The 144,179-nt window shown below is 42.1% G+C and overlaps 2 protein-coding genes across 5 annotated transcripts; one reads left to right on the top strand and one right to left on the bottom strand.

The window, feature by feature from the left end:
• Positions 1 to 24,176: 24,176 nt before the first annotated feature.
• On the top strand, positions 24,177 to 104,605 carry bod1l1 (biorientation of chromosomes in cell division 1-like 1). 4 transcript variants are annotated; one of them, XM_078544902.1, is made up of 16 exons: positions 24,177 to 24,364; positions 43,911 to 44,035; positions 49,309 to 49,496; positions 55,910 to 56,455; positions 59,394 to 59,558; positions 71,677 to 71,825; positions 75,113 to 75,257; positions 80,683 to 80,833; positions 82,096 to 82,186; positions 82,809 to 84,321; positions 85,081 to 86,973; positions 88,129 to 88,202; positions 95,819 to 95,933; positions 96,061 to 96,193; positions 97,164 to 97,343; positions 104,013 to 104,605. In XM_078544902.1, the coding sequence occupies exons 1-16, from the start codon at positions 24,248 to 24,250 to the stop codon at positions 104,128 to 104,130; spliced, it is 5,703 nt and encodes a 1,900-aa protein (XP_078401028.1). In that variant the 5' UTR covers positions 24,177 to 24,247; the 3' UTR covers positions 104,131 to 104,605. The 4 variants fall into 4 exon arrangements, with proteins under 4 accessions (XP_078401028.1, XP_078401014.1, XP_078401017.1 ...); XM_078544888.1 differs by having other exon boundaries at positions 82,809 to 86,973; XM_078544891.1 differs by having other exon boundaries at positions 24,199 to 24,364; positions 43,911 to 44,081; positions 82,809 to 86,973.
• A 3,520-nt stretch (positions 104,606 to 108,125) lies between these two features.
• Positions 108,126 to 137,691, bottom strand: LOC144686528 (cell adhesion molecule CEACAM21-like). The gene is made up of 6 exons (XM_078551884.1): positions 137,548 to 137,691; positions 129,629 to 129,976; positions 128,787 to 129,065; positions 128,542 to 128,700; positions 116,094 to 116,164; positions 108,126 to 108,504 (listed from the first exon to the last, which is right to left on the bottom strand). Exons 1-6 carry the CDS (start codon positions 137,600 to 137,602, stop codon positions 108,331 to 108,333), a joined length of 1,086 nt encoding a protein of 361 aa, XP_078408010.1. The 5' UTR covers positions 137,603 to 137,691; the 3' UTR covers positions 108,126 to 108,330.
• Between the last annotated feature and the right edge of the window lie 6,488 nt (positions 137,692 to 144,179).

Genomic DNA, 144,179 nt, shown 5'->3' with positions numbered 1-144,179 from the left:
GAAGTAATATTAAATTTGTATAGAACCTTGGTTAGACCACAGTTGGAGTATTGTAAACAGTTCTAATCTCAATGTTATACAGAAAGGAGAAGGTGCAAAAGACATTTATTAGGATGATACTAAAACTGTTATGTTATACCCATCAGGAAATATTGAACACTTTTGGGCTCATTTCTTTAGAAAAGAAAATACTGAGGGATAACCTGATAAAGGTCTTTAAGATTATGAACAGGTTTGATAAGATAGATGTAGAGAAGATGTTTCCACTTGCAGGAGGGGCCAGAACTAATGGGCATAAACATTAAATAGGCACCAATAAACCCAATAAGGAATATAGGAGAAACAACTTCACACAGAGAGATGCTAGAATGTGGAAGCCGCTACCCCAAGGAGTAGTTGAGCCAACTGGTATAGATGCATTTAAGGGGAAGCAATTGAGGGAGAAAGAAACAGAAGGATATGTTGATAGGTCAGATGAAGAATGGTGGGAGGAAGCTTATATGTAGCATAAACACTGGCAAGAACCTGTTGGCCCTGAATTTCCTATCTCCAACCTCTGCACCTAACTGAAGTCACTCATCCCTGGTACCATTTAAATAAATATTTTCTCCTGCACCCTCGATCTCTAAGGCCTTAGTATTATTTTTAAACTGTTGCAGCCAGAATTGGACACAATACTCCATCTGAGGCCTAAACAGTGTTTTATAAAGATTTAGCATAACTTCCTTGCTTTTGTACTCTGTGGGACAGGTTTTTGCTAGCAAGGTAGCTCAACTGGGAAATTTCCCGAATCGGCAGACGCGCCTGGATTTAAAACTCATGGGCACACACAAATTTGGATGGAATAATGTCCGCTGCCTCCAGAAGCAGATCTTAGGCGGCCATAAGGGTGGGCGAGTGCTGAAGTGAGCTTGTTAGAAGGCCTGCCTCGGTTATCTGGGGCTTGTAACTGTCCCAGTTATAATAAAAGCAGTTAGGCCTCTAGCCCTCACCCACCATACGAACTATGCACCACCCCGAAAATCCCCATGGCCTCTTATACTCTCCATGCCAACTAATGTCCCCCCAGCCTCTCTCCAATGGCCCCTCATACTGTCCATGCCGACTCATGCCCTTCCATGCCTATTCACCTAGTATGTACTATGTATGTAACCAATGAGCCATATAATAATAATGGTAAGTGTGGAACCACTGAGAGGAAAAAATACCCATTTACAAGTTTTCTTTTGAAAAAAAACTGCTATTCCTGCGACCCTGTAAAAATGGTGAGGGCAGATGGCCCTTTCCTCATTATGCATGCTTGGCCATGAGCCTAGATCAATAAAAGCAGTGACTCTGTTTTTTTTGAAAATTGAAGTGAATTGTTGACTTTGCTTGATTGACATCTTTAGTTGGTTACAATAAGTTGTTTGTTCTGTGATCTCCTTTGTCAATGTTACAATGTTTATTTGGATAAGATGAAGAGGTGTGAAGTGTTTCAAGCCTCTGTTATTGATACTTTAGTGGTCTGTCTGATATTTTTATAGGGCTATAGGAACAGCAGTTATTTTCAAAGAACATTTCTGAAAGGGTGTTTTTTTCCTGCAGTTCCATACTTGCCATTATTATTATATGGCTCATTGGTTACGTACATAGTGCATGCTGGGTGAATGGGCATGTAAGGGGCAAGATTGGCATTGAGTTGGCATGGGCAGTATGAAGGGACATGGGGGTATGGTTGAGGAACAGGAGTGGCATTGAGTGGCATGGGTAAGACCTTTTGAACTTAACCTTTCAAAGCTTCCCGAATCCAGACTATGGTTCATGACTCCACCAAGGGAGTGTGAATCACGAGCCATGGAGAAGCTGGCCTGACTCCACGAAAATTGTGGGGGGTGGCTAGAAGATGCCTACCCCCATAATGGAGCAGATCAGGTTGGGAGTGTAGGGTGCAGGTTCGCTACCTGAACCCTTATCCTATGGAAAAACCGGGGGTGTTGGGAATGGGGTGAGAATCCGGGAATTGGGTCCAATCTGCCATTTTTAAATGGCCCCAGAGTTGCTGACTCTGAAAATCCAGGCCTATGTCTGTATTCATAACCCAAAGATCCCATATTCTTTTTTGACAGCCTTCTTAAGTTGTCCTTCCACAAGTGTAGATACAACCATTTGGCCTGAAGTTTTTGGATGGTGGGGTCTCGCTTACCACCATCCAAAGAGTTGGCGGGGAACACAACCCCGCCGACTCCAAGTGCCCTGCAGTCATTTCATGCTCGACTGAGCGCTAAGTGGCTGCAGGCGGAACTACCACCCCTCATTTGTGAAGAAGTCCCACCTTAGAGAGCTGTCAGCCAATCTAATTGGCCGGCAGCTCTCCTGTCCCTGCAGCGACAGGAGCTGCAGTGGACAGAAGAGGAAGTGCATGAGAATGTCTAAGACTAAGTCTGGGCATCGGAGGCCCAGGGAAGTTTAAAGGGTCCCAAGACGGGGAGGGTAGGAAAGGCCGGAGGGGTTGTGGGAAGGGGGCGATTGAGGTCTCGGCAGAGAAACTGGGGCAGGGAGGTCTGGAGGCCACTGAACCTTGTGGGTGGTGGGGTGCCCAACTTCAGAAAGGGGCTTCTGATGAAGGCACCAACCAGCCCCCATCTGTCCCACCCGTGATATAAGTGTTGATTTTTGGGCTTTGCCCACACAAGGTCAATCCTCCGGCCAGCCTAAAAATTGAGGCTGAGCAGGAAATGGCCCTTAAGTGGCCAATAATTGGCTCCAGCCAATTAACACTCATTGGAGCGTTAAGTGGCTGCAGGGCAAGGAGTAATCGGTGGGGATGTGTTCACCGTTAACTCTTTGGCTGGCGGGAAGGGAAACCCCACCATCCTAAAAATTCTGGCCAGAAAGAGGCTTGAGTTGGACATAGACAGACTGGTGAAATTTGGCAGGCATGTGACGATGAAATTTGATGCAGCGAAATATAAAGTAATACATTTTGTTGGGAAGAATGAGAAGAGGCAATGTGAACTAAATGGTGTAATTTAAAATGGGTGAAGGGACAAAGGGACCAAGGCCTGAATTTTATGCTCCGCTGCTGGAGGGATTTGAAATGGGGGGGGAGAGCGTACAATTGTAGGAACATGATTCCCTCCGGGTTCCTGCCTGCCCCAACCAGGCAGTGATTTTATGCCGGGGTGGGCAAGGCCTCAGACGGGAAGCACATCCTTTCCCGAATAACTGGCCACTTAAGGGCCACAATCAGGGCAAGAGTTCTCTAGTTCCAGCAGTGCCAGAAGCTGCAGTGGACAAACAATCCTCAGAATCTAGGTCTCAGGAACTAAGGCCAGGTAAGTATGGAGGTCTCAGGGCAGGGTGAGGCCCAGAGTCGGTGGGGGTATTAGTGGAGAGGATAGGGGGAAGGGAGGACCTGCAGGGGCTAGACCTTTTTGCGGGGGGGGGTTGATGTTACAAGGAGGCTGCTGATGGAGGTGCCACCCCCTCACTCCCACTTTCCAGCCCGAAACCTGACCAAGGTTACTTCTTGGGCTTCCCCCCTTCCCTGGAACTCCTCCTGCAAGCCTGAAAATTAAGACTGGGTGGGAAACGGCCCTAAGTGGTCAATAATTGGTCACTTAACGGCTTCAAGTGGGGCAAAGGTGGGTGGGCCTAGGCCTCGCCCATCTCAACATAAAATTGCAGAGAGGTCAGGGCAGGCAGGAGCCCGGTGGCAAAGCCATCCCTAAAATTTTATGGCCTACCCCCACCTACAAACCTGCCAGTGGGGTAACATAAAATTCTGCCCTCTATCTTCCTCCATTTTTATTTCATTTCTGAGTTATGCAAATTTTGCAAACTTTGAAATTATGGCTACACATCCAAGTCCAGGTTATTAAAACATATCAAAAAAGAACATAAATCCTAATAACAACCTCTGGGGGGGGAACCACTATTTACTTACCTCCAGTCTGAAAGCAACTGTTCATCACTACTCTCTGCTTTCTATCTTAGGATTAAAAGGACAATGGATATAAAATTGGCTATGGGCTTCACTTTAGCTAACATTACATGATATTTTATCAAACAGCTAGCCCCTTTTGAAAGTCCATATACACAAACATCAGCCACACTACACTCTTCTGCCATCTCTGTTACTTCAAAGAACACGATCAAATTAGCTAGCATCAAATAAAAACATCAGTTACGTCAGCATCCGTGGAGAGATAAACAGAGGCAATGGCCTGGATTTTACCAGCCTTCTGGGAATGGGCTCAGAGGCTGTAAAATGTTGCGGAAAGGCGAGGGATGGTGGTCCGCCCAGAGGCTAACAACCATTCTGGTGGCCAGGTAAGGGCCTCTTCCCATCTCCACTGGCATTTAGCAAACAACAGGAGTGGCTTTCTGCTAAATGGGGAAACCACCAGGCGAATGCCAGAGACCTTTTGGCTGGGGGGGCAGGGGGGAGTGGGGGGGGTGTTGCTCCTTTTTGGGTGCTCGTTTGCCGACAGATATACCCTCCCGCATCACAATGGCACTGTCTGCTGTCACCAACACATCCCTCACCCTTTCCAAGGCCTGCCTGACTTGCTCCCACACCCCAGACCCCGGTTACCTGGTTATGAGGGGACGCAACCATCGCAACCCCCTCCTCCTCCAAGGGCAGCCCCAGCCACCACTCCCAGTGGCGCTGCTGAGGCTGATGAGCCAGCAGCCTTCTGACTGGCTGGCAGCTCTTGGGAGGCGGACAGCCATCCTTACAAGGGACAGCAGCCCCGGCTGCAGCAATTTAATTGGCTGCCGCTGACAAGATGCGGCCCCAGCTGCTGCTGGCCCCCATCTCCATCAGGTTGATATATTTTCATCAGAATATTGCTGACTTGCATTTTCTAGTTCATGCTTTTCCAAATTGCAGTTAATTTTGTCCCGGATTATTATCTCTAACAGATTCCTCATCACCAACATAAAGCTTTAAGTAAAGAAACTTACTTAAATTTCACTTTAATAACACATTATCTGCATTACCCACCAGTGAATTATGTAAATATTTATTTCTAAATAAGATAACATTTTTCTAAATAGATATTTTGTACTAAAGCATATTTTATGTGGATCTTTTTTGGGTTTGGTGCTCAAAGAGAAGAGCCTGACTCACTGAGTGAAAAGATAGAAATATCACACTATTTTCCAACCATTTTCATGATTTTAAAACTTACACATCATATGCCTGAATTCCTAGTATTCACTGCCAGTTGTGAGGACCTTGACGAGTAGCATAAAACTGGAAAATTACTAAGTGTCTTATATATCAGTAAAAGTGAAGCAATTTGTAACATCAAGCGTACTGTGCCATAGAGCTGTAGTTTGTGCATCTGTGCCACATGATTTTCATCGAATAGTTGCATGATCTCTGTCGAGAAGTGAATTTGTCTCTAGTTCAAAAACAGGTACAAGCTAAAAGGCTGCCACTTTCAGTCCTGAAAGGTGCCCAGTCTACCTCAGAGTACCCTGGAAGGGCAAGGTGACTCAAAAGATTTGAGCAACAGGTGAGGCTAGCCATTTCACACTGTTACTCTGCAGTAGCAGCATGAGTGGTGTTCACCACTGACAGCATGTCGTCAGCAAGCCAAATAGACATTCTGCCTATCACGCAAATGATTAATGTAGTATATGAATTTCAGTGCTGATGTGATGCTAGGTATGTAGGCCGTACGTCGTATATGGCAGATCGTATCAAACATCATGTCCCTTCAGCTGCTCACAACAGGCAAGCTACTGACCATATCCAACCAGCCCTTGCTTGCAAAACTCAAAACAGTGTCCCAACATTAGATGTGTTTTTTTAAATTCATTCACAGGATGTGGGCTTCGCTGGCTGGGCCAGCACTTATTGCCCATCCCTAGTTGCCCTGGAGAAGGTGGTGGTGAGCTGCCTTCTTGAACTGCTGCAGTCCATGTGGTATAGGTACACCCACAATGCTGTTAGAAATGGAGTTCCAGAATTTTGACCCAGTGACAGTGAAGGAACAGCAATATATTTCCAAGTCAGGATGGTGAGTGACTTGGAGGGGAACTTCCAGGATGTGGTGTTCCCATCTGTCTGCTGCCCTTGTCCTTCTAGGTGGTAGCGGTTGTGGGTTTGGAAGGTGCTGTATAAGCAGCCTTGATGAATTCCTGCAGTGCATCTTGTAGATGGTATACACTGCTGCTACTGTGCATCATTGGTGGAGGGAATGAATGCTTGTGGATGTGGTGCCAATCAAGCGGACTGCTTTGTCCTGGACGGTGTCCAACTTCTTCAGTGTTGTAGGAGCTGCACTCATCCAGGCAAATGGGGAGTATTCCATCACATTCCTGACTTGTGCCTTGTAGATGATGGACAGACTCTGGGGAGTCAAGAGGAGAGTTACTCGTCACACAATTCCTAGCCTCTGACCTACTGTTGTAGCCACAGTATTTATATGGCTAGTCCAGTTCAGTTTCTGGTCAATGGTAACCCCCAAGATGTTGATAGTGGGAGATTCAGTGATGGAAATGCTATTGAACATCAAGGGGCAATGGTTGGATTCTCTCCTGCTGGAGATGGTCATTGCCTGACACTTGTGCGGCGCGAAGGTTACTTGCCACTTGTCAGCCCAAGCCTGGGTATTTTCCAGGTCTTGCTGCATTTGGACATAGACTGCTTCAGTATCTGAGGAGTCGCGAATGATGCTGAACATTGTGCAATCATAAGCGAACATCCCCACTTCGGACCTTATGATGGAAGGAAGGTCATTGATGAAGCACCTGAAGATGGTTGGTCCTAGAACACTACCCTGAGGAACTCCTGCAGTGGTGTCCTGGAGCTGAGATGACTGACCTCCAACAACCACAACCATCTTCCTTTGTGCTAGGTATGACTCCAACCAGCGGAGAGTTTTCCCCGATTCCCATTGATTCCAGTTTTGCTCGGGCTCCTTGATGCCACACTTGGTCAAATGCTGCCTTGATGTCAAGGGATTATGTGATTGGACAACATTTGCTAAACAATCCTGAGTATGCTAAGAATTACGCTAACAACTAATTCAACATTATCATCGGGCTTGCAGTGTGGCACACTTATGAGTGCTAGAGGCTACATATATAAAGGGTCCTGTTCTTTGTAGACATAAATGTACACATTGCACCTGATTCAACTAAACAAAATAGACGATAGTCATTCTCTGGTTCATTCCCCAGGGCAATGCCTTGACCAATCAGTCAACCTGCCTGGTTTTGATTTAAACAAAGCTTGGCAGTTAATTGTCAGTCATCAGTTAATTGGTGCATTCTCCATGGTAACGACTCTACCAATCAGAGTCTACTTGCCAACCAATCAGCACTCTCTTCTCATGAAGTATAAACTGTTCTTCCCTTCACATTTGGTATTCATGTGAACTGTGCTGATGACTGCAAGCTGAAAAGCTTCAACAAGTTCTATACTATCAAATGGCTATTTAGATACAAGCGAGATGAAGAGGGCATTAGTAGCGTGCATACGCTACACCATATTAGCTCAATGTTATTAGAATTACGCAGCTCTTCCTTGAGGCTTTTCTGTTTGGCTGATGCTCTGTAACTATAAAGCTGAAAAAATAAATCTTTTTATTAAAAGCTTCCATTTCACTGAGGAGGCTTCAGGCCAATCCACATCCAACAACCTCCTCTGAAAACTCTGCTCACATTATGAAAACTGTGACAGCTTCCACCATAGCAACGTTCTAAAACAATCCACAGCATTCTTAAAAAATTAAAACGCCCTATCACCCAATGTTAATGGATCATTAAAAAAATTCCAGGATCCAGACCCACGTTTGCAAAAACTAACCAATTCTTCGTTGTGCCTTACCCTATCTACCAAGTTTCATTGAACTCTGTCCATTAGGTTTTTTTTTATTTGTTCATGGGATGTGAGCATCGCTGCTAGGCCACCATTTATTGCCCATCCCTAACTGCCCTTGTTCAGAGGGCAGTTAAGAGTCAACCACATTACTGTGGGTCTGGAGTCACATGTAGGCCAGGCCAGGTAAGGATGGCAGATTTCCTTCCCTAAAGGACATTAGTGAACTGGATGGATTTTTTACAACAATCAACAATAGTGTCATGGTCATCATTAGACTTTTAATTCCAGATTTTCATTGAATTCAAATTCCACTATCTGCTTTGGTGGGATCGGAACTCGGGTCCCCAGGGCATTACTCTAGGTCACTAGTCCAGTGACAATACCACTATGCTATCACCTCCCCCCTTTGAGGTATCTTGTTTAAAAATGGACAAACAGGCTAACAAACAGGGGTGAAATCATGACCTCCACCTACCTGCAGTGGCAGGGTTAACCATGGCCAGGATTTTGACATCGGAGTGCAGGGGTCGGCCCGACACGCTGACGCATAAAATGACACGCGGTGACGTCGGGCATGCGTCCCGATGTCACCGCCCGCCATCGTGTTGAGCGGGTGCGCTATGAGCTCGGATGCGCACCCGCCATTAATTAACGGGCCACTTAAGGCCCTTGAGGCATTAATAGACAAAGATTTTTCAGAGCCCGTGCAATCCTCAGAACATTGCATTGGCACATGGGCAGGCGGGTAGGCCACATTTTTAAAAACCTCATCCATGAGCAGGATAAGAGGGGTGAGTGGGCTCACGAGTGCTTTTTGCTAGGTTTTTAAACTTACTGTTACTTCAGACTTGAGCAAAATCAGATGATGGAGAAAATGACAGCAATGGAGTCAACAATGGGGGGCATAGCCATCTCTAAAGTGGACACAGATGCTGTACCCCATAAGCCAACAATGAAGAGGATAACCATTGAGGAATATGAGAGAGTTGCGACCCACTGACAGGCCTTCAAAGTAGACTGTGAACAATTGCAATAATGGGGCTGATGTCAGGACACTGAGAAAATGTCTGCTTCCATGGGTAGAGTGGCCATGGATAGAGTGGCCAGCACCATAGACCATCTCTTCATCAAATGACTCAATGCATGCCTTGAACACCACCACTCTAAATGCCAACAGGTCGGCCATATTATATAGATTGATAGATACTTTAGCTTCGGTCTTACAGAGCCGCACTGATTTGCACCAAAGTGTTCTCCCTGCACTGGTAGCGGTTAAGAGAGACAATGGCAAAAGGGATCATGAAAGTTCTTCACTTCTCACCCACAGCCCACCTCTGTCAACAGTCCACCTACTGCTCCATCTCCCATTGCTGGAGTCTGCCCTGCACAGCTGCAGCTGCAGGAATCTTTGGTACAGCCTTCACAGGATCCAAAATGCAGAGGACATTGGCCGTGACCTGCTCAATAGTTAGAGCAGTGATGTGAGCAGTTTGTCTCCACCCCTGCTGAAGTCACAGGAATTACACCATGTAGCAGTAGCAGAAAAATGAAGAGTAAGGCTTTGTAGTTGCACATGAATGCACATTGGTATCTGTGAAAATGTAATTGTGATTCTGCTTTTGTTCTTTATTTAGCTTACATAAATGTAATACTTATTCACCATTTTCCTGTCTTCTCTTGTTAAGTGATCTTCTAACTTGTTTGATGATAAATGCAAGAACAGGAATTGATGGTGACTAACTAGGGGTTGTTCAAGGGGTGATTGAATGATTGTAGGGCTGCTTTGTGTCAGTGGCATGGTGGGGGGAAAAGGAGGGGTGACATAAGGGAAGAGTGGCCATTACGTTTTCTGGTGACTCGAGTCCACTGCTGCAATCAGAGTAAACTTTGCAATAATAAGGACATCTCTGGCATAATGGGCAGCAGTTTGAACAGCTGGAGAATGCATTCCTATTTTCACACTCCCCCTCCCTTTGATCATCCAAGGAGGATCTGAGCTTTACACCTTGTTCCCCCTGCAGGTGTCAAGTCTTGCTTTTGCGCAATGCTGTGCAAAGCACAGAAAACCATGACTATTATGGCGATCCTGGCTGCTGGATACTTAAGGATGCCTCCAGATCTATTGAGACACCTGAAGGGTATCTTCAGAATGCCAATGGGTTGTTCAATCACACATCTGGTGGTAATATGGTATTCATTGTGATTCCCTTTTGCCATTGGGATTCAGTGGTTGGGTTTGTGACAGGTGTTATGAGCCAAGTTTGCAGTGGGTAACCCTTGTCACCTAGCAGCCACCCTTCAAGTCTGCTTCCAGATCTGAAGAAAATCAAGGAACTTGGACTGCTGCAGAACAAAAGCATCAAGGTCGCTGACCTGGAATCTTGCACACACATGAACAAAGATCTTTTTGTGATTGCACACCAGCTGCACATTGATGGAGTGGAAGCCCTTGCAGTGTATCGCCAACTGGGAGATCCGGCATACGTCTGCAGCGGAACCCTGGAAGGATCCAGAGGAAAAAAGGTTGCAGCAGTGGTGACTTTGACAGCTACTGGTAATACATGGTCATCGGATCAAGCAGGCAGCAAGTTTTTTTCTTGGAGGCTGTAGATGTTCACCACCACCTGATGCGATATCCTAAGCTTCCTGACGCATTGGTGTTCAGACATGTCAAGGAAACTGAGCCTCTGCAGATAGGGCCTATGAGCTGCATCGCACTGCTGGGTCCCTCTCTGCTGATTTCCTCTCCCCTGGGCCCCTCTCCGCTGATTTCCTCTCCCCTGGGCCCCTCTCTACCGAACCCCCACTCCGCTGATCCCTCACTGCTGGCCCCCTCGCTACCAATCCCTCACTGCTGGCCCCCTCTATACCGGACCCCCACTCTGCTGATCCCTCACTGCTGGCCCCCTCGCTACCGATCCCTCACTGCTGGCCCCCTCTATACCGGACCCCCACTCTGCTGATCCCTCACTGCTGGCCCCCTCTCCACTGATCCCTCACTGCTGGCCCACTTTTCACTGATTTCCCCTCTGCTAGCCCCTTTTCCACCGATTTCCTCTCTACTGGCCTCCTCTCCCACTCCGAGTGCTATTGCTGCTCATCTTAATCCTCAATCTAAGACATCATAAGTGGCATCCATCCTGATGTGGCAGAGCAAACCTCCAAAATGTAGAAAGGTGCTTCCGGAAAGTAACCTCTCAGTAGAAGCACTGTGAAAAACTCCATCTCGCAGGTAAGAAAGTAGCTGTGGGTACTGAATACTTATTGGCATATGTCCCTGAGATTGATTCAGCTCCCTCATTTGCCACTTTGAACTTACCTTGCTTTAACTGGTGAGTTTCGGGAAGCCTGGGAAACCTTTGGACACAAGCTGAAAGTCTAAAGTACATTTAAATACACTAACTTCTATCAGTTAGTACACATGCTGACTGCCCCGTGTATGCACAGAATGCAAATGATGTCATGGGGTGGTGATGCAAGAAAAGACAGTATCCTAACTTAATCGACTTGCTTCCTGTCCTCGATGAGAGTGAGCCTCAGCATACAATGGTCGAATGGTGGTATTGTCACTGGACTAGTAATTCAGAGAGCCAGGGTAATGCTCTGGGGACCCGGATTCAAATCTCGCCATGGCAGATGGTGGAATTTGAATTCAATAAAAATCTGGACTTAAAAAATGAGTGAATTAAAAAGTCTAATGATGACCGTGAAACCATTGCTGATTTTTGTAAATACCCATCTGGTTCGCCAATGTCCTTTAGGGAAGGAAATCTGCTGTCCTTACCTGGTCTGGCCTACATGTGACTCCACACCGACAGCAATGTGGTCGACTCTTAAATGCCCCCTGAACAAGGGCAATTAGGGATGGGCAATAAATTCTAGCCCAGCCAGTGACTCCCACATCCCATGAACGAACAAAAAAAAATTCAGAATGAGTGGGATCTCTTCCTTTCCCTACAACCTCTTTAGTGGATAGCACATTCAGAGAGGTGGTCAGACCGCAGATCGGGAATGGGTGACCGCCAGGCATTCCAAGAGAAACAGGCAGGTGGTGCAGGTAGAGGCACCGCTCACTAACTGGTTTTCCACTCTGGATATCGGTGAGGGCGATAGATCCTTGGAGGAGTACAGCAAGAGCCAAGCCTGGTGGCCCAGCTGTACAGGGAAGGAGGAAGCAGAGCAGAAGGGCAGTACTGATAGGGGATCCTTTAATTAGGAGAGCAGGCAGGCGTTTCTGCAGCAGTCAACGTGACTCCAGGATGGTTTGTTGCCTCCCTGGTGCTACAGTCAAAGATGTCACAGAGTGGCTGCAGGACATTCTTGTGGGGGAGGGCAAACAGCCAGAGGTTGTGGTCCACATTGGTACTAACGACATAGGTAGGAAGGGGGATGTGGTCCTGCAAATGGAATTTAGGAAGCTAGGTAGAAAATTAGCAAGCAGGACCTCTAAAGTAGTAATCTCCGGATTATTCCCAGTGCCACGTGCAAGTGAGTAGAGAAATGAGAGGGTAAGACAGATGAACGCATGGCTGGAAAGATGGTGCAGGAGGGAGGGCTTTAGATTCCTGGGACACTGGGACGGGCTCTGGGGAGATGGCACTTGTACAGGCTGGATGGGTTGCACCTGAACAGAGCTGGGACTGAGTTCCTTGCTGGTCGTTTTGCTGAGGAGGGTTTAAACTATCCCAGCAGGGGTGTGGGAACCAGGAGAGAATATTAGAAAGTAATACCAGGGTGAACGGAATGTTGGGAGAGGTGGGTAGCACTAAAATAGAGAATAGTAAGTTAATAGATGGAGTCAGAGTAAGTGAACAAGAAATGAAGTCTAAATCAGGGTTACACTGCATGTATGTGAATGAACGGAGTATAGTTAATAAAATTGGGGAGTTACAGGCACAGATTACCTTGTGGGGTTATGATGTTGTGGCGATAACCGAAACCTGGCTTAGGGAAGGACAGATCTGGGTGCTAAATATTCCAACACATTGGAGAGAGTGCAGAAGAGGTTTATGAGAATGGTTCCCAGGATGAGATACTTCAGTTATGAGGAAAGATTGGAGAAGCTGGGACTGTTTTCCTTGGAGAGGAGAAGGCTAAGAGGAGATTGGATAGAAGTTTTCAAAATAATGAGGAGTCTGGACAAAGTAGATAAGGAGAAACTATTCCCGCCCGTAAACAGATCAAGAACCAGAGGGCACAGTTTTAAAATGTTTTGAAAAGAAACAAACACGAGGTGGGAAAGTGAGAGGTTAGGGTTTGGAATGCACTGCCTGGAAGTGTGGCAGAAACAGGTTCAATTGAGGCATTCGAGAGGGCTTTGGATGATTATCCAAATAGAAATTGTGTGCAGGGTTACAGGGAAAAGGCAGGAGATTGGTACTAACTTAAAAAGCTCAGAGCCTGTGCAAACACAATGAGTTAAATGGTCTCCTTCTACACCGTAACAATTCTGTGATTCTGTGCTGCGCCCAGCCTGCAAGTACATCTCTGCACATGTGTGAAAAGCTTTTATATCTGTATGGACACACTGCCTGCAATGAATATGGTTGGCAGTTTGGGTTCAGTGTCGCAGTATCTTTACAGTCAGAAGGAGGCCATTCAGCCCATTGACACTGGAAAAGCATTCCACCTAGTTCCACTCCCTATAACCTTGCACATTCTCTCCTTTCAGGTAGCAATTAAATTCCCTTTTGAATGCTTTGATCAAACCTGCCTCCACCACCCTTTCAGGAAGTTTGTTCCAGACTCCAACCACCCTCTGGGTGAATAAATGTTTCCTCACATCATATTTACTCCTTTTGCCAATTATTTTGAATCTGTGCCCGTTAGTTCTTGATGTTCTCTTGAGCGGGCACACTTTCTCACTGTTTACCCTGTCCACACACCTCAGAATCTGGAATACCTCTATCAAGTCTCTCAGCCTTTTTTTCTCCAAGGAAAACAGTCCCAACCTCTCCAATCTATCCTCATAGCTACAGTTCTTCATCCAGGGGATCATTCTTGTGAATCTCCTCTGTATTCTCTCCAATGCCTTCACATCCTTCCTCAAGGATGCCCGGAACTGGATACAGTGCTCCAGATGAGGCCTAACTAGTGTCTTATACAAGTTCAACGTGACCTCCTTACTCTTGTACTCAATGCCCCTATTAATAAAGCCTAAGATACTATATGCTTTATTAACTGCTGTCTCAACATGCCCTGCCATCTTCAATGACCTATGTGCATATACGCCACGGTCCTTCTGTTCCTGTACCTCCTTTAAAGGCTCTCCCTTATTTTACACTGTCTCACCATATATTTCCTGCTGAAACAAATCACCTCACACTTTTCTGCATTGCACTTCATTTACCACTTGTCTGCACAATCCACTGATATGTCTTTGTCCTTTTGAAGTTCAAGACTATCCCCATCACAGTTGACAATATTTCCAATCTTCGAATCATCTGCAAACTTTGAAATCATGCCTTGGACACCACAGTCTCCAGGGCTGTGGTGCCATTAATATATATCAGGAAGATCAAGGGTCCCAACACTGACCCCTGAGAAGCTCCACTACAAATCTTCCTCCAATCTGAAAAACAAGCATTTATCACAATTCTCCGTTTCCTATCACTCAGCCAATTTCTTATCCTTTTATTCCAAGACCTAGAATTTTGCTTACAAGTCTCTTGTGCGGCGCTGTATCAAATGCCTTTTGAAAATCCATATACACATCAACAGTGTTTCCTTTATCAGCCTTTTCTGCTACCTCCTCAAAAAAACTCCAGCAAGTTAGTTAAACATGATCTTCCCTTGGTGAATTCATGCTGGCTTTCCTTATTTATCTTGCACTTGTCTAAGTGATTACTAATTTTATCCTGCACTATAGTTTCCAGGAGTTTCCCTTCCACTGAGGTCAAACTGACTGGTCTGTAGTTGCCAGCTTTATCCTTGCACCCTTTTTGAACAAAGGTATAACATTTCGCAGTCTTCTGGCACCTCCCCTGTGTCTAAGGAAGACTGGAAGATTATCACTAGTGCCTTTGCAATTTCCACTCATTTCCCTCATTACCCTTGCATTTATCTCATCCGATCCTGGTCCCTTATCTATTTTAAGTAAAGATAGCCTTTCCAACGCCTCCTTCCTCTTGATTGTAAGTTCTTCTGGTGTACTAGTTACCTCCTCTCTCACCTCGGCCTGGGTAGCAAGTTCTTCCTTTGTAAAGACGGGTGCAAAGTACTTGTTCAACTGCTCCGTTATTTCACCAGCCTCCACGTACAAGTCCCCTTTCTTGTCCCTAATCGGCCCTACTCTTTTTACCACCCTTTTATTATTTACATGCTTATAGAAGACCTTGGGATTCCCTTTTATGTTTGCTGCTAGCCCCTTTTCATGCTCTCTCCTTGCTTTTCTTCTTAGTTTCTCCACTTACCCTCTGGTCCTTCTATATTCAGCTTGATTCTCCATTGTATTTTCTACCTGATATCTGTCGTACGCGCACTTCTTTCTTTTCATCTTTACCTCTATCTCTCATCATCCAGGGCACTCTGGGTTTATTTGTCCTACCTTTCCCCTTCAAGGGAATATACCTCGACACTGCCTGCAATACTTTTTCTTTGAAGATGGCCCATTGTTCAGCTACTGTCTTTTCTGCCAACATTTGATTCCAACTCAGATGCATTCCCATTCCATCAAAGTTGGCTTTCCCTCAATTAATTATCGCTGCTCTGTCCTTTTCCATGATTAACCTAAACCTTATGATACAATGCTCACTGTCTCCTAGAGACTCTCCCACTGATACCTGATCCACTTGGGCCAACTCATTCCCCAGAACCAGGTCCAAAAGTGCATGTCCTCTCGTTAGACTGGAAACACACTGGTGCAGAAAATTATCTTGAACACATTCCAGGAACTCTCATCCCTCTTGTCCTTTTCTACTATTCCTATCCCAATCTATATTTGGATAATTGAAGTCGCCCATTATTACTCTATAACTCTTGCACTTCTCCACATCCCTTCCACTAGCTGCTGGTCTATAGACTACATCAATCAATGTTATTGCACCTTTCCCATTCCTTACTTCTAGCCAGAGAGATTCTGTCCTTAATCCCTCTGGAACATCCTCTCTCTCCCCAGTACTGTAATGTCATCTTTAATTGATATTGCCACTACTCCCCCCCACCCCCCACACTTTTCTTCTTTTCCTGTCTCTCCTTAACACCTTGTACCCAGGAAAATTTAACGCCCAGTCCTGCCCTTCTTTGAGCCAAGTCTCTATTATAGCAATATCATAATTCCATTTGTCAACCTGCACCTGCAGTTCACCAGTTTTATTAATCACACTCCGTGCGTTCACATACATGTACATTAACCCTGATTTAGGCTTTTAAAAAAACTTTCCCGCTTATTCTGACCCTGTCGAATAACTTACTGTTGCTTCCTCGAATTCTATCAAACTCTCCAAGTATTCTATCTAAATTCATGCAACTCTCTGATATATCCTTGTTATCAGTTAATACTTCACTACTTCCCACTGCCAGTTTTTCTCCTCTGCACTCTAAACTTCCCCCCAGGTTCTCATCCCCCTGCCATTCTAATTTAAACCCTCCCCAACAGCACTAGCAAACCTCCCCGTGAGGACACTAGACCAAGTCCTGTTAAGGTGTAACCCGTCCTTCTTGTACAGGTCCCACCTGCCCCAGAACCGATCCCAATGCTTCAGAAATCTAAAGCCCTCCCCCCTACGCCATTTATCCAGCCACATGTTGAACTGCTCAATCTTCCTATTCTTATGCTCACCAACATGTGGCACTGGGAGTAATCCTGAGATTACTGCTCGAGGTCCTGCTTTTTAATTCCCTTCCTAACTCCCTAAAATCTGCTTTCAGGACCTCATCCCTTTTCCTACCTATGTCATTGATCCCAATGTGGACCATGACCTCTGCCTGAAGAATAAAGCTATCTATTAATTAATTAGGGACAGGGACAGACATCCTTCTAAATTCCAATGTTGAGCCAGCCAAACTCAGGAACAATAGAGTGCCCTAGTACACTGTGCACATCTCTGACTCATGTATCAAATTGTTGAGTCTGCCAGAGAGGATAGGCTGAACCCCCAACCTCCCATGGTTAAAACTCATCCCTAAGGAAACCCTGTTTACACAGAAGTTAAGAGGACTTTGGAGATTGTTTAGCTGATCAAGAACCATTAAAATACTTTGTGTGAAACACCCCTTAATTCATGACTAGACTTCAAGCCTGCTGTTAAATTTTGTGCTTAAATTACACTTCCATGAAATTATATGCCTCATTTAAAAATAAAATACTAAACCAAAGAAGCCAGTTTTTTTTCTGACCACTTTGCTGGTCTGCTGCGACCTCAAATATGAAAAATTGCAAATACAAGAAATCTGAAATAAAGCCAAAATATTGAAAGCACACTAAGCCTGTAGTCATCTTTAAAAAAAGACCAAGTTCCAGTTGTAGATTCTTTGTCAGAGTAACAGTTGAACAGAAATCTGCACCTAAAACTCAATGGAATGTTGCGTTAAACCACTTTAATGGGTGAATTTAGAAAATAGTATCACAGTACTGTACTGGTATTCAGTTGCAGCTTGCATGGGCTGTGGTTATGCAAATTACAGCCGGTATTTTTAGGTACGTACACATTTGATAGTCCCCCCAATTCAGACTCCGTAGGCCGGTATTAAAAGAGCATTTAAATTGCCTATGGAAACCATAATGCATTGGGCGTGTTTGTGCGGTACAGTTAACGTTGACGACAAGTTTAAAATAAAGAGAATACAGTTTAAGATTTCTGCCTTAAGGGTTTCTTCTTTAAGAGATATTGGTGAAGTCATTATTCACAAAGGTAATCAATTCAAGTTCTGAACTGAGAATTGTAACATCTTTAAAAAGGGGGCGGCTTTGTAAACGGGAGAAATCACAGCTGTGATTATTTGAGTGGGGCCATTTTTGGTCCTGGCCGCCGCTAATGCCGACGCTCGCTATGATGTAAGGTAGCAACAGAATCGATTGCGCCTTCCCAGCGTTGACAGCAAATACAGCCATTGAAATATTGCTCTAATTGAGCGATTAACGTGTGGCAATCGAAGACCTGCCTCTCCTGATGGGGTTGTGTGCGCACAGCCAAGCGTGCTGAACTGAAACCTGGAAGTGGGAGAGAGCTTCCCAATGTGCTGTTAATTTCGCCGGTTTTAACCCCGCGCTCCTGCAGATTAAAATTCGGTACAATGTTTCTTTCAGATGTAGCTGCTGAGAAACTCAAGACCAATTTTCTTCTTTAAGACATAAAAATAAAAACTATTTTCTAGAAATACTTTGGGTAAGAGGAAGAATATTAACTGCAAAGTAATTGCTCTTGTATTTTTTCTTTTTGAAAACCACCAATGTGGCTCTGACATGGGGGATCTGGAACGCTTCCATTTGGTAGATGTTAAAGCCCTACCACTTTGCTTAAGAAATACAGCAGTTTTCTGTCATTTGGAGATGAAGAAAAGCTAGGTGTCATTTTCATCACAGTAATGTCCAACAGAATGCTGATGCGCTTTGTTCTGGCTGCCACTTGGGTTCTCAGTCTCTGAAGAATGGGCAAGGATAAAACACTAACTGAGGTCAGATAGGAATGGAGCTATTGGGTTATTTTGTTTTAAAGAGAGAAATTTCTCAGATACTCATTGGTAGTATCTTATGTAGAGAATAAGCTGCTGCTAAAGGCTTCCCTCTACTGGCTGTTCCATAAAATTATTTCAAATGAAAGCAATGCAATGGTTTTTAAATGAGTAAATCCACAGGATAAGCTAATAGAACAATTTACATATAGAGTTCCGACAAGCTCATCTCACATTGCTGTTTTGTTATGATAATTATTACTCACAATCTCTGGAGAGCAAATTAGCAAGGTAGCAACTGCACATGATGCTTCCTGAACCTGCTTCCACGATCTTTAAGGTCCTGCTGCCCCTAGTTCTTTCTAAAGCCCCCCTCTCCCTGTGCTTTATGAAACATCTTGCTCCAATGTGCTTATTTAAGGTAGTTTCCCTGTGCTCTTTTTAGAAAACCAGCTTGAGTGCATAAGTAAGAGCTGGAGGTCCAAGGAGAAATCTTTCTTCCTTTTCCTCCTGCTCGTCAGTGAGCAAGCAAGTCTTTTTATTTAATCAATCCCCATCAGAACTCACAACAGCAATTCATATTTAAAAACTTAAATAATAATTTTCTAATCTATAGTGGCAATTCCTGAATTCAGAGCACTTTAGAAGATTATGGCTAAAACACCTATAATTTCTTTTCCTTCTTCCTTTAAAACTATAGGGTTAAAACCATCAAGTCCTGGAAATTTGATGGTCCATAGTGCCAATATTTTTTTGAATACTGTTTTCCTGCTTCAGTAGGTTCCTATCCTCGATTCATTATTAGTTTCCCAGGAATGTCAGGGTTATTATCCTCTCTCTACTGTGAACAGACAGAAAGGAATTATTTAACAAGTCTGTTATTTTAATTTGCAATATTACATGAATCTGTTTTAAAGAGCCCACGTTACCTTTTCTCCTGATATAATTGTAAAACCTTTGTGTTAATCTTGATATCCCTTGAAAGTTTCTTTTCATATTCTGCAGCTTTTGATATGTTTGATATACATTAATGTTTCAGACTTGGCGGTACAGAGCATAACTTTAGTCTTGATGTAAATGCCCTTGACAAAGTTACATCTTATTGAAACATAACTGGATTTTTAATGGTGTACTAAGTTCATAATTAATGTTGAACTACTTTGTCCGTAAAAAAAAATTGTTCATCATGACTGTTTTATTTGTTCAGTAGAATTTTTCCAACTAGGGGTATATATTAGTTCTGTATTAAAAACTTAATTTGTTTTTGAACTCCTCCCATTGGTCAACTGTACTTTTACCAATAATGGTTTTAACCAGTTTGTTGTCATCAGTCTCTGTCTCTCTCCAAAATCTGGAATCTCAAGTCACTGCTACATTTCTCCTTTTGAACCTAATATTGAATTCGACCATATTTTAATTGCTGTTGGACAAATGTTTCCTTACCATTTGATTACCAATGAAATCTGTCTCATTAATAATCTAGTATGGCCTTCCTTCTTGTTGGTTTTAGAACATATTGCTCCAGAAACTATCTTGAATCCACAAAGAAATTCACTACCTTTCTGACTTCAGTTACTTTCTCTTCCTAATCTATGAAAATTAAAGTCTTCCACTAAAATAACTTCACATTTTTTCAGAGTCTCTCTGAATTAATACATTGCTGCTATCAGGAGCCTGTGGACAGCTCCCATTGTAATTTTAAGTCCAACTGTATACCTCAAAAAAATAACCACAGCCACTATTGATTATTATCCCTTACCTGTATACAACTGTACAGGGCTTTGGTAAGACCACACCTAGTGCACTGCATACAGTTTTCAGTGATAACTTGTCCTAATATCTCCTTGTGTGGCCGTTCAAAATCCACTTGATAATGTGCTATATTAAATGCAATTTGTTGCAATGAGAACTATCCTAGCAATCTCTACTCAATGAAAACAGTCCATGTATGCTGGGCCATGCTACCATTGAGTTAACTATCAGTCCAAAACTTCAGGGAACACAATGGAAACAGACATTCAAAAAATGCAACAAAAAAAAAGCAAATTAAGGGGGGAGTGGGGGTTAAACTTAAAACTACATGGTGGGTCAGTACAGTAACATAGTGGTGGTGCTACTGCACTAGTAATCCAGAGGACTGGACTAATAATCTGGTGACAGTTTGAATCCAACAACAGCTAGGCAATTTAAAATTTTATGTATCTGGAATGAAAAGCAACAGTCAGTAATGGTGATTATGAATATACTGGATTGTCATAAAACTCATCCGGTTCACTAGTGCCTTTTCGGGAAGGATATTTTCCATTCTTATCCAGTCTAGCCTAGATGTGATTCCAGACATACAGCAATATGGTTAGCTCTTAAATGGCCAAGTAAGCTTGTATTCAAGAAGGCAGTTCTCCAAACCCCCCTTAACATTCAATGGCACTCCCGTCGCTAAATCCCCCACTATCAACATCCTGGGGGTTACCATTTATCAGAAACTGAACTGGGCTAGCCATATAAATACTGTGGCTACAACAGCAGGTTGGAGGCAAGGAATCCTGTGGAAAGTAACTCACCTCCTGACTCCCCAAAGCCTGTCTACCATCTACAAGGCACAAGTCAGGAATGTGATGGAATACTCTCCGCTTGCCTGCATAATTGCAGTTCCAACAACACTCAAGAAGCCTGATACCATCCAAAACAAAGCAGCCCACTTGACTTGCACCCCATCCACAAACATTCACTTCCTCCACCACCCACACAATGGCAGCGGGTGTATCATCAACAAGATGCACTGCAGAAACTCACCAAGGATCCTTAGGCAGCACCTTCCAAGCCCACGACTGCTATCATCCAGAAGGACAAGGGCAGCTCATACATGGAAACTCCATCACCTGGAAGTACCCTCCATGCCATTCACCATCCTGACTTGGAAATATATCGCCATTCCTTCCCTGTCGCTGGGTCAAAATCCAGGAACTCCCTCCCTAACAGCACTGTGGTGTACCTACACCACAGGGACTGCAGTGCTTCAAGAAGGCAGCTCACCACCACCATCTCAAGGGCAGTTGGGGATGGGCAATAAATACTGGCCGAGCCAGCAAACCCCACATCCCTTAGAGGAATAAAAAACCTCAAGGGCAATTAGGGATAGTTAATAAATGTCTGTTTTGCCAGGGGTGTCCACATCCCATGAATGGGTAAAAACATGCAGATATAGGATTCATCTGATTGTAAAATTCCCAAAAGCTATAAACTTCTTTATCTGAATAGTCTGGTATGCATACAATTCAAAATACTATCAGTGTAGTCTCTCTGGTCTCACTCACTGACAGCAATTTGCTCTACTTCATTCCAGCCTTTCTCTCCGCTGTTCACACTCTGGTTCACGCTGTACTTTCTCTTCCTCTTCCCTGGCCTTTACTCTCTCTGGTCTCTCTTATAATTCAGCTCTCTCTCTCTCTGGCATCCCACCTACCCCCAATAACCTATCACCTGGCATCCCACCTACCCCCAATAACCTATCACCCTCTTGCTCACCAAGAACCTATCCACCTCTGCCTTAAAAATATTCAGGCTCTGCTTCCACCACCTTTTCAGGAAGAGAGCTCCAAAGACTCACAACCCCAAGTGACAAAAATTTGCCTCATCTCTGTTTTATTTTTAAACAGTGACCCCTAGATCTAGATTCTCCCACAAGAGGAAATATCCTCTTCACATCCACCCTGTCAAGATCCCTCAGGATCTTATATATTTCAATCAAGTCACCTCTTACTCTTCTAAACTCCAGTATACAAGCCGAGTCTGTCCAACCATTCATCATAAGACAACCTGCCCATTTCAGGTATTAGTCTGGTAAACCTTCTCTAAACTACTTCCAATGCATTTACATCCTTCTTTAAATAAGGTGACCAATACTATATACAGTACTCCAAACGTGGCCTCACTAGTGCCATGTACAACTGAAGCATAACATCCCTACTTTTGTATTCAATGCCCCTTGCAATAAATGATAATATTCTATTAGCTTTTCTAATTACTTGCTGTACCTGCATACTAGCCTTCTGTGATTCATGCACTGGGACACCCAGATCCCTCTGCCCCTCAGAGCTCTGCAATCTCTCACTATTTAGATAATACACTTCTCTTTTATCCTTCCTGCCAAAATGGACAATTTCACATTTTCCCACATTATACTCCATTTGCCAGATCTTTGCACACTCACTTAACCTATGTCTTTTTGTAGCCCCTTATGTCCTTTTCACAACTTACTTTCCTACCTATCTTTGTGTCATCAGCAAATTTGGCAACGATACCATCCATCCCTTCATCCAAGTCATTTATATAATTGTAAAGAGTTAAAGGTCCCTGCACTGATCCCTGTGGCACACCACTCGTTACATCTTGCCAACCTGAAAAAGACCCATTTATGCCTACTCTCTGCTTCCTGTTAGCCAGCAAATCTTCTATCCATGCCAATGTTACCCCCATGCCATGAGCTTTTATTTTCCGCAATAAACTTTGGTGTAGCACTTTATCAAATGCCTTCTGAAAATCTAAGTACAGTACATCCACTGGTTCCCCTTTATCCAATGCACATGTTACTTCCTCAAAGTACTCCAATAAGTTGGTTGAACACGATTTCCCTTCCACAAAACCATGTTGGCTCTGCCTGATGACCTTGAGCTTATCCAAGTGCCCTGCTATAACTTCTTTAATAATAGCTTCTAAAATTTTCCCTACGACAGACATTAAGCTAACTGCCCTGTCGTTTCCCACTTTGTCTCCCTCCCTTTTTGAATAATAGTTACATTTGCTATCTACCAATCTAATGGGACCTTCCAGGAATCTAGGAAGTTTTGGAATATTAAAACCAATGCATTAACTCCCTCACCAGACACTTCTTTTGAGCCCTCAGATGAAATCCATCAAGACCTAGGCGCTTTATCAGCCCACAGCTCCAACAATTTACTCAGTACCACTTCTCTGATGACTGTAATTTTCCTGACTTCCTCCCCAACTTCCAATTCCTGGTTTATAGCTGCTTCTGGGATGGTACTTGTATCCTCTATACTGAAAACTGATGCAAAATACCTGTTCAATTCATCTGCCATCTTGTTTTCCATTATCAATTTTCCAGACTCACTTTCTATAGGATTCTATATGATTTTACAGAATCATAGAATGTTTACGGCACAGAAGGAGGCCATTCAGCCAGTCATGTCAATGCTGGCACTCCGCAAGAGTAACTCACCTAGCCCACTCCCCTCCCTTTTCCTCATAGCCCTGCATTTTTTTCTTTTCAGTTAATGATCCAATTCCCTTTTGAAAGCTGTGATTGAATCCACCTCCAGCACTCTCCCAGGCAGCGTATTTCAGATCCGAACCACTAACTGCGTGAAAAAAAAAAACACTTTTCCTCATATTATGTTGCCTCTTTCGCCATTCACATGAAATCGGTGTCCTCTGGCTTCTGGATTTTAGAAGGGCAATTTTTAGAAGTGAAAACATGTGTACTAAAGGAGTAGACAAAATCATTGACAGGGTTAACGGCAGTAAAGAAAATTGGTTCTCAAAAAGAGTCCAATTCTCGATGGATCAATGACTGCATTTTCACTCACTATTCTCCTGCCTCATCCCCTCTGCTCTTCACATCAATGCCTCCCGCTTTTGTCCGACCCTCTTTGAGCATGCGCTCCGGAGATCACGTGAGCGGCAGCCGGGTCCGGAAGTGTGGCCAGGGCTCCGGAAGTGAGCTGTTGTTCCCATGATCCCGCGGGTTGTGGCGGGGCGCGCGGCCGCGGTTGCTGACTGAGGTCGCTCGGGATGGCGGCTCTGGCGCCGGGAGACCCAAAACTAGTCTCCATGATCGTCAATCACCTGAAGAACCAGGGCCTCTTTGACCAGTTCCGCCGCGACTGCCTGGCCGACGTGGACACCAAGGTAAGCTGGAGGAGCGAGGCTTGCGGCCTGGAGCCCCGGGCTCGCTGCTCGCTTTCGGGGGCAAGAGGGAACCGGGCCCCCTGGCAGGTTCACCCCACTGCCGGGGCGGTAACTCCCGGCTCCCCGGCCGCTCTTCAGCCCAGCTCTGTAATGTCCTGGTGCTTCACCCATTCCCGCTCGGGGGAAGCGGGAAGAGCCCCGAGTGCTGGAGCATCGAGATCCCAGAGAGGTGTTCCTGAAAAGCTGCCTTTTTGACCAACTCAGCTGTCCTGATGTCTCATGTCAGGTTTTGTCTGAAGCGCCTTGGGGATGTTTTTCCGCTATGTTAAAGGTGCTGTACAAATGCAACTTAAGATATTGATGGACATGGAGCTCGGGTGACTGAATAGAATTAACATACAAATCAGCCATGATCTAATTGAATGGTGGAGCAGATTCTGGGGTTAAGTTGGCCAACATCTGTCCTTAATGACGTTCTTTCTACTCTGCTAAGTGGAAAAGACATAACTGGTGAAGAATCTCTAGAAGGGAGGGGGTAACAGCCAGAAGTCATGGTTGAAACCAAGAGTATAATTTTGATCCCACAGTGTTTAGCAGGTGAGAGGTAAACAAGATGTCAATGGTGGTAATTGCAAGATTTCCATCACTAGTCAGATTAGAAAAATACATGTTAGAGGTAATGGCCTAGATCTTCTGATCTGTGGTGGAGTGGGAATGCACGCAGCTAACCCTGTTTGAAACTGTGTCTTTACTGTTTATATGCTGAAGCCTTAAGACTTTCCTTTCCCAACTCAAGTTTGATTCAAGCGACCAGCTGAGCCAGGAGGGTTGTGGCAATTTGCAGTTCCAAAGAAGCCATGCCTGCTTTCATCATGAACTGAAGACGCACCCCTTGAAGTCTTCAGTTCATTGAATTTCACTCTTTTTGAATATCCTTGTCTTTGTTAGATTCTCCCTCATCAATTTCACACTCCAACATAGCTCAGACTCCCTAACAATGCTCATTTCTACCCCAGAAGATGCTCATTCCCCCTGCACTTCCCGGCAATGCTCAACTCCACACCTCCCAGCAATGTGAGGGTGACTGCCCTTGACATCAAGGCAGCATTTGACAGTGTGTGGCATCAGGAGCCCTAACAAAACTGGAGTCAATGGAAATCGGGGGAAGACTCTCCACTGGTTGGAGTCATATCTAGCACAAAGGAAGATGGTTGTGGTTGTTAGAGGTCAGCCATCTCAGCTCCAGGACATCACCGCAGGAGTTCCCCAGGGTAGTGTCCTCGGCCCAGCCATCTTCAGCTGCTTCATCAATGACCTTCCATCCATCATAAGGTCAGAAGGGGGATGTTCACTGATGATTGCATGATGTTCAGCACAGTTCGCGACGACTCAGACAGTGAAGCAGTACATGTCCAAATGCAGCAAGACCTGGACGATATCCAGGCTTGGGCTGACAAGTGGTAAGTAACATTTGTGCCACAAGTGTCAAGCAATGACCATCTCCCACAACAGAGAATCCAACCATCACTTGATGTTCAATGGCATTCCCACCACTGAATCCCCCACTATCAACATCCTGGGGGTTACCATTGACCAGAAACTGAACTGGACTAGCCATATAAATACTGTGGCTACAAGGGCAGGTCAGAGGCTAGGAATCGTGCAACGAGTAACCCACCTCCTGACTCCCCAGAGTCTGTTCACCATCTACAAGGCACAAGTCAGGAGTGTGATGGAATACTCCCCACTTACCTGGATGAGTGCAGCTCCCACGACACTCAAGAAGCTTGACACCGTCCAGGACAAAGTTGCCCGCTTGATTGGCACCACATCCACAAACATTCACTCCTTGCACCACCGATGCACAGTAGCAGCAGTGTGTCATCTACAAAATGCACTGCAGGAATTCGCCAAGGCTCCTTCGACAGCACCTTCCGACCCCACGACCACTATCATCTAGAAGGACAAGGGCAGCAGATACCACCACCTGGAAGTTCCCCTCCAAGTCACTCATCATCCTGACTTGGAAATGTATTGGCGTTCCTTCACTGTCACTGGGTCAAAATCCTGGAATTGCCTTCCTAACAGCACTGTGGGTTTACATACACCGCAAGGACTGCAGCGGTTCAAGAAGGCAGCTCATCACCACCTTCTCAAGGGCAACTATGGATGGGCAATAAATGCTGGCTTAGCCAGTGAAGCCCACATCCCATGAATGAACTAAAAAAAGTGTTCACCCTGCAACCCTTGACAGTGCTCATTTGCCCTCCTCCCCCATACTTCCCAGCAATGATTGACCCCACAGCCCCTGCAACCCTGGCAGTGTCCCATTCACTCTCCAACAATGCTCAACTTCCTGCCAGCACCCCACCCCCGCCCCCAATCCCACATCAATGCTTACCACTCCCACACCATTGGACAATGTTCACCTTCCCTTGCACCCGCCTTCCCCCCAATGATGCTCACCGCATCACACCTTTGGCTATGCTGATTCTGCACCACCGTCAGCCAGACTCAGTAGCCAGGAATTCCAGATGGTGAGCGGGAGGGGGTTTGAGTAATGTTGAAGATGAGCAGTGTCAGGAATATGGTGGACGGTGTTGAACAGTGTCAGGAGTATGGTGGGGGATGGTGAGCCATGTCGGGCAATGGTGGGGGGTACTGAGCAGTGTCAGGAGCTATGGTGGGGGGTGCTGAGCAGTGTCGGGGTTGCCGTGAGTGCTGGAGTGCTTTGGCACCCTACCTGATTTACTTAGAGCTGCACTCCCAAGCAACCTTTGCACCTGCTATGTACAGCTCTAAGCAAATCAGTGTTAAATACAGCGTAAATATAGTGCAAACAGCACATGTTTACAGGTCTCAGGGAGACCACCACGAGGGCTGCAATGGGGCCATTTGAGTAAGTCGACTCCCAGAACTTCCAGTGCCATTTCAACCCTCAACAGCAACAAATGTCTAAGCATTCACTGGTATTAGGATCAGAAGATCTGGGCCTTACAATGGAAAGAGGTTCAGATTCCTACCCCAATGGTGAGCTGCAGAAACAGGATATTCTTTTCCTGAATGGAGCTGTGACCAGTATCCATGTGGACAAATTAACCAACGCTTTTGGGTAGTGTTTAAGCTAATAAGGTAAGGTTGCAGGGAAAATCGGGAGAGTACAGGTCAGCAGCTTTAATGGAAAATAAGTGCTGGATATTAAGTTAAGATATAAAGAAGGAACATTCAAATAAGATACCAACATTAAGATGTGTGAATGTTAAAAAGAAAACTAGTTGCCAAATTGGAGAAATTCAAATGAAATTTGGATTAATACACAGTGTCAGAAAAATCATTGAGGACTAGAAAAGTGAAATGTGAGGGCAGTAATATAAATATGGCTGCAGCTGGTCAGGGGACTTGTGATTACATAGAAGTTACGGTATGTTATGACCGGGATGGCAGAAGTGTGCAAATTATCAAGTCCCACTACTCCACAGGCTGTACCATTAACTTAGATGTTTAACTTTCTCACCAAAATGGCCAGTTGTTTACCTATATTTCTAGTGCCCAGAAGAAAAGAAACTCTGACCAGGCTTCTTTCAAAAAAACTGAATGATAAAATAAATTTTGCTTTAAAAATAAATTAAACAAGTTGCAAGTACTGGTTAACACACAATTGTAATCAGGAAGTATAACTATCTACCTCTTCCTAAAGAATTCCCCCACACCAACACACAAACAAACAAAGGGCAAACAGATAGTGTCTCCGTGCAGAAATGGGCTTTGGAGGATGGGTGTTATAAAATAAAGGAAAAAGTCCACACGGTTTCGATGCCGTCGACCTGCACTTCCCTCGTGTGAAGACAAGGCTGGTCCTGGCGGATGTCTGGAAGTTCTCTCAAACTGGTCTCAGCTTTGCAGGTGCAAATGCAGACTAGTTACACTCAGATGAGGGTTCTCTGGCTACAGGTTGATAGGCACACACAATTTCAGGCAAGGTAATGAGAGGGAGCCATCTTCACCTTCAAATATCTCGCATTGGAATTCTCACCAAAAGTCCCTTCAACAATTCAGAGTTTCAATCTCGCCTCCTGAGATTCCATTCCCCTGGATTCTCAAATCTACACTCTAGCACCAACTCTCAAGCACAATTTCAGCTCTTTGGCAATGTCAAGCAGAACACTGTTGCTCCAAAGGCATACCTTTGCCCTAATGGCCTGCAGGACATAATCACCAACCTTTGGCTGCTTTCTTGGATTTTCAATGCTTCTCTTGAGCGCTCTTCAATTACTTGGGCTTCTCCCAAACCTACTTCCCTTAAAGTCTGTTACCTGCAGCCTTTTGGAGTCTCTTTCTCTGCTTCTCTCTTTTTCCTTAACTGGGACCTGTTTCTGTCCCTTGTCTCTGTCCCTTAGCTGGGACACTTGTTGGCAATGGCAGGCGTTCCTCACCTGGTTTGCAAGCACGAGCTGGTTGGGTGCGGTCTGTGCCTTGCCCGTTGCAAACAGCAGAAGAGACATGCTGTTTGATACAATCCGTCAGTGTTTGGGACCTAAGGCCTACATACCTAGCATCACTCCAGCACTGAAATTCATATAGCACATTACTCATTCGTGTGATAGGCAGAATGTCTTGTTGGCTTGATGGGTCCAAATTGGTATCCATTGGACCTGCCGCTTAAAATGACTGGATAGCCTTGCTTGAAAATAAGCTTTAAAAAAAACGCTTGCTGGACTTGTGTAAGACCAATGAGCTGCTGTCTTATATATGGACACTGATGGAAGCGTTGCCATGGAGAATGTATGAGTTAGTGGTGTCTGACAGTTAACTGCCAAGCATTATTAGAAATTTAAACCAGGCAGCTTGACTCAGATTGGTCAAGGCAGGTGGGCTGCCCAAGACACACACAAGTGATGTCCCTTTACACCCTATCTTACCTTCGACATGTTCTGCACAGCATGAATTGACCAAATGGTTGGGCGAATTATTACAACCAGTTTTGAACAAGTTTTCCAGATACACAGTGAAGGATTCCGTCACATTTGCAAAGACCATATAGGACTCGCATATTGAAAGCAATGCTGTGTCCATGTGCTCATTTGACATTGCTAGCCTATTCATCAATGTTCCACTTAAGGAAGCCATTGATATTTGCACTTGTAATTTCTAGGTATTATTTGAAACTTAAATTCCAATTTTGTTCAATTGAGACTTTAACCATACAGGCAACAGTTTGGTAAAGTAACTCAGGAAACTTTAATAAGTTATGAATTGATACTTATCGCACAGGGCAACAACTTCACAGGCGTACTATGGTTCTTGCTTTCCGGTTCCACTTTGGGCGTAGGTCGACACTCGGTCTCTGTTCTCTTTCTGTGTCACTTCTGTGGTCTTCTGCTTCCCTGTGGACAATAGGCTCTGCAAACTTCAATTTCAAACCTGGTGCGTGCCTTGGCCACTGACAGCTGCTGCTTATTAACTTTCCAAGCCACAACCCACAGCGTGATCAATGGTGTTATTGCATTCTGATTGGCTTAGATGAGGCAAAGCTATTTCCTAATTGGCTTAAAGGGTGCGTGATCAATCTGTTATTGGCCCCCAAGGGTAATAGTCATCGACTGATGTCACCTGTGTCCTCTGACTGGTTCCTTAAAATGCCTTAAAGTCACTTATAGAACCATCCTCCTCATTAAAGTTTGTTATTTTAATGACTTCTTGCTAAGATAAAAGGATGTTTTATGGTATCTTCTTTGCCTGTTTGTTTAGGATAGGGGAAGTATGGCTGTCATGCCCTCATGAATGATACCTTGAGCTCATCGTCTCAGACATTGTTTAATTACAGCAGGTTTCTCATTAAATCAGAACCTTTATCAGTGATTGTTTTAGAGGCCATTTGCTAGGTGATGTGTTTTTCTCTGTGGTTGATGGTACTTGGAGTTAGTTACTTTTAAAATTAAGGATAGAATGGGAAAGTTGCTTATAACCTTAAAACTATGTAGGCCTGATACAAAAGATTGCAAGTACTAACGCAATATATTACAAAATAGGTAGTATTTATATTTTATACACACACTATAATTTTTAAGTGTATAGTAATCAGTGTTTAAAACTTCAGGTAGTAAAGTCTCCTTATACCATTCAGTTAGTACATAGTCAAGTGGTAAAGGTCTAAATAAATGATGCAGTTACAAACCAAATCTCACACTTACAAAAGATAACTCTAATACAAAGAATGCATTGAGCCAAATGTAATTACTTCTAAAACACTGAATTATAAATTCAAGCTGCCTGGTTTAAATTTCAAACAATGCTTGGCAGTTAACTGTCAGTCACCATTAACTAGTGCATTCCCCATGGCAATGCCTCTATCAGTGTCCACTTGCCAACCACTATCTTCTCATACAGTATAAAGTTGTTGCTTCTGCTGACATTGGTGTTCTTGCAATTGTCCTGATGAGTGCAAGCCATAAAGCTTTGACAAAATGTCTTTTTTCAGTAAAACAAAGTTAGAAGTTGATGCTTGAATGGAAAAAGATTATAGAGTTAAAATGAACCAAACTTAGGTTTGAAGGGTGGGGGCAAAAAGCAAATGGTAATGCAAGAAATACTTAAACAGGATATGAAAATAGTATAAGTCAAATTTTCTCCAGTGCAGAAAGCTGGAATGCGTTGGAGGCTCCCTTGAGAAGGTGGTGGTGGGCTGCTTCCTTGAACTGCGGCCGCCCATCTGTTGTAGGTACACCAACACGTTCTGTTGGGAAAGGGGCCCTAGGATGTTGATCCAGTGACAGTGAAGGAGTGGCTGTGTAGTTCTAGGTCAGGATTGTGTGTGGCTTGGAGGGGAACATGCAGGTAGTGTTGTTCCCTTGCATCTGCTGCCACTACACTTCTAGGTGGCAGAGATTGTGGGTTTGGAAGATACTGTTGAGGAACCCTTGTGGAGCTTCTGCAGTGCATCTTGTAGATGGTTCCACACTGCTGCAACTGTGCATCAGTGGTGGAGGGAGTGAATATTCAAGGATGGGATGCCAATCAAGAGGCCTGCTTTGCCTTGGGTGGTGTCAAGCTTCCTGAGTGTATTTGGAGCCGCACTCATCTAGGCAAGCGGACAATACTCCACCACGCTCTTGATTGTGCCTTGTAGATGGTGGACAGGCTTTGCGGAGTCAGGTGGTGAATTACTTGCTGCGGAATTCCCAACCTCTGACTAGCTCTTGCAGCCAGAGTATTTACGTGGTTGGCCCAGTTCATTTTGTGGTCACTGGTAACCCCCAGGATGTTAATAGTGGGGGATTCAGCAATGGTAATGCCACTGAATGTCATGGGCATAATGGTTGGATTATCTCTTATTGGAGATGGTCATTGCCTCGCATTTATGTGGCGCAAATGTTACTGAAATTGACAGCTGCAGTGGTGCAGTTTTTACCACTGTCCTCAGAGCATTAGCCTGGATCTCTGGAATACTAGTCCGTTGATATTTGTATCAAGCCACCTTCTCCCCTAAACTAAAAACTATATTTGAGTGCCGGAAAAAAGTGTGTGCGCGTGTCCGAGGGCATCTATGAGGCATTTGAACTCTAAAACACTGCCACTGTGATTAACTAGGTTGAGGATCTGAGCTGTGATCCAGTATGGCAATGAAGTAGTGTACGAGGTATGACTTCGAGATATGTTGAAAGTTCTGGTGCATAGTCAACTGCAGCAGTCCTTTTCCTAAGTCACATTAAGGTTCACAAATATTATTGGTTACATGTAATCAAATCTACGATATGGCAGTAGTGGGTACAGCTGCCACTAGATGGAGTCTGTATGCTAGTAAAACATATCTTGATCATGGACAGATTTTATTGTAGCAAGACATTTGTTAGTTCAACTTGCCTCTGCACCCTTCGATTCAAAGTATTTTTGCCCACTAAGTTGCTGAAAGTACAAGTTAATAGCAGTGCAATGAGGAAAACGGGGCACCTGGGACCTGAGTTAACAGTAAAGGCGATTCACAGAAATGTTAAAGTTTCACACTGAACCACATTAGGACATATGAGGGGCTTGGCCAAAACATTGGATAAAGAGGTAGATTTTAAGGAGCATCTTAAAGGAAGAAAGATGTGGAGACATTCAGGAGTGAATTCTAGAATTTAGATGCTCAGCAGCTGAAAGTATGGCCAGCAATGGTTAGTGATTAAGATCAGGGAAATGCACTAAATAGGGGTGGAGCTTTAGATAAAAACAAAAAGCTAAAAGCTACTGCGGATGCTGGAAATCCAAAACAAAAACAGAATTACCTGGAAAAACTCAGCAAGTCTGGCAGCATCGGCGGAGAAGAAATCAGTTAACGTTTCGAGCCTTCATGGCCCTTCGGCAGAACTGGAGCATAGTTAGAAGAAGGGAGAAATATAAATTGGTTTAAGGTGGGTGGGGGGGGGGGGGGGGGAGAGACACATTGAGGGTGTGGTGTGGTGATTGTGGAGATGAGCAGATAATCAAAAGATGTCACAGACAAAAGGGTCAAAGAGGTGTTGAAGGTGGTGGTATTTGTCTGAGAAAAGTGCTAATTAAGAATGGAAGACAGGATATTCAAAGTACAGCTCTAGTGGGGGTGGGGCTTTCTTAGTTGTAGGACTGTTGGAGGTTACAGAGACAAGGAGGGATGATGGCATGGAGGAATTTGGAAACAAGGGTCAGAATTTGAAAATAAAGATATTGCTCAGCCAGGAGTCAAAGTAGACCGGTGGGACAGGACTTAGTTAAGATATGGGCAGTAGCGTTCTGGATGAGCTTAAGTTTATGGAGATGAGAGTCTGACCAGGAGTGTGTTGGAATAGTCAAATTTGGAGGTAACAAAAGTATGGGTGAGTCAGGTGATGGTACAAAGATGGATGTAGACAGTCTGTGATAACTCAGATATAAAACTCATTTTGGTCAAATATGACACCGAGGTTGTAAATGGTCAGGTTCTACCTCAGAAGGTTGCCGGAGAGAGAGATGTAATCGGTAGCTAGAGAAGAGTTTGTGAGGGGTGAAGGACAGGGGTTTGGTCTTCCCAGTATGTAATTAGATGAATTTCTGCTTATCCTGTACTGGATGTCAGATGGTGGAGTGGTCAAGTGGTAGTTTAAGGTTGTTATGGAAAAGGACAAGGATGGGCCAGAAATCAGAGTTCTAAATTGGGGGAAGGCTGATTTTAGTAAGATCAGATATGATTTGGCCAGAGTGGAATGGGAGCAGCTACTTTTAGGTAAATCTGTATTAGAGCAGTGAAACTCATTCAAGAAGGAAATAGGAACAAATACAGGGCCAACATATTTCAGTAAAGGCAAAGAGTGGGACCAACAAATCGAGGGAACCCTGGATGTCGAGGGATATACAGGATTGGATAAAGAGAAAAAGGGAGGCTTATGGCAGATACCGAGGGCTCAAAACAGCGGAAGCCCTAGAGGAGTATAGAATGTGTGGGGGGGGACTTAAAGGAAATTGGGAGAGCAAAAAGGGGGCATGAAAAAATATTGGCAGGTAAAATAAAGGAAAATCCAGAGCTATTTCACAAGCACATTAAGAGTAAGAGGATAACTAGGGAAAGAGTAGGGCCCATTAAGGACCATAGTGGTAATTTCTGTGTGGAGCCGGAAGACGTAGGTAGGCTTCTAAATTAATACTTTGTGTCGGTGTTCACAAGTGAGAGGGACGACGTGGGTATGGAAATCAGGCAGAAGGACTGTGATATAATTAAAGAAATTAGCATAGAAAAGGGGGAGGTTCTAAGTGGTCTGGCAGGCTTAAAAGTAGATAAATCTCCAGGCCTGGATGAAATGTATCCCAGGCTGTTGAGTGAGGCAAGGGAGGAGATAGCAGGAGCGCTGGCAATAATTTTCAATACCTCTCTGGCCACAGGAGAGATGCCAGAGGACTGGAGGACAGCCAATGTGGTACCGTTATTCAAGAAGGGATAAACCAGGGAACTACAGGCCAGTCAGTCCAACCTCAGTGGTGGGGAAACTATTGGAAGCAACTCTGAGGGACGGAATTAATCTACACGTGGAGAGGCAGGGATTAATCAAAGACAGCCAGCATAGTTTTGTTAAGGGGAAGTCGTGTCTGACCAATTTGATTGAATTTTTCGAAGAGGTGACCAGGTGTGTAGATGAGGACAATGCATTTGACATAGTCTACTTGGACTTCAGCAAGGCTTTTGATAAGGCCCCGCATGGGAGACTGATAACAAAGGTAAGAGCCCATGGGATCCAAGGCAGTTTGGCAAATTGGATCCAAAATTGGCTGAGTGGCAGGAAGCAGAGGGTGATGGTTGAGGGGTGTTTTTGTGACTGGATGCCTGTGTCCAGTGGGGATCGATGTTGGGTCCCTTGCTGTTTATGGTTATATATAAACGGTTTAGACTTGAAGGTAGGAGGGTTGATCAGTAAGTTTGTGGATGACACGAAAATTGGTGGGGTTGTAAATAGTGAGGAGGATAGCCTTAGGTTACAAAAGGATATAGATCGGCTGATCAGTGGCAAATGGAATTTAATCCGGATAAGTGAGGTGATGCACTTGGTCGGGACAAACAAGGTACGGGAATACATGATGGATAGTAGGACCCTGGGAAGTACCGAGGATCAGAGGGACCTTGGTGTGCATGTCCACCGTCCCTTAAGGTAGCGGGACAGGTAGATAAGGTGGTTAAGAAGACATATGGGATACTTGCCTTTATTAGCCGAGGCATAGAATATAAGAGCAGGGAGGTTATGCTGGAACTGTATAAAATGCTGGTTAGGCCACAGCTCGAGTATTGCGTGCAGTTCTGGAATCTGCATTATAGGAAGGATGTGATTGCACTAGAGAGAGTGCAGAGGAGATTTACCAGGATGTTGCCTGGGCTGGAGAGTTATAGTTATGTAGAGAGGTTGGATAGACTAGGGTTATTTTTCCTGGAGCAGAGGAGATTGAGGGGGGACATGATTGAGGTGTATAAAATGATGAGGGGCATAGATAGGGTAGACAGGAAGGAACTTTTTTCCTTGGTGGAGGGATCAATAACCAGGGGGCATAGATTTAAGGTAAGGGGCAGGAGGTTTAGAGGGGATGTGAGGAGGAATCTTTTTCACCCAGAGGGTGGTGGGAATCTGGAACACACTGCCTGAAAGGGTGGTAGAGCCAGATACCCTCATAACATTTAAGAAGTATTTGCATGTGCACTTGCGATGTCATGGCATACAAGGCTATGGGCCTAGTGCTGGAAAATGGGATTAGAATAGTTAGGTACTTGTTTGACCAGCATAGACTCGATGGGCCGAAGGGCCTTTTTCTGTCCTGTAGACCTCTATCACTACTGATGGGATAGAGCTGGGTATCGTTTGTGTACCTGTGGAAACTGGTGTGGCTGTCTGTATACATGTGAAAATGGAAATTGTTTTGGATGGTATCGCTGAGGGGCAGTACGTTGATGCTAAATAGGCAACAAAATGTGCATATCTTTAACCAATCAGATTGAAGGATTGAGAAATAAACTTAAAATTGAGGGGCGTGAATTAGTGTATGAATTGAATGTCAAACCAGGTACAGAAGGAGAAATAAGAAGGAAAGAGATTCTGTCTCGTTCTCTCAATCCAAAAGAAAAAAATTTAAGTTAAAAATGTTATATTGAAATCTGCAACAACAATTAATAGCTGGAAGAATGCAGTTCCAGTTTGCTTGCAATTAATTTTCAGTGCCAGAGATGGGTAGTAATTAAAAATGATTTAATGTCATGCATCCATCTAGTAGTGTCTTTCTTTCTCAATGGAATACATCTTTGTTGAGAGTTATGAAATATCTCCTTAAATGCCAACCACTACTTATCCACTGTCTTTTCTTTGTTATTACCTTTAAGTTAAAGGCACTAGTTTCAGACACAAGTTTCTCACCCTCAAACTGAGTGTGAGATTCTTTCATGTTATGATCACTCTTGCCAAGAGGAACCTTTACGATGAGATCATTAATTAATCTTGTCTCATTACACATTGCCAGGTCTAAAAGCCTGTTTCCTGGTTTTTCCAGAATGTATCATCCTAAGAAACTGTCCCCAATACACTCTATGAACTCATCCTCCAGGCTACGTTTGCCAATTTGATTCGTTCAGTCCAGATAAAGATTAAAATTGCCCATGATTATTGCAGTACCCTTTTTACAAGCCCCCATTATTTCTTCATTTATGCCCTGTCTTACAGTGTAGCTACTGAGAAGGGGCCTATAAACTACTCCCACCAGTGACGACTTTCTTTTGCTATTTCTTATCCCCACCTAAATTGATTCCAGATGTTTATCTTTCCCGCCAAGATCATGTACACTACTGTACAGATTTTATTCTTTACTAACATAGCTATCTCCGCCTCCTTTTCCTTTCCTATCCTTCAGAAATGTCAAGTAACTTTGAATATCCAGTTCCCAGCCCTGGGCACTTTGCAACCATGTCTCAGTAATACCTACCATATCATATCTATTTATTTCTATTTGTGCTATCAATTCATCACTCTTGTTATGAATGCTGTATGCATTCAGATAAAGATCCTTTAATTCTTCCTTTACCATTCTTCCCTATTCCGACATTTGCTGGTGCACTCTTATGTTTGTACGCTTTGTGCTTTCCTGTCACACTCTGGCTACTATTACCCATATCACTACCCTGCACTATTGTTTTGTCCTTTCTTGTTAACTTTCTAAATCTCCCCTCAAATAAGCCCTCCCACCCCCTCCATTTTTTTCTTCTTAGACAGTCCCTCAGGATCAAGGATGACTTGCATCCACTTCAGTTCATTGGGTTCTGAGATGGCTGATAAGTCCATTGTGCAATATGCAGAATATGCTACATGTGGGGCAGATGGTGCTTGAAGGATTGGGTAGATGGGTTGTTTGGAGGTTTGTGCGCTCGCCCCAACACCTCAGCTTCATCGCTGCATGTTCCTGACGGAAGTCTCTCAATGTGTTTGGTGCCTTCCTGAATGAGCCTTTTCCCTTTTGTTCCGTCTGAAGCCAGGGTCTCCATGAGTCAGTGGGGATGTTTGATCTCTTCAGGGATGCTTTGAGGACATCCCTAAATCATTTCTGATGTCCTCCTGGGAGTCTCCTGTCAAGCTGAAGTTCTAAGTGTGGCAGTTGCCTTGAAAGTCAGCCACCAGATTTGAAGGATCTTGAGAAGGCACCGCTGGTGGGTCATCAGTGCTTTGTGGCGCCTGCTGTAGGTTGCCCAAGTCTCCCGAGCATGTAGGAGTGCGGGAATCACTACTTTGATTAAAGCCCTCTTTACAACCCGAGTTATTCAATTTGCCTGGGCACTGGTCCCAGCATTGTTCAAATAGAGCCTGTTTCAACAGAACAGCACCCTCTTTGCCCAGTACAGGTGCCAATGTCCCATGAATTGAAACCCATTTTTCCAACACCAATCTTTGAGCCATGCATTCAACTCTCCGATCTTAGTGACCCTATGCCAATTTCGTCATGGCTCGCGTAGAAATCCAGAGACATAGAAATCCTTTGTGGTTCTGCTTTTTAGATTTAGCCCCGAGCTTCTCATTCTCCCTGAGAAGAATCTCTTTTCTTGTCCTTGCCACGAGGTACCCAAATGGACCATGAAAACTGGATCCTTCCACTCTCATTCAAAGGTCCTCTCCAGCCTTAAGGAAATATCCTTACACTGGCACCAGGCAGGTAATACAATCTTTGGGACTTGTGCTGTTGGCTGCAGAGAACAGGATCTATTCCCTAACTACTGTTCCCTATTACTACCCATTCCTTTTCCTCTCCAAACTTGAATAGCCCTCTGCACCATGGTGCAGTGGTCAGTTTGCTCACGTTTGCCGGAGTGTCTGATGTCATATGTGCAGGCTGCAAGAACTTCAAACCTTTTTGACGGGTGCAAGGGTTGAGGTTCTTACAGTGGTATCTTCTGGATCCCTATATCTGACTTCCTCATTGTCACACCCTGCTGTCCATAACCCTGGACCAAATCTGAAGTCTTTAACCTAAGGGGTGTGACTGCCTCTTGGAATCATGTGTTCAGGTAACTTTCTCTCTCCCTGATGCATCATTGTGTCCAAAGCTCAGTCTCTAACTCATCAATTCTAAGCTGAAGTTCCTCAAGCTGCAGACACCGGTATAGATGTGGTTGCTCTGGATCACTCTGGTGTCCGCCAGAACCCACATGCCACAGCTGCAGCACATCACCTGCCCTGCCATTTCTATTGTATTTTGTTTAACTAATTAGGGCTTCAAGTTTAGAAATATCACTCGATTATTTATAGGTATATTAATTACTTTAGGTAGTTAAGCTATAAATTTAATACAGTACTTATATCTCTCTGGTCCAGTTTATGTTGCAGCCCTAGTTAAGAAAAACATAATATCACCAACCAATCACCCGCCTGCTCACCTAATTAATGCTTCATGACATCAGCACTCAAGGCTTGATGTCTCCTGTTCCCTGCCTCAGACTACTTGTTTTGAGAAAAACCAGAACAGCATTGCTTCACTCACTGCTTCCCTCACTTTTATCAAGCTGGCCTAATTTTAATTAATTGGTGCATTAGCAAAAACCTTTTTTTTATGTTAGCAACTCAGCCCCAAACAACCAGGTAACCGGTTCAACTAGCCACCCAATAAACTGTGCAGATGCCACTCGCAGGCAGCTTGTTTATCACTAACACTGCGGAAAAAAACTACAAGTTAAGGTTGAAGTTAAGATAAATGTTAAATGAAACATTTGACTAGATTTTAGAAAAAGATCAACCCTTAAAACACTTGGAATTCCCTCACCCACCAAATTCCCAAGTTCAGTACTGTACTCTGTTGACTCTCCATCAGCTGGCCTCTGTGGTACTTATACCCTCTGGCGCGAACCACTCTCCTAAATAAACTAGTGCTTCTGCTATCATCTTCCTAGTTTCTTTGAGTATGTCATGCATACTTGGGTTTTAATCCTCTTTCAGCTTTGCTAGTTTGTCAATTATTTTCTGCCTTTTATCCCAATGGTATTAACCTTTTTGGGCTCATCCCCTATTGGAATGTTTATTTCATTATCTTCAGTAAAAGTTTGAAACCTTGGATTTCATAATTTTGCTTTCTGCTCTTTTTTAAGCTTCCGTCCTAAGTTCATATTTCCTTTTGTCGTTCTAATGTAGTTCTTATATGTCTCTTTCTTTAGATTCAGTTTTTCCTTTAGTTCTATTTTTATCCATTGTGCCTCATAATTGGCTTGTTTGTTTTTAGTAGAATACATTTTTCTTGAACTCCACTTGCTCCCTTCTAAAGATTTCTTCTTCCTGTTTTTCTCTCTGACTTTTGCAATATTTTCTTCCAGTTATCATCTTTTGTTCCACCCTTTTTTCCTCATAATTTGACCTTTTCCAACCTATTACCTCTGTCTTATTCCTATGTACTTTGGATCCTAATCTTGAACCTTACGATGTTGTGACCAGTCTTACTACTCCTACTCTTGCCTCTAATCTGCTTCATTACCCATTACAAGATCCAGCACTAATTTTTCTCTTGTTGGACCTCTTGCATATTGAGTGAAAACCAAGCTCTGGAGACGGTAAGAACTTGATCCCCTTCTCTCCTTTTGCTGCTACTTCCTGACAGATGATTTGTTGATATTTGAAATCTCCATGATTATTAATCTATTCCTGCTACTCACTACCTAGATTTGCCTAGATATTTCTTTCATTCGTTCCCTTCTACTTTTCAGTTGTCTGTAGTTCATTCCTATTGGGGTAATATATCTTCTAACTCAATCCACATGGATCTATCTTACTCCTAGTTATTTCCTCTTTTTCTACCACCGTTATATTATCTTTTATTAGTGCAGCTGCTCCTCTTCCTCTACTCTTCCCAAATGTGTTACATCGGGCAGACCTGTTTTCCATGTAACCATGTTTCTGCCCACCTTTCTGTATCCAGATAAAAGCAAAATACCATGGATGCTGGAACTCTGAAATAAAAACAGAAACTGCTGGAAAAGCTTAAAAGGTCTGGCTGCATCTGTGGAGAGAGAAACAGTGTTAACGTTTTGAATGTGACTCTTCAGATTCTCTCTACAAATAGCCTCTAGTTCATCCATTTTGTTGTAGGTACTATGTACATGCTGTATGACTGGTATAACTTGTTTTTATTTAACAATTCTCTGTTTTAGTTCTTTTTGTTCTATGACTTCATCTGATCTCTGGTCATTTGTTATCTTTATTCCTTCCTTTAGTTTGTCCTTTATTGTCTCTTTGTGGTTCCTTTATTGATCGGTTTCTGTCATTGCTATCAGTTCCTTCTCTTTCCTCCCCTCCCTACCAATCCCCCCATCTTATTAGCTTAAAGTCTTATTTGCAGTCCCTGTTATCTTATCGGCATGGACCTAAGTCCCCACCTGGTTTATTGCAGCCTGTCCCAGCACTGGTGCCCCTCTTTCCCTCAATTCCTTCAGCTGTACAATCTCTGTTTGTCCCTGTGCCAATTTGTAGATTGTAATATCAATCCATGAGGTCCTATTATTCATTTTATCTCTTTAACTCCTGATACTCGCCTAGCAGGATCTCTTCCCTAACCTTTCCTGTGTCATTCGTTCTGACATGGAGCACAACAACTGAATCCCCCCCCCTCCAGATTTTTCTTCGGCTGTTTTGAATGTCCCCTACCCTGGCACCAGGCAGACAACAGACCCTTTGGAGCTCATAATACTGGTTTCTGTTGCAGGCCAAGATGGGAGGAGTGCGCAGTTAATTCTAGCCCCACTTCTCCACAGGTCATAACAACAGTTTAAATGTTTAATTTACCCACAAAACTGGCCAACTGTTACCCTCTGATACAGTTATTCCCAGCAGAAAAAAAATTCTAACCAGGTTTCTTACAGTAAACACAAAAAAGTTGATTAACATACAAGTTGTAGTTTAGGAAGGTAATGATTTTCCCTTTTTCCAAAAAAGATATTTGAACCCCCATAGAGACTCTCTCAAACACAAAACAAACAGTCCTCTGCAGAAGCTGGAGTATGGGAAAATTTCTTTTAAAAGGATAAAATTTGAATAGATCTCGACACTGTTTATCTAACAGAATTTTGGTCACGGTAGGCCTGGAAGTTCATTCAGACTGAATTTTGGTGAAATTGTCCTTTACTCTTTCTTACCACAACTTTGCGAACTCTCAAAATAAAACAGATGATTTATCCTGATGAGACGTTTGAGGAAAGTTTAACTCAAAGGTGGGGCAGAGGAGAAAGAGAGAGTATTTTCTTGTAGCCTGCTTCTAAGGCACGCCCACACATACTACGTGAGAGTTTTAAAGACTAAGTTGTTCAAAGAATACTTCTCTTAGGCTGGGTGTTTTTAACCAATCAGCATGAGTCTTTAGCCTGGCAACAGCAGTTCTTTGTTAACATAGATATACAAAGTATCTCTTCCCTCTCCAGGTGTTCACTGCTGGACAGCTATCTTGTTGGAGATGGTCATTGCCCGGCACTTGTGTGGCGTGAATGTCACTTGACTTGTCAGCCAGAGCTTAGATATTGTCCAGGTCTTGCTGAATTTGGAAATGGACTGCTTCAGCCTCTGAGGAGTCACAAATGGTGCTGAACACTCTGCAACCATCAGCGAACATCCTCACTTCTGACCTTATGATGGAAAGGAGGTCATTGGTGAAGCAGCTGAAGATGGTTGGGCCTAGGACACTATCCTGAGGAACTCCTGCAATGATGACCTGGAACTGAGATGATTGACCTCCAACAATCATAACTATCTTCCTTTGTGCTAGGTATGACTCTGACCAGCTCCGAGTTTCCCCCCTGATTCCCATTGACTCCAGTTTTGCTAGGGCTCCTTGATGCCACATACAGTTAAATGTTGCCTTGATGTCAAGGGCAATCACACTCACCTCACCTCTGGAGTCAGCTCTTTTGTCCATACTTGAACCGAGGTTATAATGAGATCAGGAACTGAGTGGCCTTGGTGGAACACAAACTGAGCATCATTTGAGCAGGTTATTGCCAAGCAAGTGCCACTTGATAGCATTGTTGATGACACCTTCCATTACTTTACTGATGATTGAGAGTAGACTGGGTGGTAATTGGCTGGGTTGGATTTGTCATGCCTTTTAGTGTGCAGAACATACCTGGACAATTTTCCACGTTGCTGGGTAGATGCCAGTGTTGTAGCTGTACTGGAGCAGCTTGTCGAGGGGCGCAGCAAGTTCTGGAGCACAAGTCTTCAGTACTGTTGTCAGAATATTGTCAGGGCCCCACAGTCTTTGCAGTATCCAGTGTCTCCAGGTATTTCGTGATATCACATGGAGTGAAACAAATTGGCTGAAACTGGCATCTATGATGCTGGGGACCTCCAGAGCAGTCCAAGCTGGATCATCCACATGGCACTTCTGGCTGAAGATGTTGCAAATGCTTCAGCCTTATCCTTTGCACTGATGTGATTAACGGTTGCATTGTTCCCTTTCTGCACCTGTGCTTTCCTCTGATATGTGACTGTACATTGGAGTAAACTATTCAGTAATTCCTCCTCCTTGTTTTGGAGTGACTCTGAACCAGTGTGTCTTAAGGTGGACACCTTTCTTGTACACAAACTCCCACATGCTCCAACCCTGACACTGCCTGCACTCCAGTTCATTATTGATAAATTCATTTATTTGTTGGGTTACCTTAGTTTATTTGTTGAACTAATTAGCCACTTGAGTTCTAGTTTTATTAAATAGGTGGATTTAGTTTGATATTAAATACATTAGTAATTAGTTACTGATAATTACTTAGAATTGAAATTTAATTACTTATTGGTTCATTTTCCTTTTGACTTGCACTTACTTGCACAAATTCTTACTAAGCCAAGCTTAACTCAAGGGATATTTAGATACTTGGGTATATACTTAATTTCCTTGATCAACCAGTCCCCCTCTGAGTTGATTATGTCAACTTTTTTCCCCCCCAGTGTGATTATTTACTGTTGCCCCTTAGTAAACACTTAGCACCTCCTCTACACCAAATTCGCACCCTCTCCAAATTCTTGTGGCCGCATTGTTTAGCGAGCCACCCCATTTATTGAATTCTCCCAGCTCTGTGCCTCACAACTTGTGTATGGAATAGTATCTGTTAATTTTGTCTAGGTTATGATAAATATTTGGGATTGTTCATTCCCTTTTTCCTATTAAAGATGATGTGATTATGGTTTAACCACTTCCTAATGTAATGCATTTGTAGCCCAAGTAGCATCTTTTACTATTGCTGTGAAAACTTGCAAGCTGGTTTTGTTGAAAACTTTATACCAAAGTTTGACAATGCTGAAGCGGTCGACCTGACTGCTTTAAGTATAATGTCTAAAAATTGGACTATTGTTCAAATTTTCACTGCCATGTTCCAGTGAATCCTGTGCAGTGTTGCATTCCTGTATTGCTCTGAAAGCAGATTTTGGATATCAAACCAAGTACCAGTTTAAATTCAACTTTTTTGATCCATTTTAACATTTTATCTTGCTAGTATTAAAGTCTGTCTTACTGTTGCTCCTAGCTAAAAATTGACTTGTGCGCAAAGTAGTAAATTGGTTTTCTTTGTTTTTAGCCTGCTTATCAGAACTTACGACAGCGAGTGGATAACTTTGTGTCGAACCATCTTGCAAGTCACACGTGGAGCCCTCATCTCAACAAGAATCAGCTAAGGAACAGCCTTAGACAGATGGTCCTACAGTAGGTTTCAGAAAACAGCAAAAGTCCTTTCTTTTCGGTTTTACGAGTAATTATTATTAATAAGATTTTGACCTATTGAACAAAATTCTGTTAAAATGCCCTTGGAATATTTTTTATATGTTACTATCAGGGACTTGCTGATAATTTGTTGAAACACTTCAAGAAAAAATCCAATAAAGTCAGCCCTAGTTGAGCAGAAAGGCTTCGATTTATGGCTTATTGGTTCTATTTAGGGAACATTAATTTTTAGAATGCACTTTTCTTCCCCATTTATTCAAATTTCATATTTTTACATAATAAACAATTGCTTGTTCCAGGCAGTGCATTCCAGACCCAAACCACTCGTGTGAAAAAGTTTTTTCTCACGTCACATTTGCTTCTTTTGCAAATCACTTTAAATCTGTGCCATCTCATTCTTGACCCTTTTATGAGTGGGAACAGCTTCTCCCTATCTACCCTGTCCAGCCCCCTCATGATTTTATAAACATTTTATAATTTTAATGGTACTTCAGGATCTTGAGCACATGAAATCGGTTGACTTGTTAATACCATACATCAAAACTGTTAAATGTTAGACTTACCATCTTTCGGACAAGATGTTAAACTGAAGCCTATATACATCATCAAGTGGATATAATAGACTACATGCACTACTCAAAAGAGCAAAGTGTTTCCTATTTTTCTGGCCAATATTCCTCCCTCATAGCAAACATTTATTTGTGTCCTGTGCTGTTTGTTAGACTGTGTGCAGAAGTTGGCTACATAACAATGACTGCACTTCAAAAGTAATTCATTTGTTGCGAAGCACTTTGGCACAACCTGAGGATATAACAATGTGATGCATTAATGCATTTCTTTCTTAAGCAATATTAGAGGCTGCAAAATGTGTGGATTTTGAGAGGCTTTTAAGATGGGAGGGAAGAAGAAAGGTAGAGAAGTTTAAGGAGGCACTTGAACCATGGTAGAAGCTGAAAGTTCTACCACTGTGGAATGTAGAAGGGGGAATGCATAACAGGTTAGAGCAGTAGGATTACATGATGCAAGCTGGGACTTAAGTCTGGAAGAGATTGCAGTGATAAGGTGAGTACATAAAGTTTTGTAAACAAGTATTTTGAATATGATGCATCAAGAGACGGGAGCAATGGTGGTTAGGGGATGGAATGATGTGTGCATAGAAATTAACACAGGGTAGGATTTGTATGTAGGTGAGTTAGATTTTGTCTTCAGAGGCAAGTATTAAAATTTACTTTAAATCCTTCAACACTATTTTTCTATGTAAGCTACCATAATTTAGGGTGGGTGCATTTGAAGCCCTGAATCTATAACTTGCTCATTACTGTCCAGGTTCTGTTTCACCAATAATCGGATAATGTTAAAGCTGAGGGATGTCATATGACATTATAACTGGAGTAACCTGCACAGAACTGTAGGAGGAACAAAAACATAATAAATCTGAAGTTATTGAAGCCATCTATCTGAAACTTTGAATATTATTTTGAAAAGGAATCCATTGGTAATTTTAAAATGTTAAAGCTGAGGGATGTCATATGACATTATAACTGGAGTAACCTGCACAGAACTGTAGGAGGAACAAAAACATAATAAATCTGAAGTTATTGAAGCCATCTATCTGAAACTTTGAATATTATTTTGAAAAGGAATCCATTGGTAATTTTAATTTTAAAACTCCATGGTAATTTTTAAAACTTTGATGTACTTTTCTCAGTTTGCCTTTGGTATAAGCTGCTCTATCTACACCCTTTGCCTTCTCTTGTGGCCTCTGCACTTCTGGTCCAGATCTCCAAAATCTCTGACCACTGCATCTCCCTTACCATTCACGTTCCCATCCCTATTTAATCCAGTTTTTCCATTTATCCATGGAAACAACTTTTCCTGCAGAAGGGTTTCTGCTATTCTCACTGAAAGAACTCTTACTAAACTCAGGGTTCACAATCCTGTGATTGTGTGACTAAGTTGCATATTTCCTTTTTAACCTCCAAAGCATTTGACGCAATTGACCATGATATCTCCTCCAATATGCCTCCTGTCTCCAGTTCTGCAGGTTCTGAAGAACTTCATGCAGTTCTGATCTTAGTTCTCCGAAGATAAACAGTGCATTTCAGGTGATGGCTGCTCTTCTTTTCCGGGTGCATTTATGTTTGGTGTTCTCTCCTTGTCATTACATGCTGATCTCAGGCAACACATCAGTTTCCACATTCGTATCTTCACAAAAGAAGGTATCAATGCAGACTTTGTAGCTGAGGAGGAGGAGGAATGTAAAATATTGGATGGAATAAACAGTGAGAGACAAAATATTAAGACCATAAGACATAGGAGCAAAATTAGGCCATTCGGCCCATCGAGTCTGCTCCGCCATTCGATCATGGCTGATAAGTTTCTCAACACCATTCTCCCGCCTTCTCCCCGTAACCTTTGATCCCCTTACCAATCAAGAACCTATCTATCTCGGTCTTAAATGGCTTAGCATCTTTAAACTCACTGTCTGAAAGGATGTTAAAGCCAAAAACACACATTGCATTTAAAAAAAAAACACTTGGATATGCACTTTAAGTGCTATAACCTCCAAGACTACCGACCAAGAGCTGGATTGTGGGATTGAGATAGCTTTTTTTTGGACTGAACAGACACAATAGGCTGAATGGCCACCTGTGCTGTAAACTTTCAGTGTTTTGACTTCAATTCTGCTCAGAGCTCTCTCAACAGCCTTCAACATCTTTAGAGTCTCTGCTATCAGATTAAATATTTGAGATCTAGTCTTGGGTGAGCTATAACTTCTACTGTTTAACATTGGGAGCACTGAAACCATTGTCTGTGGCTTCCACACCCTCTACCTCCACCTGTTTTCTAGCCATTCTCACAGACAAAAATGCACCGCAATTTTGGCACCTTTTCACAATTATTACAGTGCAGAAGGAGACCATTCGGCCCATCATGTCTTAACCAGCTCTCCGACTGAGCATTATGACTCAGTAGCCATTCTCCTGCCTTTCCCCTGTAACCCTACACGTTGTTCCTATTTAAATAATCAGCTAGAGCCACCTTGATTGAACCTCCCTCCTTGGCACTTCCAGACAGTGCATTCCAGATTGGAACCACTTGCTGTGTGAAAAAGTTTTTTCCCACATTGCATTTGCTTCTTTTGCAAATCACTTTAAATCTGTGCCCTCTCATTCTCAATCCTTTACTAGCTGGAACAATTTTTTCCTACCTACTCTCATGAGCCTCCTCATAATTTTGAACATCTCTGTCAAATCTCCTCTTAGCCTTCTCTCCAAGGAGAACAGTCTCAACTCCTCCAATCTGTCTTCATAACTGAAGTTTCTCATTCCTGGAAACATTTTTATAAACCTCTTCTGCACTCTCTCCAATGTCTTCATATCCCTCTTAAAGTGTGGCACCCAGAACTGTACACAGTACCCCAGCTGAGGTCTAACTAGTGACCTATACAAGTTCAGCATAACCTCCTTGCTCTTGTACTCTGTGCCCCTATTAATAAAGCTAAGGATACTGTAAGCTTTATTAACTGTCCTCTCCACCTGTCCTGTCACCTTTAATGATTTATGCACATATACACCCAGGTCCCTCTGCTCCTGCATACCTTTGAGTCGTACCCCTTATTTTATATTGTGTCTCCATGTTCTTCCTACCAAAAGAATCACCTCACACTCCTCTGCATTGAACTTCATCTGCCACTCATCTGCCCATTCCAACAACTTGTCTATGTCCTTTTGAAATTCTACACTGTCCTCTTCACAGTTTACAATGCTTCCAAGTTTTGTATCATCTGCAAACTTTGAAGTTGCTCCCTGCACTCCAAGATCTAGATCATTAATATATATCAGGAAAAACAAGGGTCCCAATACCGACTCCTGGGGGACTCTGCTACAAACCTTCCTCCAGCCTGAAAAATATCCATTAACCATTACTCGCTGTTTATTGTTATTCAGTTAATTTTGTATCCACGTTGCTACTATCCATTTTATTCCATGAGCTATAACTTTTTTCATGAGGCTGTTGTGCGGCACTATATTGAATACATTTTGGAAGTCCATGTACTCCGCATCAACAGCATTACCCTCATCAACCCTCTATGTTACGTCTTCAAAAAACTCCAAGTTAGTCGAACTTTTTTGATTCTGAGCAAGACCTTTGGTCCTATATTCTGTCCATCATCAAGATTGTTTACTTCTGCCTCTGCCCTAACTTCTACCGTACCTCCTTCACTGCTGCCATCATTGCAGTTGCCTTTGTTGCATCCATACTCAACCATGCCATGTGGTCCTCTATTCTCCACAAACTCCAGTGTATGCAAAAATTTGATGCACATACCCTCCCAACAAAATTCTGATTGGCCATCATCTGCCTTCAGTAATGTACATTGGCTGTCTGTCCCCAATACACTAAACTTTAATCCAGAAGCCAAATATTAATCAGAAGCCAAATACTACTGATGCTGGAAATCTGAAGTAAAAACAGAAAATGCTGAAAATACTTAGCACGCCTGGCATCATCCATGATGACCTTTTCGTATGAACTCTGATGAAAGGTCACAGACCTGAAAATGGAAACATTAGCTGTTTCTCTCTCCACAGATACTGCTTGACCGACTCAGTATTTCCAGCATTTTTTGTTTTTATTGTATTAAACTTTAATTTGTTTTTGGCATCTTTATATCCAATCATGCACTTGCACCACTGTATCTCTACAATATTCTCCAGTTACATTTCCATGAATTGCTGTACCTCTATTTGGCCATTTCTGCATTTCCCTCACTTCGCCCCTTAACTTTCTTCTAGGTGACAGAGCCTTTAGCTACCTGGGTGCTACTCTGCAATTCCTTCCCTAAGCCTCTTGCTTCTCCATTTCTCACCCTTTTTCGTTATGCCCCTTAATCTCCTATCTTCCTATGCCTACCTGTAGACGTACTGCGGGGCTTTATGTTAAACGCATTGTAGAAATAACTTTTTCCATAATATTGCTGACATTTGCTTGTAATTAAAATTTCACCCTGCAACTCAAGAACAATAGTAATCCAGAACAAAGCAAATTGATGCATAAAAATGTATGGCATGGATTGCTGGTGATGTGCATGTCTAATGAGGACTGATATATTTTTGTTTAATATCATTTAGGAAATGTGGATTGAAAATTTAAGTACCCTTAAATGTATTAAAATTAAAAATGTGATGATAGTAGACATTAATACAATATATAACATAAACTGTAGGAAATTACCTTTGATATATTTGCAGATCAGGTATGCTGGAGGTCGGTGTTGACAGGATAATTTCTCAAGTTGTGGATCCAAAGATTAATCACATATTCCGGCCTCAGGTCGAGAAAGCCGTTCATGAGTTTCTAGCAACTTTGGATCGGAAAGAAGAGCCTGCTGCTGTGAGTTTTGTACCAATCTCTGAGAAATCAGAGCCAACAACTCCAGGTACTACCTGAAATACTAACCTGATTGGTTCTTTGTTCTGTCTAAAGATATTTTTTTTAAAAGATCTTTATTTGATTAACAAGCACTTTATTATTGCCTGTCATTTTGAATATTAGTAATTGTTTTGAGAATTGAGATGTATGCATTTAGTGTAAGTTATTGCAAGAAAATTAAGAATGACTTAAAAATTATGGGAAAAAAATGACCAATTCATTATATTTCTGATATCAGAGGTGGTACCACCCATGAAGGCAAATGTAAAGCAACTTTTGAACAAAATGTTGTCTTATTGATTAGTTTGCATCCCCGATAGTTTTGGTGTTTGTATACAAAGAATCCTTCCTCATTTGCATTATTTTACAAATATTGCCTGGTCCAATTAGATGATTCTTTCAGAATCCTGCGAAAATGTATTCTTACGAGCCTGGTGTAATTGCAGACTATGCTTCCATCTTTAAGTCAGACAGATAGATTGATCCAGACTTTGCAGTAAAAATAATGGGGACGTTATTGGTGCACACTGTTATTAAAGAGCGACTTCTAGTTATTGCACATGCACAGTTAAATGCAGTAATCAGGATATTGCTGTCTGAGTTGCTCTGCTTTCCCTGGAGCTGCTCAGTAATGGTTTCTCATCATGAGCCTCAGCATTCAAATTTATGGAAGGGTGTGAAGTTCCGGTACTTAAGTGATAGATACCCACTAAACACACCAGAAAACGTTATGTATGCCAATCAAGTATGAGCTTAAATTTTAATGGCACGGTAAGTCTTTCTTTCTGCCAACAATCTCTCCAACACTGAAAATTAATTTTTAGAAGGGTGGAGTCTCATTCCTTCAGACTTTATTTCTGAATATTGAAAAAAATTAAAATTAAATGTTTTTAGTTTTCCCTTTCTCTCTTTCAGCTCACTCTTAATCCTATCTTTCTTTACCTCTTTATTTGCTTTCTGTACATAATTTGATGTTGAATTAACTATTCTAACCTACACTTTTTGGTTCAGAATCTGAGGGTGGAATTTTGGCGTCAATATGCAAGTCCCAATGTTGGTTTGCAAAGCAGGCGCTGGAAGAGGAAATGTCATTTTATTGGGGTTGTCCAGTTAACAGCCCCACAGGCTTTGCAGCCAGCCAATGGAGCAGGCCGGGCAGGAGGAAGTACTGGCACCTAACAAACAAGGTATATTTAAATGGGTGTCAGCACTCTGTGGTAAGGCAGCACAAGCAGAGCTGAGTGATGGGGAGGCTTGACAAGTGTGGTGTTAATAAAATGGCAACATCTAGAAAACAGTTGACACCCAGGTTCAGTGATACCTCCCTGAAGGTGCTCAGAGTACAGGGTGAAGACCTCTTATTTCATGGTGGCGTGACGAGGCCAGCAGGGCAGACCCAGGAGGCATGGCTGGAGAGCGCTAAAGAAGTTAGCAGAAGGTCGGGTGGTACCATGGATATGTTTGCAGCACTGGAAGAGAATTAGTGGCCTGATGAGGTCCAGAAAGGCGAGTGGAGATCATAACTTTAAGCTTGGTGCTTGAATGTCACAAAAGATGCATGTGAAATGTGAAAAAAGGGTGTCCACCCAGGCATCTTCCATGACCAGGCACCACCATTCACTGTCAGATGCACAGCAGCTTCTCAGTGGAGGGCCCTGGTCGGTCAGAGTTGACCGCTGCACTGCCAATACTGAATGCACGAATGCAGCAGGAACAATTGATGAACATTGAGGCTGCCACCAGTATAGGTATGTAGCATGGCTATGATGGGCAAGTTATAATATGTATTTCTGAGTTTGCAGAAGAGAGCTCACAAAGCCAGAGAGTGGTGAAGGACTGGAGGAGTCATGTCATATCTCACGGTGCTCACTCTGATGGAAGAGTAGGCGATGGAGCTAGGCAGCTTAGAAGCAGGATAGCCTGTCGCTGATGGTAATGCTGGAGATGGTAAATAATCGAATGGAAGAGGTATTAAACCTTGTGAACAACAGCTATAGCGCTTCTATGCCGATCACTGAGCATGGGTGCTCCAGTTGAAGGGCACTCAGAAGGATGTGATGGAACATGCAGTGCCTTCATATCATTCTCTCGCTCTCTCTCTCTCGCAGGTCAAGTAGAAGAGGAGGCAGAGCCATGCCTGTGAGAGAGCTTAATATCTCAGGAGAGACGACATCAGAGGAGGCAATGCCATAACATTCCACCGTCCCTTCACCGCAGATATTCTCATGTCAGTGGGCATTCGATCATGTATGGGAATGGAGGCGCCATTAGTGAACACCATCTGATGCGCCCGAGCTGCTGACAAGAGACAGTGACAGTTGCAGCCACTCCCTCTGAATACTGGGAGGGCACAGTATTGCTCAGCTTCAGGCTGATCACATGCCTCAGGAGTCATTAACAAGGTTACAGATTCAGGAGCTGCAGCATGAGGTGTGCAGACATCTGTTGGATCTCCCAGAGATTTCTTGCACCCGTGTGCAGAGGATAGAAGAGCCCCTCCAGGAGATGAGTGCAGCAATGTCTCTAGCGTATGGCCCCATGGTCTCCTCCATTGAGGAGAGTGGTGACCCTCGGCGAGCCACATCCATCAAATCACTGAGGATGCAAGAGAGACGCATTGAACTGCATGCCATCACACCTTCCATGAGCTCTGTGGAGCAATGGCTGAGCTGGAAGGGGATGAGATGCATGGAGTCCTCGCCAGGTGCTCCTGTGCCTCATATAAGTAGGTAGGGACAGGTGTGCCCTGAAGTGGTAGAGGGGTACCTGCCTAAAGTCCAGGGAACTCTTCTCAAGGTGCTCCTGATGTGGATAGCAGGTCCTCAGCCCCTTTAATTGTGACACCCATTCCTCGTGAGGACAGAGGCGGTTCCTGTGCAGGAGACCCCCACCACGTGTGCTAGGACCTCCAGCCTCAGGCAACCAGAGGACAACTGCTACAGTCATTGACAGCAACAGAGCAGAAAGGTGAGCAGCCAGCCCCATATCAGCTGCTTGATTTACAAGGGGGTGAAAACTTATCGTGGGTAGGCAGGAATGTGGGGTTGAGGTTACAATCTGATCAGCCGTGATCTTATTGAATGGTAGAGCAGGCTTGAGGGGCCGAGTGGCCTACCCCTGTTCCTAATTTGTATGCTTGTGCAGGGAGAGCACAATGTGCAAGTGCACGTATAAATCCACCTAGCTGCCTTTAAGTATCACTGGGTGATGGTGTATAATTCAATTCAATACACTTTATTGTTCTTATGGAAATTTGCTGTGGGTACAATTGCTTATGCATAACCAACAAGAAAGAGAGAATTACATAGCAATATAACAACTTGTGTAGCACCAATATCACAGCCAAAGAGAATAAGAAAAGATTTTTGAAAATGTTTTCATGCTTCCTTCCCAGCACAGGTACATCTGATAACTATGTCTAAATTGGTGATATGACTATCCTCCAGACCGTCTTTTGTACCAGGCATCAATGGTAATTAAGGTGAATGGAAATGAGGAAGATATGGAGTTTTCGGAAGCTCTCCAATCCCGGGTAGTCAACATTCTGTCGGCAAACACTTGGCTATCCTTAATATCCTCCTAACCTTCCACTACCAAAAAGCTCCAGGCCAAGGAGACAACCTGCATTTGCTGGTCCAACCCGCTCCTGTACTGAGTTATTCCGGCCCAAAAGCCCCCTGCTGATCTGCAATGGCACGATTCTCATCTCCTAGGCCGCACACTCGCAGATCTGGTGCTAACTGAAGAACCAATCTGGGAAAAAGGGTGCTAAGGAGATAAGTGATACATTCGGCACCCCTAAGTTCCGGTTGATGCACCCAAGCCAAACCAGGCCACTCCAGCACTACTAACCACTGTACTGGGGTACCATCTCCCTGTCTGCGTAAAGCCTTCTTTCAAACCACTGCCACCTTGTTGGTGTTATGTACTTTGCGTGTACTGTAGATTTGCTTCCTGGGAGAACCATGTCGTTGACTACGACAATGATGGAGGAGAGTACGCCGAACTTCTGGAAGTTTTGGCTTATGCATATCATTGCCTAAATGTGTGAAATGAAATGTTGCCTGTTGCACCACAAAATGATTCCTGTACTCATTTCTGTACTATTGGACACTTAACAGCTGGAGTGCTCTTGAAAAGGACGTGATGGAATTTGAGGATCTGAACCTCATGAGGTCAGTGTCATGCCTTGGCCTGGTGTCATGATGGACCCAATGGGATCTTAAGGGCATTCAAAGAAAGGGCTATAGGAGGGAGAAGACTTAATTTTTTACATGGGCATCTAAGGAAGGCTCAGGAGAAACGTGTCTGCGTGGCTCATGAGCATATATATTTGTGCCTTGCCTTTTGTACCTTAGGTACACTGCCTTTGTTTGCCTGGTTTGCAGCTTCCTCCAATTCTTCCTCCTTGGAGGAGACAGAGGTGGCATCAGGGTGTAGGACATCCTCACCCTAAAGGTTATCCCCTCTGTTGCACCAGGATATGCAAAGCACAGCATATCTCAACAATACACAAGGTCCTTGATAGGACATATTGAAGGGCTCCAGCCGATTAATTTGTGCATCTTAATCTCATCTTCAGAAGCCCTTTAGCCTGCTCAATGGTTGCTCTTGTCCCATGCCAGCTATTGGAAGCAGCCCTGTCTTCAGTATGTAGCCCTTGACACCCAGTATCCATCTTCAAAGGCCTGAAAAGCTCTGGCACGTGGGACTGTCCTAGAGTGAAGGAGTTGTGATCGTTTCCCAGAAACCTTTCACAGACCTGAAGGAACCATTTGCAATTGTCACAAACCAGTTGTACGTTGAACGCATAGAAGTTGATGAAGGCTGCTACCTGTCCTGCAGGAGACTTGACGGCCACGTGTCCAGAGGTGCACCTTGGGAATTCAGCGATGGCCCCGAATCCTGCAGCCCTCTTTTCTGACTGGTCAGATTGTAGTGAAATCACACATATTGGCCAGCCCTCTTGAAGATGACATTCTGACCAGCTCGTTGCAGCAATGAGCTGCAGATGTGCAAACTTCCACAGATGCCTGCCGTGGATCCCTGGAATGATCCTGAGGGGTAAAAATTTGATGCCATTGTGGTCTTCACTGCCACAGGCAGTGGATGCCCACCTCTTCCCATTGGGCTCAGATCCTCCTCCATCACAGTGCATATCTCCCTGGACAGGTGCAATCATTGGTGACGCTGCTGCCCCTACATTTGCAAGAAGCAGAGCCTATATCGTTAAACCCTCTCTGGATACCGTCTTCTGAGCGCGTAAGGCTGGTTGCATGCCTGTCTGCACCCTCCTTGTCCACACATTCATCCATCTGACTGCTCTGTGTGTTGAAGCCCTGCACCTCTCTGTCTCGTGCTTTTCATAGCATTATCATTTGCAGCATTTACTTTTCGAGATGTCTCACTCTTAATCTGCATACGTAAGCTGCACCTTGAAAAGTACACTCAGTCTGTATGCCTGCGATGTGCTCGTGTTTGTTCAGCCTCCAGCTTGCTACTCCCGTGATTTATTCACTCTTGCCCTCCCTGCACTGAAATGCTACTGCTCGTAATGGCTGCCAACTCCAGCCAGCACTCCTGCCACTGAGCTCCCGCCTCCTTATAGAATGTGAAGCTCTGAAGCTCCAATTTTCGCTTGTGCCCCTAGTAAAATTTCAAATCCTATGGAAAATACCTGGTAATTGATTCCTTAACAGGCTCAATGGCTGCCTGCACACAAGAAGCACCGCCTCCACCTGGCAGCCCAGCAGCCTCCGGCAAAATTCACCCGCAGTGTGAGCATGTCAGACTTCCGTACTGGCACGTTCCCTCAGTCATTTTGCCACTCCACCGTGTATCAGTCCGTCTCCCAGGCTCGACAAAACTCTGCCCTGAGTGAGGCTTGCTCAGTCAGGCTAAGGAAATAGAAATTTTCTTGCCCTGTTCGCACAGATCCCAGTTCCAGTGCAAAAGCCCATAGTCTGTGTGGAAACATAAGTGTAACGAATGGCTAGCACTGTTCATTTGCCTGTGATTGTAAACTCCAGGTTACCCATCTACCTTTCTAGTCAGTGAATAGTTAAATGTTTTTGACAGTGACATTTTAAATGGCCAACAACCATACTGACTATGTCCTTTGGTCAATCTGCTATGACTCACCCAGCAAATGTCAGCACTAAACATCAGACTGTTTGATACACTTTTTTCTTTGCAGCTATCAAATTTTTGTTTCTACTATAGTTGAAAATAATTGTTTTTCAAAGTGTGTATTAGAGGGTCTCCCAATACTTAAATCAAGTTCTTGCAGTATACAAGTCCAGTTGCTGTATTTCCTATTACTGCTTTGTATGCAATGCACTATTCCGAACTGTTAAAATGATCTACATGGCATTTCATTTTCAGTACCATTGGATTACACTTGGTGTTTTCAACTTGCAGGTCTTTCGTCCAGTGGCCCAAGTACAAGCAAAGCTAACGATGCTCTTTCTATCCTGGACACAATAACCTCACTTAATCAGGAAGCCAGTGCTGCGAGATCTACAGTAGAGAATTCATATAGTAAAAATGGTGAAAAGAGCTCGAAGAAAAATCTTATTTCAGAAATCAAGTGTCAACAAAGTTTTGATTTGGGAATGGAGAAAGACCGCACTACTGAAGAAACAGAAAAGCTTGTATTAGAAACCAAAGCGGATGATGGAAAGCTTTATTCTAAGATTGAAGGCTCAGTTAATGTTTTGATATCTGTGAAGGATTTTGAGGAAAAGGATGAAAAAGCTGAGAATATAGAGGAATGTGTTGAAGATATGAATGCAATAAAGGACAAAATTGATATGGTGGATAAGAAAGATGTGGTTTTAAGAAGGGATGAACATTCTGGACTTTCAAAGGAGGAGAACAGAGGAAAGGGAAAAGAATGTGAATCTGTGAAACACATCACTGCGGCTCTAACTATTAAGCAGACAGCCAAGGAAAACTTGAAGAAAGGTAACTTGAATGCTTTATTCTAATTTTCACTAAGCAGAGATTTTTATAACTCAAAAGTAGATTGTGATACATGTGCATTGAGCGATAGTAGGTAATCAGTAAAATACTAATGAATACCTAGGAACTAAAGCATGCTGATAAAATGCAAGTTGGCAACAAAATGTAGAGTGTATTTTTCATCAGTAGTGTTTTCTAGAATACATGGAAAATTCAAAAAGTTTGAGCAGATGTGTGCAGAGAAAAATGAATTAATCAAAATTCACTTATTTTGTACATATCCTTTAGCCTACTTTCCTTTAAAAAGGAAAGACTGCTGTTATCATGGAACTGCACTGCTAAAATATGTCTCAAATTTCCTTTTTCCTTGTAGCATAGTATAGCTTTGCTAAGTGCTGTAAGTAAAATGTATTAATTATTGACAAATTGGTGATCAGACCTGCACTGATTATTTTTAACAAGTTCATTTTTGCAGGAAAATAAAATTTCCAAATGGGAATTTTAGTTATACTTATGTAACTTCACAAAAACTGAATAAAGTTTGAGATAGAGACACAAGTTGCTGTGGGGCTGTATTTGATATACATATCCTTAGATGCTGAAAAAAGTTTTTTTAAAAATTCTAGCAACAGCACTGGAACTTGCTGGTATGTATCAGTGAATACTGAGAAAAGTTGTAGTGGAAATGGGCTCCAATGTAATCTTTCAATCATCTTTTGATGCCGTTGACTGGAGGGTTGCCAATTTAACACCTCCACTCATGAGTTAATTCAGGGCAGCCAACATGGATTCGTGAAAGGCAAGTTGTGGCAAATTTCATGGAGTTCTTTAGGAATTAGCAATATATTGCTAAAGGAAATGCAGTGGATGTCGAGTATGACTTTATAAAGGTTTTTGATGACGTGCTGAGAACAAAGCTTACTGGTTAAAGATTAACCTGCAAGGGAGCATGACAGCAGCCTGGATAGGAAGTTGGTTATAGGAAGGAAACCAGACTAGTGATTGATGGATATTTTCAGACTGGAGAGATATAAAGGTGATGTACCATAGCCGTTAGTGTTTGAATCATTGTTCTTGCATATGAATGATCTAGACTTGGGTATAGGAAGCACAAAATTAAAATTGACAGGTCAAATTCCTTTTTATCTGTACATAGCTCTCAAACTTTTAGAATTTCCCAGTGTGTGGTTAACTGTAAAGTGAATCATAAGTAACTTAACAGGCAGCTAAGCCTATGGTAAAGAGTGAGGACAAATTAATAAGGCTCATGTTTTTGAAAATAAAATCCATTGAAGGCTACAGAAGTGATTCACTAAAATTATGCCAAGGATCAGAGATTTTATTTAGGAGAAACTTGGGCTCTTTTATTTCAAACAAAAGATTAAAATGAGATCTTGGGTTTCAAAATTGGTGGGGTGTGGTGTTTGATGATGTAAATTAGAAGTGTTTCCATTGATCAGAAATAATTAGTATAATCAAAAGAATGAAGCACGACGTTAGCATGTTTTTTTAAATACAGGGTCTTGGGCATATAATGTCCAAGCAAAAACTGGTAGAAGCAGAATCCATTAAAACTTTTAAAGAGGCAATGGATAAACATTTGGCCAATGAAAATGGGACTAAGTAAATAGCTGTTTCAGAAAGCCAACACTGGCATGGTGGGCTGAATGGCACATTTTGTTTTTTAAAAAATTCTACTAACTGTCAATTCTAACATAATGTAACAGAATATTTTGCATAATTTCAATTCAAATTGAGCAGCTTTAAATTGAGTAGACTATTCAGATATTTATAATCTGCTGTATTTACAATTAACATCTAAAGCTAAAGGTCCATCTAACCATCAACACATGTTTTTAGTTTGCAAGTTATTTTTATTTCAATTAGATTACGCTACTGATCCATCATTTGAATATAGTTTTGTTCCCCCTTAAGTTCAGTTCATGTGTGTATGTAGTAAATGAAAGTGCCTCAACACAAGCCTCTTATATAAAAAAAAACGCTCATATCTTTCCGGCCTGAGTGTTCTTATTACTCTTGTCCATTTTTGACCCCTAACCGTGTTGATCCATGTGGAAGTGTTCTTCTCAGTTCCAAGTATTGTTACCTTTGCCACGTGTCTTTTGTGTGATATCTTATGAAATGATTTTTGAAAATCCATACAATCTACATTAATTGCATTTCTTCTAATATTTGCTACTTCAAATAATTCTATAAAGCTAGTCAAACATGACTTGCATTTTAGAAATCTACGCTGATTGACCCTGAATAACTAATTGGCCTACAAATAACGAGCTTATTCGTGGTCTCTTTCATTGAGAGTAGTCACAGCAGTCACTATGCAGTTCCCAAGCACAATTTTCTTTTCCATAAAATTTCCAGAAGTTCTAGTTGGAGCCTCCATTATTTCTTCCCTTGGGATTCCAGAATGTAAATCTGAGTTCCTGTGATTTGCCTATCTTTAGTACCATCTCTCTATGAAAAATAACCTCCAGGAATAGCTGTACACCCACATCTGGCAATTCCACAATCTTGTATCCATCCGCTGTGTGAAAACAGAGGCAATGTGTTTGGTATCTGCCATTCCCTCATACTCAACTCGGTTCGCCTCCATTGTCTTTTAACTGGCCTACCCCATGTTGGGTATCCACTGAGTAACTCAGTTAAGTGTAGAATAAATAAGTACTATCTTATAAAATTATTAGTTCAGACATAAGCTAACTGGTTACAATACCAGTACAATATATTCTCTGCAGTCTGTCTCTCTGGAAGGTGTTTTGTTTGATTGCAGGTATTTTTTTTATAAGTCTGAATGAAAAAATGATAAAGCATGGGACAAGATAAATACAATGCTGTCCAGTTAACTTTATTGACAGTTAGTTTCTAAGTGAAATTTCACATTGTTGGAATATTAAGTTTAATCTACATTGTCATTCTTCAGAATATTCTTTGGAGGATTCAGATTTCGAAGGCCTCAGTGACATCACTGTTAGTTCCGTCCATACCAGTGATCTATCTTCTTTTGATGTGGATGATGATGAAGAGGAGGAGGGTGAGGTTCCAGCTTCTGACAGCAATGAAGAAGACCAGGAACAAAGTTCAGAAGGTACAAGCTCTGTCTTCAATAACCAGAATTATTTGCTGGGCTTTATGTTCATCTTGGTAAATTGGCTCACATTTTGTTAGGCTATATAGTAAGAGCAGCATAAGTGCAAAGAGATAATTTACTCCAAATTCAATATCGAATTCATGATAGCCTGCCCCCAAAAGTTATTCAAAGCTGAAAATTAAATATAAGCAAGAAGCTAAATAGTAATTATTTTAGTCACAGCTTGTTGTTTTATGATTTAATATCTGTTCCAGGGACTGAACAAATCTTAATCTGCCTTTACAGATGGGGCTGCTGTATAATTCCAATGTTTCCTGCTTTTAATGCTTCCATGTTGCTTCATGTAACTATAAATTTGAAGTGAGGTTGCCTTATAAAATACTTTGAAAACATGTTGGATCCTGTAAGTTCAGATATAAGGAGCTACTGATAATCTGAAAGGAGTTTTTCGTGTGTAGTTACCACCTTCATTGCTATTTTATTTTTATTGTTTTTCCTCCCTTAATTTTTTTTCTATTATTTCTTGTTATAACTTTCTGTAGCCTCGCTGATTGCGGGAGCCACATAATGCCTAACAGACTTTGTGTCAAAAGAAATATTGCTTAAATTCACCATTTGAGTTAAAATAGCAGAAAAGTTTTGCTAATACCAAAAGGAGAGCCTTTAAGGAAATTTTACATCACAAACAATTTATATTTCGAAGCCCTCACTGCAAGGGTTCCCAAACTGTGGGCTGTGGCCCTTGCAGTGAGGCCAGTATTTTGGGGTCATGGGCACCGAAGCAGCGATGGCGATCATGGAGCCTGGACTGAATTTTGCAGCTGCAGGACCCCTTTAAATGTTCGTGTTGCTTTTGTGGATGTGTGTGACATCTGTTACCGGAGGCCTGATTGCTGCTACAACAATAATCTGTAAAAAGGTGGCTCTTTGCCTTTTTCATCAGCTTTAAATACCTCCTGCTCAACAACTCACCCTGCCCCCACCCCTGCTCAGTAGCTCTCCAACCCCCACCCCATCACCAATTTTCACTCAGGTCTCAAAGTCTTAGGCATTAAAATGGGCCAAATCAGAAAACAGTTTGGGAAGCACTGCATTAGTTTATACTTTGAAAAATAGGGCAGTGGGATGTAAATAGTATCATCAAATGCTGACAACATAGATTGAGGCCATTTGACCCGTCAAGTCTGTGCTGGCTTTCTACAAGAATAGTTTGGCTAATTCCACTCCTTGGCCCTCTGCCCACAACCCTGCATCCTTTTTTTCCTTTCAGGGGCTTATCCAATTCCTTTTTGAAAGCCACAGTTGATTCTGCCTCCACCACATTCCCAGGCAATGTATTTGCAATCCCAACCACACACTGCATAAAAAAAGGTTTTCCTGCTGTCATCTTTGGTTCTTTTACCGATTACATTAAATCTCTGACATCTGGCTTTTGACCCTTTTGTCAATAGAAACAGTTTTGGTCTACTCTGTCCAGACCCTTCATGATTTTGAACAAATCTATCAAATCTCCTCTCAATCTTCCCTAAGAAGAACAGCCTGCAATTTCTCCAGTTTACATAACTGGAGTCCCTCATTCCTGCAACCATTCTTGTAAATCTTTTCTGCACCCTCTAAAGCAGGCTTATCCAATCTTTTCGCATTGGGGGGCCACATTTCAATCTTTCTCAGCTCGGGGGGGACCGATAAGCAAATTTCAGGAAGATGAGATTTGGGACAACAGGAAACATGAATTTCAAACAATTAAAAGCTGACGAATGAAAAGAAACAGGCTGCTGAGCAAAAAAAGGCACAACAATATTTATTACTTGTTGCTTTTTAATCGTCAATTTAAAGACAGAGCATGAAAGGGTGAGTGTGTGTGTGTCCAGCTCACTTCCAGCCTCAGGGTGCTCAGTCATTCACCCTCACCCACTGCGAGTGTGCACGTTGGCATATGGGGCTGAGGGTGAACGAAAACCCTGAGAATGGGAGTGAGCCAGACACACACACTACCCTCCCTCTCACACCTCTGCTCTCTCACACCCACCCATGCCTGTGCCCACACTCCCACCCAACCACTCAAGAAGGTGTCTTAAAAATTATATTTTTATTGCTCATCACTTAAACTGTATAACAGTAATAAGTTGGAAGTGTGTGTATTGCCATTTCCAGCTGTGGAAGTGAAATGAGTTTCTACAGCATTAATTTAAAACAACAAATTGTATTTATATAGTGCCTTCAGCATACTAAAACATCTCAAAGTGCTTCACAGGAGAGTTAACAAGCAAATTCTGACACCAACATGCATAAGGAAACACCAGGGCAGATGACAAAAAGCTTGGTCAAATTTGTAGGTTTTAAGGAGTGCCTTAAAGGAGAAAAGAAAGATAGAGAGTTGGGGAATTGAGGTAGAGAAGTTTGGAGATGGAGCTCTAGAGCTTAGAACCTTGGCAGCTGAAGACAAGGCCACCATATATGGAGTAATTAAAATTGGGAATGCCCAAGAGGCCAAAATTACAGAGAGCCAATAACATGGAGGGTTACAAAATAAAAATGATATAGCTCTGGATATAGTTGCCTACGATGTTGTTTGCAAAGTAGTGCTTCAAGTTTATTTTTAGTCAATGCTAATAGATCTCTCCTGATGTTGCTCACAGAATGTTGTCTGACTCCATAACCTTTCCCTCCAATTAACTCCTAATGTATCTTTGCTTGTGCCAATGTCTATCTCCTGTGTGATCTGTTTATGCCCATAGTATGCACAGTTCTTTCTTAGTGCAATGGTTACCTGTTTATGATGTTATTTCTCTTTGCTGATTCTTCTTTGAAACGATTTCTTCTTGCCATCTGTGTGATTTATTAGTATTATCCGTCTTAATCTGCTGAATATCTTTGATATGGCTGTCTTTATTTGTTTGATAACTGTGTATATTTACATACAGTCTACTCATATGAGGCGTCCTCTGATCCCTTCACCTGTGTGTGGCCTTTTATTTCTACTTTTGCTTCTTTTCCTATGTCTCAAGTTGTATCTCTGGTACCCTATCTCCCCATGTTGTTTTGTGTCTGTACATCTTGAAGGTTTTGTCTGTGATGCTCATGCAAAGCATGTATTTCCTGATATTTCTCTTGTTTGTTCTTGCATCTGTATTTTACTGGGTGTGTTTTTGGCAGTATACACTATCTTGTACAAAAGCACAATACTGCAGGTGCTGGAAATTTGAAATAAAAACTGAAAATGCTGGAAATATTCACCAGTCAAGCAACAACTGTGGAGAGAAAAATAGAGTTAACACTTCAGGTCGATGACTTCACTCATCCAAACCTCCCCTAATGTGCTTCCCCCTTGCCCTAACCCTGAATTTGCATCTTTCCCAAGGTTCTATCCCATCAATTGCTTTGCTGTTTCCGAGCTTATCTTGATCATGATACCCACCTCCTCCTCCTCCCTTGACCCTGTTCCAACCAGTTGACCACCCAACTTCCCTTCCAGGGCTCCATGTTCGTCGATATTGTTACTGTTTCTCTTTCTCTCCCCGCCACTCCCTCCTTCAAATTTTCTATCATTGTCCCCTCCTCAAAAACTCACCCTTGGCCCCTCTGTTCTTGCAATCTATTGCTTGATTTTCAACCTCCCTTTTCTCTCAAGTCTCTGAACTTCTTGTCTCCCAGAACGGTGCCCATCTTTTCCTGCAATTCTATATTTGAATTCCACTGACCAGCTTCCCCCCCGCACCCCGGCCAGCCACAGTACTGAAACATTGCTTATCTAAGTCACAAATAATATTTTTTGTGATTGTGGTGATGATGAACTATCTTTCCTCATCCTTCTCAACCCATCTGCAGCTTTCAACACAATTGACCACAGTATCCTCCAAAAATACCTCTCCTCTGTCATCCAGCTGAGTGGAACTGCCTTTGCCTGATTTCATTCTTAACTATTAAATTGTAGCCAAAGAATCACCAGGAGAAGCTTCTCTTCCTACTCTTGCTCTGTTGCCTCCAGTGTACCCCAAGGATCCATCCTTGGCTCCTTCTATTTCTCATATGCTGCCCCTTGGCAACATCAACTGAAAATAGAACATCAGGTTCCACCTGCATGTCGATGACACTTGGCTCCATCTTACCACCATATCTCTTAACCTCTCCATTTATTCTGATTTGTCACACTGCTTGTCCGCCATCCAGAATTGGATGAACAGAAATTTTCTCTAACTAAATATTGGCAAGGCTGAAGCCAATGTCTTTGGTCCCTGTCACAAACTCTGTTCCCTAACTACTGTTTCCATCCCTTGCAAGCTGAGCCAGACTGTTTGCAACCTTGGTGTTGTGTTCGATTCCCCAGATGAGCTTCTGATCACTTATCTGCACCATCGCCAACTTCGACCTTTGTAACCTTTCCGGACTCTAACACTGACTCGGCTCATCTGTCAACATTCATCCATGCCTTTATTTACCTCTAGACTTGAATATTCCAATGTTGTCCTGGCTGGTCTCCCATCTTTCACGCTACATAAACTTATGATCATCCAAAACTCTGCTGTCCCAATCTTAACTAGCTGCAAGTCTCATTCACCCAATACCTCTGTACTTGCTGACCTACACTGGCTCCTGCTCTGATAGTAGTTCAGTTTGAAAATCCTCATCTTTGTTTTCAAAGTCTTCAATGATCTTGCCCCTCCCCATCTCCGTAACACCTCCAGCCCTACAGGTTTTCGGGGCCTCTGTGCTGCTCTGATTCTGGCCTATTGTGCATTCCCAATTTTAATTGCTGCACCACCAGTAGTCATGCTTCCAGCTGCATTGTCCCTAGACAGTATCAGTGGCCTGCAGTATCAGCTGGGCTCAGTTGCTTACTTGGCGGTCATTCTCATCTTTGTATCAGAAGGTTCAAGTGGCTTCAAGTCCATTTCATGACTTAAGCACAAAAATCTAGGCTGCCACTCCAGTGCAGTACTGAAGGAGTGCTGCATTGTTGGAGGTGTCATCTTTCAGATGAGAAATTGATCTGAGACCCTATCTTCCCTGTCAGCTGGGTATAAAAAGATTCCATGGCACGATTTCTAAGAAGGGCAGGGGAGTCCTGGTGTCCTGGCCAATATTCATTTCTCAATCAACATCACAAAGAAAACATTACCTGGTGATTATCACTTGTTGTGGGAGCTTGCTGTCTGAATATTGGCTGCCAAGTTTCCTATGTTACAGTAGTGACTACACTTGAAAATACTTAATTGGCTGCAAAGCAATTTTGAGGTTATGAAAGACGCTATGCAATTGTAAGTCTTTTCCCTAAGCTCTAGAATTCCTTTACTAAATACCTCTGCTTTTGTACCTCTTTGGCTCATCTTTTAAGATCCTCCTTTAAACCTACCTCATTGATTAAGCTTTTTGTCATCTGTCCTGCTGCTTCTGTGCCTCTGTCAAATTTTGTTTTATTCTATTTCTCTTGCTAAGCATGTTAGGCTACGTTAAAGGTGCTTTATAAATGCGAATTGCTTTGTCTCCATTAATATATTTTTAGGCGGATTTTTCACCTGCACTGCAGAGCACGGGTTCCTTGAATGAGTACACCCAAGTCACTCTGAACACGAACATTTACAAGTTTCATGCCTCTTAAAAAAATCCTGCTTTTCTATTCTTACAACCAAGGTGAATGACACTTCCCCACATTATACTCCATCTGCCACCTTGTTACACACTCTCTCAACCTGTCTATATCTCTTCGCAGCAGTTCTTCCTCCTCACAGCTGACATTCCACCTAGCTTTGTGTCATCAGCAAACTTGGATATGTTATACTTCTGTGAAGACACAACATTTGTTCAATGTCTCTGCCATTTCATCATTCCTCCTTATAATTTGTCCTGCCTCTTAGGGATCAGTGCTTACTTTAGCTATCCTCACCCTTTTTATGTACATTAGACCATCATTATACCACCCATGAAATGTTAAGAGTGGAGAAGGAAGCATTCAGCCCATCATGACTAGACCAGCTTTTTGTGTGTTTTTGTTCCCAGGGAAATGAGAGAATTATTTGAAGAATTGTTATAACCCTAATAACATGATATTCGAGGAAATTCTAATTGGAGAAAACGGCATAGATGGTGAAATATACAACTAAAGGATATTTTTGTTCATTCCACACAGACAAATAATCTGACAATGTCTTTAAGTATTCCCTGTAGTGAAAAGGTGACATGCAATCTTCAGTACAAATTTAAAAAGCTTAATATTAAATTATATCAATTTTAACTATATACATATGTCTAATATCTCTTCCCTCCTCACTGAAAAACCCTCTGAGTTGGTTGTAAACTTTAAACAGTCAATTTTGTAAGTACAATTGCCGATGGAAATCAAAAGGGCATGAATATTAAGAAAGCAGCATAGTGTATAAAAAAAAACCCATTTGCACATTAAATAATACTAAAATTAAATTTAAATAGTACATTAAATTAAATTCCCAGTGTATGTGAATAAAGACATTGTGGCATAGACATGGACTGCAACGGTTCAAGAAGGCAGCTCACCACCACCTTCTCAAGGGCAACCAGGGATGGGCAATAAATGCTGGCCCAGCCAGCGAAGCCCACATCCCGTGAATGAATTTTTTAAAAATAACATGGCGCATACACAAGAACATAAGAATTATGAGCAGGAGTAGGCCGTTCAGCTCCTTGAGCCTGCTCCACCATTCAGTAAGATCATGGGTGATCTGATTGTGGCTTCAACTCCACTTTCCTGTCTGCCCTCATAACCCTCGGCTTCCTTGTCGATCAAAAATCTATCTAACTCAGCCTTGAATATATTCAATGACCCAGTTTCCACTGCTTGCTGGGGATGAGAATTGGACAAATGACCCTCAGAGAGAAAGCCTCTCATTATCTTAGTCTTAAATGGGAGACCCCTATTTTTTAAACTATATCTCCTAGTTCTACACTCCCTGACAGGGAGAACATTCTCTCAGGATCCACTGTTATTAGGTCCCCTCAGGACCTTATGGTTCAATAAGATCACCTCACATTCTCTAAACTCTATTGCATATAGGCCCAACCTGCTCAACTTTCCTTTATAAGATAACCCCTTCATGCCATTGATCCCAGGAATCTGTTGATTGAACCTTCTCTGAACTGCTAATGCAATTAAATCCTTTCTTAAGCAAGGCGACCAAAACTGTGTACAGAACTCCAGATATAGTCTAACTAAGGTCCTGTACAGCTACAGCATGATTCCCTACTTCTACGCTCAATTCCCCTTGCAATAAACTCCAACAGCCCATTCGCCTCCATAATCGCTTACTGCACCTGCATACCAATATTTTGTGGTTCACCAGGACACCCAGATCGCTCTATACCGTAGGCAGTCTCTCTCAATTCAAATAGTATACTGCTTTTCTATTCTCCCTGCCAAAATGGACAAGGTCACATTTTCCAACATTATACTCCATTTGCACGCTCTGTAGAATCTTTGTCCTCTTGATAACTTACTGTCCTATCTATCTTTGTGTCATCAGCAAATTTAGCTGCCACACTTTTGGTCCTTTCATCCAAATCATTGGTACAAACAGGAAATAGTTGAGGCCACAGCTCTGACCCCCCCATGGCATTCCACTAGTAACAGCTTGCGAACCTGAAAATGACCCATTTATCTCTACTCTCTAGTTCCAGTAAGCTAACAAATCTTCTATCTGTGCTGATATGTTACCCCTACACCATGAGCCCTTATTTTGTGTGGCACCTTATTGAATGCCTTTTGGAATCTAAGTACATCACATCTACAGATTCCCTTCTATCCACCTTGCTTATTACTTCCTCAAAGAACTGTAATAAATTAGTCAAATGTGGCTTCCCTTTTACAAAACCATGTTGATGCCGCCTGATTCCATTATGATTTTCTAAATGTCCTGCTATTACCTCCTTAATAATGGATTCTAGCATTTTCCCTATGACAGACAACAGGCTAACTGGCCTATAGTTTCCTGCTTTCTGTCTCCTTCCTTTCTTGAACAGAGGTGTTACATTAGTGATTTTCTAATCCACTGGGAGCTTTCCATAATCGAGGGAATTTTGGAAAATCGCAACCATTGCATCGACACTCTCTCCAGCCACCTTTAGGACCATAGACTAAAAGCCATCGGGTCCAGGGACCTGTCAACCTTTAGCTCTAGTATCTTTTCCCTAGTGATTGTGACTTTTAAGCTCCTTCCTCTCTTTTACCTCTTGATTTTCTAGTATTCTTGGTGTTTTTTATCTTCTACTGTGAAGAAAGACACAAAATGCCTGTTCACTGCTTTGGCCATTTCCTTCTTTCCCATTATTAATTCCTCATTCTCACCCTCTAAGGGAACAATACTCGTTTTAGTTACTCTTTTTCTTTAAAAGCACTAGAAACTCTTACTATCTGTTTTTGTGCTTCTGGCTAGCTTTCTCTCAACTCTAATTTCTACCTCATCTTTTTTAGTCATTCTTTGCTGATTTCTCAGCCTGTCCAATCTTCTGACCTACCACTATTTTTGCAGTATGGTACTCTCTCACTTTCTATTTGATACTGTTTTTAATGTCCTTCATTAGCCATGGATAGTGCATCCTTCTTAGAGTCTTTCTTTCTCGATGGAATATATCTTTGAGAATTAGGAAATATCTAATGTCTGCCACTTTTTTTCTACTGACCTACCTTTTAACCAATTTTCCCAGCTCACTTTAGCTAACTCTGATCTCTTAATCTTGTGATTGCCTTTATTTAAGTTTAAGACACTATAAGATCTAAACATCTCACCCTCAAACTGAATGTGAAATGCTATCATGTTGTGATCGCTGCTGCCTAGAAGCTCCTTCACTTTGAGGTAATTAATTAACATTGTATTGCACACTACCAGGTTTAAAAAAGCCTGTTCCTTGCTTGGCACTAGAATGCACTACTGTAAGAAATTGTCCAGAACACACTCATACAAACTCATCTTCCAGGCTGCCTTTACTAGTCTGATTCGTCCAATCTGTATGAAGATTAAAATCACCCATGATTATTGCAGTACCCTTCTTACAAGCCCCCATTAATTCTTTCTTTATACCCTGTTCTACAGTGTAGCTATTGTTAGGTGCATAAACTACTCCCATAAGTGACTTGTTACCTTTGCTATTTCTTATCTCTACCCAGACTGATTCTGCATCTTGATCTTTAGAGCTCAGGTCATCTCTCACTATTGTGCTAATGTCATCCTTAATTAACAGAGCTAACCCATGTCCATATGCAGCAGGACCTGGGCTATATTCAGGCTTGAGTTGATAAGTGGCAAGTAACATTTGCACTACACAAGTGCCAGGCAATGAGCATCTCCAACAAGAGTGAATCTAACCATCCCACCTTGACATTCAATGGCATTACCATCACTGAATCCCCCACTTTCAATGCCGTGGGGGTTACCATTGACCAGAAACTGAACTGGACAAGCCATATAAATACTGTAGCTACAAGAACAGGTCAGAGGTTGGGAATTCTGTGGAGGATAACTCGCCTCTTGATTTCCCAAAGCCTGTCCACATACTACAAGGCACAAGTCAGGAGTGTGATGGAATACTCTCCACTTGCCTGGATGAGTGCAGTTTCAGCAATACTCAAGAAGTTCGACACAGCCAGGACAAAGCAATTCGCTTGACTGGCCACCTTAACCATTCACTCCCTCCACTGTCGATATAGTGGCAGCAGTGTGTACCATGTACGAGATGCGCTGCAGAAACTCACCAGGATTCCTTTAACGGCACCTCCAAACCAGCGGCCTCTACCACCTCGGAGAACAAGGGCAGCAAGGGAACACCACCACCTGCAAGCTCCCCTCCATGCCACATACCATCCTGACTTAGACCTATATCACTGTTCCTTCACTGCCGCAGGGTCAAATTCCTAGAACTCCCTTCCCAATAGCATTGTGGGTGTATCTACAATAGTTGGACTCCAGCATTTCAAGAAGGCGGCTTACAACCAAATTCTCGAGGGATGTTGGGGATGGGCAATAAATGCTGGCCTAGCCAGCGATGCCCACACCCCATGAATGAATAAATAAACAAGTAACACCTTTTCCTAGCTTCCTGTCCTTTCAAAATGTCAAATACCCTTGAATATTTAGGCCCCAGCCTTGGTCGTCATGCAACCATGTCTCTCAAATGGTAATCAGATCATATATATTTATTTCTATTTGTGCTGTCAATTCACCTGTTTTGTTGCAAATGCTGTGCACATTCAGATAGAGTCTTTAATTATGTCTTTTTACTATTCTAACAAACTGGCCTTATCTGCTGGTGCACTCTTAAGTTCATACACTCTGTCCCTTCTTGCCGCACTCTGATTATCATTACCCATGTCACAACCCTGCTCTATCACCTTGCCCTTTCTCCTAAAGCTGCCCTCATGTGATCCCTTTCCCCCACTGTTTAGTTTAAAGCCCTCTCTGCCACCCTTGTTATATGACTCGCCAGGCTGGTCGCAGCATGGTTCAGGTGAAGGTGCTCGCAATGGTACAGCTCCCACTTTCCTCAGTACTGCTGCCAGTATCCCATGAATCAAAACCCATTTTCCCCACACCAGTCTTTGAGCCACGTATTCAACTCTATTTATTTACCCTAAGCCAATTTGCTCGTAGCCTGGGTAGTAATCCAGAGATTATTACCTTTGTGCTTCTGCTTTTTAATTTAGCCCCTAGCTCTCATAATCCCTATAGAGAATCTCTCTCCTAGTTCTATCTTATATTGGCAACCATGTGGACCACAACAACTGGATCCTCCCCCTCCCACTGCAAATTCCTTTCCAGCCCCGAGCAGATGTCCTGAACCCTGCCACTAGGCAGGCAACACAGCCTTCTGGATTCACTCGGCTGCAAAGAAACATCTATCCCCCTGATTATGCTGTCCCCTACTACCTCTACATTTTTAATTACTCCCCTCACTTGAATGGCTTCCTGCACCATGGCCAGTTCACTCATCCAACCTGCAGCCCCCTCTCTCACCCATATAAGCTTCAAGAACCTCGAACTAGTTGGACAATTGCAAAGGCTGAGGTTCCTCCACTTCTACCTACTCCATCCCCTTATGTGCCTCACTCACAGTCACACCCTCCTGTCCCTGACCACAATCAGATGACCCTATCCTCAGGGTTCAAATTATCCCAGTAACATTCCCCCTTCCTGATCCATCACATTATTCACACTCAGTCTTCAGCTCATGAACTTTGAACCTGAGTTTCTCAAGCCGCAGATACTTACTGCAGGATTAGTTGCCGTGGATCACACTGGGGTCCATCAGCTCCCACGTGCTGCGGCACACCACCACTCTTGCTGTCCTTATTGTGTTTTAATTAAGTAATTATTTTCTTAATTAAATGTTAATGCCTCTAGTCCTACTTGTGCTTGTATTCTTATTATTTCAATTAATCTTATTGTTGCCCCAATTAAAATTCTCTAGTTTAGATAAGAGAAAATGCTCAACAACCAATCAATCACTTGCCTTCTTCCCTGTTACATCACCCTTTGATTTTCTTTGGAATGTTCTGAACCCACAGACTCTCCCACCACCCCCTGCAACCAGATCTTCAAACTTCCACCACTGTCTCTAGGTTACCCTCTATTTCTAGGAAGTAACTTGTGTTTTCTGCAGCAATTGAAGGCTTAAAAATAGTAGGAGCAACTCTCTTCCCCTTTGCACCAAATTCCCAATTTCACACTTGGTTTACATCACTCGGGCGTAGTCTCCTTTCCATGCGTCCCTTACTCCATCCATTTTATAGAGGCTCAGTAGTCTTACACATGAGAAAGCTGCCATTATCAGAAATCAATCCAGCTTATGAAAAGTTATTTCAAGTTATTGGAACAAATTAGTAATTTGACATCACATGTCAGCAGCTAGGGAACACCTGAAAGTATGCAGGGAACACTCGGTCATCAGCTCACCCACTCAAACGGAACAGTAAGTCTGGAAGTATTAAATAGGGTGAAAGTCTAATAAAATTCAGTGGCATGATGCTTAGTGTTTCATTCATCTTGTGAGTATGGTATGTTGGACTGAGACCAATGGATTCAGGAAGCTGAAGCCAAATAAAGCATTTTGAGCAGGAAAATCTAGGTTTTGATTAAACATTATCTTTATTTAGAAAAAGATACCCAATTGGAAACAAACGAGCAAAAGGAGGGCAGAGTGAAACCTGGGCGACATCCATACGTCCACAAACCATTTCTATATTCGAAGTATTATAGTGATTCAGATGATGAAGAAACAGTAGTTCAGCGTCGACAGTCGATCGTAAGTTAGAGCTATTCCTTACTCCTGTGACTGCTTTGAAAGTTTACGCTTCGAATTTGAGGGTGTGGAATGAATGGGACAATTAGAAGAAATGATTGACATTTGTATTTTATTTTTGTGGTACTGGTATATTAGGAAACTGGCTTGGTGAAATTGCTAGCTTTGACAATGCGATAGTGCAATTTGTTGCTGATCTAGAATACTTCACTAATTTACCCTTATCCATTTGTTAGTTCAATTCCTGCACAGCCAGGTTTAATAATTCTCAGCCAGTTTCTTTTGATACCAGGGATTCCCATCTAATATAAAAACAGAAAATGCTGGAAATACTTAACAGTTTTGGCAGCATCTGTGGAGAGAGAAATAGAAATTTCAGTTTGGTGACCTTTCACCAGAACTGGAAAAGTTAGAGATGTAACAGATTTTAAGCAAGTACAGAGGCAAAGTAGGAGGAGAATGGGACAGAACAAAATAGAAAATTTGTGCTTCTGTGGGAGAGATTAACTGGCAAAAGGGATGATGGTGCAAGGCAAAAGCGAGTGCTCATGGAACGCAAGAACACAAAGGGACAAGAAACAAAAGATAAGCCTGGAGGAGGTGTAAATGGAAATCACAGAATCTTCAACAGCTACCATATGGAAAAAAAAGGGCCAGAGATTATGATCTGAAATTGTTGAACTTGATGTTAAGCCCAGTAAACTATAATTGCAGGACAAGGTATTGTTCCTCAAGGCCAAGGGCATAGAGATCAGAATGGGAAGGAGAATTAAAATGACAGGTGGCCAGAAGCCTGGGGTTATGCTTGTGGACTAAACACTTCCACCCTATCACAGATCTTCCCTTTTGTTCTCTTCCTCCACCCCTGCCCCCTTTCCCTGTCTTTCAACTTGCTTAAAACATGTTACATCTCTAACTTTTTGCAGTTTTTACAGAAGGTCTCCGACCTGAAAAGTTAACTCTTGTGTCTCTCTCCATGGATGTTCTTGAGCTGAGTATATCCAGTATTTTCTGTTTTTATTTGATTCCCAGTGTCTGGTATTTTGCTTTGGCATTCCATCTAATTCTTGTTTGCAGATGACAGTTATAAACTTCGCTCATGGTCTGTGACTTCTTTCTTGTTACATACTGAGAAATATTTGGAGAGGAATAGCTGAGATGCTAATCTGGGATTGTGTAATTTGAAGTACACGAACCAAGACTGAAGTAGACGTTTGTTTCATACAAACTTTTTGATGCTTGGAATCAGTTAAATCGCACCAAGCTCTATTTAATTCTGAACTAATTTATGCTTGAGCTTCAAATGCTCAACGACGCACTGTTGTTGGTTTCATTTTAAACAAGTATGGAATACAGGCCAAAACAGAATTACCTGGAAAAACTCAGCAGGTCTGGCAGCATCGGTGGAGAAGAAATCAGTTAACGTTTCGAGTCTTCATGACCCTTCGGCAGAACTGAGTATAGTTAGGAGAAAGATGAAATATAAACTGGTCTAAGGTGGGGGGGCGGGGGGAGAGAGAAGTTGAGGGTGGGGTGGTTGTGGAGATAAGCAAGCAGTGATAGGAGCAGATAATCAAAAGATATCACAGACAAAAGGATCAAAGAGGTGTTGAAGGTGGTGATATTGTCTAAGAAAAGTGCTAATTAAGAATGGAAGACAGGATACTCAAGGTACAGCTCTAGTGGGAGTGGGGTGGAAAGACTAACAAAGTTTTAGTTTTAGATTTAAAAATAATGGAAATAGGTGGAAAAAGAAGAATCTATATAAATTATTGAAAAAAAAGGGAGGGGGGAGAAACGGGGTGGGGATGGGGGGAGGGGGAGTTTAAGATCTAAAGTTGTTGAATTCAATATTCAGCCCGGAAGGCTGTAAAGTGCCTAGTCGGAAGATGAGGTGCTGTTCCTCCAGTTTGCGTTGGGCTTCACTGGAACAATGCAGCAAGCCAAGGACAGACATGTGGGCAAGAGAACAGGGTGGAGTGTTAAAATGGCAAGCGACAGGGAGGTTTGGGTCTTTCTTGCGGACAGACTGCAGGTGTTCTGCAAAGCGGTCGCCCAGTTTGCGTTTGGTCTCTCCAATGTAGAGGAGACCGCATTGGGAGCAACGAATGCAGTAGAATAAGTTAGGGGAAATGCAAGTGAAATGCTGCTTCACTTGAAAGGAGTGTTTGGGCCCTTGGACGGTGAGGAGAGAGGAAGTGAAGGGGCAGGTGTTGCATCTTCTGTGTGGGCATGGGGAGGTGCCATAGGTGGGGGTTGAGGAGTAGGGGGTGATGGAGGAGTGGACCAGGGTGTCCCGGAGGGAACGATCCCTACGGAATGCCGTCAGGGGGGGTGAAGGGAAGATGTGTTTGGTGGTGGCATCATGCTGGAGTTGGCGGAAATGGCGGAGGATGATCCTTTGAATGTGGAGGCTGGTGGGGTGATAAGTGAGGACAAGGGGGACCCTATCATGTTTCTGGGAAGGAGGAGAAGGCGTGAGGGAGGATGCACGGGATATGGGCCGGACACGGTTGAGGGCCCTGTCAACGACCGTGGGTGGAAAACCTCGGTTAAGGAAGAAGGAGGACATGTCAGAGGGGCTGTTTTTGAAGGTAGCGTCATCAGAACAGATGCGACGGAGGCGAAGGAACTGAGAGAATGGGATGGAGTCCTTACAGGAAGCGGGGTGTACCTTAGAGCTGTACCTTGAGTATCCTGTCTTCCATTCTTAATTAGCACTTTTCTTAGACCTTCAACACCTCTTTGATCCTTTTGTCTGTGATATCTTTTGATTATCTGCTCCTATCACTGCTTGTTTATCTCCACAATCACCACACCCTCAACTTCTCTCTCCCCCCGCCCCCCCACCTTAGACCAGTTTATATTTCACCTTTCTCCTAACTATACTCAGTTCTGCCGAAGGGTCATGAAGACTCGAAACGTTAACTGATTTCTTCTCCACCGATGCTGCCAGACCTGCTGAGTTTTTCCAGGTAATTCTGTTTTTGTTTTGGATTTCCAGCATCCGCAGTAGCTTTTAGCTTTTTGTTTTTATCTCATGGAATACAGGCCCGTATTTATCTATAATAAAATGCCTTGTTCTGTCCACTTATAGTGCATGGCATGAATCATATGTATCTTTTGTTTGTGTAAGTAAGCACCCAAACATCCAAACAGATGATAAAAACCAGAAGACAGCCATGGACGAATTACAGCTTTAACCAGAATTTGATGAAGGAACAATAGACTTGGCTGGCAGTTCCCTATGCTCGGTATAGTTGTGATGCTTTTATCATCTATTTACATAGGCAAAAGAGAAAGCAGAGCGGTTACTCAGGCGGCAGTGGAACAGGGAAAGGGGCGAGGACAAGCTCAAACATGTGGAAAATGAAAAAGGAAGACCACCAGAAGAGACATGGAGAGATGAAGAATATCTCCGAACGCTGGAAAAAGGTGGTTAACTCATTCATTCAAAGCTGCAAAACGATATAATTGCCATGCATTTACTTCATTGCATTTTTTATGATTATTGTGTGTTTCCCTCACAATTAAATTTAATTTCATGTATTTTTTTAACTAAAACTTTCAGCTAAGCTCCAATCTATGTGGTCAAATTTTTCCCTTCAGAAAATGTACCTGTTCTCCTGTCCCCTTTATTAGAGAGTCCCCTCCACACACCAACCTCTGAAATCAATAACCCCAATAGTGTGGCTGATGGTTCTGCAATATATTTGAGCGCTTCTGCCAGTGTTGAAAATATTGACACCCACACCATCTCTAATTAACCAGTGAGATCAACTTACAGTCACGTCAATCCAGATTTGCCAGTTGTCATTTACATTACTTAATGTAGTCAGAACCAAAATATTTCTGTCAGTGGTGCTGCCTTCTTAGGCTTTTAGGTGTTTTTCTAATTCCATCAATTGTTAGTCCATGCAAACAGGCCATTTTAGAACCTTTAGAACTTTTCAAATAGAATTAGGCAATGCACTTACATGCTCTTAACTGAAATCAAATATGTGAGATTGCATAGGCCAAGAACTAGGATTTGGTCCTTTGAGTTTAGGATCATTTAATGTTAATATTTGTGATTGAATGTGGGGCCGAAATGTATCACAGAATCTTAACAGCACAGAAGGAGGCCATTCAGCCCATCATGTCTGCACCAGCTTTCCAAATGAGCATTATGACCTAGTGCCCTTGCCCTGCCTTTTCCCTGTACCCTTACACATTGTTTTTATTCAAATAATCATCTGATGTGCTCTTGAATGTCTCAACTGAACCTGCCTCCACCACACTTCCAGGCAGTGCATTCCAGACCCGAACTACTTGTGTGAAAAGTTTTTTTTCTCATGTCACATTTGCTTCTTTTGCAAGTCACTTTACATCTGTGCCTTGACGTTATTGATCCTTTTATGAGTGAGAACAGCTTCTCCCTATCTACTCTCTCCAGTCCCGTCATGATTTTGAACATCTCTATCAAATCTCCTCTTTGCCGCCTTCTCTCCAAGGAGAACAGCCCCAACCTCTCCAATCTATCCTCATAACTGAAGCTTCTCGTCCCTGGAACCATTCTTGTAAACATTTTCTGCACACTCTCCAATGTGTTCACATCCTTCCTATAATGTGGTGCCCAGAACTGTACACAATACTCCAGCTGAGGCCTAATGAGTGTCTTATATAAATTCAGCAATACCTCCCTGCTCTTGTACTCTATGCCTCTATTAATAAAGCCCAGGATACTATATGCTTTATTAACTGCTCTCTCCACCTGCTCTACCACTTTCAATGAACCAAGCACGTATGCACTCGAGTCTTTCTGCTCCTGCACCCACTTCAAAATTTCACCCCTTTTTTTTGTCTGTCCATGTTCTTCCTACCAAAATGTATCACCTCTCACTTCTCTACATTGAACTTCATCTGCCACCTACCTGCCCACTCGACCAACTTGTCTATGTCCTCTTGAAGTTCCACACCATCCTCCTTGCAGTTCACAACACTCCCAAGCTTCGTATCATCTGCAAACTTTGAAATTGTCCCCTGCACACCAAGATCTAGATCATTAATATATATCAGGAAAAGCAAGGATCCCTATAGGAGCCCCTGGGGAACTCCACTACAAACCTTCCTCCATCCCAAAAAATATCCATTCACCATTACTCTCTGCTTCCTATTTTTCAGCCAATTTTGTATCCACGCTGCTACTGTCCCTTTTATTCCATGAGCAATAACTTTTCTCTCAAGTCGGTTGTCTGGCACTATATCAAATGCCTTTTGAAAGTCCATGTACACCACATCAACAGTATTACCCTCATCGACCTTTTCTGTTACCTCTTCAAAAAAAACTCCAGGAAGTTGGTTGAACACAATTTCCTCTTTAGAAATCCATGCTGGCTCTTCCTTATCAACCCATATTGCCGCCTAATTCTATCCTGAATAATTGTTTCTAGAATCTTGCCCACCACTGAAGTTAAACTGTAATTGCTTTTTTGAACAAGGGCATAATGTTTGCAATTCTCCAGGCACTACGCCTGAGTCTAGGGAAGACTGAAAGATTTTTTAAAATTATTTGTTCATAGGATGTGGGTGTCGCTGGCCAGGCCAGCATTTATTACCCATCCCTAATTGCCCTAGTTCAGAGGGCATTTAAGAGTCAGCCACATTGCTGTGGGTCTGGAGTCACATGTAAGCCAGACCAGGTAAAGACAGCAGATTTCCTTAACCTAAAAGAACAAGATGGGTTTTTACAACAATCGACAATGGTTTCATAAAAGCAAAATACTGCGGATGCTGGAAATCTGAAACAAAAACAAAAATTGCTGGAAAAACTCAGCAGGTCTGACAGCATCTGTGGAGAGGAAGACAGAGTTAACGTTTTGAGTCCGTATGACTCTTCATCAGAACTAAAAAGAAATAGAAATGTGGTGAAATATAAGCTGTTGAAGGGGGGTGGGACAGGTAAAGCTGGATAGAGGGCCAGTGATAGGTGGAGGCAAAGGAGAGATTGCCAAAGATGTCATAAACAAAAGATCAAAGGGGTGTTGACGGTAGTGATATTGGCTAAAGGATGTGCTAATGGTGACATTAAGGGTAGAAAGCAGGATGAGCAAGTGACAAATGGCCCTAGTGGGGGTGGGGTGGGGGTTAGGATCGAAATAGGCTAAAAGGTGGAGATAAAACAATGGATGGAAATAAATTTTTAAAAATAATAGAAATATATATTAAAAAATATATAATAATTATTAGAAAAAAGGGGTTGGGGATGGAGGAGAGAGTTCATGATCTGAATCGGAAGATTAGGAATGCCTAATCGGAAGATGAGGTGCTGTTCCTCCAGTTTGCGTTGAGCTTCACTGGAACGTTGCAGCAGGCTAAGGACAGACATGTGGGCATGAGAGCAGGGTGATGTGCTGAAATGGCAAGCAACATGCAAAGTGGTCACCCAGTCTGCATTTGGTGTCTCCAATGTAGAAGTTTCATGTCTCAATGAAACAATGGTTTCCTGGTCATCATTAGACTTTTAATTCCAGATTTTTTATTGACTTCAAATTCCACCATCTGCTGTGGCGGGATTCATTACCCTGGGTCTCTGGATTACTGGTCCAGTGACAATACCGCTACGCCATCGCCTCCCTGGTGTGGCCAGTGACCCTGCAATTTCTACTCTCTCCCTTCAATATCCTTGGATGCATCTCATCTGATCCCGGTGCCTTGTCAAGTTTGAGTACCAACAGTTTGTTCAACACTTCCTCCTTATCAATTTTGAATCCTTCTAGTGACAGAGTTTCCTTGTCTGTCACCATGTCCTGGGTAGCATCTACTTCCTTGGTAAAGACGGATGCAGAGTATTCATTTATTACCTCAGCCATGGCCCCTTTGTCCATGTGTAAATTCCCTTTTAGGTCCCTAATCAGCCCTACTCCTGCTTTTGCCACCCTTTTACTATTTATATGCCTTTGGAAGACTTTTATTTCCAAGTTTGCTGATGACACAAAACTAGGTCAAAGGAGGATACAAAAAGGCTCCAAGGGGATTTAGACAAGCTAAGTGAGTGAGTGGGCACGAACATGGCAGATGGAATATAGTGGGCCTGAACTTTCGTGGAGCAGCAATCACAGTTGGATTGCCACTCCGCTTCTATTTACTTACACTGAAATGCAGCCTCATCTTTCTCATCCAACGTTCCAACTTGGGCTAGGTGAGAATAGTGCAATTCAGCGGGTTCTGTGGCCTTCAGCCAAGTGCAGGAGAGTTGGGAAAAGGAAGCCACACCCCCTTTCTTTTACAGCACTAGCTGCTGTAAAGCAGGTAGGTTTAAAGGTCCAGCCACTTTGAGAAGCCAGGGCGAAGGTAAGTGGGTACGATGTGGGGTTTGGATGGGGGGGGGGATAGGTGGTGGTGCTGGGGCAGTCAGGTGGAGGGGGTATCAGTGGATGGGCAGTCGGGGGCATGGTAGTTCTGGAGGATAGACAGTGGGGGGGAGCTAGTCAGGGGTCTGGTGTTGGGGAGGGGGGTGCGAGTGGAAGGTGTATTCGAGGGATGCGGTGTGGTTGGTGGCGTGTGGGTGTAGTCAGGGGTTTCAGGTTTTTGGGGGTCGTGGTGATAGTTTGTGGGGGGTGGAGGGGGGGGGGTGGGTTTCCATTGGTGGGCTGTAGTCGGGAGGTCCAGTGTGGTGGAGGTTCAATGCTACAGTTACCCAGGAGTTAGAAGTGGCTTTAATTCTTCTAACTTTTCCTTGGTGACTATTTCTTTGAGACAGTTGGAACCATCCGAAGTTTGCAATTTAAATCGGAGTATCAGTTGGTTCCCAGTGCAGGGTAATTGCCCATTGGAAGTTTGAACTTCCTGGGCAATTGCCATGCAATCCTTCCATGGAGAATTCTGGGGAGGTCACTCAGCGCATCATTGGGATACCCCTCCAGATACGACGCCCCAGAGATCAGAAGTTGTGAGCCAATGTGAAAAAATGTGAAGCTATCCATTTTGGTAGGAAAAACAGAAATGTGTATTTTTTAAATGGTGAGAGTTTGAGAAGTGTTGATATCCAAAGGGACTTGCTCATGATTCACTGAAAGCTAGCAGGCAGGTGCAGCAAGCATTTAGAAAGGCTAATGATATTTTGGCGTTGTTGCACGAGGATTTGAGCACATGAGTAAAAATGTCTTGCTGCAACTGTATAGAGCCTTGGTGAGACTGCACCTGGAGTTTTGGGTACAGTTTTGGTGTCCGTGCCTAAGGAAGGATGTACTTGCCATAGAGGGAGTGCAACAAAAGTTTACCAGACCAATTCCTGGGATGGCGGGATTGTCTTATGTGAGGAGAGATTGAGGAAACTGGGCCTGTATTTTTTAGAGTTTAGAAGAATAAGAGGTGATCTACTCTTGCTCCTTGTTCCTATGTTCTCATTGAAACATACAAAATTCTTTCGGGGCTAGACAGGGTGGATGCAGGAAGGATGTTCCCCTGGCTGGAGGTTCTAGAACCAGGGAACACAGTCTCAGAATAAGAGGTAGGCCATTTAGGACAGAGATGAGTAGGGGTTCCTTCAATCAGAGAATGGTAAATCTTTGAAATTATCTACCCCAGAGGGCTTTGGAGGTTTAGTCATTGAATACATTCAAGACAGAGATCAATAAATTTCTAGATAATAAAGACATCAAGGGATATGGGGGTAGTGCAGGAAAATAACGTTGAGGTACGTGGTCAGCCATGATCTAAATGAATGGCGGAGAATGCCTGAGGGGCCAGCTGGCCCACTCCTGCTTCTATTTCCTATGTGCCTACATAAATGCTAAATTTTGTGAAGTTTATCTCTTTAAAGTGCCGGAAGATTACATTTTAATTATTTTTATACTCTCAATCTTAATGTTTGTTCCAGGTATTAGCAGTAATTCAGATGTTGAAATGAATCCAAGGAAAATGCAACAACCAGCAGCCCTAATTTCAAAAGTAAACAAAGCCACCTTGAAAGAACAAAAAGTCTTGGAGAAAAAAGTGGCATTAAGAAGAAAAAGAAAAGGAGATTTAAGGTATTATAGTTCTTAGAACACTGTCTGAGTAAACAGGTTTCAGGAAAGCATATTTCCTTACATACTTAATAAAATGACTCATCATGTTCTTAGGTTATGTTAGTCGGCTAAAAACATATGTTTGACAAGGTTATTCCAATAATTAGTTCAAATGTCACTGCCTGTCTCTCTAATTTAACTGTCTTTGAGTCACACTTGGAACTGATCAGAAGTTTAAGTTTTAAAGATGTAAATTGGACTGCTGGAATGGATGGGGTATTGGAGGCACCAAAAAAGATGTGTGTAGTATTTTTAAACAATTAAAACCAATTTAAAGTTAAAATAGTAAAAAGAGATCAAAATTGAGGAATGAAGGGAAAATAAGGTGGGTGAGAGCAAAAGTAAAATTTGAAATAGTTTCATTTTTAGTTTGAGGATCATTTTAACATACAATTTAGTATTGTAATGTTGCTATTTGCATCTGTATAACATAGTTACTATATAACAGTTTTTTATTGTGTACACTGGAACTGCTTTAAAAAGAGATCTTGGAACTTCCCGAAGTTCAGATAAGCATACACACCTGAAATGCAAACCTATTGGATCTCTGCACTGATGCTGACTGAACTGTAGTGTTTTTTGTTTTGCTTTAGCTGTCCAGCACTCATTTTTTTGTTTTTTATTTGATTCAGTAGACCTCTTCCTGTTTACTGTCATGGTCAAATGCTGATAAGGCTTTTTTTTCAGTAGTTTTATGATTTAGATTTAGATTTTTAGAAAGAGACTTGTAAGTTTTAAGAATAAAATGACAAAGCTGAACTTGTTTTGCATGTTTATTTCACTGTCATTCTTCTATATCAGGTCTCCCTTATCCACATATCATCTTATCATGAAAAGATAATCTTGAGTATATTTGGTAAAGATGTATGTAATCTGCTTTAACATTTTTTGTGGAGTTCCTAGGCAATGCACCAACTGCAGTTGAGGGAGAATAGCCAAGCTCATATCTTGTTCTTGGGCTGGTTCCCAGATGTTTAAGAGTAGCCTGCAAAAGATCTTCCACATGAGTGTAACTATAGTTGACCACTCAGTAGTGTTGTGAATTGTAGATATGAACATATGTCCCACCACACTCTTGCGCTGTGACAATGTGCCCTGATTTTGAATGCATTCTTTGTCAGTGTAATTAATGTTGGAAAATAAGCAGAATAATGTAAATTTTACATGTATTGAGTGTTATTGCATGTTTACATTATTCTTAATTTATTATCCATAATTTACAGAAATCTAGCAGAGGAACTTGCTTTGCATGAAGATCGAAAAAGGAGGTGTGAACAGCCAGAAGAATTTAAAGAGACAGCAATTAAAACAGAGGTAGACAATAGTAAACTGTCTTAACTTTCTAGAATTCACACATTTTATTTACAGTAACATATATGAAATAGCCAGTTTTCTTCTAAAATGCAAGTAGCAATTACAAAATTTTGTTTGAATTAAACTTGAAAACTCATTTCTCATATTGAGACTATATCGGTTACTTATCCAAAAATGAGGGGAAAGTGTTTCATTCTGTGTAGAAATTGATATTTGATAGAATTTAAATGAATTAAATATTAACTTGGTACTCAAAACAGGATAAATTTCACTCCATAAATTGATAAATATATGTTTGAATCTTAACTTTGGAAAAGCATCTAAAATTATCCCTTGAAATATCACTCTTGTCTCATTTGTATGTAATTTGCTTCCAGTAACTCAACCGAAGTAATCCAATGTGCTGCACAAATGTTTTTCTGCACTATTATTGTGCTTGATCATCTAAAACAAGTAGTTTTTCAGTTCAGCGCTCATCTTTATTTATCATACTGTAAAAGAGGTTCGTATGTAAAATATGGGCAGGTATTTCTGTTCCACATAGTGTTGAGCTGATTATTTTGAAGCAACACTTTATTTCTTATCATTTAACCACTAAAATTCTAACTTGTTTCTTTTTCAGAACAAAGAAAAGGTTGTTGCTTCCTCTGCTTCTAAAGATTCCAAGAGTACAGCGCCCACAGATCTGCCGTCAAAGCCTGTTAGGAGACTTTCAGAGTCTATTCAATCAGATGATGAGAACAGAAATGAATTGAAAATGGATCATGAGCCTTGTCAAAAGCAGCTAAGAAGCAATTCGTCCTCCCAAGAGTCAGTTATGGAAGCATTGGAAGTGACTGCAGTTAATAAACTTAATGACTTTGAAATAGAAGGAAATATGAATAATAAGGAGTCATCTAAACAGAAAGATGAAGTCAAGCATATAAAAGAAAGTGATGGGGAAGTGGTGTTGTCTAAGAGTGGCTCAAGGACAGACAATTTTCATATAGATGCTGATTGGAAGCTGAGTGACTCTGCAGAGGAGAAAGCCATGCCCAATTGCCTTTATGTTATTGTTTCAAAGAGTGACAGCAAACCTCTGGTTTCTTCAAGTTCTTCAGATTCATCTTTAATAGAGCAGAGCCAAGATGCCAAACCTAGAGACCACTCAAAGATAAGGGAAGAAAAAAGTGATGAGAAAGGGAAAGAGAAAAGATATGATGCTGAAAGTTCCTTGTCAAAATCCAAGGACAATACACAGGAAGATGCAAAAGGTCACGAGAAAAACAAAGAAAAGAGAAATGAAGCTGAAAGCACTAGACCAAAATTCAAGGAAAACTCACAAGAAGATCAAAAGGCTACTGAAAGGGGGAAAGAGAAACGGAATGATTCTGAAAACCCTCGCCCTAGACTCAAGGAAAATACATATGAAGATGCTAAAAGCCATGAGAGAAGCAAGGAAATGAAAAATGAATTTGAGCATAGCCGAACAAAATTTAAAGAAAATGCACAAGATGATAAAGGCAAAGAAAAGAGAAATGAGCCTGAGCGACCTCGGTCAAGATTCAAGGAAAGCTTGCAGGAAGCTGTGAAAGGCCATGAGAAAGGCAAAGAGAGGAGGGGTGATTCTGGAAACTCTTGGTCAAAATCCAGAGAGAAAACGCAGGAAGACATAAGAAGTCATGAGAAAGTGAAAGACATTCAAAATGAATCTGAAAGCTCTCGGTCAAAATCAAGGGAAAGCTTACAGGAAGATGTCAGAAGTAAAGAGAAAAGAAAGAATTTTGAAAATTCACGGTCAAGGTCCAAGGAAGAATTGCAGGAAGATAAACGCAACGAGAAGAGAATAGAAAGGAGGCACGATTTTGAAAGGTCTCGATCAAAATCTAAGGAAATTGAAAGCACGCGGTCAAAATCCAAGGACGGCATTGAAATCTTGCGGTCAAAATCCAAGGATTCCGTTGAAAGCTCAGGGTCAAAATCCAAGGACAGTGCTGAAAGCCTCCGGTCAAAATCCAAGGACAGCGATGAAAGCCTCCGGTCAAAATCCAAGGACAGCGATGAAAGCCTCCGGTCAAAATCCAAGGACAGCAGTGAAAGCTCCCGGTCAAAATCCAAGGATGGTGGTGAAAGCTTCCGGTCAAAATCCAAGGATGGTGGTGAAAGCTCTCGGTCAAAATCCAAGGACAGCAGTGAAAGCTCCCGGTCAAAATCCAAGGACAGCAATGAAAGCTTCCGGTCAAAATCCAAGGAAGGCAGTGAAAGCTTCCGGTCAAAATCCAAGGAAGGCAGTGAAAGCTTCCGGTCAAAATCCAAGGACAGCGGTGAAAGCTTCCGGTCAAAATCCAAGGACGGTGGTGAAAGTTCCCGGTCACAATCCAAGGACGGCAGTGAAAGTTCCCGGTCACAATCCAAAGACAGCGGTGAAAGCTCCCGGTCAAAATCCAAGGACGGTGATGAAAGCTCCCGGTCAAAATCCAAGGACGGTGGTGAAAGCTCACGGTCAAGATCCAAGGACAGTGGTGAAAGCTCACGGTCAAGATCCAAAGATAGTGGTGAAAACACGCGGTCAAAATCAAAGGACAGCTTTGAAAGCTCCCGGTCAAAGTCCAAAGACTCCATTGAAAGCTCCCGGTCAAAATCCAAGGACAGCGTTGAAAGCTCCCGGTCAAAACCCAAGGACTCCATTGAAAGCTCCCGGACACAATCCAAGGACTCCATTGAAAGCTCCCGGTCACAATCCAAGGACAGCATTGAAAGCTCCCGGTCAAAATCCAAGGATTTTATTGAAAGCTCGCGGTCAAGATGCAAGGACTCCATTGAAAGCTCGCGGTCAAGATGCAAGGACTCCGTTGAAAGCTCGCGGTCTAAATCCAAGGACTCTGGTGAAAGCTCCCGGTCAAAATCCAAGGAAGATATTGAATGTAGTCAGAAAGGAATGGAAAAGAGACATGATTCTGAAAATGCTCAGTTGAAATCCAAAGAACAATTAGAAATCCCGCGATCAAAATCCGGGGAAAAATTACAGGGAGATGCTCAGTTTGAGAGCATTCAAAAGAGGCATGATTCTGAAAACACCTCTCCTAAATCCAAGGACAAAGTGCGGGAAGTTGTCCAATACAATGAAAGGGGAATGGAAAAGAAACATGATTCTGAAAACACTGGATCAAAACCCAAGGATCATTCAGAAAGCTCTCGATCAAGATTCAAGGAGAACACGCAGGACGGTGTTCAAGGCAACGAGAAAGGAATCGAAAAGAGACATGATTCTAAAAACATGCATTTTGAAAATTCACGATCAAGGTCCAAGGAAGACTTGCAGGAAGATAAAGTTAACAAGAAAATAGAGAAAATGAATGATTTTGAAAATACTCGGACAAAATCCCAGGAACACTTTGAACATTCACGGTCAAAATCCAAGGAACAGTCTGAAAGTTCTCGATCAAAGTACAAAGAAAATTTGCAGGAAGATATTCAAAAGACAGAAAAAGCAATAGACAGGAAATGTAATTCTGAAAGCATTCAGCGTTTAAAATCCAGGGAACACTCTGAAAGATCAAAATCAAAAGGAAAAGGCCAGGAAAACATTCAAGACTGTGGAAATGAAAAGGAAAAGAAAAATGATTTCCAAAGTATTCGGTCTAAATCCAAAGAGTACTCTGAAAATGTGCAAGAAAATTCCAAAGATAAAGCACAAAGCAGTGAGAAAGGAGTAGAAAAGAAGGGTAATTTTGAAAACATTCAATCAAGGCCAATGGAAAAAGTGCAAAATAATCAAGGCAATGAAGAACTAAAAGAAAAAGAAAGCGACTTGCAAAATTCTCTGTCCAAACCGATAGCAATAGGTTATCAAGATGTTCAAACCACTGAGAGGAGTAATTTGGAAGACTCAGCACCAAACTGCAAGGGAAATGTGGAAACTGCTAAAGACAATGGAACAGAAGAGAGAAATGAACCTGAGAATGGTCAGCCAGAATCTGAAGCTTACCTGCAGGAAGATATTAAAAGTAATGAAACCGAGAAAGAGAAGAAAAATGATTCTGAAAATTCAGAATCAAAATTAAAGGAATGGCACATGAAAGACATTGATGAAACAAATGATACAGGGAAAAAATCTGAAAACTTGCAGTCAAAGGAAGAAATACAAGTTGATCAAACTAATGCTGAAAAGGACATTGATAAGGAGAGCTCCCAGTTAAAATCAGAAGAAAGCACACTGGATTCTAAAGAAATTGCACATGATAGCACAGGAGACTTAGAGATGGAAACAGAAAAGATTCTGAAAACTGAAGGCACATTAGAGGAGAGAAAGGAAACTTTTGAAAGTGAAGGGAGTGAGGGAAGGCATATGAACAACATACCCAAGGGTGAAAAAGAGCATGAGGCTGTACAGAACAAAACTGGTGATTGTAGGGCAGCTCTGTTGGAAAAAGAGCAAACTGAGGAACCAGCTCATAACCAAGCAGTAAGGCCAAATGAGTTAAATGTTCCTCTAAATGTGGAACAACGTGGATCCTTACTTTCTCCTTATGAGACCATTTCTCCTTATACTCCAACATTGGTTAATGCAGGTCAACATCCAGTTGCAAGTACAGGACAGTTTGTTCATTATGATCCTTCTTCACCCGCTACTCCAACACTTGATGAAAACTTTAGCTACGAGGCGCCTTCTGTTGCCCAACCTTCTGTGGAAGGCTCTGGAAAGGAAGAAGCTCATACTTCAGAAAACGTTAAAGAGAATTTATGTAATGAACAGCAAGCTAAAGAACTGCATACAAAATGTGACCCATCAAAAGTGGAGACGCAAGGTAAGAAGAAAATGTACAATGATCACCTATTGGTTGTTCACAGAATTGTTCATTAACATAGTTAAATTGTGTTTTTCATTAGGATATAGCCACCTAATGTTGGGAATTTACTATGGAGTATAGCTTTAGAGTTTTTGCGTGTTGTTACCTTTTCAGAGCCACTTGATTTTCCCCCGCATCCAGAGTTTTTGCGGGCAGGCCTTCAACCAGTTCTTTTGACTTTTTCAGCACTAGTGTCTTGCTGTAGCTGTTCAAATAAGAACATTTGTGTTATTTCCCTGTCATGTTGAACCTGCAGGTTGCCATTATAAAAAAAAACTAAAATCCTGATGGTTGGGGAAGCATTCAAGTGTGTACACAGTACACACTCATTCAAGTGTCCACAGTATGTATTTCAAAACAGTGGCTAGCTGAGTGATTGTGAAGCTATACGTGTGCTATAAACTGCTCAGATATCACCCTTAGTTTATCATTTTTTTGTTCTTTCATGGGATGTGGGCATCACTGGCAAAGGCAGCATTTGTTCCCCATCCCTAATTGCCCTTGAGAAGGTGGTGGTGAGCTGCCGCCTTGAACCGCTGCAGCCCATCTGGTGTAGGTACAACCACAGTGCTGTTAGGGAGGAAGTTGCAGGATTTTGATCCCGCAACAGGGAAGTAACAGCAATATAGTTAAGTCAGGATAGTGTGTGGCTTGGAGAGGAACTTGCAGCTGGTGTTCCCATGCATCTGCTGCCCTAGGTGGCAGACTTCATGGGTTTGGAAGGTGCTGTCGAAGGAATGTTAGTGAGTTACTGCAGTGCATCTTATATACGGTACATGCTGCTGTCACTGTGCATCGGTGGTGGAGAGGGTGAATGCTTAAGTTGGATGGGGTGCCAATTAAGCGGGCTGCTTTGTTTTCGATGTGCGCCTGATGCTATTGACCTCGCTGAAATTTAAATATATACATGTGACTATCCCATTTTGACAAAACTTCATGTTGCTTAAATGTATATGAATGGAATTGGTTAAGAGTGTACAAGGGTGAGACATTTTCTTTGCAGTGTTCCTACAGGTAGCTGCTTGCTTTGTATGGATTTATGCCTATGACAGAACTAATAACACAATCTTGCAAAGAGTTTTCCTTACTAAATTTCTTTACCCATTCATGTAGAGTTGCCAGTTCAGCAGGATGTTGTATCAGAAATAATCACAAGTGCCAGTTGTGAGTGGAACGATGAAGCTGCGGTAAGTAGCTTTATAGCAAGGATACATGTTGGTGGAAAATAAAATGCCAAATGGTTCAGCTATCAGGGGTGACTCAAGTGTGCTTCCTCTCCCATGCTCTTCTCTCTTTGCCTTTGACAAGGTACCTGGCATGTATTCTGCTTACCTAACGGAATTGCAGATATTCAGTAACAGGCCATTTGTAAAAGCAACCTTTCCCTGTCGTTTTAAAACTTTCCATGCTTTTGAAAACCTTTAATAATCACCCTTTGCTGTTCCTGTGGGAAGAAGAACCAATTCTTAAGAATTTATAAGTCAAGTTTACTTTTGATGTGAAGTTTAATTCAAATTGGGGACAAAAATGCTTCCTGATGAAGAATTGTTGCCTACTTGGAAACCAAATAAACTAATAATTTGAATTTAAATTTGCTCTCCACTCTCAAATTTGTGGTTTAATTCAGACTGATTCAAGCAGGCCAGAGCAGCTAACATCTTTGGATCACCCAACCTCACCTTGCAGGAAAGGGTGAGTGAATTCACTAAAGATTTTGGCACTTGGACAGCAAACAACATTTCCACAAGAAGTGTCAGCAGCTGGCCAAATAATAAAATGCCTGAATTGCTATCTCAAATGCAAAGAGGGCCTTACTCAAAAACTGCATCCAAACAGAACAGTAACTTTCTTCAACAAAACATTTGCAGGTGGGAAAAGGTTTGAGCTGCAAAACTGTCATGGTTTGCACAAACATGCACTGAAGGGTGGGGGTGGTAGAAAAAAAGATGCTGCAGATTGGGAATTCAGTTCCCCTCCCCGCATTTATATTCATGATACTGTTACTCTGCCTATGTAATCTACAGAAACAATGGAAAAAGTGTCCATGAATAGTGCTGCATTTTGAGTAATCGCTTTGTCACTTTGTCGAAAACATAGTATCTTGAGACAGAAAAGTCATGTTGATGGTGAAGAACTGTAGGGTTTACACCGTGTGCTTGCATCGAAAAGGAGACCCACTGGAAATGGTTTTCACCCCTGTAAATTCAACTCGCCAGCTTTATCTTACAGCCATGGATTCCACATGAATACAGACAGCCAATGCTGAAGCAGAAAACTTCCGAGTGCAAGTTCTCTTGTAACTGTTACAGACATGGTGTGAATTAATTTTGTATTGCTGAGGGATTGCGGACCAACAATTGTTGATGCTGTGAGGGAGACAGTGTTAGCTTCTCATGAGTTTGAGGAAGAGGCTCGAGCCAAAGTGGATTTGATGAGCAGGCAATGATGGAGAGCTAGCTCCATCATAGGCATGGTTCCAATTTTTACTATTGTTCTCGGGGCATGGATAATGCTGGCAACACTGCATTTATTGCTCATCTCTAGTTTGTACACCTGAGTGACTACTGGACCACATTAGGGACCTTTAAGGGTCAACCACAAAGAGTGAACTCAACTCACATGTAGGCCAGATGGGATAGGCATGGCAGGTTCTCTGTCCTTAGAAGTATATTAAAGAACCAGTTGAGTTTTTAGGACAGCATGGCAACCTTTATGATCATCAATGATCAACCTTTCTGCTACTAGCCTGCAATTTACCAAATTGTGTGCATGCTGAAGAAGTGCTGACATGCTTTTGGCTGTTGACAGGAGAACATCTCCGAGAATATTGCAACGTGAACTTTTGCATTATGCAGCTTGTACAGTGATCAAGTTTAGATCACATAGATTTCACTAGTTGATTTGATATTTTGATTTATTTTTGCATTGCTGGCATGTTCCATACTCATTAAAATTCATTCAAATGTTTGGATTTTTAAAAAATTTTTTGATTTTTTTTAAAAACTGACTTTGAATTAGCAGGATTGGAAGATATATTCTTTAATTCATGGTTTCATCTGTGAAATGTTCACTATCTTTTCCATAATTATTATTCTTCCTATTATGGAGGGCCCAAAGCTGTGCACGCTACTCCCAACAGGGGTCTGACTAATATGTAAATTCAAGATATAATCTAGAACCCTATTCACTTTATTTTACTGTTTTCTAGGGAATACTTTGTTTCACTTTCACGTTTCTAAGCATTCTTACTCGTTGATTGCCATGCTCATTTAATTTTATATCGACAAACTTTGATGTTGTCCGTCAAGGCCAAATAATTTAAATCCATAGAAAACAAGCTCTCAATGGTGCATGCATTACCCCATTTCACCATGTGAAAAGATGCACAGCACAGGAGGCCATTCAGTCCATTGTGTCTGTACCAGATTTCTGCAAGAGCAACCTAGTTTGTCACACTCCTGTGACTTTTCTCCATAGCCCTTCAAATCTTTTCTCTTCATGTGCTTATCCACTTCCCTTTGAAAGCCACAATTTTATCTGCCTCCATCAGCCTCTCAACTAATGTATTCCAGATCGTAACCACTTGCCGTGTAAAGGTTTTTCTTCATGTACAACTACTTTTGCTAGTCATCCTAAACTTATGTTCTCTGGTTATCAACCCTTCTTCCATAAAGAATAATTTCTATCTATTCTATATAGACCTTTCATGATTTTGAACACCTCTGCCAAATTTCCTCTCAACCCTTCCCTGACGAGACAATCCCAGCTTCTCTAATCTATCCACTTAACTGAACCCCAGCCCTCTTTTCTGCACCTTTCCTATAAAATGGTGCCCAGAATTGGACTAAATATTCCAGTTGAAACTGAACCCAGTGTTTTATAAATATTCATCTTAACTTCCTTATATTTTGCTCTGTATCTCTGTTTATAAAGCCCAGAATCCCATTTGCCTTTTTAACAACTTTCTTCTTTCTTAGCCTGTCCTTCCGCCTTCAACGATTTGTGTACATATGCCCCCAGGTCTCTGTTCCTACACCCAGTTCAGAATTGTACCCTTTAGTTTATATTGTCTCACATTTTGGTAGGAAAAATATCACTTCACACTTCCCTGCATTAAATTTCATCTGCCAAGTGCCCACCCATTTGACCAGCCTGTCTGTTGCCTTGAAGCCTATCACTATCCTCCTCAGTTCCCAGTACTTCCAAGTCTTTCATCTGCAAATTTTAAAATTGTGCATTGATAAAGAAATGGTCCTAGTACCAACCCTTGTTGAACTCCACTGGATATCTTCCTCCAGCCTGAAAAACAACCACTAATCTGTTTCCTGTTACTCAGTCAACTTCATATCAATGCTATCGCTGACCTTTTTATTCTATGGGTGTCAACTTTGTTGGCAAGCCTAATATGTGACACTTTATTTATTTTTGGAAGTCCATATAGACCACATCAACTGTGTTACCCTCATCACCCTCTCTCTTACCTCATCAAAAAAACTCATTCAAGTTGTTTTACCCCAATATGCCTTTAACAAATCTGTGCTGGCTTCCCTGGATTAATCCACATTTGTCCAAGCAACTGTTAATTTTGTCCAGGATTATCTTTTCTAAAAACTTTCCAACCATCAAAGTTAAACTAATTGCCCTATGGTTGCTCCATTTAACCTCACACTCTTTTTTTGAAGCATGTTGTAACATTTGCAATTCTCAAGCCTTCACTACCCCTGTAGCTAAGAGGATTGGAAAATTACAGCCAGTATCTCTGCAATTTCCACCCTTAGTTCTTTTAGCATCCTGGGATGCATCTGACCCAGTCCTGGTGACTTATCAACTTTAAGTACAACCTCCTCTGTATCAATTTTTAGCCAATCCTGTACCATGTACCTCCTGAATCACTATGACTCTGGCAGCATCTTTCTTTTAAAGACAGATGCAAAGTACTCACTCAGCACCTCAGCTATACCCTCTGCTTCCATACCTAGATCCCCTTTTTGGTCCCTAATGGCACCTCTATTCTTTCCTATTTGTAACCAAATAGATTCTGTGCTTGATGCCTCTAGGCCATCCTTTCCCTCCAGCAATGCGATATTCACTTCAGTCATTGCAACCACCCCTTCTCCTTTTGTTCCATCTCTATCTTTCCTGAACCCTTTTATTCCGACACTAGTACTGCCTTTTTTTAAGCCAGGTTTCCTTTATCGCCACAACATCATATTTCCTTGTGGCTATTTGCACCTGGAACTCATCCACCTTATTTACCAGGCTTTGTGCATTTACATACATGCAAAATAAACCTGAATTAGATCTACCTGTATTTGCTCTCAGTTTGACCCCAAATAATATCTAAGTATTTATAATTCTAATGTTATCTGTCTCTCTCAATCTTTTGTGCACCTTGTTCTCCTTTCTAATGCTACATTGTAGTTCCCATCCCCATGCCTAATTAATTTAAAGCTTCGTCCACAGCACTGGCAAACTGCATCATGAGGACATTGCTCCTGGGCCTGTTGATGTGCAACATCAGATCTGTACAAGTCCCACTTCCCCCAGAACTGGTCACAGTATCACAGGAGGGTGGGCTGAAGATTCCTGGGTCATCTTTCCAGCCATGCATTCATCTGCACTATCCTCCTATTTCTATACTCACTGGTATGTGGCACCAGGAGTAATGCAGTGATTGCGACCTTTGAAGTCTTGCTTCTTAGTCTCTTTCCTAGCTTCCTAAAATCTGCCTGCAGGACCTTGTCTCCCTCTCTACCTGTGTTGTTGGTACTGCTATGGACTACAACCCCACCACTCCCCCAACCTCAAAGTTCTGCAGCGTAGTGAAATTGTGGATGCTGGGAAGCAATACACCATCCTCAAATTGCATCCATGGTTGCAGAAGCACCTGTCTGTTCCCTTACCTAGAGAATCCCCTATCACTATTGCTTTCCCAACCTTTTTTCTAATGATGCCAGCTGCTGCTCAAACTCTGAAACTCAGAGCTTGAATCCTTCCAGCTGATGACACTCCCTGCACATGTGGTTGTTCAGGAGAAACATCCTGGAGTTCACACAAGCTACAGGATGTGTATTCGATGGGACTGTGCTGCCCTACCATGCTTCTATTTATTAAACTATCTACTAAATTAAGTGAAATAAACTTCAGACTTAAATAAACCCTCATCAAATAGCTGCTTCCCATGTGCTGAAGTCACTATTTTTATAGGGAGATTAATTTAAATGTTTTTACTTGATTCTTATTTATCTATTTACCTATTTTTCCTTTCCACTAGGGTCCTGGCCCAAGCCTGTTTCAGGTGGAGCCCATCCCAACAGTACAGTTCCTTCCTGTCCCAATGCTGGTGCCAATGTCCCATGAAATGGAACCCCTCTTTCCCATAGCACTCCTTCAGCCACATGTTCACTTATCTAATCTAATCTATTTATCTCTACATCAGTTTGCATGTGGTTAGGTAATAATCCAGAGATTATAATCTTTGAGGACCTATTCTTTAATTTTGCTTCCAATTCCTAGTAGTCGGGCAGGGTCTCTTGCCTACTATTCCCTATGTCGTGGACCTAACCCCACTAGATCCTCTCCCTCCTCCACTATCCTTTCAAGTCTGTTTGAGATGTTCTTCAATCTGGCTGCAGGTAGGCAACATAACATGTGGGACCTTCGATCCTGCTCACAGAGGATGTTTATTTGTCTTCCTAATTTTTTAACCACATGTAACTACCACATTACACTTCCCTCCTTTTGGGCAACCACCTGCTCCATGATCCCAGGGCCTGTATTCTGGCTGTTCTTCCAACAGTCTTTATATTTGTTCTGTGTGAGGACAATGATATCATAACTGTTGATGTGGATCAGTTTCTTTGGATTCTTGTTTTCTATTTTATCCCTTGCATTTCTTGGATTCCCCTTAACTGTACGCTACCAGTCACACCAACCCCTTACTGAGCCTGTACCTCTCTACAAGGTATGATCAAAGTCTGGAGCAAAGTGTCCAGATACTGCACCCCCTCCATTCTGTCAGGGCGCTCCCAATTTACATTACACCTCAAAGACTGTGAGCAGGAGAGATTTGGGATGAAAACATCTGCAAATGTGTTCATTCTGGACAGTATCACTGTCCACAAACTCTCACATACTGCAGTCCAGGCATATAGCCTGTTTTGCCAAATCTTAGTCTAGATTATTTGTATCCACTTTTTAGTTTGTTTTCTTTTTCTCGTGCATTAACTTGCATTAAGCGCTAAAACATTAGACAACACTTCTACATATGTCCTGCTTCGAGCTTACAGGAAACAAGAAGTGTTGCAAGCAAAAAAGCAGTATCTCCTTTGCCATTGGTACTGAATTCCCATTTGCACCAAATTCCTAACTTTAGCGTTCTGTGCAGACCACTCTTTCCTGATCCTGCCTGGAACTTTTACCCTCATGCCTCACAATTCACTTCTATGTTCTGGCTATTTTCATCCCAGAAAGACTATTTACATTAAAGTGTAAATTATTGTAGCATTGATTTGACTAGTTTACCTAATAAATTTTTGAAGTAAACTGACAATCAGTTAACAAAAATGAGCTTCATCCCAGATTAGGAAATAAACCATTTCTCTGCTTTCCTCTATTACCATTTGCATATGCTAGTACACCTCTCCTGTTTCACCCCTCACTAATAGAGGTGTATTGGTATTCTTTGCTTAGAAAAGAACTTTTACCTACCTTTTCTCTATAGATACACTGTCCCTCTTCCCACAAAGAAATTCAGATCTTGATCACTATCAAGCTGTGTGAATTGCTTGTTTTTGTAGGTGTTTATATTAACTGTTTTTCTATTAATTATTAATTAAGATAATTGTTTTTATTAAGGGGTCAGCTTTTTATGTTTAAAATATTTTATGGCATTTGTTATTGTTACAATCAGTCAGACCCAGATAATCCAAGTAGGAGAGCCTGTTATGCTGAGCCTCATTCATTTTGCTGTATTGGTACCTGCTTTATACGGTTATGTCCAGTAACCTGAGAGCTCTGGAGAAACTTAAAGTGGTTTTCTATTCAAATTTTCAAATATTGGTTTCATTATGTTGCACACTTAGAAAACTGAACAAAATGAGTCTTAGATCAGCATTGTCGAGGGTTAAGTATTCTGGTATTTAAAGTAAGAGGCAATGTGCAATTTGTTTCAGTGAGATACATGAAATACTGGGTCTTAAAAGTGTTTTACTTTTTATGTGGTGATTGCACATGAAACTTTTGGATTTCTGCCAGCCATTGTTTTCATCTGTTATTGCCAAGCACTTTTGCCTATCTTTTCCAATTATCATCCTTCTGAAGGCCCTAACCCATGCTAAAATATGATTTGATTGTCACGCATAACTATCCCTTGTGTCACCAAAGTAGCCATTCCTCATGGCAGCCTAGATGGTGAATGTTAGCTGGCTATTCGACAGTTGATGTCAATCCTCTGTTCAACCAACATCCACCCACATGCACTGCTAGCATAGGTCACTATATAAACTCATTAAAATTGTTCCTTGAAATAAAGAAGACTTAGTATTAGATGCAAAACACACATAAATATATCAGTGCTTTGCACAATTACTTTTGAAAGTGTGTGACAGTTATATAGGTAAAATAGTGCATTGTAATGACTGCACTTCCTATTGAACACACTACACATGTCTTGTGCAAATGAATTTTTTGTGAGGGCTCTGGAAGTATGTTTTATGCAACTCATTTTCCTGCTCAGATGTATATCTTGCATTTTAAAGGAATTAAAAGCAATGTATTAATACAAATTTTCCTCCCAAAATAGGAGAAGCAATCTGTCAAAGGTGCCGAAGAGCAAAGCTCCCCTCAAAGAGAGAGAAAACCCAAGCGTCCACACACTCCAGCAGAAAATCCCTCTAAGCGAAGGCATCTTGATTCAGGTATATAAAAATAATCTCGGCTTTACATTTTTTTTCTTTTTGGGGTCTGTTTTTAATTAAAAACATTGTAAGAATCTAAGCCTGCAAATACCAATAAGAGAATTTCTTGTGTTTTAAATGCCTTTAGAGGAGAAAACTGCAGTAGAAGAAAAAGATATGCCCAGACCTTTTTCAGAAGCTGTACCAGCTCAAGTACAAGATGAAGAAAGACCAACACAATCTCGAGGCAAAATTACTACAAAGCTTGAAGAAAAAACAAGGTAATTTTATGCTCTAAAGCTATCATAATTTAAAAGATGTACACTTCAGAAAGGGAAAAATCCAATTAATGTATCCCTCCATTGACATCCATTTCTAATGTATCAATTTTTTATATAAGGGGGAACTGTTAAAAGCAACACTTAATACTTTGTACAATTGCAAATACATTTACTTCAAAATGTAGCTTCTGAATGACATGGAGAGACTGGTCTACATTACTAATTCATAGTCTGTCACTTGGAGCTGCTTTAATGAATTGAGGGACATTTAATAGGTTAGCGAAGTTTCACTTGGCTTTTACAGTAGAAAGAAGAAACTTGTATCTATGCATTGCTGAGGCACCCAAAACTCATCAAATGCTCTGTAAACAGGCGCTACAAATTATAAATGAATGAATTGACCATATGATCTATTTCTGGTGGTCTTACTTGAGAGAAGAATGTTGACCAGGGCACCAGGAAAGGTCTTGTTTGCCTTCTAGTAGCATCTTTTACATGCGGCTGAAAATGCAGACATTGTCTTGGTTTAATGCATTATCTGAAATATGCACCTGCAGCATTGCAGCACACAAACTGCACAGAATTATGTTTAAATCCTGCAGTGACTTTTGTGCCTAGAGATTTCTGTTTTAGATTATAGTACTACCAACTCCTTATGCAACTTTAATATTTTCCAGGGATCAGAGGCTTTTTTTAATGAATTTTCATGTACCAGTATATAGTTAATCCATTTTGGGCTTAGTTGCATAAGTGACCTTCAGTAAGGTGAGTACCTTGTTGGAAATAACTGATTACATAGTAATGAAGGAATTAGTTGTCCATGTTACTGCTTGAATTTTAACAGTAACATCAAGTAAAAATGTTATGACCAAACCTTCCATCATACCTGACCTTCAGAATCTTAACTACAAAAGGACAGACTACTCACAAGTTCAGTACATAGAGTTCTGATATTTTATCCATTTTGTAGAAGCCAGACATCTGATTTGAACACTCAGAATAAACCAACCACTCGTGCAGCCAAAAGAATAAGCAGCCCTGAGCATTTGCCAGTAGCTGAACGAGAACGGCGTTCATCAGTTTCAGCAAAAGAGAAACTAACTTCTGATACAAAGTCTGGGAAAACTCCAACAACCATGTCTGTTACAAGGTAAAGCCTCAAAGCAAATGTTAATTTTATCATGATTGTCTATCCCTCTTGTTGAAAATTAGTGCATATTTAATTAACTTTCTGTTGAGACATTTCAATTGGTCCCAGCAACCTATCTCCAGCAAAGCTACATCATATTTCATTTTGCCATTTACTGATTTTTGGGAGAGAATTTGGTTTAAATTTATTGTTACAAGAATTTATAACTGTTAACTAGGCTATCTTGATTTTGTCACCAATTTTAACAAATATACTTGTATACCATAAGCTGACGTGTAAAATTAATTGTTTTGTTTGAGTGATATTTGTCAAATAAATTTGCAGTTAACAAGCAAGTTAAAGCTTATGACAACCCTGTAAGGTGCCAAATTCAATATATAGCTTTCTGAGCATATTTTGGGGAGAGGGAGCTAATGCAGATGCAAAAAAGAAAGCAGAAAAGTTACTGAGATGCTGGACTTCATCAGAGCAGGTAATGGATATGAAAACAATGAAGTGCCTCTACATTTATACAGAGTATAAGCCAAACTTCTTTTGGGTATGAATATCCATCTTAAGAACGTGCTGGTCTTTGAGAAAGCTCTGATGGTAGAAATTATAAACTTGGGTTATTTTCTGGAGCTGAGGCGATTAAGGATGATCTGTTCAAGTTATTTGATCAAGGAAGTTGGTAGGACTTGTAGGATGCAACTCCTCCTTGTACTAGCATGCAAGTACAGCGCACAATTAGGAAAGCCAATGTATGTTGGCCTTTATTGCAAAGGGATTGGAGTCCAATAATAAGAAGTCTTGCTACAATTGTACAGGGCTTTGGTGAGACTATGCCTAGAGTGCAATGCACAGCTTGGTCTCTATATCTAAGGAATGATATACTTGCATTGGAGGCTGTTCACTAGATTGGTTCCTGAGATGAGAGGGTTATCCTATAATGAGAGGATGTGTAAATTGGGCATGTATTTTCGATTTTGGAAGAATGAGAGTTGGTCTCACTGAAACACAAGATTCTGAAGGGGCGTGACAGGGTAGACACTGGTTGTTTTCATTGGCTGGGAAATCGAGAACACAGGCGCAGACTCGGGATAAAGAGTCAATCATTTAGGACTGTGATGAGGAGAAATTTCTTCATTCAAAGGGTTGTGAGTCTTTTGGAAGTCTCTGCCCAAATGTTTGTGGATGCTTCATTGTTGAGTATGTTTAAGGTTGAGATAGATTTTTAATCTCTCAGGGAATCAAGGGATATAGGGAGCAAACAAGAAAGTAGAGTTGAGGCAGAAGACTATATTGAATGGCAGAGCAGGTTCGAGGGGCCATATGACCTACTGCTGCTTGTATTTCTTATGTTCTAATGTTCTCTTTAGTAAAGGAATCCAAAAAAAGGGCTTGAGCTCGTAATTGACCAAGTGTTGAAAACAAATTCAGGAAAAATAGTTCTTCTCACGAATTTGCAGGACTATTGAATTCATGGCTCCAGATGGACATACTTGAGATATAAAGGTATTAAAGAATTTTGAGAAAGGACCAGAATTTGGGATTAAAGAGATGTATTGACATAATCTTGGGCCAAATGACCTATCTGTTCCTTGACTTTATTTTGGTTCATTCACGGTATGTGAATGTTGCTGGCATTGCTACCATTTACTGGCCATCCCAGATTGGCTTTAAGAAGGTGGTGATGAGCTATCACCATGAATACAACTAAGTGGCTTGCCAGGACATTTCAGAGGGCATTCAGGAGTTAACCACATTGCTAGGTCTGAGTCACCAGACAGCCTGACCGGATGAGGACGGCAGCTTTCCTTCCCTGAAGAACATTAGTGAACCAGATAGATTTTTACGACGATCCAATAGTTTAAGTGTCACCATTACTAATGGGAGTGTTTTTATTAATTGAACTTTTATTCCCCAGCTGCCATGCTGGGATTTGAACTCCTGTCTCCTGTAACACTTGCTGATATGGTTACTAATTTCACTGTAGTGCACTTTGCTATTGCTACTAACTAGTATCAGGGTGACCTACAACAAATTATATTTTCATCAGATTGACATTGGAAACAATTTTATTCTACAGCTTGTTTTCTGTGGTGTCAAAGCAATCTAAGTCTTTTTACTAGAGACTGAGATTAGCAATTGTCAACTTGTCCAGCAATTTGCAATCAAAGCATGGAGTGTTTTCTATTGAAGTATATTTATGGTAATCTGGTAAAATGTGACAACTTGTATTTATATGGCATTTTTAACATGGTAAAAATTCTCAAGGGGCATCACAGAAGCAATATAAAACAAAATTTGACCACAATGCCACATAGGTGATACAAGGGCAGCTGACCAAAAGCATGATCAGAGAGGCAGGGTTTAAAGAGCATCTTAAAGGAGAAAAGTGAATAGAGGCAGTTTTCTCCAGTTTAAAATAGATTGAGCTAAGGAAAGGCAAGGGTTCTAGTTTTATTTAAAGTACTTAAATAATTTAACATTTTTTACTGTATTTAACTTAAAGTAAGGGGTTTTTTTTCAATTAGAGGCATGGCAGGGCAGCTCAGTCCCGTGTTACATACCACCTGCAACATGTGGGAAGTCCTAGATGCTCCTTGCACTCTGATGAACCACGTGTGCAGGAAGTGCCACCAGCTGCAGCTACTTGAACTCCGGGTTTCAGAGATTGAGCGGCAGCTGGAGGCACTGAGGTGCATCCGCGAGTCTGAGAGTTTTGTAGATAGCACGTTCTTAGACGTCACCCCACAGTTTACGGAAGTGCAGACAGAGAGGGAATGGGCGACCATCAGTCAGAAGAAAGGTGTCAGGCAGGTAGTCAGGAAATCCCTAGGGTGCATCTCGCTCGAGAACCGTTTTTCTGTGTTGGAAAACGGTGAGAGTGACGGTTCCTCTGGGGAGTGCAGCCACCCTCATGGCACTGAGAGTGGCTCAGCTGCACAGTGGGGGAGGAAAAAGAGGGGAAGAGCAATAGTGGTAGGAGACGCGATAGTAAGGGGAAAAGGCAGGCGTTTCTGCGGCCGTAGACGTGACCCAAGATGGTATGTTGCCTTCCTGGTGCCAGGGTCAAGGATGTCACTGTACGGCTACAGGGCATTCTAAAGGGGGAGGGCAAACAGACAGAGATCATGGTACATATTGGTACCAGTGACATACGTAGAAAGAGGGATGAGGTCCTGCAAGTAGAATTTAGGGAGCTAGGAAACACATTAAAAAACAGGACCTCAAAGGTAGTAATCTCTGGATTACTTCTGGTGCCACACGCTAGTGAGTATAGAAATAGGAGTTTAGTCCAGATGAATGCATGGGCTGGAGAGATGGTGCAGGAGGGAGGGCTTTAGATTTCTGGGACATTGGGACTGTTTCTGGGGGCGGTGGGACCTGTACAAGACGGACGGGTTGCAACTGAACCGGAATTGGACCAACATGCTTGCGGGAGGTTTGCTAGTGCTGCTGGGGAGGTTTTAAACTAACTTGGCAGGTAGATGGGATCCTGAGAGGAGGTTCAGCAAGGGAAGATGCACAGCAAAAGTTAGAAGAGAGAGCAACTGAGTCTGGAAGGCATAGAAATTAAAGGCCAGTTAAGGCCACAGGGAGTTTGGCAAGGTTGGATGGTATTTATTTTAATGCAAGGAGTCTGACGAATAAGGCAGATAAGTTGAGGGGACAAATTAACACGTGGAAGTATGATGTCGTTGCTGTCACAGAGACATGGTTGAGAGAGGGGCAGTATTGGCAGCTCAATATTCCAGGATATAGGGTCTTAAGGCGAGGCAGGGAAGGAAGTAAAAGGAAATACTGAGGACTCAAAACAGCGGAAGCCCTAGAAGAGTATAGAATGTGTAGGGGGGAACTTACAAAGGAAATTAGGAGAGCAAAAAGGGGGCATAAAAAAACATTGGCAGGTAAAATAAAGGAAAATCCATAGTTATTTTACAAGCACATTAAGAGTAAGAGGATAACTAGGGAAAGAGTAGGGCCCATTAAGGACCATAGTGGTAATTTGTGTGTGGAGCCAGAAGATGTGGGTAGGATTCTAAATGAATACTTTGTGTCGGTGTTCACAAGTGAGAGGGACGACATGGGTATGGAAATCAGGCAGAAGGACTGTGATATAATTAAAGAAATTAGCATAGAAAGGGAGGAGGTTCTAAATGGTCTGGCAGGCTTAAAAATAGATAAATCCCCAGGCCCAGATGAAATGTATCCCAGGCTGTTGAGTGAGGCAAAGGAGGAGATAGCAGGAGCGCTGGCAAAAATTTTCAATACCTTTCTGGCCACAGGAGAGGTGACACAGAACTGAGGACAGCCAACGTGGTACCGTTATTCAAGAAGGGAGGAAGGGATAAACCAGGGAACTTACAGGCCAGTCAGTCTAACCTCAGTGGTGGAGTAACTATTGGAAGCAATTCTGAGGGACAGAATTAATCTACACTTGGAGAGGCAGGGATTAATCAAGGACAGTCAGCATGGTTTTGTCAAGGGGAGGTAATGTCTGACCAATTTGATTGAATTTTTCGAAGAGATGACCAGGTGTGTAGATGAGGGCAATGCATTTGATATCGTCTACTTGGACTTCAGCAAGGCTTTTGATAAGGTCCCACATGGGAGACTGATAATGAAGGTAAGAGCCTATGGGATCCAAGGCAATTTGGCAAATTGGATCCAGAATTGGCTGAGCAGAGGGTGATGGTTGAGGGGTGTTTTTGTGACTGGATGCCTGTGTCCAGTGGGGTTCCACTGGGATTGGTGTTGGGTCCTTTGCTGTGGTATATATAAGCGATTTAGACTTGAAGGTAGGAGGGTTGATCAATAAGTTTGTGGCTGACATGAAAATTGGTGGGGTGATAAATAGTGAGGAGGATAACCTTAGATTACAGGAGGATATAGATGGGCTGATCAGGTGAGCTGATCAGTGACAAATGGAATTTAATCTGGCTCAGTGTGAGGTGATGGCACTTGGGCCGGACAAGCAAGGCACGGGAATACATGATGAATGGTAGGACCCTGGGAAGTACAGAGGATCAGAGGGACCTTGGTGTGCATGTCCACCGGGCCCTGAAGGTAGCGGGACGGGTAGATAAGGTGGTTAAGAAGGCATATGGGATACTTGCCTTTATTTGCTGAGGCATAGAATATAAGGGCAGGGAGGTTATGCTGGAACTGTATAAAATGCTGGTTAGGCCACAGCTAGAGTATTTCATGCTGTTCTGGAATCTGCATTATAGGAAGGATGTGATTACACTAGAGAGATTGCAGAGGAGATTTACCAGGATGTTGCCTGGGCTGGAGAGTTTTAGTTATGAGGCGAGATTGGATAGACTGGGGTTATTTTCCCTGGAGCTGAGGAGATTGAGGGGGGGGGGACATGATTTGAGGTGAATAAAATTAAGGGGCATAGATAGGGTAGACAGGAAGGAACCTTTCCCCATGGTGGAGGGATCTATAACCAGGGGGAATAGATTTAAGGTAAGGGGCAGGAGGTTTAGAGGGGATGTGAGGAAGAATTCATTCACCCAGAGAGTGGTGGGAACCTGGAACTGAAAGGGTAGAGGCAGAAACCCTCAACATTTAAGAAGTATTTGGATGTGCACTTGCAATGCCACGGCATACAAGGCTATGGGCCTAGTGCTTTAAAATGGGATTAGAATAGTTTGGTATTTGTTTGACCGGCGCAGACTCGATGGGCCGAAGGGCCTTTTTCTGTGCTGTAGACCTCTGACTCTATGAGGCAGAGAGCTATAGGAAGGGTATTCCAGAGTTTGGGGCCTAGGCAGCTGAAGGCGCAGCCACCAATGGTGGAGTGATAAAAATCAAAGATATTCAGGAGGCCAGAATTAGAAGACCACAGATATCTTTGAGGGTGGTGTGGTTGGAGGAAATTAAAGCTAAGGAGGAGCGAAGCCATGGAGGGATATGAAAATTAGAATGAGAATTTTAAAACCAAGGTGCTGCTAAATTGGGAACCAACGTAAACCAGTGCACACAGGGCTGATGAGTGGACAGGACTTGGTACGAGTTAGGAAACAGGCAGCAGAATTTTGGATGACGGATGATCAATTTAGAGTGTGGAAAATGGGAGGTTGACCATGAGTGTATCTGTTTCAGTGGCAAAGTACTTTGTTATTAATTACACATTGTCTAAAATGAGTTTTTGATGTAGGTTACTTAATTTTGGTAATCCTAGAGTTGAAAACTGATTAGGATTTGGCTCAGCATAATCATATTTGGGATTTTCTGCCAGAAGTAATATCTATTGAGTTACAGCTGATACAGCAATGATGGATTCTGGTGTTAGAAGCATGTTACTAACATCCTTTGGAAGGCCCTTCAGGATTTTTAAGCACCTTGCTGATCAATTCACACCTCAGCTTGCATAGCTTCAGAACTGGTTGTCCCCACTTTGCTGTTGCAGGCAACATCTTTCCCCTCTGGGAGCTCACGTGAAAAATACAAATTAGAATGACACAAGGAAATTTGACAGGATGAGTGTCAACTTGATTGAGTGAGAATGAAATTGTGTCCCATCAAAGATTTGGCTGTAAAATCACTGAGGAAAATCTGGATCACATTGTCATGAAGTATAGAAAATTGTGATCAGTCCAATAGAATTCTAAACTGAACATTCAAATCTAAGTCTACAATATCTACTGTATGTCACAGAATTTTGTTATTTCACAGATCAAGGAGTCAGCCATCTCCTATGACGAAACAAGGACGCAAACGAGAAGCGAGTCCAGGAGAACGAAGAAGGGGACAGCATAAAATTGAAGTGCCATCAAAAAGAACAAGACGATAACTAAGAATGCTAGGTGTTGCTATTCCGACTCAACAAAATTGTTAAGCTATCGTGTACATTGTATATTATAAATTAAGTTATATTTGTTGTAGTAATGTAAGGGAAACGTGAAGTCAGTATTGATAGGTTAAAACTGTCTTTTTACTGTACTTAAAATTTTGTGTTGTATATGGGAAATGGTAACGAAAATGTTGACGTGCTTTTACCTGTTGTAACTTGCAATTTTAAGTACGAAGTTTTCATTCTATGAATGTATTTTATTTTTACCAAATCCTATTTAATTGAAAAAATTGTTTGCTGAGACGAAGCAACTGAGGGATGCAACTATTCACAACATAATACTGTACATTTAATGTGCATCTCTTGGTAATGTTCCATATGTTACATCCTTGGAATGGGTGACCAAAATAATTTTGTATTCAAGTAAAACTCATTGAGCATGTACAAATGGTTTATAATAAAAAAAACTTGTTTATATCGTGCCTTATCATGCAGAGACACCTGGAAACACATCACACCTTGAAATAATTTCAAGATGCATTTACTGGAATTAGGCAAAGGCTGTATTGACGTTTAATTTTAATGCATCATATAATGTTTTGAAAGCTTGTGTAATATATGGTAGTGTGAGCACACTTTGTCCATCATGTTCCTGACATCATACTTTGTTAAACATGTGAACTTTTTATATAAAAAACAGTAAGGTAGTCATCAATGTTGGGAGCTTCATATCTAGAGTCTGGATCTGATGTTTCTTTTTCTTCATTCACCGGATGTGGGTTCACTGGCTGGGCCAGCATTTATTGCCCATCCCTAGTTGCCCTTCAGAAGGTGGTGGTGAGCTGCTGCCTTCAACCGCTGCAGTCCATGTGGTGTAGGTACACCCACAGTGCTGTTAGGAAGGGAGTTCCAGGATTTTGACCCAGCGACAGTGAAGGAAAGGCGAAATATTTCCAAGTCAGGATGTTAGACCATAAGACATAGGAGCAGAAATTAGGCCATTTGGCCCATCGAGTCTGTTGAGTGACTTGGAAGGGAACTTCCAGGTGGTGGTGTTCCCATTTATCTGCTGCCCTTGTCCTTCTAGGTGGTGGTGGTGGTCGTGGGTTTGGAAGGTGCTGTCTAAGGAGCCTTAGTGGATTCCTGCAGTGCATTTTGTAGATGGTACACACTGCTGCTACTGTACGTCGGTGGTGGAGGGAGTGAATGTTTGTGGATGTTTTGCCAATCAAGCGGACTGCTTTGTCCTGGACGGTGTCCAGCTTCTTCAGTATTGTAGGAGCTGCACTCATCCAGGCAGGTGGGGAGTATTCCATCACATTCCCGACTTGTGCCTTGTAGATGATGGACAGGCTTTGAGGAGTCAGGAGGTGAGTTACTCACTGCATGATTCCCAGCCTCTGACCTGCTGTTGTAGCCACAGTATTTATATGGCTAGTCCAGTTCAGTTTCTGGTCAATGGTAACCCCCCAGGATGTTGATAGTGGGGTGATGGTAATGCCATTGAACATCAAGGGGCAATGGTTGGATCCTTGCTTGTTGGAGATGGTCATTGCCTGACACTTGTGTGGCACAAATGTTATTTGCCACTTGTCAGCCCAAGCCTGGATATTGTCCAGGTCTTGCTGCATTTGGACATGGACTACTTCAGTATCTGAGTCTTTGCGAATGGTGCTGAACATTGTGCAGTCAGCAGCGAACATCCCTACTTCAGACCTATGATTGAAGGAAGGTCATTGATGAAGCAGCTGAAGATGGCTGGACCTAGGACACTACCCTGAGGAACTCCTGCAGTGATGTTCTGAGGCTGAGATGACTGACCTTCAACAAACACAACCACCTTCCTTTGTGCTAGGTATTACTCTAACCAGCGGTGAGTTTTCCCCCTGACTCCCGTTGATTCCAGTTTTGCCAGGGCTCCTTGATGCCACACTCTGTCAAATGCTGCCTTGATGTCAAGGGCAGTCACTCTCACCTCACCTTGGGAGTTCAGCTCTTTTGTCCATGTTTGAACCAAGGCTGTAATGAGGTCAGGAGCTGAGTGGTCCTGGTGGAACCAAAACTGGGCATCAGCGAGCAGGTTATTTCTAAGCAAGTGCCACTTGATAGCACTGTTGATGACCACTTCCATTACTTTACTGATGATCAAGAGTAGACTGATGGGGCGGTAATTGGCCGGGTTGGATTTGTCCTGCATTTTGTGTACAGCAGAATTTTCCACATAGCTGGGTAGATGCCAGTGTTGTAGCTGTAGTGGAACAGCTTGGCTAGGGGCGCAGCAAGGTCTGGAGCACAAGTCTTCAGTACTGTTGCGGGAATATTGTCAGGGCCCATAGCCTTTGCAGTATACAGTGTCTTCAGCTGTTTCTTGATATAATGTGGAGTGAATCGAATTGGCTGGAGACTGGCATCTATGATGCTGGGGACCTCCAGAGGAGGCCAAGATGGATCATCCACTCAGCACTTCTGGCTGAAGATTGTTGCGAATGCTTCAGTCTTATCTTTTGCACTGCTGTGCTGGGCTCCTCCATCATTGAGGATGGGGATATTTGTGGAGCCTTCTCCAGTCAGTTGTTTAATTGTCCACCAACATTCACAACTGGGTGTGGCAGGACTGCAGAGCTTAGATCTGATCCGTTGGTTGTGAGCTGCTTATGCTGTTTGGCATGCAAGTAGTCCTGTTTTATAGCTTCACCAGGTTGACACCTCATTTTTAGGTATGCCTGCTGCTGCTCCTGCATGCCCTCTTGCACTCTTCATTGAACTAGGGTTAATCCCCCTGGTAGAGTGGGGGATATGCTGGGCCATGAGGTTACAGATTGTGATCGAGTACAATTCTGCTGCTGCTGACAGCCCACAGCGCCTCATGGATGCCCAGTCTTGATTTGCTAGATCCGTTTGAAATCTATCCCATTTAGCACTGTGGTAGTGCCACACAACATGATGGAGGGTATCCTCAATGTGAAGGCGGGACTTCGTCTCCACAATGACTGTGCGGTGGTCACTTCCACCAAAACTGTCATGGACAAATGCATTTTCCAATCTCCACAGTGTTCTCATCAAATAACTAAGTTCTGGCTTTGTGCTGTGAAATGAATGCGAAACAGTCATTTTAAAGCAAAAAAGGCAGTCTTAATGCTTTTGAGTCTAAGCTGACCACAGAATTCCACAGTTCTCTCGCCAAACAAAATTAAACCTGTGTTTGTAGCAATTAGGCTTTGTGCTCTCCAAATATGTAAATATATTTATATTAGAATATAAATGCATGCATCTAATAATGCTTGTTATGCAAGTGAAGTGTTAAAAATGTTTCTCGGTGAGGATAAACATTTATAGTATTCAAATCTTGCTGTTTGTAGGATTACCTCAATGTAAAATAACTGGCAATGAACACTTGGGGATGAAACTCAAGGTAAAACAGAGTTCAACCTTTTCTTGAAAAAGCACTTTTTTAGATTGCAGTATTCTGTATTTACAGTATAATACATGAATGATGAGTGGAATATTATACTACCAAATTTCAGTGGAACTTTGATACTTTGTAATATATTTTAAATGTTGAGAGCAATTTCCTTTATTTATAAAGAACTCAGATCATTTATTTAGAGACTATCCCAATATTTATTTTAACAGGAAGCTGATTATGTATTGTCCGCATGAGGGATTTCTAGTAAGGAGTTTAACAACTTCTGTCTTTCTGTACAGAAAAATTAGCAACAGTTCTTTTTTCATGATATTTGAAATATCTTGGCTCCTTGAGCTTTGTTTCCATCACAACAAACTCCTTTACCAGAACAGTTGCTTCATAAGATCATATCCTGACCATCCTACAGTGTTCTATTTAAGGTCCCATTAACCTTTACAAAAATTATAAGAATTTCCTGCAAAAGTTGTGAATCTTCTCTCTCTCAAATCTTAAATTCTGAACGGCGCTTATTTCTTGTGATTTGTCATGAAAAATTATAGGTACTTAAACATAACTTTAATAGGTCTAGAATTTTTTTAACATTTTATTTAGCCTTTGTTAGTAATACAAAAATGAACAAATATTGTCTTGTGATACTGAAACAATTACGTTAAGCATTTAATAGTTCTGTTGTATTAAAAGTAATTGCACTAAAATATGCTTCATTTCACACAGTTTTTAGGTGTTGTACGCTCTTCACAGTGCACATTTGCTCAATGACTTTATCTCATACATTAGTACGTTATGTGGAAATTGGTATATGGTTGATGCATCATTGAGGCAGTTTCAGTAAACTGTCTGGTTGTATTTCTTGGATTGACTGGTGGTCTAGACAGTCGTCTAGTGTGGTCAATGGTAGCATAAGTAACATCATTATTTTCTTTCCAAAAATCTCTAGATTCCAAATCCTACACAATGAGCAAAGGGACAATTTAATAGGACATTATTCATATTTTCTATTTTACAAATCACATACCAATCAACAACAGTACATAAAACATGTGAAAATATCATTTATGACAAATTCATTAATAATAAACTTGAAGCATGGGTATGTGTTGGCAAATGGGGTATGTGTTGGCAAATGAATTTCAACCTGTATTGCATTTTGGTAAGGAAACGTTCAAGTCATATTGAAAAATAGGAATCTAAATAGAATTGAGAAGCAAAGGAATCTGAGAGTACAAATATATAAATCACTTAATAGTTTAGACACAGGTCAATAAAGCCGTAACAAAAGCAAACCAAGGACTCGGGTTTAGCTCCAGAGGGATAGAATTGGAAAAATACAGAAGTTATGCTGATCTTGTCTGAAACTTTGGTAAGATCACTTCTGTTGCAGTTCTGGTTGCCATGCTATAAAAACAAAAGCCACTGGAGGGTGCAAAAAGGGATTTACAAGGGTGATGCCAGAACTGAGAAGTTAGACCTATCAGGAAAGGATAAACAGGCTGAGTCTCTCTTCATTTGAAATGAGGAGGGATGACAAACAGAGGGCTTTGAATTTATGAAAGGTTGTGATATCGTAGTCAGAGTGGGTAGACTTTGCAAGTTTTGTGGCATTGGTGCATAGTCAGGTGGAAGGGGACCGTGCTTCTGCCCTGATTAAGTTCAGGATGGGAAAGCTCATGCCCACTTTAAGGCCTTATCCCTGTCCATGCTGGTATTCAACCAGTAACAGGTGAGGGACTCACCTTGTGGGAAGCCTGTCGTGACTTTTTGCAGACTTCTGGAGGGAGGAGGGGCAGGTCTCTTGGTCGAAGGAACACTGCCTGATCATGGGATGACTTTGGGGAGGGGGATAGGCCTTGCTACCAGACCTCTGTGACTCCCATCCCACTATCACCTACTTCTGGCCTGGATCTTGGTGATTCTAGGCCTTGGGTGTGTGCATTACCAGCAGCAGCCATTGCTTCCCCTTATGGTGCTGCCCTGCAATCCACAGCTGCTGATGGGCCAGCAACTCTCAAGTGGTGCAGGTTTCTGCAGGCCCATTGCTGCCTAGTTAAGCGCTTGATTGGTACTTAATCTTGGCAGGCTTTCTGAACGAAGTCGACACCAGGCTCTCGCTGGCTCTCCAGCCAACTGGTGAACCTCCCATGACTTCCATTAAATACTGCCCAGTGTGATTCCACTTGTGGGGCAGAACAAAGCTAGAGACCTTCAATAAAAGACAGCCACCAGGAAATCAAATAGAAAACTTAGAAGAAACGTCTTTACCCAGGGAGTGGAACTCGCGAGCACAGAGTAGTTGAGGATAGATACATTTATTTCAGAGACAGGAGGAACAGAAGGTTATGCTGAAAATTAGATGAAAGATGAGAGGAGGTTCAGTTGGAGCTGACATGAACTGGTGAGCTAAGTGGCCTATTTCTGTAGTTTACATTCTATGTAACAAAAGAACAGATGGCAAACAATTTCTTGGAACAGTCAATGATTTCAAATGGAAATGGGATGGGCATTGCTCCTAACTCCTACCATGACATTGTTATCTTCCAATTTCTGATGTCTATGACAAGAGTCTGGAAAGAAAAGGCTAAACACTCAAAAAAAATTATAAAAATATAACAGCCACATTCTTTACAGGAAACAGGCTTGTGGTTAAGAAAACTGGGCAAAAGTAGAGCTCCCCCAACCCGTCAACAATTCCTTTGATAGCTCGCCGCGTAACATCCCCAAAGTTCAAGAGAGTCGGGGGGCAGAGGTGAGTATGGTGGCCATTACCAAGGAGAAGGTGCTAGGAAAACTGAAAGGTCTGAAAGTGGATAAATCACCTGGACCAGATGGATTACACCCCAGAGTTCTGAAGGAGATAGCTGAAGAGATGGTGGAGGCGTTAGTGGTGATCTTTCAGGAATCACTGGAGTCAGGGAGGGTCCCAGAGGACTGGAAAATCACTAATGTAAACCCCCTGTTTAAGAAGGGAGTGAGGCAAAAGACGGGAAATTACAGGCCGATTAGCCTGACCTCGGTCGTTGGTAAGATTTTAGAGTCCATTATTAAGGATGAGATTTCAGAATACTTGGAAGTGCATGGTAAAATAGGGCAGTCAGCATGGTTTCATCAAGGGGAGGTCATGCCTGACAAATCTGTTAGAATTCTTTGAGGAGGTAACAAGTAGGTTAGACAAAGGAGAGCCAATGGATGTTATCTGCTTGGACTTCCAGAAGACCTTTGACAAGGTGCTGCACAGGAGGCTGCTCAGTAAGTTAAGAGCCCATGGTCTTAGAGGCAAGGTACTAGCATGAATAGAAGATTGGCTGTCTGGCAGGAGGCAGAGAGTGGGGATAAGGGAGACCTTCTCAGGATGGCGGCCGGTGACTCATTAGGTGACTCCATTGAGTTCCGCAGGGGTCGGTGTTGGGACCACAACTTTTCACTTTATACATTAATGATCTAGATGAAGGAACTGAGGGCATCCTGGCTAAGTTTGCAGATTATACAAAGATAGGTGGAGGGACAGGTAGTATTGAGGAGGTGGGGAGGCTGCAGAAGGATTTGGACAGGTTAGGAGAATGGGCAAAGAAGTGGCAGATGGAATACAATGTGGGGAAGTGTGAGGTCATGCACTTTGGTCGGAAGAATAAAGGCATAGACTATTTTCTAAATGGGGAGAGAATTCAGAAATCTGGAGTGCAAAGGGACTTGGGAGTCCTAGTCCAGGATTCTCTTAAGGTTAACTTGCAGGTTGAGTCAGTAGTTAGGAAGGTAAATACAATGTTGGCATTTATTTCGAGAGGACTAGAATATAAAATCAGGGATGTGCTGCTGAGGCTTTATAAGACTCTGGTCAGACCACATTTAGAATATTGTGAGCAATTTAGGGCCCTGTATCTCAGGAAGGATGTTTTGGCCCTGGAGAGGGTCCAGAGGAGGTTCACGAGTACGATCCCAGGAATGAAAGGCTTAACATATGAAGAATGTTTGAGGACTCTGGGTCTATACTCGATGGAGTTTAGAAGGATGAGGGGGGATCTGATTGAAACTTACAGAATACTGAAAGGCCTGGATAGAGTGGACATGGGGAAGATATTTCCACTAGTAGGAGAGACTAGGGCCCGAGGGCACAGCCTCAGAGTAAAGGGAAGACCTTTCAGAACAGAGATGAGAAACTTCTTTAGCCAGAGAGTGGTGAATCTATGGAATTCATTGCCACAGAAGGCTATGGATGCCAGGTCATTGAGTGTATTTAAGATCGAGAAGATAGGTTCTTGATTGGTATGGGGATCAAAGGTTACGGGGAGAAGGCAGAAGAATGGGGTTGAGAAACTTATCAGCTATGATTGAATGGTGGAGCAGACTCGATGGGCCGAATGGCCTAATTTCTGCTTCTATGTCTTATGGTCTTATATTGCATGGTGTAATAAGTTGTACAGAAAGTTATGTCCCAGGCTTAGTTTTTATTCTGCAGCCTGCTGATTGCAGCTAGAGCTCATCAACTAGCTCTGCATCGCATCCCTTTGTTGAGAAGGAAGGCAAAGAGCAACTATAGAATTAAATTATCAAGAAACGTAAAATAGGAAGATATTTACAGGAACATCAGTTTAAAAAACAGCTGTGATTGGAATAGGTCCTTTAAGGGATAGTCAGGATAATATCACAGGTAACGATAGATGGCAGAACTGTTAAATAATTATTCAGCTTCAGTATTTACCAGGAAGATGGAACGGGTAGACTTGATGTTGAACGATGAGATAAGCAATGAAATAATTGCATTTAAAATTTAAAAATGGGGCTGTATTGAATAAACAGAGGATAAAGCCCCTCGTCCAGATGGATTGCATTCATGTGGGTGATTGCTTCTCAGACTGGAGTTCTGTGACTAGTGGTGTGCCTCAGGGATCTGTACTGGGACCATTGTTGTTTGTTGTCTATATCAATGATTTGGATGATAATGTGGTGAATTGGATCAGCAAGTTTGATGATGACACTAAGATTGGAGGCGTTGTGGACAGCAAGGAAGGCTTTCAAAGCTTGCAGAGAGATCTGGACCAACTGGAAAAATGGGCCAGAAAATGGCAGATGGAATTTAATGCAGAAAAGTGTGAGGTGTTATATTTTGGAAGGTCAAACCAAGGTAGGACATACACAGTAAATGGTAGGGCACTGAGGAGTGCGGAGGAACAAAGGGATCTGGGAGTTCAGATACATAGTTCCCTGAAAGTGGTGTCACAGATAGACAAGGTCGTAAAGAAAGCTTTTGGCATACTGGCCTTCATAAATCAAAGTATTGAGTATAGGAGTTGGGATGTTATGGTGAGGTTGTATAAGACATTGGTGAGGCCAACTTTGGAATATTGTGTGCAGTTCTGGTTGCCTAACTACAGGAAGGATATCAGTAAGATTGAGAGAGTGCAGAGAAGATTTACTAGGATGTTGCCGGGTCTTAAGGAGTTGAGTTACAGTGAAAGATTAAACAGGTTAGGACTTTATTCCTTGGAGCGTAGAAGAATGAGGGGAGATTTGATAGAAGTTTACAAAATTGTGAGGGGTATAGATAGAGTAAATGCGAGTAGGCTCTTTCCACTTAGATTAGGAGAAATAAACACGTGAGGACATGGCTTTAGGGTGAAAGGGGAAAGGTTTAGGGGAACATTAGGGGGAACATCTTCACTCAGAGAGTGGTGAGAGTATGGAACGAGCTACCATCTGACATGGTAAATGCGGGCTCACTCTTAAGTTTTAAGAATAAATTAGATAGATACATGGATGGGAGAGGTCTGGAGGGTTATGGACTAGGTGCAGGTCAATGGGACTAGCGGAATAATATTTCGGCACAGACTAGAAGGGCCGAACGGCCTGTTTTCTATGCTGTAGTGTTCTATGGTTCTATGTATTTTAAAAGAACCTAGGGAAGAGATAGCAGAGGCACTATACATATTGATTAATCTGTTTGAAAAAGGTGAAGTGCCAGAGGACTGGATGACAGCTAATGTAATTCCTTCATTTAAGGACAAAATATGCTCAGGGAATTATAGATCAGTTCTTTTAACATCGGTAGTAGGAGTAATAATAGAATCCCTTCTAAAAGAGAGAATAGAAGAACACTTGGGAATGAAATATTTAATAATGAATAGTCTGCATGGATTTCAAAAGGGAAAATCTTGTTTGGTCAACCTTACTGAATTTTTTGGGGAGGTAACAGAGAGTAGACAATGGTAATGCAGTAAATATAATTTATCTGGATTTTCAAAAATCCTTCAATAAGGTGCTCCATAATAGACAAATGAATAAAGTCAGAGAATGTAGAGCCAGGCGACAAGTGGCTAAGTGGATTACTAGCAGGCTTCCAGACAGAAAGCAAAGAGTGGGCATAAAGGATAGTTATTCAGAGTGGGAACTGGTGTTCTGCAAGGATCAGTGTTGGCACCACTGCTATTCAGAGCTTACATTAACAAATTGGACTTTGGAATCAAAAATACAATTTCTAAATTTGTGGATGACATCAAATTGGGGGAGGGGAGAAAGTCAATACTGAGGAGGACTGCAACAGGTTACAGAAGAACATCAATAAACTTGCAGAATGGACCAATAATTGACAAGTGAAGTTCAACACATAAATATGAGGTAGTACATTTTGATTTGAAGAATAGGAAGGTTGTTTATTACATAGAAGATGCAAATTTAGGTGGGCTAGATAAACAAAGGGTTCTCAGAGTACAAATGTAGCAATCACTAAAAGTTACATCACAGGCTAGCAAGAGCATTAAAAAAAACCCAAGAAATAGACTTCAGAGGGATAGAATTAAAAAGTGGAGAAGTTATGCTAAGCCTGTGTCAAACATTAGACCACACTGCAGAGTATTGCATGCCGTTCCAGTCGTCATGTTATAAAAAGGATATGGAGGCACTGGAGAAGTTAGAGAAGATTTACAAGGTAATTAGTTAATTGTTCATAGTCCATAAAGAGCACAGACATCCCTCTTCATGAGAGAGAGAGGCAGTTGGTTATATATAGATTGAGGGGTATCACTCTGCAAGCATGAGGCAGGAGGCAGCCCTCCGTGAACCACCACAGCCGGTATGGGAATTGAAGTGCACTTTTGGTATCATTCTGCAACATGCTCTAGCCATCTAGCCAATTCAGCTATCCAACCCCCTCACAGATTTACAGGGATGTTACCAGAACTGTGTGGGTATACATATCAGGAAAGGATTGACAAGCTGTCTCTATTTTTCTTGAAAAAGGCTGAGGGCTGACCTAATGGAAGTCTTTAAAATTTTCATACAGTGGATACAGAGAGAATGTTTCCTCTTGTAGGGAAGAGCACAACTATAATGTTACAATCTTAAAGTAGAAAATAGTTACAATGAAATCCAATAGGGAATTTAGAAGAAACTTCTTCACTCAAAGAGTGGTGAGAATGTGGAATTTGTTGCCACGAGTGTTGAAGCAAACAGCATAGGCACGTTTAAGGGGAGGTTAGACAAGCATATGAGGAAGAAGGGATTACAATGATAGCTTTGGATGAAGAAAGGTGGAACAGACTCAAGTGGAGCATAAATGCTAGCATGAACTGGTTGGGCCAAATGGCGTGTTGGCATGCAATATAACCTATGTAATCCTGTGCAATGAGGAAATCAGCTAGAATTCCCACTCTTGGTTTCTAGCCTTGATGAAAAGTACATATTATGCAAATGTCAGGTCAGGGTAGGGTCTTGCTTGAGTCTGATGCAGTGCAGTTAAATTATGTGCCAGATACTTGAGGTCTGGTTAAGGGGCTAAAATGGTGGTCAGGCAGAACCTGCTTTGTTTTTTCAATGCTAGCCCCTTTTTGCTTACCCTTCCCCAACTAGATTTTAACTGCTGGATTTTCAGCATTAAGGAGGGGGCTCATAAATATACAAATGTCAGGATTCAAAGGCATAATTTGGGTATTTAGTCTCAAAGTTGAAAAAAAAGGATTGGGCTAGTAAGGTCCAGGTAAGTATTATTTTGTTCTAAATTTTGTAATGGCACCTTGTGGTCCAGGAGTGCTCCTCATGGACAAAAGGTGGGGATATGGAACTAAGCGCTGTTATTCTTTCAAAGCGCAGCACAGGCATGATGGACTGAATAGCCTCCTTCTCTGCTGTAGGTTTCTCTGCTTCTACCTTTAATGTGGGAAAACGTCCACAGCACTTCATAGAAGCATTATCAGAAACATTTTCATACCAAGTCACATAAAGAGGTATTAAGGTAGATGAGGAAGAGCTTTGTCAAAGGGATAGATTTTAAGGAGTATCTTAAAGGATGAGAGAAAGGCAAAGACTTTTAGGGAGAGAACTCCAGAACTTAGGGCCTGGGGAGTTGAACAAGAAGAATAGTATACAGGACAAGGTATTGGACAGCTGCGTGGCTACACATCCAGCCAGAGTCAGTGGCCTTTGGAAAAGGAATGGGAGGAGGAAATAAGGAAAATAATTTAAAAAAATACAGCACAAATAGCAACACTACTTAACCCAATTCAATAAAATACATTACATTTATTTTTAAAAGCATGAAGTGCGGGTTTACCTCTTCATTGGTTTGTACAGCAATATTCCTTTGGTCTCTCAGTAGGAAAATTGAACTTGACTGTTGCTTTTCTATAATAAGTTAGATATCATAAAACATACTTAGGACTTATAATAAATACACTCCCACCAGGTTTCTAATTTTCTCATTTATGTCTTTTTGTTGAATGTGGTGCTGGTTGCTTTAAGATCAAAGAATTATCCTTATCTTAGCTACCACCCAAAACCTTGAGTACTGTATAGGAATCTCCCCAGTGCAGTTATAAATGGTGAACTTTTGTTAGAAGTAATACTCAACATGTTTCATGAAGTATTAAAAATGTTTAAGATGCTGTTGGCAAATGGGTTGAAATAAAGAACAACATTTGTACAACCAAAGGGAAACACATCAAATGTGAGATTGGAACTGGTGCTTTAGTTCCTGTAAATGATCTCACAATGCCCAGTCATATGCAAACACTAATATATCTCTTAATATGAGATCAAAGATGCCATTGTCACATTTTAATAATTGAGGATCTAAATGAAGAACATCCTATTTCTTGAATAGGGAAGATCCAAGCAATAGGTGTCCAGATGATTTTATGTTTTATACATTCACCATTTATTGTCACCTACAACAAAATAGCATACTCCAGCACCAATTTACCATGCCCAATAATCATCCCCTGTCTTTTGTAATCCTGTCAGTTGCCACCACTCCTAACACGGCTCGGAGACGCCACCTTAGTTACACTTACACAAACACTCCTAAAATGTTTCTTTAGTTTGAATGTTCTAAAATCAGTCATATTATATAATTGTTTGTTGTTGCTTAGCATTCATACATGACACATCTGAAATATGATAATATTTGGTGGTCACGTTTACCTGATCCTCCTTGTCTTTGAACCATTACAACATCCACCATTCTTTACTCTGCTTCTGCTAGTAATACCTGAAGTCTCCTGCATACAGTTTACCTCAAATGCTTGATCGCCACCTTTCCTTCTTACTTATCATTTCCTACAAAATATTCCTATAAAAGGTTCTACAGCATCAGGATTTTAAAAAATTCTTTCATGCGGTGTGGGGTTTTCTGGCAAAGGCTGCATTTGTTGCCCATCTCCAATTTCCCTTGAGAAGCTAGTGGTGAGCCGCTTTCTTGAACCACCACAATCCATGTGTTGCAAATAAACCCACTGTACTGTTAGGAGGGAGTTCAAATTTTGATCCAGCTAAGGAAGGAATGGCGATATAGTTCCAAGTCAGGATGGTGTGTGACTTGGTTGGGAACTTACAGGTGGCGATGTTCCAATGCACCTGCTGCCCTTGTTTTTCTAGCTGGTAGAGGTTGTGGCTCTGGAAGTTGCTATCAAAGGAGCCTTGATGCATTGCTGCAGTGCACATTGTATATGGTACACACTGCTGCCACTGTGCATCAGTAGTAGAGGGGGTGCCGATCAAGCGGGCTGCTTTGTCTTGGACGGTGTCAAGCTTCTTAAGTGTTGTAGGAGCCACGCTCATCCAGGCAAGTGAAGACTATTCTATCACAATCCCGTTTTGTGCCTTGTGGATGGTGGACAGGATTTGGGGAGTCAGGAGGTGAGTTATTCACCACAGAATTCCCAGCCTCTGACCTGCACTTGTAGCCACACTATTTATATGACTGCTTCAATTCTGTTTCTGGTCAATGGTAACCCTGAGGATGGTGATAGTGGGGGATTCAGCAATGCTAATGCCATTGAATGTCAAAAGGAGATGGTTAGGTTCTCTAATGTTGGAAATGGTCTTTGCCTGGTACTTGTGTAGCACGAATGTTAACATGCCACTTATGAGCCTAAGCCTGAATATTGTCAAGGCCTTGCTGCATATGAACACGGACTACTTCAATGTCTGAGGAGTCGTGAATGGTTCTGAACATTGTGCAATCATCAGTGAACATCCTCACCTTATGGTGGAAGGAAGGTCATTGATAAAACAGTTGAAGACGATTGAGCCGAGGACACTACCCTGAGGAACTCCTGCAGTGATGTCCTGGAACTGAGATGACTGACCTCCAACAACCACAATCGTCTTCCTGTGTGTTAGAAATGACTCCAACCAATGGAGAGTTTTCCTCCTGATCCCCATTGACTCCAGTTTTGCTAGGGCTCCTTGATGCCACACTTGGTGTCACAGCAGTGGATTACGGCCCTGAATTACTTATGGGCATATTGCACTTTTAAAGGAAGACATGTGTTTTTTTAAAAAGACATAACAAGCAAAGACACTGAGCAAAAGATAGCTGAGAATGTAAAGTAACCACTTTCTGGAAAATTCCTATGTGGGTTATACTTGACAGATTAGTCCCGAGAGAACATGGAATGTCACACCTAAAAATGTTTCAAGGCCTACTTCAGATACTCTTACTTCACCCCTTTAGTCCAGCTCTTTTGTCCATGTTTGAACCAAGGCTGTAATGAGGTCAGGAGCAAAATGGTCCTGGCAGAACTCAAACTGGGCATCAGTGAGGTCCCAGTTATGACATAGGGCTTTCAAACTTTGAGTGAGTTAAATAGCCTTGTTAAACAGGGAGCTGCATGTCAGTGACAATTATCTGTCAATCAGAGGAAATTGGTTCAATAGGTGTTAATTACTGTAGCAGGAAGCGAAGCTAGCTCGTGACTCATCAGGGGCTCTATATAAGCAGACAGGTTTTTCAAAACTACATGGAGTGAGGGGATGCATGGAGAGGAGACTATGCCAGAGTGAGACACAGAGTGTTTATAGTTGGGAATTTGGTTCAGGTGGGAATTCAATGCAGGGGAGCAATGAGGTGCTCCTTTTTCTACTTTTTTTCAGCCTGCAGCCGTTGGTGAGTTTTATTCCTTTGTCTCCAAGCTGGGTGAGTGCAACTTTATATTAATGTGTAAATTAGTAACCAATTGACTAATTAAATAAATAAGTTTGGACAGAAATGCAGGGCTGGTGGTGTGCTGTGACTGTAGCATATGGGAACCTGTGGAAAGCACTGTAATCCCAGACAACTATATCTACAGTAAGTGTTTGCAACTTGGGCAACTTTGGCTCAGAGTTACTGAGCTGGAGTCTGAGTTGTGGATATTGTGTAGCATCAGGAAGGGGAGAGTTACCTGGGCACTTTGTTCCAGGAGTCAGTCACTCCCTTTATGTTAGTCAGGACCTTAGAGTTGGTCAATGGTCAGGGACAGGAGGATGTGACTGTGAGTCAGGCAGGGATGGGGAATCAGTGTGTAGGGACAGAGGAGCCTCAGCCCCTGAATTTGTTAGATGGGTATGAGGTGCTTGCTACCTGTGTGGATGAGGAGAAGGTCTGCAAGGTGGGTGAATGGACTGGCTGTGGCACCGTGATGAAGGATAGCATTCAAGTGGGGGGAGTGAAGAGGAATGTGGTAATGATAGGAGACAGTATAATCGGGAGAATAGGTACTGTTCTCTGCAGCTATGACTGGGAGCTCTGAAGGTCATGTTGCCTGCCTAGTGCCAGGTTAAAGAGTTTTCCTCGTGGCTGGAGAGGAACTTGGAGAGGGAGGGGAGGATCCAGTTGTCATGGTCCACATGGTAACCAGCGACATAGGTAGAATCAGGAATGATGTTCTGCTAAGAGAATTTGAGGACTAGGGTCCAACTTAAAAAGCAGAGCATCATTTCTGGATTCAAAAGTACCTGGAAAAACTCAGCAGGTCTGACAGCATCTGCGGAGAGGAACACGGTTAACGAGTCCGGAAGGCTGCCTTACTGAATATTGAGTTCAACAATTTTAGATCATGAGCTCTCTCCTCCATCCCCACCCCCTTTCTGATCCCCTTTTCTCCAATAATTTATACAGACTTTTCTTTTCCCACCTATTTCCATTATTTTTAAATGTATTTCCATCCATTGTTTTATCTCTGCCTTTTAGCTTGTTTTGATCCCTTCCCCCCCACCCCACCCCCACTAGGACTATCTGTACCTTTATTATCACATTCCTTAGATAATATCACCAGCTTCAACACCTTTGTCCTTTTGTCTATGACATCTCTTGGTTATCTCCACCTATCACTGGCCCTCTATCCAGCTCTACCTGTCCCCACCCCCCAACCCATAAACCAGCTTATATTTCACCTCTTTTCTATTTTTCCTTAGTTCTGTTGAAGAGTCATACGGACCCGAAACGTTAACTGTGTTCCTATCCGCAGATGCTGTCAGACATGCTGAGTTTTTCCAGGTATTTTTGTTTTTGTTTTGGATTTCCAGCATCCGCAGTGTTTTGCTTTTATCATTTCTGGATTGTTATCTGAGCCATGTGCCAATTGGCATAAAGTCAAGCAGATTAGAGAATTGAATACATAGCTCAGAGCGGTGTGGGAAGAAGGGGTTTCAATTCATGGGGCACTGGGTAAGAGTGAGCTATTCCTTTGGGATGGGCTCTGCTTGAAGTGGTTTTGGACCAGTGCCCTGGCCAATTGTATAACAAGGTCTGTGGACAGGGCTTTAAACTAAAGGGGTTGTGGGGTTGCGGGGGGAAGGTTGTGGGGGGGGAGAGTTCGTGTGAAGGGAGATTTAGAAATCCAAAGAGAAGGGTTGAGGCATTGTAACAGTATAGCAATGGGGGTAAAGACAAACAGAGTGGGATAGGATGGACAGAAAGTTCAACAATTGTGCATTGGTGAATTAGGTCAACAGGGAACAGCAGTAAAAAATGAATTTAAAGGTTCTTTATTCGAATGTGTGAAGTATCTGAATGAGATAGATGAACAAATGGCACAAATAGTGGTAAAGGATTTAGATCTAATCGCCATTACCAAGACTTAGTTGTAAGGTGATCAAGGTTGGGAAATAAATATTCCACAGTAAACAATATTTCAGAAAGAAAGACAGAATGGCAAAGGAGGAGGAGTAGTCCTGATAGTAAAGGATGACATAAGGACATCAGTGAGAAAGGATCTGGTCTCTGAAGATCATGAAGTAGAATCAGTGTGGGTGGGAATTAGGAATAGCAAGAGTCGGAAAACACTGGTGGGAGTAGTTTATAGGCCCCCTAACAGCAGTTATGCTGTTGGGTAAAACATTAATCAATAAATTATTGGAGCTTGTAACAATGGAAATGTAATAATTTTGGGGCACTTTAATTTTCATATTGGCTGGAACAATCAAATTGGCAAAGGGGTCTAGAAGATGAGTTTGTATAATGTTTTTGTGACAGTTTCTGGAGTGAAACATTGTGGAACTGACTAGAGATAAAGCTATCTCAGATCTAGTATTGTGTAATGAAGCAGGGTTAATTAGTAATGTCATAGTAAAAGATCCACTGGGCAATGGTGACCATAATAACATTCAATTCCATGTTAACTTTGAAAGTGAAATAGTCCAATATTACACTTAAACAAAGCCAATTACGGAGCTATAGGCCTTTACGTTTTTCAGGGAACCTCATCCATGAGTGGGATGAGGTTTCCTAAAGCTTTTACAAATTAAGTAAAATCTTTTTTTGAAAAACAAAGACATGTTCCATCTCATGTGACAGTCACATGAGGGGACAAGTTTCATAAATTTTTATTGCATTTACTTTTTTTTTATAAAGCGCTTCAATCTCCCTGAGGCAACTCTGTGCTGACCCTCCCTCCTCCCTCCTCCCCCCACCCACACAGGTAGCACTCAGCCTACCGCTTGCAATCCATGCTGGGTGGGCCTTAATTGGCCCACATGTGTGAAATCGCAGTGCGGAGTCAATCGCTGGCAGCAGTCAGCTCCGTGACCACTCCCACCGAGCCCATCCAATGAATGGAAAATTGGCCAAAATCTCAGCAAGAAAAGCCCATCAGTGGCTTATGCAGGAGCCAGAAATATTAAAACCGATTGTAAGAGCTTTTATAAGTATATAAAAAGGAAAAGAGTAGCTAAAGTAAACATTGGTCGCTTAGAAGCAAAGACAGGAGCAATTACCATGGAGAATGAAGAAATGGCAGAGGCATTGAACAAATATTGTCTGTCTTCACAGTTGAAGACACAAGTTTCATACCAGAAATAGAGGGTAATCTAGGGGCTAAAAAGTGAGGAAATTAATGAAATTAGTAACAGCAGAGAAAATGTATTGGAGAAAGTTTCAAAGGACCAAAATCTGACAATCCTTGGGATCTGAAGGCCTACTCCCTAGAGTTCTAAAAGGGATAGCTTCAAAGATAATGGATATGCTGGCTGTGATTTTCTAATTAGATTGGAAATTGGTAAATATTAAATGACTTTTCAAGAAAGAAGGGAGAAAGAACAGTGCACTACCAGCCAGTTAGCCCAACATCAGTTGTTGGGAAAATGCTGGAATCTATTATTAAGGAAATTTTAACAATGCATTTAGGAAAGTGTAGTATGATTAGAACAAGTCAACATGGTTTTACAAAAGGGAAATCCTGTTTGACAAGCTTATTCATTTTTTGAGAGTATAACTAGAAGGGTAGATAAAGGGGAACCCGTAGATGTAGCATAGCTGGATTTCCAAAAGGCATTCGATAACATGCCACACAAGTTTAATAGGCAAGATAAAGAGTCATGGAGTTAGGGGTAATATTTTAGCATGGATAAAGGGTTGGGTAATGGATAGAAAGCAGAATGGGCATAAACGGGGCTTTTTTAAGTTGGAGGCAGTGAATAGTGGAGTGCCATAAGGATCAGCTATTTACAATCTATATTCATGATCTAAATGAAGAGACAGAATAATATATCAAAGTTTGCTGATGATACCAAGTTAGATGGGAAGGTAAGCTGTGGGGAGGATAATAGAGAGGTTGTAAAGAGATATAGACAGGTTAAGCAAGTGGGCAACAAGATGGCAGATGCAGTATAATGTAGGAAAGTGTGAAGTTATTCACTTTGTCCATTAGAATAGAAAAGCAGAATATTTTTAAAGTTGTGAAGCTTGTAAATGTTGATGTTCAAAGACTTAGGTGTGCGCACGCATGAACGGAGGAAGTTACTGTGCAGCTACATCAAGCAATTAGGAAGGCAAATGGCACGTTGGCCTTCATTGCAAAGGGATTGGGATATAAGAATAAAGAGGTCTTGTTAAAATTGTATAGGGTTTTGTTGAGACTGCATCTGGAGTACTGTGTCATTTTGGTGTCCACTTTTAAGAATGGATATACCCACATTGGAGACAGTACAGCAAATGTTCACTAAATTGCTTCCTGGGATGAGGGGATTGTCCTGTGATGAGAGGCTGAGTAAATTGGGCTTATATTTTCTAGAGCTTAGAAGAATGAGAGGCAATCACATTGAAACCTTAAAAATTCTGAAGGTCATAGAGGTCTACAGCACAGAAAAAGGCTCTTTGGCCCATTGAGCCTGTGTCAGTCAAACAAGTACCTAACTATTCTAATCCCATTTTCCAGCACTAGGCCCATAGCCTTGTATGCCATGGCATCACAAGTGCACATCCAAATACTTCTTAAATGTTATGAGGGTTTCTGCCTCTACCACCCTTTCAGGCAGTGAATTCCAGATTCCCACCACCCTCTGGGTGAAAAACTTCTTCCTCATATCCCCTTTAAACCTCCTGCCCCTTACCTTAAATCTATTCCCCCTAGTTATTGATCCCTCCACCAAGGGGAAAAGCTCCTTCCTGTCGATCCTATCTATGACCCTCATAATTTTATACACCTCAATCATGTGCCCCCTCGATCTCCTCTGCTCCAAGGAAAATAACCCCAGTCTATCCAATCTCTCCTCATAACTAAAACTCTCCAGCCCAGGCAACATCCTGGTAAATCTCCTCTGCACTCTCTCTAGTGCAATCACTCCTTCCTATAATGTGGATTCCAGAACTGCATGCAATACTCGAGCTGTGGCCTAACCAGCGTTTTATACAGTTCCAGTATAACCTCCCTGTTCTTATATTCTGCTCCCAGTCCACTCTGGCCAAATCATATCTGATCTTATTAAAATCAGCCTTTCCCCAATTTAAGAATCCTGATTTCTGGCCCATCCTTGTCCTTTTCCATAATAACCTTGAATCTAATGGAGTTATGATCACTATCTACAAAATGCTCCCCCACTGATACCTCTAACACTTGCCCAGCCTCATTCACTAAAATTAAGTCCAGGACCACCCCCTCTCTTGGACCTTCTACATACTTGCTTAAAAAGCTCTCCTGAGTGCATTTTAAGAATTCTGCTCCCTCTAAACCTACTGCACTATGACTAACCCAGTTAATGTTGGGGAAGTTGAAATCCCCCACTATTACTGCCCTATTATTTTTACACTTCTCTGAAATTTGCCTACATATCTGCTCTGCTATTTCTCTATGGCTGTTTGTTTGTTTGTTTGGGGGCCTATAGTACACATCCAGCAGTGTGATTGCTCCTTTTTTGTTTTTCAGTTCTACCCATATGGAACCTTCTAAGATGTCATCCCTCCTTACTGCTGTAATTCCTTGATCAATATTGCAAAACCCACTCCTATTTTACCTCCTTTCCTGTCTTGCCTGACGGCCCTATATCCTGGAATATTGAGCTGCCAATCCTTCCTGCCCCTCTCTCAACCATGTCTCTGTGACAGCATTGACATCATACCTCCATGTGTTAATTTGTGCCCTCAACTCATCTGCCTTATTCATCAGACTCCTTGCATTAAAATAAATACCATCCAACCTTGCCAAGCTCCCTTGTGCCTTAACTGGCCTATAATTTTTGTGCTTTCCAGACTCACTTGCTCTCTTAACTTTGGCTGTGATTCTCCCCCTACTGAACCTCCTCTCAGGATCCCACCCCCCTGCCAAGTTAGTTTAAATGTAAGGTGTTTGATAGGGGTTTTTATTTACTCATTTAAGGGATGTGAGCATTACTGGCTAGGTCAGCATTTATTGCCCATCCCTAATTACCCTTAAGAAGGTGGTGATGAGCTGCCTTCTTGGACCGCTTGAACAGTGCTGTTAAGGAGGGAGTTCCAGGGTTTTGACCCAGTGGCATTGAAGGAACGGTGCCATATTTCCAAATATGGATAGTGAGTGGCTTGGAGGGAAACTTCCAGGTGGTGGTGGCATTCCCATGTATCTGCTGCCCTTGTCCTTCTAGATGATAGTGGATTTGGAGATACTGAGAGATTGCTTCTGCTGGTCAGGGATTCTAAAACATGAGGACACAGTCTCAGAAAAAGAGGAGTTTAGGATTCAGATGAGGAGAAATTATTTCAGTCAAAGGTTTGTGAATCTTTGAAATTCTCTACCCCAGAGGGTTGTGGATGCTCCATCACTGAATACATTTAAGGCTGGGATAGACAGATTTTTGGTGTCTCAGGGAATCAAGGGATTTGTGGAATGGGCAGGTAAATGGAGTTGAAGCCCAAGATCAGCCATGATCACAGTGAATGTTGGAGCAGGGTCAACAAGCCATGTGGTCTACTCCTGCTCCTATTTCTTGTGTTGTTTTGTTCCTCTTTGATACATGCTTCAGCAATGCATTACTGGATGGCTGGAAATGAGCCACAGCCAGAAAAATCGAGAGCAGTGGTGACCTTGTCAACCACTTGAAATGGTGTCTGTATGTCGTGAGATAGCAGGATGAAGCTTTCCTATCTACAGCAGCAACAGTCCATTCTCTCCAAAAGCTGCCTTCTCTTCAAAGTGGATTTCTTCAGTGATTCTTTGCAGAATAATGGTAGCTATTGTTTTACGGGCATGACATAATCTAACTTTGCAGTGATATATGCATTATGCAAAATTAGAGGTGCCATTATTTTGTATAGATTCACAATGTAATTGGTTGTCCTAGTCTCAAGGAACTATTTTGGTTTCCCTTTGCTGATTTCTAAAACACTCCCAATCCTCAGACTTACTACTATTCTTTACAACATTATGGGCAGAATCTTCCGGTCGGCATGCGGGGGCGGACCCGACATGCTGACGCGTTAAATGACGTGCAATGACATTGGGCATGCTTCCTGGCATCATTGCGCACCTTCGCGATATTTCGTTCGGGCATGCACCAGAGTCGGCTGCGTGCCCACCGAAATGTCAATGGCCTATTAAGGCAACCAAGAAAGTAGTTAAAGTAGCTAAAAACGCTGCCCGTCCAACCTTAAGGTGGGCGGGCAGACGAAAAGCCCAGGCGGCCTTCGCTTTTTTCAAGAAACCTCATCCGCAGACAGGATGAGGTTTCCTGAAGCTTTTATTAAATAAATATTCCCACCTTTACAAATATCTCCCAACTCATGTGACACTGTCACATGAGGGGAGATGTTTGAATAAATTTTTAAATCCATTCTTTATTAATTTTCATAACCATGCAATCTCCGAGGCAGCTCCGTGCCTCAGGGAGATTGCTGCGCTCTTTTGTGTGCATGCGCGAAGAGCGCTGGCCCCAACTCTCCCTCCTCCCCCCACCCACACAGGTAGCGCTAGCGCTAGCGCTACCAGCTGCACATTATGCTGGGTGGGCCTTAATTGCCGCCCACGTAAAATGGCAGCACGCAGCCGATCTCGGGTGGCGATCGACTCCACACCCAGTCCCACCCAGCCCACCCGCCATAGGAAAAACCCAGGCCTATAAGCCTCTTATGTCCTAGTACTAATCTTAACCTCCGTAACAAGACACGGGGTGGATCTTTCTTGCTGAGTTATTTTTTAATGGAATATATTTTTATGGAAAATAATAACTTATGGAAAAAACAACATTCTCACTTTTTTATTGGCTGCAAGAATGGCATTACCATTATGTTGATTAAGATCTTCATAATGATTAAAATAGCTATAACAACACAAAAGCAAAATACTGAGGATGCTGAGAATCTGAAATAAAAACAGAAAATGCTGGAAATACTCAGCAAGCCTGTCAGAATCTGTGGAGGGGGAAACAGTTAGGGGAGAATTTCTCCCCGTCGGGTGGGCTGGTCAGGAGTGGACGGAGGTGGGTGCAGAACCAATCTCCACTTGCGATTGGCTGCACGCCGCCATTTTACGTGGGCGGGCTAATTAAGGCTCGTCCAGCGTGTCATGTGCCCGGTAGCGCTCAGCGCTACCTGTGTGGGCCGGGGGGAGGAGGGAGAGTTGGGGCCTGCACTCTTTTGCGTGCATAAATCTCCCTGAGGCACGGAGCTCCGTGCCTCAGGGAGATTAAGTGCAGTTGTAAAGTTGTAAAAAATAAAATAAAATAATTCAGACATGTCCCCTCATGTGACAGTGTCATATGAGCTGGGATATGTTTATGAATTTTGGTAATTTTTATTTCATTTATAAATCCTTCATGAAACCTCATCCCGCCTGTGGATGAGGTTTCATGAAAAATGCGAAGGCCACCTGGGCTCTTCGCCTGCCCACCAACCTTGAAGCTTTCTCAATTGGGTCAATTGTTTTATTAATGGCCTTAACAGGTCTTTGACAGTTCGGTCGGTGCGCGCTCGCCGAATGGAAGATCAGAATGATGCACGGTAACTTGGGGACACATGCCTGACGTCACCACACATCATTTTACATGTCGGCATGCGAGGCCCGACCCTGCACGCCAAACAGAAGACTCTGCCCTTATCGTTTCAAGGTCAGAGTTTTGATATAAGATCACAGACCTGAAACATTAACACAGATGCTGTCAAACCTGTTGATTATTTCCAATATTTTCTGTTTGATTAAAATAGCTAGTTTAGCTAAGACAAATTAAGCTAGGACTTTGACCTATCCCCTGTTCTTAAATTTCTCAAAAGAAAACTAATAAAGTGCTATAAGTCAATACGTTTAAAAGATGGAGACTAGTAGTAATGAAAGAACTGTTTAAATATTGGTTGAACTAAGATTGGCAAGGGTAATTTTCAAAGATTGTGTACCAGGAGCAGAACTTCTCCAATTGACCCCACAGCGTTATTATTCAAATGTTCTTTAGGTCAAGTAAACAAAATAATCATCTGGATATTTCATATTCAATTCTGATAGTATGGACAATACTTGATAACCTGTGCCTCCGGAGCACATTGTGTGAAAACACATTGATTTGGTTTGTTTTCCTCCCTGCAAAAAGGAGGATAAAATGGAGGACAACTTATCCTCATGGTTCCCTTGACACCTGTAGCTGTTTCAGAGCATAAACTGGGAACATGTTTCCCAATTACCTTTTGGACCACAACCAGCAAGAAAGGGGAAAAAAAGGAAGAAAATAAAGTGCATTTCAAATGATATTCATACATATATGAATTAATAATGGAAAGAGAATTTGCATTTGTGTAACACCTTTCACATTCACAAGTGCTTAACAGCAAATGTTTTGCTTTTGTGACATGCAGTCAATATAGTTATCTAGGCAAATGTTTGTTTTAGAAAGTCACTCACAGATTTCAGGGTGGATACTAAATAATACAATCCTTAGACAATTAGTCATGTTAATTCCAACACTTGTCTTGCAAAAGGACACAGGAGAGAAAGTACAATTGTTTGTTATATCAATAAGTTAAACTGATCATAGAATTTTAGCAGCATTTGCTGTAAATGTATTACCTTTCATTCTTTTCTTAACCATCCGTACTATTGTCAAGATTATGCAAACAATGAATAATATCACCGCTGAAGTACTGGTGATCACCAGCCATGGAATTCTGGTAGCACTGGTATTGTTTGAAGTGCTGAGAGTAGTTTCCACTGAGGATGTGATAGAACCTACAAAAATAAATCCCAGCTAAATATTTTATGTGAAATTCACTTATCTAGAAAATACATCCTTATACAGTAATAAGGCAGATTACCAGGCACTGGAATTTCCACTGGGCTGCTCTTCTCTGTGCTAAAATTATTGCTGACTTTACAGAAGAAAAGACCATTACCCTCCTTCACTCTGGGATTGAGCACCAGCGTTTGATCATAATGTTTTATTTTCTTGGCTTTTTCCGCCTTACTGGCCTTCCTGTGCCACATAAAATTGATAGGTAAAGAGCCACTTGCAACTTCACATTTCAATACGACTGTGCTTTGTTCTGTAATATTTTGAGCCTGAAAAATTCTGACAATGGGTTTTGAAACGTTGTCTGAAAAAAAAAAAGAGGGGTATTTTTCAAACTTGAAAGAAACAAAACTTTGACCATTGAATAGTGCATTGTAAACAGTTCTACAGTTTGTTATTCTTGCTTACAAATAAAACTATGTGAAAACTTTTTTTATTTGATTAGGACAAGTGTTGTTTCTACAACCATTGAGATAACAAAGATTCCATTATACATTTTGTTACCTGGTCCTTGTGAGTATGAAGTTGTTTGCCAATGATGTTGAATAGGAAAGTTCTCTCCACTGCCCACCATCCATTCACAATATTGCTGGTGCAGAAGAATTTAATCAAGAAAAATCATGGGGAGTTCTACAGAAATCATCTGCACCAAGGTTGCTTCTCCAGCATAAAAGGCGCCAGTAAGAGTGCAGATGATCACCCTTCAAATGATTTAGGGTTATGTCATTTCAGTGGAAACATTTCCTTTTAATCATTAGAAATTCTAAATCTTTGCTACATTCTCACATCTGCAACAAAACTAGGAAAATTAAAGTGTGAATTAGAAACACTTTAAAAGTATTTTTCTTTGAACACCTGCCATCTTACCTCTGGTAACAGTAAGGAAGGTCTCTTCAGATCTGATACTTTGATTCTTGCTATGTGCCTCACACCTGTACATACCAAGATCTTTTAGTCCCAGGTGAGTGATTCGGAGTGAGAGATTCCCAGATGAAAAATTTTCTGGCAGTTGAATCCTGTTTCGATAAGTTTCATCTTCAATATTGACTTCAGAGTTGCCATTATTAATAACAGTTCCCTTTATTAACAATGAATTATTCTTCAGCCAACTGAAGTTAATGTATTGGCCATTAATAAAACTGAAAGAGCATGGGAGCAATGCACTTCTCCCAACTGACCCATTCACCTTATTTTGCTGTGCTTGACTAGCAGAAACTGCAAAAGAAGAAGCAGAGTGAGGTAGCTTTCTGAATAATAAATTTCCGCTTTGTTTTACTAGATACAGCATTATTTCCCTTATATTTTTAAATGACACTTTTTTTTGTACAAAAACAAGACATGTGAGGGCAATAGTCTATGGAAATATTTTCCCCATTTGCATTGTCATCTTAGGGACTCAGACAATATTTGAGTCTCGGTAACAGCCAACCCCTTTGCCTTGGTGCTGCCATCACTGCAGAGAGAAAATAAAACCCACACAGGTTTGATCAAGGTTGTCACTGAGACAGATAAAAACGCCTAATTCATTATCCCTCCCATTAAAAATTTATTGAAGATTAAAGTCATAGAATCACGGTCATACATGCTTCTGATACAACTGTAACTTCACTACCTTTCACTCAAGTCGGTTATGTATAATGGATGGTCATAGAGCACCAATAAATGTTTTTCAGGGTTACAGTGAGCCGTAATGGGCAGAATTTTCGGGTCGGCGGGCTGGGGAACAGACCGCCGACTGCATTTGGCCCCTGACCACGATTTCACGCTGGCTGAGCAATTAATGGCCAGCCAGCATGAAAGGCGTGCTGAAAAGCTCAGCGCTGCCAGGGTGGGGGCGGGAGGAGGGCAAGCGCTGAAGTCAGCACGAGTGTGGAAGGAAAGCTCCCTGAAGGCAGAGAGCTGCCTCAGGAAGCTGACAAATTTAAAATCAATAAAAACAGAATTTAAAATTGGTTGGAGGGGGGCTGGTGGATAAAATGTCCACGCGTCATAATAAGACACCGGAACACACAGATGATAAATTTTTTTCAAAACATTTAAATCCTTTTTTAAATTTAATCATGGAAACTTCATCCCACCCTTGGATGAGGTTGCCACAAAAATGCAAAGGCCACCTGGCCGATTCGTCCACCTGCTGAGCAGAAAACTCTGCCTAATGAAAATATTAAAGATTTTCTACTTTCATAGTCTCTATCATTATAAGATATATATATAGAAAATTATTAAATCTATTAGATAAATGATATCAAAATATCAGTAAACTGATTTCAGGGTTAAACTCGCAATAAAACTAATGAATGTCAGTGTTTCCCCTTCATAGGAATGCTAATTTCTCATTGTGAGGGAAAGAACGAGGTAAAAAAATAGAGAAAGTCAGAAAGAAAAGAAAGAACCTGTATTTAGGCTGTGTCTTTCATAACCTCAAGATGTCCCTAAGTCATTCACAGTCAACAAAGTATCTTTGAAGTGCAGTGGCTGTTTCAATGTAGGGCAAGCCAATTTGAACACAGCAAGGTCTCTCAAACAGTAAGAGGGATAATGTTGGCCAGAACACCAGGAGAACAGCCTTACTCTTCTCCAAATGTGCCATGTGGTTGTTCTTTTTCCATCCAAAAGGCCCTTGAAATAACGGTCCAAATCTTCCATTCAGGGTCGGGACCCCCTGTTTCCGACCTTGAACAAACAAAAAAATACACACTTACCTTCCTCCAATTTTACAGGGCAGTCTTCTGATGGAGGATCCAGCAATTCAATGCAGGAATCCTCAGAGGGAGCAGCAGAGAAAATCCATGCACGAACTACACCCCCTTTTTATTGCACTAGTTGCCATATTCTGTAAGTAAAGAGTTTGAATGTCCCAAAGCTTCTTTGAAAAGTTGTGGAGAGAAGGTCAGTGTGGAAGGGAGTAGGATGGGTGAGGGGGTAGGGTGGTAGGTGAGTGAGGTGAGTGAGGTGGTAGGGTGGTAGTTGGACAGGGTGGCAGGAAGCTGAGGTGATAAGTTTGTTGGTGGATAACGTGGCACCTAGTAGGGTGGTATTTGGGCAGGGTAGCAGGTGGATAAAGTGATAAGGTGGTAGGTAGGGTGGCAGATGGGAAGGTAGGTGAGGTGGCAAGGTGGCAGGTTAGTAGGATGGTAGGCAGGCAGGGAAGCTGGTGGGGAGGTGGGCTGGGGTGTAGTTGGGTCAGGGGCTAGTCAGGTCATGTCGTGGGCTAGTTAGGTCAGGTCGAAGGGACGGGATGTGGTGGGACCGGGTGGGGTGGGAGTTGGGGGATGAGGGGAAAGTCAGGTGATTAGGTCAGGGAATACTCATGTAGGCTGGGTGGTGGGGGCTGGTCGGGGGTAATCGGAGTGTTAAGGGGGGAGTCTGGGTGGTTAGTGAGTGATTGGGGTATCAGTTGTATAGTTACCCAAGAATTAGACTAGGGTTGGGATTTTCTGGCCCCATTGCGGGCGGGACCCACCGCAGCTGAGACGCTGCCTCAGCCAGAAGTCCATTAACTTGCGGTGGGACCAGAAGATCGCGGTGGTGGGCGGGGTGCGGAAAAGCCTGCCCTAGGTTTTTTTCTGTCTAACATTTCCTAGGTAACTATCCAGATAATTAAGTTAGAACTGTCTGAAGTTTCCCACTCTAACTCAGAGTTGGAGACGTTGTCTGAGGGTCCTGGGGAGCAGGGGAATTGCCCATTGGAAGTTCAAACCTCCCGGGCAATTTCCATGGAGTCATTGCATTGGGAATTCCGAGGGATCCCGTGGCACATCTTATGGGGTATGTCTCATCTCCAACTATCCGAAGCTCGGATGAATGATTCATCCAAAAAACAGCACCACCAATAGTACAGCACTGCTTCCATGCTGCGCTGAAATGTCAATCTAAATTACATACTCAAGCCTCTGGAGTGTGGCTTAAACCTACAACCTTTTCACTCAAGAGGTGAGAGGACTGAGACTAGACAAGGAATGCTGAACTTTGCAAAATGATCACATTTTAAAATGTACCTTTAACTTAAAGTAAAACAAAGAATTCTGGAAAGGAATGCATAACTAGCTACATATATTAATACACAGGGCCCTGTTCTTTGCAGACAGAGAATATGTACACACATTGTGCCTGTTTCAGCTGAACAAAATAAGTGATAGCCACTTGCTGACTCATTCCTCAGGGCAATGTCTTGACCAATCAGGGTCGAGCTGCCTGGTTTACATTTCAAACAATGCTTGGCAGTTAACTGTCAGTCACCATCACTGGTGCATTCTCCAAGGCAACGCCTCTGCCAATCAGATTCCACTTGCCAGCTAATCAGCACATTCTTCACATACAGTATAAATTTTTTTTGCCCTTGTATTAGTATTCTTGCAAAGTGTCCTATGAGTGCAAGGCAAAAAGCTTTGACATGTCTCTTTTTTTCAGCAAGTGCTGTATTACCTTGTAAACACCTCTGTTCTAAGAAGCGCACATGTGGTCTCAGGTTGCCATGGGGAGGGAAAGTCAAAAAGAAATCCATTGAGCTGCGGAATGGCAATTTTAGCACCTTTCTCAGAACAGAGAAAAGCTGCTGCTGAGATGCAGACAGGACTAGGAACAGGCCCTTTCTGTTCTGGAGGAAATGATAGCAAGCAGAAGTAAAATTCTCTCTGGGGGAAAAACATTTTTACAGAGCTGACTAAAGCAGTTAGTGTTTGGAAACAAAAACAGAAATACCTGGAAAAACTCAGCAGGTCTGCCAGCATCTGCAGAAGGAACAGTTAACGTTTTGAGTCCGTATGACTCTTCACCAGAACTAAGGAAAAATAGAAAAGAGGTGAAATATAAGCTGGTTTAAGGGAGGATGGGAAAGGTAGAGCTGGATAGAGGTGGAGATAGACAAAAGGACAAAGAGGTGTTGAAGGTGGTGATATTCTCTAAGGAATGTGATAATAGGTGACATTAAGGTTAGAAAGCAGGATGAGCAAGGTACAGATAGCCCTATTGGGGGTGGGGTGGGGAGAAGGGATCGAAATAAACTAAAAGGCAGAGATAAAACAATGGATGGAAATACATTTAAAAATAATGGAAAAAGGTGGGAAAAGAAAAATCTATATAAATTATTGGAAAGTGGGTGGGGGTGGAGGAGAGTGTTCATGATCTAAAATTGTTGAACACAATATTCAGCCCAGAAGGCTGTAAAGTGCCTAGTCGGAAGATGAGGTGCTGTTCCTCCAGTTTGCGTTGAGCTTCACTGGAACAATGCAGCAGGCCAAGAACGGACATGTCGGCATGAGAGCAGGGTGGAGTGTTGAAATGGCAAGCGACAGGGAGGCCTGGGTCATGCGTGCGGACAGAGCGAAGGTGTTCCGCAAAGTGGTCACCCAGTCTGCGTTTGGTCTCTCCAATGTAGAGGAAACCGCATTGGGAGCAGCGAATGCAGTAGACTAAATTGAGGGAAGTGCAAGTGAAATGCTGCTTCACTTGAAAGGAATGTTTGGGCCCTTGGATGGTGAGGAGAGGGGAAGTAAAGGGGCAGGTGTTGCACCTTCTGCGGTTGCATGGGAAGGTGCCATGGGACGGGGTTGAGGAGTAGGGGGTGATGGAGGAATGGAACAGGGTGTCCCGGAGGGAACGATCCCTGCAGAATGCCACCAGGGGGAGTGAAGGGAAGATGTGTTTGGTGGTGGCATCATGCTGGAGTTGGTGGAAATGGCAGAGGATGATCCTTTGAATGTGGAAGCTGGTGGGCACGGTCCATCTCTTACACTTCCCTTCCCTTCCTTGACCTCTCTGTCTCAATTTCTGGTGATAGACTGTCCACTAATATTCATTACAAGCCTACCGACTCCCACGGCTACCTCGACTACAGCTCCTCACACCCCGCTTCCTGTAAGGATTCCATCCCATTCTCTCAGTTCCTTCACCTCTGTCGAATCTGTTCTGATGATGCCACTTTCAAAAACAGTTCCTCTGACGTGCCTTCCTTCTTCCTTAACTGAGGTTTTCCACCCACGGTGGTTGACAGGGCCCTCGACTATGTCCGGCCCATCTCCCGTGCATCCGCCCTCACACCTTCCTCTCCCTCCCGGAACCATGATAGGGTCCCCCTTTTCCTCACTTATCACCCCACCAGCATCCGCATTCAAAGGATCATCCTCCGCCATTTCTGCGAACTCCAGCATGATGCCACCACCAAAAACATCTTCCCTTCACCCCCCCGGCGGCATTCCACAGGGATTGTTCCCCCCGGGACACCCTGGTCCACTCCTCCATCACCCCCTACACTCCTTTCAAGTGAAGCAGCATTTCACGTGCACTTCCCTCAATTTAGTCTACTGCATTCGCTGCTCCCAATGCGGTTTCCTCTACATTGGAGTGATCAAACGCAGACTGGGTGACCACTTTGCGGAACACCTTCGCTCTGTCCGCACGCATGACCCAGACCTCTCTGTCGCTTGCCATTTCAACACATCACCCTGCTCTCATGCCCACATGTCTGTCCTTGGCCTGCTGCATTGTTCCAGTGAAGCTCAACGCAAACTGGAGGAACAGCACCTCATCTGCCAACTAGGTACTTTACAGCCTTCCAGACTGAATATTGAATTGAACAATTTTAGACCATGAACTCTCTCCTCCATCCCCACCCCCTTTCCAATACCCCCTTTTTTCCAATAATTTATATAGATTTTTCTTTTCCCACCTATTTCCATTATTTTTAAATGTATTTCCATCCATTGTTTTATCTCTGCCTTTTAGCCTATTTCGATCCCTTCTCCCCATCCCACCCCACTAGGGCTATCTGTACCTTGCTCATCCTGCTTTCTACCCTTAATGTCACCTATTATAACATTCCTTAGAGAATATCACCACCTTCAACACCTCCTTGTCCTTTTGTCTATGACATCTTTTGGCTATCTCCACCTATCACTGGCCCTCTATCCAGCTCTACCTGTCCCACCCCCCCTTAAACCAGCTTGTATTTCACCTCTTTCTATTTTTCTTTAGTTCTGCTGAAGAGTCATACGGACTCAAAACGTTAACTGTGTTCCTCTCAGCAGATGCTTCCAGACCTGCTGAGTTTTTCCAGGTATTTCTGTTTTTGTTTTGGATTTCCAGCATCCGCAGTTTTTTGCTTTTTATATTAAAGTGTTTGGACACCAGAATCCCTGGAATTCTGCATCATCAGGACTGTCGTGACCTGAGGGAAGAGGCGATTTGTCAAGATATGCCTTGCTCGTGATAATCAAATTTGGAAAACTCGGACAGAGTGGAACAATAGTCGAAGGACACTGGAAGTTTAGAGTTGGGGGGAGATGGGACATGCTGCCTAATTATGGCATTAGCTGCCAAAGTTTAAGTTTAAAACTCCAGTCTGAGTGAGTGAATGAACGCATAGGTGGGTGAGGTAGGTAGGTACATGAGGTTTGAGTGGATAGACAGGTTGGGGAGTAGTCGGGTTAGGTCGGGGTGGGGCGGGGGGGCGGTGGTGGCAGGTAGGCGGGGCCGGGTCTGGAGGTCAGTCAGATGGTTGGGGGTAGTTGGGTCAGGTGGCAGTCAGGGGGGTCAGAGCATTGGTTGTGGGGGTAGTTCGGTGGTCAGGAGGTATTTGGGGGGTGGGGGTGGGGGAGGGTGGGGTTAGTGGAGTTGTTAGGACAATGGTTGGGGTGGGGGGTCGTGTCAGGAGTTGTGGGAGGGATCAGTTGTGTAGTTACCCAGCTGTTAGACTAGGTTTCAATCTGGATAACTATTCAAGCAAGTACTGTGAAACAGTCCCAAGTCTCCGACTCTAAATCAAAGTCGGAGATATTCATAGAGGGCCCGGGGAACAGGATAATTGCCCATCAGATGTTTAAACTTTCCGGGCAATTGTCACAGGTCCAGGCAACTGGACTTTCACAGGGTCCCGACGCGCATCGTCAGTTGCAAGTCGATTCTCCGACAATCCAAAGATCGGAAGATTGCCCCATGTAACCATTCTATCATCAGAGATGCAGCACACTTTTGTGGATCTTATTAGCAAATTTCTTCTAGGAAGTTAGCAATCAGAAGAGATTTTTTGTATTCTTTTAAAAAATCTAATTAAGTTTGTTTTTGGAGTTATATGCCAGTTTATGTTGTTAATAGAGTTAACTCTTGCTTCATTCAAGTTCAAGCATATGGGGGACGAAGTGGTTCTGTAAGACTGCCCTTTCACCTCTTCTTAATCAACCCTTTAGCAGTAGCAAGGGACCTACACAAAGAGATCTGAGCATTCGCAACCTAAAACCGAACTAATATGTCTCCAGTACAGATATGCATTTAATTCAGCAGTAAGCAGCAATATCATTTAGAGAGAGTATAATGCTGGCTGGCATGAGAATTGGAGCAATTCACAATGGTGCTGTGAGGGCAAGATACAATGCTGAAACTGGTATTAAGGCATGTGGCTGAAGATTCTGAGAGACGAGAATTTATTATGCACCTGGTGCACACAATGACCCTGAAAATGCGTACAGTGAGACACAAAATTGAAAAATACTTCTGTAACACATGCATCTTTTACAATGACCAGAAAATATGATTATAAAGTAACAGTTGAAAATACTAGTAACAAAATTCTGTCTCAATCTTTGAAGACAGTTCTGAAACAACTGTTGCACCCATTTTTAACAGCAGACATTAATAAATTTTGCAAATTTCAATATTATGCTCCCCAAACTAAAGTCCAAATAATCTAAAGACATTGAAAGCAAAAGTGGATCCAACAATGAACGTTTTGGTGCATCATTTTCAATGCTTCTTCAATTTGAGGAGCATGCATTGTTTCCTGTACCACTTACCAGTAACAATATAAAGCCAGGTTGTAAGCTGTTTTCTCGAAATCTTTATTGTCATTGTGATCCTTAGTACAGTTCAGCTAAAATAACAAGTTTTTCAAAGGCTTTAAAGAAAAGACAATTGCTTAACGTTCCACATCGCCACTCTCCATTAGCACTTCCTATGAGTCATTTCCCTTCCTTAAAAAAAAAGTTATACTGCCAATCTTCTTGTTTTTGTTGTTTTCCTTTCAGTGCACTCTTTTATTTCTTCTCCTTTTTTGGTCAAGATAGTTTCTCATTTGTCGGCTAAAGTATGGAACTTTTAGATAACAGTAGCTATGTGGGATGTGCTTGGTTGAATTTGGACTTGACTGAACGTCTCAAGAGCAGATGTTTATCAATGGTCCACAGGTTCCACTATAAACCGTGTCAGAACTTCTATGTTTCTCTAAGAAAATTATTTTTGTTCCATTTCAGAGAAAGCTAACTTTTTTCTAATAAAATTGCTTTAACATTGACTTAAAACAAAAGAATTATTTTTTAAAAGTATCTATGACCTCATTCAAAAATCATTGCCCTCAACTTTAGCTCAGGGCCGGGACCGATGGAAAGCAAAGAAAGGAATTAGCTGACCAAGGGCAAACCTGAGGGTGCACAAAGGACTGTGGATGGGTCAGGGAGTAGGCACATAGAAAGGGGTAGGAGTGGTTAAGGCAAATTGGGCCCTATTCTTCTGAGAGGCCCCTCCACCGCAATGCTGCTAAACTTTGCTCCTCCATTATGGCTAGCACCCAAGAAAGACTCTGGCCTAATGCATCAATGCACCAAAACTTCCTCTTCACTCAAGTTGGATCCAGACTTTTCAACCAGTGGTCAAATACCCCTTCTTGTTGAGTTTTTATGTAATGAGTTTCAAATGGCTGCGAAAAGGTAAATCTCCTGTCTGGGCTGGAAATCAAAATACAGTTGATCAGTTTTCCAGTCAGAAGTTGATAACCAACCCAACCTTCCCCATCAAAGAAAACCAAGAATTGAATACAGCGTATGCTATTCAGAACAGTATGGGGTGTTTTGTTGTTTTGTGTTGTTGAAGGAAGTTTTATAGGATAAGTTTTTTAAGTCTGGATTTGAAACTTTTGTTCAGCTATGCAAAAATATTCTGCAAAATAAACCAGCTTCTTGATTTGACATTAACCTCTTATTACCAGAGTGTTTATTTTGTCTATCAAAGAGATTGGTAAAACGCCCATGCAAAAGACACAAATATCTGGTTCAGAATGCAGTATTGTTAAACATCTGGGTGGCATTCTCAAACATACAAACAAAGAGCAGGAGTAAGCCATTTGGACCCTCAAGCTTGCTCCGTCATTTAATAAGATCATGGCTGATCTGATAGTAACCTCAAATCTGCATCCCGCCTACCCCTGATAACCTATCACCCCCTTGCTTACCAAGAATCTATGCACCTCTGCCTTAAAAATATTCAAGCTCTACTTCCACCTCATTTTCAGGAAAAGAGTTCCAAAGACTCACAACCCTCCGAGAAAAGAATTACACCTCATCTCCATTTTAAATGAGTGACCCCTTATCTTTAAACAGTGACCCCTGGTTCTGGAATCTCCCACAAGAGGAAACACACTCCACATCCACCCTGTCAAGATCCCTCAGGATCTTGTATGTTTCAATCAAACCGCCTCTTACTCTTCTAAACTCCAGCAGATACAAGCCTAGCCTGTCCAACCTTTCCTCATAAGACAACCTGCCCATTCCAGGTATTAGTCTGGTAAACCTTCTCTGAACTGCTTCCAATGCATTTACATCCTTCTTTAAATAAGGTGACCAATACTATAGACAGTACTCCAGATGTGGTCTCACTAGTGCTCTTTATAACTGAAGCATAACCTCCCTACTTTTGTATTCATTTATATTAGGCAGTGTGAATCAAGTGAGATCAGTTTATGGGAGCAGTTGACACCACTTAATCCAAGAAGATATCAACAGCAGGTCCAACTTTTGTGACAGTCTATTAAATTGCTCTGATTTCGCCTGGTCTGTACTTTTGTAACAGTTTTTACAAGTTGCCTGTCATCAGTGGAGTCTCCCAGATCGAAAATACAAGATTAAATTCAACCTAAAGCAAATATTAATGAGGAAGTCTGTGCTTTTCTTGAATTTAAACACAAAGTGCAGTGCACTAATCTCACCATTTCAAAGAGAAGCAACCTTCTCTGGCAACAAGTTGCATTGCTCATTGTTCCGGCTTAATGCATTATGAAACTGATCATTATTGCAATCAAATAAAATATCCAGTTTTCATGGAGAAACTTGGCTCAGGACAATATACTTCCTGTAACTACTTAGATTGGAAAACAAATTTATTTTTATTATGAAATCCTTATAATCACTTAAAAGACTGTTGTGCTCTCAGATACACAGTAAAGGTTATCAGGGCAGGAAGCTTGTCACAAATTTGCATATTTTTGAGAATTTGCGACTTTAAAATGAAAACTTGAGACTTGCTGAGGAATTTTAGTCTTATCGATTCAAACCCTTCATTATTAATAGTTCTTTTGGAGGTCTTATTTGAAGTGTATTATAGTCAAATAAGAAGTGGTTTGACTGTTTTGAGCTTGAGCCCTTTCCTTTTGCCCATCAGTCAGTCTACTCCCTGACCCATCCATAGCCTTTGTGCAACCTCAGGTTTACCCTTGGTCAGCTAGTTCCTTTCTTTGCTTTCCATTGGTCCCAGCCCTGAGCTAAAGTTGAGGCGAATCATTTTTGAATGAGATCTTGGACACATTTTAAAAATAATTATTTTGTTTATCTTTACACTCATGGACAATCTTGGGTGAAAATTTTGCATAGCTTTGCAGTCTGACATTACAAACCAATTCAGAGCTGCCACTCCTTAATATCGCTTGATGATTAATAGCACAGCTTTTATAAAGGTATTAAAGGCTTGCTGTCCAGTTTCTGTTGAGAATGTTGCCACCGTAAGGAAATAGCAACCGAAAAAAGAGACATGCTGTCGAAGCTTTTTCATCTTGCACTCATCAGGACAGATTCACAAGAATACCAATTGTAAGGTGGACAGCCATTTATACTGCATGATTTGAACAATTGTTGTTCCCTGTACAATTGATATTCTTGCAAATCTGTCCTGATGAGTGCAAGAAAATCTTCAACAGCATGTCTCCTTTTTCAGCAATACTCAAGTTCTGTATGACCAAACCAATATTTGAAATAGTAACCCTGAATTTCCACAGAATTGTCCCTGATCTTATGCTGTAACTTTGATGGGACCCGGGAGAAAGGACACAAATGGCCATTTTCAACTCCTTATGTTGTTTTTCTGGGGGTTCTACTGAAAATACAACTGCAAATCAGGACACCCTTTGTAAGAATCTAGGGCCTGTTGCAAATTATTTGCTACAGTTCCTTGCATTACTACAGTGCAGTGTGGTGACTACATTTCAAAAGTAATTCATAAGAACAAAACATAATTCATTGGCTGTGAAATACTTTAGGATGTCTTAAAGTGTGAAAGGCACTATTAAATGCAAGCTCTTCTTGCTAATGATTTTTGGAGAATTCTAGCCTGCCTCTTAACCCTTGATATTTCTATTTTTAGTAAATTATGCAATCTCTTGCCTGCACAGCAGCTGATCAGTCGAGTGTCGAGACTGATAAGGCAGCTGTCTAGTGGTTAAATATCTTGCAGGAGAGAACGGGGAAAGAGTTAGTTTCGATTGTGCTGGGAAATGGAAGCTTGTTGAACAGAAATCACTTAATTTATACTCAAGTGCTAGTCTTTGTAATGTAGAAAGTGCAGGAAAGGAGTGTTGTTCTGCATGGCCGAGAAGGGCATTCTCCTTAAAAGTGCTGGTCCAGCAATGTTGCTGCATATTGCAGGTAGAGGCAACACTATTTGCATGGCCCAGTGGACTTGGATACTGGTCAGGAAGAAAATGGCTAGAGTTGCAGAAGATGTTTTTTTTCATACAGAGTGTGTCTGCCCCAAATATGCACATAAGTGTGTCCCCATAATCTTAACCCATTTTGTGCTGACATATCCAAAATGTTCATAGAAGTTTATCCTGTGCGACATTGGCAGAGGGGAAACAGGCCTGTGCTCCATGCTGCAGCATTAGATAAATACAAATATCAGCTTGGAGCTTAAGCCTTTGTCAGGCAACCAGTTGCAGGATGGGCGAGCATACGTACTCCCAAGTCTTGCTACATCTCCAATTTACTCTCCTTGCAGAACTTGGCCCAGAATAAAAGACAGAAAAGTAAGATTGGATGTGAATCTTGTTTGAAGGTCCATCTTGAACACAAGAGCATTAAGGGAGCAGGAAAGTGAGGGTGGAGGAATCACGAAAACCCAAGGTAATACTATCCTGCTGTTATTCTTCGCCCCCCTCGCTCACTCATTGACACAAATACTGTTACAATCAGGTGAGGAGGGGTTGAACGACTCCCCACTTTTCTCTCCTTGTTTGACCGCAACAGGTTTTTTTGTTTTGAAAAGCATATACTTAGCTGTTTACATGTTGTGATCATAAAATAACCAACAGGCAGGTTTCCTTGAGATTAACAAAGAAAGAGGTTAGCTTTATTATAATTAAACCGAGCTAAGTAAAATAATTATATACTTTTGCATGCACACACACTCCCAAGTTCACAAACACACAAATACAGATTACAAAGTGGGGAAGGATAGGTTGATCAAAATAGAGTCCATAAAAAGTAAAAAGAATATACAGTCTGTAGTTTGGTGACTTGGCTGGCTTCAGGCTGAATTTGGTGATCTTATGACTTCTCTTTGGCGGTTCCGTGCTTCCAATTTAAAGATGTAGCTGGTTGAGTTGGCTGTTCTTCTGGAGATGTTAGTGGTGAGTTGAATTATTTTAAGAAATCTCTGTCTGTAGCAGGGGTGTCACTGGATGGTCACAGTCAGCAAACAGGGCTCGAAGATTGCCAGGTAGGTTGGAGAGAGGGAGGCAGGAGGGAACCCACATGGGTCTTCTATCTCAACTTCTCAGCTACTTGTCTTCAGTACTACAGAGAAAACATGTGCTTAAAACATGCAAAGGGTTGGCTTGTCATGTGACCTTCCCTCTCCAACTGTCCAGGGGATCCAAATAAGGTTACTGTCCATGTAGTCCGAGAGTAACTTGATTAGATCATGTCGGGGAAGCTCTCTGAGGCAGGGTACCATTTTCTAAGTGATTAGGCTTAATCGTTTGTCTCCAACAGATGAATACCTTGGGTGATTGCCTTAATGCCTTTCTAATGAGGCAGGAGATGTGGGTCTTTCGCATTCCCCAGGAGGTAATCGTTTTTGGTGGGTTTTTCAGACATGCTGTCTCCATTCCAATGAATTGGAATGTGGAATATACAGTAATGCAAAATGGGGTAGCCATCTTGGGCCGTGATTTCAGGTTGCTTTCAGTCTATGTGTTTTAAAAAGCCTGTTTTTGAATGTTCAATTCATATTTCCAGCTGATGAATTACAAATCAATTTTTTGACATAAAGCATGTCTTCAGGATAATACACTGACCCTCAAAATATATATGTTACATACTTCATGGTAAGGATTCTTTAAGGAGACAAAACCTTAATACATGTTACTCTTCAATTTTTATAGGTCCAGAACAGAGGTCAGAAACCTTTTTTTAGCTAAGAGCCTTTAAAAAAAACCTAAAATAAAAACTATTGGGAGCTACAAGATGGAAATTCAACATTCTAAACCAAGCGCTTAGCATCTGCGGAGAAATAAAGTTAATGTCTCTTGTAAAATTCATAATTTGCAGATATAAAAAAACAAAATAGATGTATTGAATTTATGCATCAATTGGGAGACTCTGACCTGCAGGTTTGGTCAATAAAATGAATGGTCTTGCCTGTGGTATGAAATTGACCATGTCCCTGAAATTTTATGCCACTGGCTTCTGCCAAGCTACCTAGGCAACATATTTAATATCAGCCAATCTGCAGTGTACAAAATTCAGCAAGCAGGCTACTAATAAATTATTCACTGAAGAAAACACGTACATCATTTCCCCCAGCAACAAAACAAAAAGGTATTGCAATTCTTCTGCACTGCAGAATTCCTCAAAAGTCTGGGGAATTGGTGATGGCAATCATAGGGTTATCTGGGCCCTTACAGAAAACTGAATTTGGTGATCTTATGACTTCCTTTTTCCCATTCTGCTAATGAACCAAAAAGCATTCTCAACAGTCAGTGACCAGCAATGCAGGATCAAACAGGTCACCCCTGCTTCCTAGGCAACTGTTGCAATTTCCTTATTTTAAGGCAATTCTGTGAGCTTTATTTATTTAAAGGAAAAACTAAGCTGAATGGATGGTTTCTAGGAGACAGAAGTTACCATCTTCAGCTCATCAAATTCTTACAACAGTCAGGAATACTAGCTGAATGCAGATGCAAGATCCATGCAGCCAACATTATTTAGTATACAAAAGCAAAATACTATGGATGCAGTAATCTTAAACAAAATCAGAAAATGCAGAAGGTAATCAGCTTGAAACTTTAACTCTGTTTCTTTCTCCAATGATGCTGCCTGGCCTGCTGGGTATTTCAAGCATTTTTTGTTCTTATTTCATTATTGAGCATGTCCTTTGAGATATC

Source organism: Cetorhinus maximus, chromosome 1 (assembly GCF_964194155.1).
Source record: "Cetorhinus maximus chromosome 1, sCetMax3.hap1.1, whole genome shotgun sequence".
Taxonomy (NCBI): Eukaryota; Metazoa; Chordata; class Chondrichthyes; order Lamniformes; family Cetorhinidae; genus Cetorhinus; species Cetorhinus maximus.
This window is presented reverse-complemented; position numbering and strand designations above follow the sequence as displayed.

What these genes read in the sequence shown, in the direction of transcription:
- bod1l1 (XM_078544888.1), top strand. Translation starts at nt 24,248, where the DNA reads ATGGCGGCTCTGGCGCCGGGAGACCCAAAACTAGTCTCCATGATCGTC. An exon ending in TGGCCGACGTGGACACCAAG is followed by an intron (nt 24,365 to 43,910) that starts GTAAGCTGGAGG and finishes CTTTGTTTTTAG; the next exon opens with CCTGCTTATCAGAACTTACG. An exon ending in CCAGGAACAAAGTTCAGAAG is followed by an intron (nt 59,559 to 71,676) that starts GTACAAGCTCTG and finishes ATCTTTATTTAG; the next exon opens with AAAAAGATACCCAATTGGAA.
- LOC144686528 (XM_078551884.1), bottom strand. Translation starts at nt 137,602, where the DNA reads ATGACAATAAAGATTTCGAGAAAACAGCTTACAACCTGGCTTTATATT. An exon ending in CTGGCTTTATATTGTTACTG is followed by an intron (nt 129,977 to 137,547) that starts GTAAGTGGTACA and finishes CTTCTTTTGCAG; the next exon opens with TTTCTGCTAGTCAAGCACAG. An exon ending in CTGTACAAACCAATGAAGAG is followed by an intron (nt 108,505 to 116,093) that starts GTAAACCCGCAC and finishes CTCATTGTGTAG; the next exon opens with GATTTGGAATCTAGAGATTT.